At 42.6% G+C, this 144,179-nt stretch overlaps 1 protein-coding gene across 1 annotated transcript; it reads right to left on the bottom strand.

The window, feature by feature from the left end:
• Positions 1 to 81,943: 81,943 nt before the first annotated feature.
• On the bottom strand, positions 81,944 to 141,665 carry CLEC19A (C-type lectin domain containing 19A). Its single transcript, XM_089679070.1, has 5 exons — positions 141,456 to 141,665; positions 125,174 to 125,339; positions 122,207 to 122,300; positions 116,008 to 116,140; positions 81,944 to 82,273 (listed from the first exon to the last, which is right to left on the bottom strand). The coding sequence occupies exons 1-5, from the start codon at positions 141,562 to 141,564 to the stop codon at positions 82,194 to 82,196; spliced, it is 582 nt and encodes a 193-aa protein (XP_089535196.1). The 5' UTR covers positions 141,565 to 141,665; the 3' UTR covers positions 81,944 to 82,193.
• Positions 141,666 to 144,179: the final 2,514 nt, after the last annotated feature.

The following is a 144,179-nucleotide window of genomic DNA, read 5'->3' as shown; positions in this document are numbered from 1 at the left end:
CCCAAACTTTGCAGCAGTGTCCTACCTGTTTCTGTTCTTAAGAAAAAGCTGTAAGTCCTTGGAATACTGATTTCTAGATGGGAGTGTATGTGTTCAGTCTAATCAGTTGATGCACTTGCAGGGTGCTAATGAGCAAAGTTGCAGTATCTGCATCCCTTTAGAAATATTAACCCTTATGGACTATTTCACCAAAAATATAATTCCAATTGTAGAGGATGCCTAAACTTTTACTTGTATCTTAGTGAAGACCTATGGGAAAATCAGTGAGCCAATCACACAAGCAGGAAATTAAATTCCTAGAGAAGTTCTGTATGCCATCTGTGTACAGAAGGCCTGCAGATATTGCTTTAAATTTTACAGAAAATTATAGCATTCAGACTGAAAAAGAAGGTAGTTTTTAGTAACATTGAAGTAGAACATTATGTACAAAATGAAAATGTGCCAACAGGCAAAATTTTTAAAGCAGGAGAGACATGCTTTGTCTCTTATTTTTATTTATTTATTTATAACAGGCACTTATATAGCGCCATCAATTTATGCAGCGCTTTACATATATATTGTACATTCACATCAGTCCCTAACTCTCAAGGTACAATCAAAGGTCCCTGACTTGCATTCATACATACACATACTAGTGCCAATTTAGACAGGAGCCAATTAGCTTACCAGCATGTCTTTGGAGTGTGGGAGGAAACCGGAGTACCCCAAGGAAACCCCCACAGGCACATGGAGAACATGCAGACCCCAGGCAGGTAGTGCCATGGTTTTCTCTTCTGAATTAAAGTTACCTACCTGCCTCTCCACCCTTGTAAAGTGAGCTGCGCATGCACAGCTCACTGTACAAATTCCCACGCATGCACAGGAGTGACTTCATCTCCACCCAGCCAACGAAAGCAGACAACATTTGAGAGCTGGAAGCCTGCAGCCCGAATATGTCAACGAGTAGTGGTAAACACCACATCGCTAGAGCTAAAGTGAGTATTGTTCTGCTTTAAATTACAATATGTGCTATATTTTTTATTTGCCATATTGTTGTCATTTTAATATTAAACTGTACCGAGCTACTGTTGTTAAAACTGATCTTTGGTCTGCTGCACTTTTGTCCTGATACACTCACAATGAGTGAACTCAAATGAGTATAACTACACAAACTATAACTTATTTTGGTTATTCCACTTAATGTGGTTCTAAAGTCTGAAGGTTTTTTTACCTGCATACATTCTATGCATGAAGGTAAAACATGTTCTGTGTGTAGCAGCCCCCCTAACAACTGGCCCCCTCTTAATCCAGCAATATCCACGAGAGCCTTGGTTCTCTGGGGACCCTCACTCCTGATCGGCTGAGGCAGAAGCGGGAGTCATTGACTGCCATTTCCTCAATCACAGCCGGTGAGCTAATCAGGAGATGGAGGGGGTGGAGCAGAGTTCAGGAGCCCACCTGCTCGGCTGCCCCCATAGCAAGCTGCTAGCTGTGAGGGCATCCGATAGGAGGTAGGGGCCAGGAGCACCGGTGAGGGATCCGAGAAGAGGAGGACCTGGGCTGTACCATTGCACAGAGCAGGTAAATAAAATATGTTTGTTACTTTTTTTAAATATTAAGCATCACTTAAATGTTTTGGTATCACTCTAATCTGTGCCTAAAACATTCTATTACCTGAATATTATGATTATAAGTTAACAAATACTTAAGGTTTTCAGAGATTCCTAAATATAAAAAAAATTCATATATTTCAGGTTACCAGTAAGTAGATGTGGTGTGTTCATTGTTTTATTGCTTTGAAGCTATATTCCACAAGTACAGAAAACAGTTTATCTTGCTAGAATTCCTGTGTCCTTTTAACTTTCAGTGTACTGAACAGATTTAGCAAACAATCGCATCAGTTTTCCCAGCCGTCTTCTATAAACTACAAAACAATCCCTCACTATGTAATGGATAAAGGGATTGGAGAATTCGAAGGTTCGCACTCTGCACATTTGCATCTGTCCTTTGCATTTTTGGCTGCCAACGTCTTGTGTCATCATGGACATCTTCCCACTCTTCCTTAAACCACCTACACCATTTGAAAACATTCGATTTTTTTCTTGGAATGTTCACCGTAAGCCTGTTGTAACAGAGCTAAAGTTTCATTCACATTTTGCCAATTTTAACGCAACATTATATGTTAATCCTCTGCTCCAGATTCCTGTGACTCATATTCCACCAACAGTGCAATGCATACACATGGTATTTCTTCTACTGCTCCATAAAGACTGAATCAACTGGTCTGTGACCCAGGTGAGTGTAAGTTAGAACATGTCAGAACAGGCTCAAGTGCAAATGACTGGGATTCACCACTATAATGCTATGCTGCTGGAAATTACATTTTCATACCTTGTACTTTATATTAATTGACTGATCAGCCACACCACTTTTATTTTGATGAAGAAAAATAAAAATGATATGCTTTACTAATGACTATGTTACATTATTGAGTGCTTACATACTAATATTATGTACTTTAGACAACAAAAGGTTCATTTTTAAAATGACTTTGCAGAAAGACACTATTGAAACAAAAAGTTTTTCCCTGAATGCTTAAAAATGTATTGTTGTAGAGCATGGAGAAAGTGGGATTGATTTACTAAAGGCAAATAGACTATTGACTATGCAAAGGAAGGGAATTTTCCCCAGAGCTTTGTGAATGAGGCGAAGCTCTGCCAACTTCCTTCATCTAATTATCTCATATTCTTTGCAAAGCGAAATATCACCACATTTACTGAGCTCTGGGGAAACTTCCCTTGAAAGGGAAACTTCACTTGCAAAATGAACAGCCTATATGCCTTTACTAAATCAACTTCAGTAAGTCTCCTTGTTCTACAATGAGGTATTAGGGAGTCTGGGGGTTTGGCCAAGCTAATAAGGGTTTACTGTACATGATAACAAAAATGGAAGCCCAACTCCAAGAAGGGGAAAAAAAACATGCACTGCAAGTGTTAAAAGTTCATTAAGTCTAGGCAGTAGAGGAAGAAGCTGTATTACTAACCCTATTCCTTGCTTCTGCATTCTCCTCCCTACTCCCACACTCTGGGCCATGGATGGGCTTTCAGCATCATCACATACAATGCAGGGCTATTGATTCTGAGTTGTAGTCGATGTGACTCCTGGCCAGAGAAGGCTGCAGGGGACTGGCCACACTGATGAAGAGAGCCTGTCAGAGCAAATAAGGTAAGCATTATACCTTATACCTCTACCTCTAGACTTAATGAGGAATTAATCCTTGCAGTATGAGGGGGCACTGAAAAAACAATTTTTATTCTTGTGTCTAGAGTTGGGCTTTAATGTCCCTTGCAATTAGTGATGTACTTTTTGTGAATTTTTTTAATTGAATGTTTTAATATGTAAAATATTTTGATGGTCCTACATGGCAGCTTTCCAGAGTTGGAGTGTTAAAGCCTCCCATTTGATCAAGCGGTCAGACCCCTGGCACACCTGCCATATCTGAGGATCTCTGTGAATGTTAGTTTTGTTTCTTTCTAATCATTACTTTTACTTTGTAACTCTTCTCTTCAAAATAAACTTCAAAACTTCTCTCAAAAAGAAATTCTCACTGTGAGGTTGCTGATTTCCTTATCAGTTTAAATATGCTTTGCACGGGTAAGGGTGTTTCTAAATGGCCTGCTAAAAAAAAATTGATCCTTGAGATCTCTAACATTATTTTGATGCTTAATATAATTAGAATGTGCATCATTCCAACATTTCTACAATTTATAAGCTGCTTGACATGTTTTTTTCAGTAAAAAAAACATAATATGAGGCCAAGAAATGGAGCTGTAAAGGATGCAGCCAAGAATGATGTGTGTGTGAGATTCGTAACAATGTGTATCTACTCTCTATGATGTAATATGTTGAATAGCACTCAAGTGGTGACTCATAGTGCTAAAAATGGACATTATAAATAAGTGGTTGATTTTGGAGATATTTAGTACTCAGAGTCAATAGTAAATACATTTCAAAACAGAGATATTCTGCTAAAATGGTTGGTCAGGATATCATTTGTATTTTGCATTGAAATCTAACTATTTGATAAGAGTACAATTTGCCTTTATCAAAGTTTGTCTGTTGCGGAATGACCAAATCTTAGGTACAACTTTTTAAAAACATGCAGATTCAGTATTTACATGCAATATGACCAAAACCTTTCCTTCCCATAAAAATGGGGGAAACATTAGTTTTACCAGACAGCTCCTGCAGTTACAGCAATCGACCAAATGTGTAAAGCCCCAGACCCAAAACGAATGGTACCTGGGTCCTACTCAGCCTTCAATATAAATTGGAACACATCTGTTCTCCTGCCAGTTGACCCTCTCAGAGACCCCTTGCTGCAAATTGCTTCTCAGATAAAGGTGGTGGAAACAGTTGTATATCTGTGAATTGTTATACATCAGGATATCTCTAGGTATTCAGATTTAAATATCAACCCTCTGTTTATTAAATTTAAACAGAAAGCTATAAGCTGGTGCAAACTACCGCTTTCAATAGTAGGGAGGATAAACCTAATTAAAATGATATTAATACCGCAATTATTATATGCTTTACATAATGCTCCCTATGTTTCTTTTTAAACGGCTGGACACTATACTCCGTATGCTTATCTGGAAAAAGTGTAGCTCACACATAAAATTAGAAACATTGCAGAAAGTTAAGGGGAATGGTGGCCTGGTCATTCCAAATCCATTCCTATACTTTTTCTGTCAGCACAGCTCCAACATTTAATGGGTTGGAAGGAAGAGGTGAGTATTGACCCAATTAGGAAAATACTGTCTACGCTATTCTTAGGTAAAACATTTGTAGATTGTTTAGAGGTGGGTGAATATAGATTAGTTAGGCAGTTCCCTACTCTAACCTTGATAGACAAGGTTTGGAATAGGATTAAGGACCATTGTCAGGGATCACACTGGGGGGGGGTGGAGCCTAACCATGGCGGCTGACGAGAGCTCGATGTAGGAGCTCTCGGATAAGCTCCTTCACCCACCTCCCCAAACCCCTACCTGTGATGTGGAGCTGCGGTGCGGTGGTCCCCCTTGGATGGATAGAGGAGCCCTGCGGGAGAGCTGATCCGTGAGAAGGGACCCGGCTCCGGTGCTCGGGGTGAAGGTGTTGCGGGCTGCGGGGAGAGAAGGTGGAGCGGGGTAGCCACATGACCGGCCGCTAAGCATCACTGGGAAACCAGGAAGCCGGCCGGTGTTCGGCGCGGAGAGAGAGGAGCTGCTCGGCTTGCGGACCTACCCCTGGGAACACGGCTGCCGGCCCAGTGCCTGGTCCCCTGTTTTAGTGCCGATAATCTGGTGCCCTGCTGGTAGGCTCACTGCTCGGAGCTCCGCATCCTAGCCCAGTGCTCAGAGTCCTGTCAGCCGGTTTCTACCCGGAGCTCTGTCTGCCGGCTTGTTGGCTGGGACCTTGACCGTTGCTGGACTGTTGGGGGACGTGCTGGTCGGTCCGTTGTTTGGGGCCCTGCTGGATGGCCCAATGTTCTGAGTCCTGCTTCTGAAGGAGGAGAGACACGAGGGATTGGAGAGAGAAAGGAGGACGACTTCTCTGGAGAAACCCCTAAAACGAACACACTGCCCAGCTGAAGGACAGAGAGAAATGCTGGTCGGGCCTCGAAAAGAAGAGAGATACGAGCAGGGTGAGTGACTCTGACCGAGTCTCAATAAATTACGTGCTTCTTGTGGGCTGGTGGGAGAGGCAGTGTGTGAGAGAAGAGAGGGGACCCCCTTGAGTGGGAAATGTAAAGCAGTGAAAAGGAGAAGAGGAAAGACGAATGAAAAATTTGAAAATCAAATGAGTGGTTAAGTGGTGACGTATATATTAATAGTTATCTCTCCTTAACCCCTGAGCCTATAAGGAAGAATAAGAGCAATAGAAGAATGAAAAATAAAAGCGCAAAAGGAAGTGGGCTAAAAGGGACTCAGACTGGTACTATCAAAAAATACACTTCCCAGGGAAATATAACCCCAGAAAGGTCTCAGGGCAAAAGTGGAAAAGGTGAAGTAGATCTAAGCCTGGAAAGTAGCCCTAGACTATCACTAGGCCTTGACATTAGCAGCCAACAAATACCGGCCAATATAGAGATGGAGACAGAGCTACAAATACCAAACAAAAAAGAAATGGCAGAAATGTTCAAAGATCTGGAGAAAACAATAAAACCAGAAATTGTAAATATTCGAAATGATTTGGGACACCTCTTGGTGAGAGTGGAAGAAACTGAGGAAAAAGTCAAAAATCAGTCCCAAATTATTGCCGAATTGGAAAAAGAAATAATTAACATGGGGAAAGCCCAAGAAAAACTGCTTTATAAGGCTGAGATACAAGAAAATAGGAATAGGAGGAGAAATATTAGGATACGTGGGGTCCCAGAGAACTCAAAAGGAGAAAATTTGCAAGAGATGGTCGGTAAAATATTAAACTCCATAATGGACAGTACTAATATGGAAAAAACTAAAATAGAAGGAATTTTTAGACAAGGAAAACTCCAAGGAAATTCGGGAAAGGATAGGCCACGAGATATACTTGTCAAATTTTGTGAATTCCTAGATAAAGATAAAATTTAGAAGAGGATAAAGGGAAAAGCAGTAATTATGTATGAAGGAAAGGAATTACAGATATATGCGGACTTGTCACCAGAGACTCTATGGAGAAGGAGAACCCTTAGACCTCTATTGGAAAGATTGAAAGAACAAAAGGTGCAATATAGATTGGGGACCCCTGAGCGCCTAATAGGATGGAGAAATGGAATTACAGCATATCTTAGGTTCCCAGAAGATTTGAAAAATTTCTGCGACAGACTCAAACTACAAAGAATGGAGATTCCTGGCTGGGAAGAAGAACACTGGGAAATTAGAACGAAAAGAAAAGAGGACTGGCAATTGGTTGGTGGGAGGGGGGGGGGGGGAGGGAGGGGGAGCGGGAGAGGGAGAGAGTTAATTTTTTCTTTTTTCTTTTTTTTTTTTGTCTCTCTCTCTCTCTCTGCCTCCTGTCTCTCTCCGCCTTGTCCCTGCCGCCCTCAAACCACTATTACTGAGATATTTTGGTAGGACTTAGGGGCTAAAGGGGAGGCGGGGAAGGGTGGAAAGCTGTCCATGGCTGGAGTTTTCTTTTCCCCCATAGATTAAATCAAAAGTGGATAGTATTACCACAAATGATCGGTAGGCAATCAATAGGCCTAAAAAGAGGGGAGGGGGAGGAAGGGGGGTGGGTTGGGAAAATGGGAGGGAGGGGGGAGGGGATGGGAGTTGGGCGGGATGGGAGTTGGGTGGGAGGGAGGGGAGGAGGTATTGGGTTAATACTCTGCATGACAGAAGGGACAAAGAGGAAGAGGCAAGAAAGATGGAGTTAATTGGGGAAGAAATACAGTTTATAACTTATAATGTGAACGGGCTGAGTTGTCCAGGGAAGAGATTTAGGTTGTTTAATGAGTTACATCATAGGGCGACGTCAGTGGTATTTTTACAGGAGATGCATTTTGAGATAGAGGCAAACGTGAAATTGAAATCCAAACACTACCCAATATGGTACTATGCAGATTCTCCAATTAAAAGAGCAAAAGGGGTTGCAATAGGTTTGGCAAAGAATATGAGATTTGAGCTGGAGGATAGAAGAACCGACCCGGAGGGGAGGTTTTTATTCTTAAAAGGTAGACTTCAGGGGATAGAGTGTACTTTAGCCAACATATACTTCCCTAATAAAAACCCGGAGATGTATATGAAGGGTCTGTTGAAAAAATTAATGGAATTCAAAAAAGGGCGTTTGATAGTAGCTGGAGACCTAAATTTCTGTATGGATCCACAAAGGGATAATACCTCTTCTGTGCAGAGAGAGGGGAGTAGGTCTCTGAGAGCTTTGAAGAAAGTGATGTATGAATGTCAACTAGTGGATACCTGGAGAATAACGCATATGAAAGACAGAGACTATACCTTCTTCTCTAATGCACACGAGATATACTCGAGATTTGATTACATCTTAATAGACCATCAACTTATAGATCATCTGGTTAAAATTGACATAGAGACAAGGACGTTCTCGGATCATGCTCCGGTCGTAATGAAAATGGGATGGGGAAGAAGGTGGACTGGAGGATTAGGGTGGAGGTTAAATGAGGTTCTTCTTCTGGATGCGGAGGTAGTTCAGAAAATCGAGAAAGAGATTAAGGTATACTTTAAGGAGAACGAAACAGAGGAAGTTTCGATAGCTACAGTCTGGGAAAGCCATAAGGTATTCATAAGAGGAATCTTGATTGCGGCAGGAGCAAGGAAGAAAAAGGAAAGAAGAGAGAGGGTCAGTGGGCTATTAAAAGAAATATTGGACTTGGAGCAGATACATAAGAAGAAAATAACAAAAGATACGAGACAGAAGTTATTGGATAAAAAAGATGAACTAGAGAGGTTGATGGATGAGGAGAAGAGAAGAGTATACAACAGGGTTTTGAACGAGAGATATAGATGGGGAGACAGACCAGGAAGATATCTAATGAGAGCTTTGAATAAAAAGAAAAATAGGAACTATATAGAAAAGATAAAAAGCTCAAAGGGGGAGTTGGTCCACTCAAATAAAGAGATTATTAAAGTGTTTACGGAGTATTACAAAAAGTTATATAATATTAGCCCCCAAGGCCCTCTAAAAGAAACTCAAGAGGGAATTAATAAAAAAAAGATGACATACTTAAAAAATGCGGGATTACCAAAACTAAGTGAAGCACAGTTGAACTTCCTAGACGCAGAAATCTCCCAGGAAGAAATTAAAATAGCATTAAAAAGCACAGGGGGGGGAAAAAGCCCAGGCCCGGATGGTTATACAGTTAAGTACTATAAGAAATTTAGTGAAGTACTGTTACCCAAGCTGGAGAAATATATGAATGCTCTGGGAGGTGGGATGGAAGTGAGGAGAGAATCCCTACAGGCCCATGTAGTGCTTATTCATAAGGAGGGAAAAGATCCATCTCAGTGCTCCAGCTATAGACCTATCTCATTATTGAACACTGACACTAAACTGTATGCAAAGGTGTTAGCAAACAGGTTGAGGGACTTGATGCCTGAATGGATCCATGCAGATCAGGTGGGCTTTGTGCCAGGGAGAGAGGGTAGAGATAACGACTTGAGAACCCTGATGCTTATTCAGAAAAGTAGAAAAGGGAAAGCCCCGGTGGTGCTCTTGTCAATTGATGCAGAGAAGGCATTTGATAGAGTGGACTGGGGCTTTATGATGGACAATTTAAAAGTGCTGGGGATAGGTGATAGAATGCGAGAGTGGATAAGTAAATTATGAACTATCAAATTTAAAATTAATCCAACGAAAACAGAGATCCTGAATATTAATATATCAAAGAACGAAAAAGAAAAACTACAAAAATAATTCCCCTTTATATGGAGAGAAAGAGATAAAATACCTAGGAATAAAACTCACTGCCTCATCTAAGCATCTGTATAGATTAAACTATATCTCTTTGATAAATGAGATCAGGGAAGATTTAAAAAGATTAGAAGGAGGAAATCCATCCTGGATAGGACGTATAAACCTAGTCAAAATGGTAATTATTAGAGATGAGCGAAGTATTCAAAAATTCGATTCGACTGATTCGGCGAATTCGTGGAAAAATTTCGATTCGAGTCGAATATATTCGCTGTGAATTTAACTTAAAAAAGGGTGTTTCTAGGCTTCAGAGAGACTTAATATTAGTGCTGAACACTGTACCTTTAATTTAAATGCCCTTGGAGTCTGCTGGGGAAGAGAAATAATACTGTCAGGCAGTATGACATGCAGATGAGTGCCGTCGATCTTAGAATCACCGCACACTTCACTCATTTGGGCAGTCACGGGGCCAAAACCAGAGTGTGGAGCCACAGTGTGGCGGTGGAGGCAGCAGCAATGGGAGGCCATACAGCACCCTATGACAAAAATGGAAACCACCAGCAGTGTGAGGAGACCTGAAAGTGGCACATGGCAGAGTGTGGCGATAGAGACAGCAGCAATGGGAGGCCGTACAGGGACCCATGACACACTCTGGACCTGGCAGCAGCATGAGGAGGCGGTACAGGGGCCCATGGCAGATTACGGGCCTGGCAGCAGCATGAGGAGTCGGTACGGGGGCCCATGGCAGATTACGAGCCTGGCAGCAGCAATGGGAGGCCGTACAGGGACCCATGACACACTCTGGACCTGGCAGCAGCATGGGGAGGCGGTACAGGGGCCCATGACAGATTACGGGCCTGGCAGCAGCATGAGGAGTCGGTACGGGGGCCCATGACACACTCTGGACCTGGCAGCAGCATGAGGAGGCGGTACAGGGGCGCATGACAGATTACGAGCCTGGCAGCAGCAACTTGGACAGGAGGACGTTCAGCTTCTGCACCGTCTGGTGCGTGCTCGCAAACTGTTGTCTCTTGGAAACGGATTCCAAGAAAGACTGCTGACGGAATCCGTGAAGAGGAGTAGCAGGAGAAGGAGCATCTGAACGAGCGGAATATGCCAACAAGCGACAACAGGGGCCCATGACAGATTACGTGCCTGGCAGCAGCAATGGGAGGCCCGTAATCTGCCAGCACCCTATGTCAAAAAATTCAACACACCAGCAGTGTGAGGAGACCTGAAAGTGGCACATGGCAGAGTGTGGCTATGGAGACAGCAGCAATGGGAGGCCGTACAGGGACCCATGACACACTCTGGACTTGGCAGCAGCATGAGGAGGCGGTATAGGGGCCCATGGCAGATTAGGGGCCTGGCAGCAGCTATGGGAGGCCCGTAATCTGCCAGCACCCTATGTCAAAAAATTGAACACACCAGCAGTGTGAGGAGACCTGAAAGTGGCACATGGCATGAGACACTGTGGACCTGGCAGCAGCATGAGGAGGCGGTATAGGGGCCCATGGCAGATTAGGGGCCTGGCAGCAGCTATGGGAGGCCCGTAATCTGCCAGCACCCTATGTCAAAAAATTGAACACACCAGCAGTGTGAGGAGACCTGAAAGTGGCACATGGCAGAGTGTGGCGATGGAGACAGCAGCAATGGGAGGCCGTACAGGGACCCATGAGAGACTCTGGACCTGGCAGCAGCATGAGGAGGCGGTATATAGGGGCCCATGGCAGATTAGGGGCCTGGCAGCAGCTATAGGAGGCCCGTAATCTGCCAGCACCCTATGTCAAAAAATTCTACACACCAGCAGTGTGAGGAGACCTGAAAGTGGCACATGGCAGAGTGTGGCGATGGAGACAGCAGCAATGGGAGGCCGTACAGGGACCCATGAGAGACTCTGGACTTGGCAGCAGCATGAGGAGGCGGTATATAGGGGCCCATGGCAGATTAGGGGCCTGGCAGCAGCTATGGGAGGCCCGTAATCTGCCAGCACCTTATGTCAAAAAATTCTACACACCAGCAGTGTGTGAGGAGACCTGAAAGTGGCACATGGCAGAGTGTGGCGATGGAGACAGCAGCAATGGGAGGCCGTACAGGGACCCATGAGAGACTCTGGACCTGGCAGCAGCATGAGGAGGCGGTATATAGGGGCCTATGGCAGATTAGGGGCCTGGCAGCAGCTATAGGAGGCCCGTAATCTGCCAGCACCCTATGTCAAAAAATTCTACACACCAGCAGTGTGAGGAGACCTGAAAGTGGCACATGGCAGAGTGTGGCGATGGAGAAAGCAGCAATGGGAGGCCGTACAGGGACCCATGAGAGACTCTGGACCTGGCAGCAGCATGAGGAGGCGGTATATAGGGGCCTATGGCAGATTAGGGGCCTGGCAGCAGCTATAGGAGGCCCGTAATCTGCCAGCACCCTATGTCAAAAAATTCTACACACCAGCAGTGTGAGGAGACCTGAAAGTGGCACATGGCAGAGTGTGGCGATGGAGAAAGCAGCAATGGGAGGCCGTACAGGGACCCATGAGAGACTCTGGACCTGGCAGCAGCATGAGGAGGCGGTATAGGGGCCCATGGCAGATTAGGGGCCTGGCAGCAGCTATTGGAGGCCCGTAATCTGCCAGCACCCTATGTCAAAAAATTGAACACACCAGTAGTGTGAGGAGACCTGAAAGTGGCACATGGCATGAGAGACTGTGGACCTGGCAGCAGCATGAGGAGGCGGTATAGGGGCCCATGGCAGATTAGGGGCCTGGCAGCAGCTATGGGAGGCCCGTAATCTGCCAGCACCCTATGACAAAAAATGTAACACACCAGCAGTGTGAGGAGACCTGAAAGTGGCACATGGCAGAGTGTGGCGATGGAGACAGCAGCAATGGGAGGCCGTACAGGGACCCATGAGAGACTCTGGACCTGGCAGCAGCATGAGGAGGCGGCATATAGGGGACTATGGCAGATTAGGGGCCTGGCAGCAGCTATAGGAGGCCCGTAATCTGCCAGCACCCTATGTCAAAAAATTGAAAACACAAGCAGTGTGAAGAGACCTGAATGTGGCACATGGCAGAGTGTGGCGATGGAGACAGCAGCAATGGGAGGCCGTACAGGGACCCATGACAGACTCTGGACCTGGCAGCAGCATGAGGAGGCGGTATAGGGGCCCATGGCAGATTAGGGGCCTGGCAGCAGCTATTGGAGGCCCGTAATCTGCCAGCACCCTATGTCAAAAAATTGAACACACCAGCAGTGTGAGGAGACCTGAAAGTGGAACATGGCATGAGAGACTGTGGACCTGGCAGCAGCATGAGGAGGCGGTATAGGGGCCCATGGCAGATTAGGGGCCTGGCAGCAGCTATGGGAGGCCCGTAATCTGCCAGCACCCTATGACAAAAAATGGAACACACCAGCAGTGTGAGGAGACCTGAAAGTGGCACATGTTTGGGGCATGATTCATGGCGGATTTAGTCAGTTGTGTCAGGAACTGGTGGTTTGAAATCCAGACTAATCCACGCCTGATTCATTTTCACAAACGTGAGTCTCTCCACACTTTGGGTGGACAGTCGTGTCCTCCGCGGAGTTACAATACCTCCTGCCGCACTAAACACGCGCTCCGATGCCACGCTACTGGCCGGGCATGACAGCCTTTCAAGGGCAAATTCAGCTAGTTGGGGCCAAAGGTCAAGTTTCGTTGCCCAGTAGTCAAGGGGATTGTCTACCTCGGTTGGCAGGGTGCTGTCCAAGTAGGCCTAAGCCTGTTGTTTGAGGTCCTGCTCCAGGTCCACCTGATGCTGCTGCTGCTGCGGCTGGTTAGTAGTTTCCTCACTGCGCTGGTGAAGAAAGCTACTCATCATCGACTGCAGACTGAGGCAGCCGCTGCTGGTGGAGCTGCCACTGCTCCTACCACCCCACCCCTCCCCTGCTGCCATGGCAGCGGAACGCGAGCGCACAGGGCCCACAGTGTCTGAGGATGGACGTTGGCGCAGAAAGGCAGAGACCAGCTGACTACATAGGTGGTTTTTATAGTACGTTATTTTGGCCTCCCTCTCAGCAGGTGTGAAAAAGGCCACCATTTTTGAACGGTAGCGAGGGTCCAACAAGGTGGACAGCCAAAAGTCATCCCTCTGTCTGATGGTTATTATTCGGCTGTCGCTACGCAAGCAAGCGAGCATGCTATGGGCCATTTGTGCCAAGGAATGCGAGGGACTCCCTGCCTCCATCTCCACAGCATACTGCCACGGTGCGTCTGGGTCCTCTGTCTCCTCCTGCTCCTCCTCTACCAGATGCTCCTGCTCCTCCACTCCTGTCCGCTGAGTGGAAAAACCACCCATTTCACTCAATAATTCCTGAGCACCAATGTCCTCCTCTACCTCCTCCTCTTCTTCCTGTCCTGCCCCCACAGGGGTCATGTGGCGTTGAGATCGGTGCGCCACGTCTACCGCACCCTGACCAGCCATTGTTAACAGCATTTGTTCCAGGACGTGCAACAGAGGAATGATATCGTTCATCCCATAGTCCTGCCGACTCACGAATAGCGTGGCCTCCTCAAAGGGCCTGAGCAAGCGGCAGGTGTCACGCATGAGCTGCCAATGGCTGACATCGAAGTTACACAGGGGAGTACCTTTATCCGCTTGTAACATCAGGAAATCGGTGATGGCCTTTCGCTGTTCGTAAAGGCGGTCTACCATGTGTAGGGTTGAATTCCACCTTGTTGCAACGTCGCAGATCAGGCGATGCTGTGGAATTCCGTTCTGCCGCTGCAGCTCAAGGAGGGTGTGCTTTGCGGTGTAGGAATGGCTGAAATGCATGCAAAGTTTACGTGACATTTTAAGGATGTCTTGCAGTGGGATGGTGGATTTTAGGAACCGCTTGACAACCAGATTGAACACGTGAGCCATGCATGGCGCATGGCACAACCTTACTTGACGCAGAGCAGACACCATGTTCTTTCCGTTGTCGGTCAGCATGGTTCCCATTTTCAGTTTGCGCGGAGACAGCCATCTGTCGATTTCTCTGTTCATTACACTGAGAAGTTCCTCCCCTGTGTGACTACGTTCGCCTGGACCTGGCAGCAGCATGAGGAGGTGGTATAGGGGCCCATGGCAGATTAGGGGCCTGGCAACAGCAATAGGAGGCCCATAATCTGCCAGCACCCTATGTCAAAAAATTCAACACACCAGCAGTGTGAGGAGACCTGAAAGTGGCACATGGCATGAGACACTGTGGACCTGGCAGCAGCATGAGGAGGCGGTATATAGGGGCCCATGGCAGATTAGGGGCCTGGCAGCATCTATGGGAGGCCCGTAATCTGCCAGCACCCTATGTCAAAAAATTCAACACACCAGCAGTGTGTGAGGAGACCTGAAAGTGGCACATGGCAGAGTGTGGCGATGGAGACAGCAGCAATGGGAGGCCGTACAGGGACCCATGAGAGACTCTGGACTTGGCAGCAGCATGAGGAGGCGGTATAGGGGCCCATGGCAGATTAGGGGCCTGGCAGCAGCAATGGGAGGCCCGTAATCTGCCAGCACCCTATGTCAAAAAATTCTACACACCAGCAGTGTGTGAGGAGACCTGAAAGTGGCACATGGCAGAGTGTGGCGATGGAGACAGCAGCAATGGGAGGCCGTACAGGGACCCATGAGAGACTCTGGACCTGGCAGCAGCATGAGGAGGCGGTATATAGGGGCCTATGGCAGATTAGGGGCCTGGCAGCAGCTATAGGAGGCCCGTAATCTGCCAGCACCCTATGTCAAAAAATTCTACACACCAGCAGTGTGTGAGGAGACCTGAAAGTGGCACATGGCAGAGTGTGGCGATGGAGACAGCAGCAATGGGAGGCCGTACAGGGACCCATGAGAGACTCTGGACCTGGCAGCAGCATGAGGAGGCGGTATATAGGGGCCTATGGCAGATTAAGTGCCTGGCAGCAGCTATAGGAGGCCCATAATCTGCCAGCACCCTATGTCAAAAAATTCAACACACCAGCAGTGTGAGGAGACCTGAAAGTGGCACATGGCATGAGACACTGTGGACCTGGCAGCAGCATGAGGAGGCGGTATATAGGGGCCCATGGCAGATTAGGGGCCTGGCAGCAGCTATGGGAGGCCCGTAATCTGCCAGCACCCTATGTCAAAAAATTCTACACACCAGCAGTGTGTGAGGAGACCTGAAAGTGGCACATGGCAGAGTGTGGCGATGGAGACAGCAGCAACGGGAGGCCGTACAGGGACCCATGAGAGACTCTGGACCTGGCAGCAGCATGAGGAGGCGGTATATAGGGGCCTATGGCAGATTAGGGGCCTGGCAGCAGCTATGGGAGGCCCGTAATCTGCCAGCACCCTATGTCAAAAAATTCTACACACCAGCAGTGTGTGAGGAGACCTGAAAGTGGCACATGGCAGAGTGTGGCGATGGAGACAGCAGCAATGGGAGGCCGTACAGGGACCCATGAGAGACTCTGGACCTGGCAGCAGCATGAGGAGGCGGTATATAGGGGCCTATGGCAGATTAGGGGCCTGGCAGCAGCTATAGGAGGCCCATAATCTGCCAGCACCCTATGTCAAAAAATTCAACACACCAGCAGTGTGAGGAGACCTGAAAGTGGCACATGGCATGAGACACTGTGGACCTGGCAGCAGCATGAGGAGGCGGTATATAGGGGCCCATGGCAGATTAGGGGCCTGGCAGCAGCTATGGGAGGCCCGTAATCTGCCAGCACCCTATGTCAAAAAATTCGACACACCAGCAGTGTGTGAGGAGACCTGAAAGTGGCACATGGCAGAGTGTGGCGATGGAGACAGCAGCAATGGGAGGCCGTACAGGGACCCATGAGAGACTCTGGACCTGGCAGCAGCATGAGGAGGCGGTATATAGGGGCCTATGGCAGATTAGGGGCCTGGCAGCAGCTATGGGAGGCCCGTAATCTGCCAGCACCCTATGTCAAAAAATTCTACACACCAGCAGTGTGTGAGGAGACCTGAAAGTGGCACATGGCAGAGTGTGGCGATGGAGACAGCAGCAATGGGAGGCCGTACAGGGACCCATGAGAGACTCTGGACTTGGCAGCAGCATGAGGAGGCGGTATAGGGGCCCATGGCAGATTAGGGGCCTGGCAGCAGCAATGGGAGGCCCGTAATCTGCCAGCACCCTATGTCAAAAAATTCTACACACCAGCAGTGTGTGAGGAGACCTGAAAGTGGCACATGGCAGAGTGTGGCGATGGAGACAGCAGCAATGGGAGGCCGTACAGGGACCCATGAGAGACTCTGTACCTGGCAGCAGCATGAGGAGGCGGTATATAGGGGCCTATGGCAGATTAGGGGCCTGGCAGCAGCTATAGGAGGCCCGTAATCTGCCAGCACCCTATGTCAAAAAATTCTACACACCAGCAGTGTGTGAGGAGACCTGAAAGTGGCACATGGCATGAGACACTGTGGACCTGGCAGCAGCATGAGGAGGCGGTATATAGGGGCCCATGGCAGATTAGGGGCCTGGCAGCAGCTATGGGAGGCCCGTAATCTGCCAGCACCCTATGTCAAAAAATTCTACACACCAGCAGTGTGTGAGGAGACCTGAAAGTGGCACATGGCAGAGTGTGGCGATGGAGACCGCAGCAACGGGAGGCCGTACAGGGACCCATGAGAGACTCTGGACCTGGCAGCAGCATGAGGAGGCGGTATATAGGGGCCTATGGCAGATTAGGGGCCTGGCAGCAGCTATGGGAGGCCCGTAATCTGCCAGCACCCTATGTCAAAAAATTCTACACACCAGCAGTGTGTGAGGAGACCTGAAAGTGGCACATGGCAGAGTGTGGCGATGGAGACAGCAGCAATGGGAGGCCGTACAGGGACCCATGAGAGACTCTGGACCTGGCAGCAGCATGAGGAGGCGGTATATAGGGGCCTATGGCAGATTAGGGGCCTGGCAGCAGCTATAGGAGGCCCGTAATCTGCCAGCACCCTATGTCAAAAAATTCTACACACCAGCAGTGTGTGAGGAGACCTGAAAGTGGCACATGGCAGAGTGTGGCGATGGAGACAGCAGCAATGGGAGGCCGTACAGGGACCCATGAGAGACTCTGGACCTGGCAGCAGCATGAGGAGGCGGTATATAGGGGCCTATGGCAGATTAGGGGCCTGGCAGCAGCTATAGGAGGCCCATAATCTGCCAGCACCCTATGTCAAAAAATTCAACACACCAGCAGTGTGAGGAGACCTGAAAGTGGCACATGGCATGAATACGCTGTAGTCCCAACATGGGCCCCCTGGCCACGCTTGACTTTCTGGCCACATAGTCGACATACGGCTACGTTTACTTCCTCGGGCGGCTTGACGAAAAATTGCCACACCGCCGAGTAGGAAACTTTGCCCCCGATACTCCTCACTGGCTGACTGCTGCTTCCTCCGTGCACACCGGCACCACTACTGGCCGTGGTGGTAGGCTGCAGTGGAGCTGGTGCTCTACTCCGTGGCCGTTTGGCTCCACTGACACTGCTTCCACTGACACTGCTGCGACCCTGCTGCTGTCTCCTGGGCAACCCACCGACTGTTTCGCTCACTGCCAAGCTGCCACCCTCTTCTCCTGATGATGCGGAAGAAATTGCCTGATGACGACGAGGCTGCCAAGTGCGATCAACCTCCTCATCATCAAGTAGGGTCTCCGCCTCACTACTAGCCCCCTCGGCTGCGTCTGGGTCAGGAGACAGACCTGTCTCTAGACCGGCTACCGGGCCACTCTCCTCGCCACTACTTCTTCGCCTGGCTGCTGAAAAGGCGGATGTCTCCCCCCGTTCCTGACCGCCCTCTGTTAGCTCTTCCTCACTGTACAGTGGGGCTGAGCCCACAGCAAGCGATACTTCGCTTGGTGAGGGAACACCAAAGGACAGGGGCAGGTAGAGGACACGTGATTTCAGTGGGCTTGGTCCCGGGCCATGCCAACTAACGGTTGTGTCTGACGTACCCACCGACCGTTGGCTGTAGGTGTCAGAGGTGACCTGGGAAGAGGAAGACGACCGAGCCAACCAATCGATGACGGCAGGGTTGTCGGTGGAGACACGACCGCTGGATGACACCGGGAGCACTGGCCTCTGGCTGCGAATAGTGCTGCCTCGACCCCTTCCTCTGCTGCCACGTCTGCTCGCTCCTAAAACATTGCCTCCTCCGCCACTCCTCTGCATGTTGTCTGACATACTCTTTAATTAAACGATTCTGTGTCCCTGAGTAACAATTCTGTGTCCCTGAGTAACAATTCTGTGTCTGTGCGAGTAACAATTCTGTGGCCCTAAGTAACAGTTCTGTGGCCCTCAGTAACAGTTCTGTGTCCCTGTGTAACAATTCTGTGTCTGTGCGAGTAACAATTCTGTGGCCCTAAGTAACAGTTCTGTGGCCCTCAGTAACAATTCTGTGTCCCTGATTAACGTTTCTGTGGCCGCAAGTAACAGTTCTGTGGCCCTCAGTAACAATTCTGTGTCTGTGCGAGTAACAATTCTGTGTCTGTGCGAGTAACAATTCTGTGGCCCTAACAGTTCTGTGGCCCTCAGTAACAATTCTGTGTCCCTGATTAACGTTTCTGTGGCCCCAAGTAACAGTTCTGTGGCCCTCAGTAACAATTCTGTGTCTGTGCGAGTAACAATTCTGTGTCTGTGCGAGTAACAATTCTGTGGCCCTAAGTAACAGTTCTGTGGCCCTCAGTAACAATTCTGTGTCCCTGATTAACGTTTCTGTGGCCCCAAGTAACAGTTCTGTGGCCCTCAGTAACAATTCTGTGTCTGTGCGAGTAACAATTCTGTGTCTGTGCGAGTAACAATTCTGTGGCCCTAAGTAACAGTTCTGTGGCCCTCAGTAACAATTCTCTGTCCCTGATTAACGTTTCTGTGGCCCCAAGTAACAGTTCTGTGGCCCTCAGTAACAATTCTGTGTCTGTGCGAGTAACAATTCTGTGGCCCTAAGTAACAGTTCTGTGGCCCTCAGTAACAATTCTGTGTCTGTGCGAGTAACAATTCTGTGTCTGTGCAAGTAACAATTCTGTGGCCCTAAGTAACAGTTCTGTGGCCTTCAGTAACAATTCTCTGTCCCTGATTAACGTTTCTGTGGCCCCAAGTAACAGTTCTGTGGCCCTCAGTAACAATTCTGTGTCTGTGCGAGTAACAATTCTGTGTCTGTGCGAGTAACAATTCTGTGGCCCTAAGTAACAGTTCTGTGGCCCTCAGTAACAGTTCTGTGTCCCTGTGTAACAATTCTGTGTCTGTGCGAGTAACAATTCTGTGGCCCTAAGTAACAGTTCTGTGGCCCTCAGTAACAATTCTGTGTCCCTGATTAACGTTTCTGTGGCCCCAAGTAACAGTTCTGTGGCCCTCAGTAACAATTCTGTGTCTGTGCGAGTAACAATTCTGTGTCTGTGCGAGTAACAATTCTGTGGCCCTAAGTAACAGTTCTGTGGCCCTCAGTAACAGTTCTGTGTCCCTGAGTAACAATTCTGTGTCTGTGCGAGTAACAATTCTGTGGCCCTAAGTAACAGTTCTGTGGCCCTCAGTAACAATTCTCTGTCCCTGATTAACGTTTCTGTGGCCCCAAGTAACAGTTCTGTGGCCCTCAGTAACAATTCTGTGTCTGTGCGAGTAACAATTCTGTGGCCCTAAGTAACAGTTCTGTGGCCCTCAGTAACAATTCTGTGTCCCTGATTAACGTTTCTGTGGCCCCAAGTAACAGTTCTGTGGCCCTCAGTAACAATTCTGTGTCTGTGCGAGTAAGAATTCTGTGTCTGTGCGAGTAACAATTCTGTGGCCCTCAGTAACAATTCTGTGTCCCTGATTAACGTTTCTGTGGCCCCAAGTAACAGTTCTGTGGCCCTCAGTAACAATTCTGTGTCTGTGCGAGTAAGAATTCTGTGTCTGTGCGAGTAACAATTCTGTGGCCCTAAGTAACAGTTCTGTGGCCCTTAGTAACAATTCTCTGTCCCTGATTAACGTTTCTGTGGCCCCAAGTAACAGTTCTGTGGCCCTCAGTAACAATTCTGTGTCTGTGCGAGTAACAATTCTGTGTCTGTGCGAGTAACAATTCTGTGGCCCTAACAGTTCTGTGGCCCTCAGTAACAATTCTGTGTCCCTGATTAACGTTTCTGTGGCCCCAAGTAACAGTTCTGTGGCCCTCAGTAACAATTCTGTGTCTGTGCGAGTAACAATTCTGTGTCTGTGCGAGTAACAATTCTGTGGCCCTAACTAACAGTTCTGTGGCGCTAAGTAACAGTTCTGTGTCCCTGAGTAACAATTCTGTGTCTGTGCGAGTAAGAATTCTGTGTCTGTACGAGCAACAATTCTGTGGCCCTAAGTAACAGTTCTGTGGCCCTCAGTAACAGTTCTGTGTCCCTGAGTAACAATTCTGTGTCTGTGCGAGTAACAATTCTGTGTCTGTGCGAGTAACAATTCTGTGTCTGTGCTGTAACAATTCTGTGTCTGTGCGAGTAACAATTCTGTGGCCCTAAGTAACGGTTCTGTGGCCCTCAGTAACAGTTCTGTGTCCCTGTGTAACAATTCTGTGTCTGTGCGAGTAACAATTCTGTTGCCCTAAGTAACAGTTCTGTGGCCCTCAGTAACAATTCTGTGTCTGTGCGAGTAACAATTCTGTGTCTGTGCGAGTAACAATTCTGTGGCCCTAAGTAACAGTTCTGTGGCCCTCAGTAACAATTCTGTGTCTGTCCCTGAGTAACAATTCTGTGGCCCTAACTAAAGTTTCTGTGGCCCTAAGTAACAATTCTCTGGCACTCAGTAACAATTCTGTCTGTCCCTGAGTAACAATTCTGTGGCCCTAATAACGTTTCTGTGGCCCTAAGTAACAATTATCTGGCACTCAGTAACAATTCTGTCTGTCCCTGAGTAACAATTCTGTGGCCCTAATAACGTTTCTGTGGCCCTAAGTAACAATTCTCTGGCACTCAGTAACAATTCTGTCTGTCCCTGAGTAACAATTCTGTGGCCCTAATAACGTTTCTGTGGCCCTAAGTAACAATTCTCTGGCACTCAGTAACAATTCTGTCTGTCCCTGAGTATGAATTCTGTGGCCCTAACTAGCGTTTCTTTGTCCCTAAGTAACGATTCTGTGGCCCTAATTAACAATTCTGTGTCCCTGAGTAATAGTTCTCTGTCCCTAAGTATCGTTTCTCTGTCCCCAAGTATCGTTTCTGTGGCCCTAACTCTGTCCCTGTCCCTAATACAGAGCGGTCTGCCTCTGTTCAATGACTGCAGGCAAATGAAGAATTCCAAAATGGCCGCTATTTATAGCTCGACCATTACACAGTGCTAGCTGGCTGGCTGCTGATTGGCTGATGCGATCACGTCGTTGAGGAATGCATTATGGGTCAGCGCGCCTTGTCTGCGCGCCTTCCCAGACATCCCCGCTCCGTCGCCGCACAATGTCAGCCGCCATTTTCGGAAAAATTTCGATTCGCGCGTCCGAATTAGGCTATTTTTCGGATTCGGCGCGAATCGAAATTTTTCCGATATTCGACTCGAATTCCACTTTGGCTACTTCGATTCGCTCATCTCTAGTAATTATGCCTAAAATACTGTATAGATTTCAAATGGTACCAATTAAAATCCCAGAAGCCTTCTTTAAGATAATGAAAAAAATGTTAACAAGATACATATGGAAGAATAAAAAACCTAGAATAGCATATGAAACATTGAGCAGGACTAAAGAGAAAGGGGGATTGGGTCTACCAGATGTCAAGAGATGCTATAAAGCAGTGGTTTTAGCAAGAATATATGACTGGACATTTAACCATAAGGGGAAAAGTTGGGTAACAATTGAAAATGATCTTAGTGGCATTAGATTGAACCAGATGATATGGGTTCCAACACAGTTCAGGGGAATCAAAGAAAGCACAAGTACCTACACTTTAAATGTTCTTAGGGTATGGGACAATTTACACAAAAACATGAAATGGGAATTTAATTCTATACTAATGCCTCTCACAGATACTGATTATTTTCCTCTGGGAAAAAATAGGATATCAGGGAGATGGTTTAGAAAGGAGGATACCCAACTGAGAGATGTTTTGGTGGAGGGGGAATTGAGACCACTTAAAGATTTAATGGAGAAGAAGGGAGATATTTTTATTAGAATAGATGAGTGGAAATATCATCAATTTAAATGTTTCATTGGAAATCTACCGAAACCCCTGAGAGTAAAACAGGAGTGGAATATGTTTGAAAGGTTGTTAGAGACACGAAGGGATGGGAAGCACGGTATTTCAAAAGTGTATAGAATACTCACAGAATTAGACACAAATACAAAGTTAATTTTTATCACAAAATGGGAGAGAGATATGGGAGTTGGGTTTGATGAAGACAGACAGAGAAAGATGTTTAGATTGATACACGATAATGTTAGTATGAGAGAGGTTGAGGTTAATTATAAGTGTGTGACATGATGGCACATTACACCGAGTGTAGAGCACAGGATGAATGGGGAGAACTCAAATAAGTGTTGGAGAGGATGTGGAGAGATGGGCACGGTGTTTCACACATGGTGGGAATGTCCGAAAATCCAGGCTTTTTGGAAAATAATAGTCAAATTGATTAAAGAAATAACTGAAATTGACATAGGGTTAGACCCAACGACGTGTCTCCTACACAATGTGGAGACATCTGTAAATAGATATAAAGACTCAGGTATTTGGTACTTCTTGAATGCGGCGAAAGGGTTGATACCTAAGTTTTGGCGGAAGGCTGAGGTACCGAAGGAGGAAGACTGGATTAATAGAGTAAACCAGATAGGTAGAATGGAAAGATCATACCATATACAGGAAGATAAGATGAGAGTTTATTCCAGGAGATGGGAAAAATGGGAAAGAGCAGGATTGAAAGAGAAATATAGGAAAATATGAACTAGGATGTGAGCAAAAAAAAATTAATAAGCCTCAAGAGAGTAGAATGGGCTAGAGTCAGCAGAGGGGGAGGAGGGGGGATGAGGGGCGGGAAGGGGGGGTAGTGGGATGGGAAAGAAAAGAGTTTTTAGTAAGGGAAAGATAGAAATGTTATAAATGTTTATATGTATGAGAATTTTTTTCCCTTTTTGGGTTTTTGTATTAACATGAAAAATGTAATAAATATTTAAATGAAAAAAAAAAAAAAAAAAAAAAAAAAAGGACCATTGTCAGTATAAGGGGTATACCGATCACATCTGAATCTTTTAGAACTTCAATTTTCCGGAACTATTAAAATTGCAGGGATATAATCAATGGTCTGAAGAGGCCCTGTTTATATCCCACAACTATATCAGAGTCAACATCTGAAAGATTTTCAGACCTTTCAGGAAAATTTTGGTCTGCCTACCAAAAGTTGTTTCCAATATTTGCAACTTAGGCATGCTATCCAAACCCAGTCTAGACAGATGGCTTGGGTCTATGTAATACCTACAATTATTAACCAAAGTCTAGCAGCGACATCTAAGAGGGGACAGATAAGAAAAGTGGCTTATAATTTGGCTTTTTCTATATTGAAGGAATGTCCCTTTAATTGTTAACTTGTGCCCCTTCATAGAACCAGCCCGTTGTTCCCTTTATAACCCCAGTCCTTCCTGGTTGCTTAATGACTTTGACAAAGCACGATTCTATGCAAAATGCATCATCATAGCAACTAGAATTTGTTGTGTCCAGCCCCATGCATCCTGGGTCTTCTGTCTGACAATCAGCTATCCTCTGCCAGCTTCTGCACTCCATTTACATCACTTTGGTGCACGCCGACATCATTTCCGGTGCGCAAGTTCTGGGGACACTCAGAGGCTGCATCCTGTCACCACCATCTCACAGCTGGTGACCCACACACCAGTTATAGTGGTCCACAGGATTTCTCCATCATCACCTTCTCTACCCTGGTCCGGCACATCCTGTATCTCCAGCAGTAAGCCAATTTTATTGCCAGCAACATGACATATGAGCTATACCAATTACTTTGTCTTTGATCCATATTGGATACAGAACTTTGGTTTATGTTTTTATTCATTTTTAAGTGGATAATAAAATCCTTTTTTATCTTGCACAAAATTGTTGCTATTAGTGTCATTCTGTTTGGTTCTACTGGTCACGATTACATCTGATTCTGGTTTTACACCAATAGCGTTCATTATCAGTCATTTGCTTCTTTTACACATGTCTCCTATGGTTAATTGGCACCATATTATATGTTCCAGCCTAAATATGGGTTGAAACTGTTATATACTGGATGGTAAGAGGATCTTGGGAGCCATATTGCACCATACTGAAAAGGATCTCCACAGAAGAAATAACAAGTTAAAGCGGAGTTCCAGCTGAAAAAAAAAAGTCAGCAGCTACAAAAACTGTAGCTGCTGACTTTTAAAATACAGCCATTTACCTGTCCCTCGGTCCAGCGGTGTCCTCACCACCGCTGGTTTCAACGTCTTCTCTTCCTGGCGCTGGCATCTTTAGTGTGGGCACCTGGCTGTGACAGTTTGCAGCTTCACAGCCAGGTGCCCACTGTGCATGCGCGAGAAGCGCTGCGCTTTGCGAATGGCTCCTAGTCTTCTGGAACCTGTCACGTGTTCCAGAAGACTACAGGAAGGGAAGGGGGGAGGACAACTTCCACTTCCGATCACTACCCCCCCCCCACTCCCCAAAGGTGCCAATCCTTAATGGGGAACAGGGGACAAAGGCTTAAAGCGGAACTTCCCCTTTTGGGTGGAGCTTTGCTTTAAACTGTGACTGACCTTACTTGAAAAATAGGTGAGATTCCACTTTAAGGCTGCATTTACACTTTAGCGATTTGTAGCTTGAATCTCAAAGTTCCAAAAATGCTCAAAGTTAAAAAATCAATTGTTCTCTATGCTACCCAGTCACACCTGATTGCGCAAACAGACACCATAAAGAACAATTCATTTTTAATGTTTGAGCATTTTTGGAGGTTCGGGCTTCAAACTAGCAATTGCTCAAGTGTGAATGCAGCCGAAAGGAGTACAGAGGTGGTGGAGCCGAAATCACTTTGGAGGTCCATCGAGTCATTAGTTTTGTTTTCATGCTGAGGATCTGCATGTGCATGCACATAATGATTGTGAAGCATAGCATGTTTTTTGATCAGGCAAAAATGATCAGACATTTTTTGTATTGTGTTTTTGTATTTGCACCACTGCACTTTGTTCTGATGTATAACAGCATCTAGGGTTATTATATCCCTCCTATTCCTTCTGTATTGAACTGTATTATAATCTTACTGTCCCCCTTTATATTGTAAAGTGATGCATAAACTGTTGGTACTATATAAATCCTTTAATAATAATTATACATATTGTTTTTATAGGAGCACTGCAGTGATTTTTGTTAAGCATAGCATATAAGTGCACATTTCATGAAATTTCACATCATATGAAATATATTACAGGTTATTAAATTTTTTTTTTTTTAAAGGAACATAACATTGATTTTTTTGTATTATATCAATCCGTGTTTTTAGTATTTTTACAGGAGTGTTTTAGCTGCTCTTTAGATAATATACTTAATTATTAGGTTTAAGGGGTATTTATTTTTGGTGTAGGAATAGCTGAGGATCTGAATGTGTATGCACATAAGGATTGTGAAGCAGGGCGTGTTTTTTGATCAGACTGCATACGGATACTTTTTTTTATTGTGTATTTTATTTATTTATATATATATATATATATATATGGTTTTTATATGAGGACTGCACTGATTTGTTTTCTGTAGGAATAGGGTTGACAGCTCAAGAGTATTGATTTATTTGCATTCTCTAATTGCTCCAGAGCTTAGTAAATGAGCAGAAGCTCTGCTGACTTCCATCATCCAATTCTGTGTAAGCAAAAATGCTGTTTTTGTTTTATTTTCCTTACACATGATTGGATATTCTTTGCAAAGAGAAGCTTTACCTCATTTACTAAGCTCTGGAGCAACTGCACTTGTAGAGTGAAATTGCACTTTGCAAAGTACACAGTCTATCTGCCTTTAGTAAATCAACCCCATATAGTCTCTTCTACCAAAATTATCTATCTTCTAGCAGTTTTTTACATTTCCGGTTTCATTCCATTTTAATGGGGAAACTATGGAAGTCAAGGCAAGATCTGGAAAATCAAGAAAAGTTTCATCAAATGATGGCCAGAAAAGCAAAGGCAAACCCTCACATGATGGAAAACGACATGCAGAGAGGTTTGGCTAATACAAGAGTGGTGCTGCATCATTCCAAAGTGCAGAGTTGCTTGCTCCAACATGAACTACTTGAAAGAGTAATCAGGAGAAAGCTGTACAAAACAGCATCTAGGCAAGCCAGAGGTCACCGTCACTGAAGGTTTATTGGAGATAAATTGAAGCAGCAAAAACAGCTTGCCAACTAGTAACCATGAGCATGCCATTATGCCTTGGACTTGTATGGCAGGCAGTTGCACAGGAAATGGTTTCAATGTAGAGGGCAAACTGGGTTCCACTAGAAATATTCCATAAAAAATTCTGTATGTCAATGTAAAACAGCTAGCCAACAAACTGAAAAGGGAATGGCTTCTACAATAAGACAGTGGTTGTAAACATTTATCAAAAGCCACCATGAGCTACTCCAGGAATACCACATGTAGGTTTCAGAATGGGCCTAACAGTCCCCTGACTTAAACATCATTGAAGATATATACAGTAGGTACATATTAAACCTGCGGTGCCTGGAGGACAGCCCAAGGATGAGTGAGCAAAAGCCCCTAAAACAAGAATGGGAGTACTTTTAGCTGGATACACTTTACAGCTGAATACATTTAAAAGTTGTGATCTGTGCATCTGTACCAAAGGAGGTGTTATTAAAAATGTACTAGGATGTCTAAACTTTCGTACATGCCAAAATGACGGTATTCTTTGTTTCATATATAACACTTTAACAGTTCTTGGATGCGGTGACTGCATTAGTTTCTTTTTTAGTACTTTTATTGTACTGTATCTATGAAGGACAGAACTATCCTTCCCTGTCATCTTCTTCATGACATAGAAGGGAGGGCACAGAAAATCTGGCCATACATAAATTGAAATTTGGCTGGTTCAGTAGGAATCAGCCGGATTTCGTTCTATATAAGGGCCGGGTTGTAGTACAAAAGGCTGTCCTGTTGGATTTATGGCACTCAATCAATAGCCGGCAGTGCTGATCAGTGTATTCTGATGGCGGGAAAGTCTCCTTGCTATCAGAATTCAAAGGCTCAGTGAGTGAGTGGATGGCGGAATTGAGTCTTTTTTTTTTTGTTTTAAATCACTGGTTGAATGAAAAAATATGAATCATCTATGAATTGCCTAAGCAGATCATTAAATTTCTGGCATCATGAGTAGGTATTTTTCTTGCACAGATTTAACTAATCACCTTCAATAGTGTATTTAACAGACCAAAAGGGAGCCAATAAAATAAGTTCATTTTTAAGGTTTCCTAATACTGTAAAATGTTACTGTGCATTAGCGTTTGAACATATGTTGTTTTTAACATGCTGTTTTCAGTAGTTGTTTAATACATGCCACATACAAAATTACCTAAATATGTATTTTGGCCAGAAGTACTAAAACTTTAGTATGCAACTGATGTGATGTATCTAATACTAGCTCTCCCTAAAAACAGTTAAGTATAGTAGACCAGTAGGAATTAAAACATATCTAAATACAAAAACAAAAATGTAATATATTGCAGCTTACTAATCCTTAGATGTAGTTGCTGCATTAGTTTTCTTCTCCAGATTCCTTTTTCCCTTTATTATCACCTGGTAATCTTAAAAATAACACACTTTCTGCTCCAGGGTGGGTATGTTTCAGGGGAGGACTGACAACTCATGGGGCACCCGGGCAATAGGGGATCATGGGGCCCCTGTGTCATTGTCCAAACTCAAAAAAGCCTATGAAAAAGGTACCAGGGGCATCTCATGGGGCCCCCTACTGACCCCGGGCCCTCGGGCAGTGCCCAAGTTTCCAAATGGTCAGTCCACCCCTGGTATGTTTACTCTATCACTGTATCTATGAAGGGAGGTATAGTTGTTAATTAGGCTGAACTACTATGTCTGCCATTATTCATTTCCATTACATGATGGCTGATGGAATTAGTAGTTTAAGTAAAAAAAAAGGTATTTTTTTTTTTGTCTTCAGTGCAGTTCAGAGGAAGTAATAAGGACACCAAAAAGGATTTTCTTTACTTGCTGAAAATGTTCTCAGTCTGAAAAATGAAAGCTAATACAGCCACAACAACTAAGAACTGGTAAGCTGCAATATAATACATATTCTTTGGTTTAATTATGTTCTAGGATGCTTGTGTAAAATACCTGGAATAATTCTGAAACTGTAGTACCATAAAAGAAAGCTCTAGCTTTACTGAAATATACATATAAAATAGAAAATGGGCATTTGTATCTGTATATGTCCATTTGCTTTTATTTTCTAAAACTGTTGCAACGTGCACAGTTTACAAGAGATCTTATTTTTCTCAGCATGTCTAGATATATACATATGATGGTATATGACAGGACAAAGAGCCGAAAGTAAAGCAATAAAACTATGTATTTATATTATAAGCTCCAAGGAGCAGGGCCCTCCAAACCCTCTTGTATTGAACTGTATTGTCGTTGTATTATCTCCCTTTTATATTGTAAAGCACTGAGCAAACGTTTGGTGCTATATAAATCCTGTATAATAATATCCTATGTAAGTGTGCTGTCCTGCAATTGTCCCAAGAAACATGCAGCAAATACATTTGTAAAGAATGAGTTTAAAGTATAAAAATTTTAATATTTATATTACACCCAGGTGAACAGGGTCGACATCCCTTAACCACTTGCCCTCCTGAGGATTTACCCCCCCCCCTTCCTGACCAGGCCATTTTTTGCAATATGGCGCTGTGTTATTTTAACTGACAATTGCGCGGTCATGCAATGCTGCACCCAAACCAAATTTATGTCCTTTTTTTCCCACAAGTAGAGCTTTCTTTTGGTGGTATTTGATTGCCTGTGCGTTTTTTGTTTAGTTTTTTTGCACTATAAACAAAAAAGACAGACCAGTTTTAAAAAATATATATATTTTTGACTTTTTGCTGTCAACTTTCATCATAAATGTAGGCCTACATGTATTTGCTAAAAAAAATCCCAATATGTGTAAATTAATTGGTTTACATGAAATTTATAGCTTTTACAATTACAAATGGCGATATACATACTGGAATTTTTTTTTTACTGGTAATGGCGGCAATCAGTGGGACTGCGGTGGGCATTCTGACACTGTGGGGAGCTGACTTGGTGTCACTGACATCCCCAATGACACCAATACAGTGATCAGTGATCAAAGGGTTAACTGTGTGCTGTTTTACTATGAGGCTGTGTGCTGTGTTTCACTGTAAGCTCGCTGCTTTGTATGGCTCTGCTATGCAGAGCCATACAAAGCAGTGTGCAGGAACTGACAGTTGAGAGATCTGTATTGTTTACATACAGGTCTCTCCTCCGTAGGAAATCCTTGGACCCAGTGATTGAAAGCCGAAGCCAAGAATGGCGCCCCTGGTGGTGCACTTGCATGCCCCCTAACTGGAACTGAAAAATCACGTGTATATATATATATACGTGATTTTGCTGCCCTGTAGCAGTATTTCTGCCATAGGGCGGTGCGGAAGCAGTTAAATTTACCTTGCCAGGGATCTTCTGCAGTTAATCCCCTGCTATAAAAAGTTTTTAAATGCAGGAAGCAATTGTGATAAGAACCTCTTTAATACCTTCAAGGCAGTGCAACTTGCAGAATCAACAACAGCCAAACCAGTAGAACAAGAGGATAAGAGCAACATATTATACTGACAGCACAGCACATACAGGAAGAAAAACATACCATCTATAAATATTTCATATATGAAAGGAAGAGCAAGTTATGTCCTAGTACCTCAGATGCTGGCTGCTCATGGGCCGAGCAATCTTTGGGTGGAAAAGGGCATGCGTTATCCTTTGCCTGGAAAGGCCTTATAAAGTGCTGGTGGGCTGCTATACCTGGCTGATGTTCATCTAACATCTGCAGTCTTTTTTACTGTTACACAAGAACATGCTAATAAAATTCTACAGCAACCAACAGCAATTACTGACAAGCTACAGTATGGTCTAGAATGGTCAGCTTACCAAGATGTACAATGTAGACTTAGATTTAGCAGAACTTTAATGTCCCCTATAATTTTGTAAGTAGTGAATACAATCCCTTACGTGTTCCTTCTAAGTTAAATGCAGTATGTCCATAAGACTAGTAGGGGTTAATGTGGTTCTGATGTCATGTATGATCTTTACATGAATATATAGTGGTTTGATGTGCAATAGCAGTCATATACATGAACAATGGATATTAACAGGATGAATCCTTGTATTACAGAATGACATTCCTTGCTGTGAGATGTCAAAGAAAAGTTTAAAGAACATCTGGAGGTCAACTGTCAGAGACCTGTAGAATTCCTTAGTGCAATCTTAATGGCAATTTCTTGTTTTTCTTCAAGGAATGGGTGAGGTCCCTTACAAAACCTTTTTTCGGTGACCTAGAAATTCCTACTGCACAGTAAGGCAGCCTCCAGATGTCTCCAGAAAATGCCATGGTAACAGACCAGCCTAATGTTTCAAGTCAAAATGTCACACCCTGTTGTGTATCTGTAGAAGTCTCAAACGAAATTACTTTTTCATAGGCATGAAAATGGTAATGTTTTCTGAACTGCTGTCAATGCATAAAAATGTACGTTCAGTGACCATTATACGTGAGTATTTATAACTAATCAATTACTTTTAAGACCGATGATTTGCCAGTATTTATTACAGATCTTGTTACCTGATGTTTGTAAATAGTTAATATTGTCTAAATATTAACAGACAAATTCAGGTTTTTCTAAACTACTGCTGCCTGCACACCCACTATGGTCAGCCCAAGTTTTGAGCAAAATTGCTCTAACTGCTCCCAACCGCCTTCCATACTACAGTGGTATCCCTCTATAGAGTTTACCTCCTTCATGAAGAAAGTCTATCTGACCTCAGTTTGTAGACACGGCCAGCACTGAAGAGAATTTCTTTACAGAGTAGGTAAATACCATTGCACACATACATTCTAAGTGGATGACATCTAGTTAACTGAAGCACTGTGTATTATAAACAATTGCATTTTCCTATATTTTCATGCTTTGCATTCAAAGCTTCTGATATCTTCAAACCTCTTACTGCCAGTTCCTTTCTACATGAAGTAGCTGCAGAGTTGGCTGTAGATCGTTACTCTAAGCAACCTTCCAGATGGTGACAGTGGCAGACCATGCCACTACAATGAGCATCAGCAAGTCTACTTAAAGTCTCTACTGGAAGTACATGTTAGGTGAAAATGCAGGAGTACAATTGGGAGAGAGTTGTCATCCTATAACAGGTAGTGCCTGAACAAAATCCTTAAAGTATATGTGAACCCTCACCTTGTAAAACAACCTATTCCGTTTAACATAGAAATGAAAGGCAAAACATTTGTGTTTAGAAATAAAATACATATAATTACCTATTTCTCCTTTTTTATGTTATCACATATTAACTGTTCTCAGCTGCATCAGAGTTGAGGGAGGAGAAAGAGCAGCATACTGATCTTCCCAGTGAAAGGCTGTGCGGGGGGGGGGGGGGAAGCGTGATGTCAGTAAAAGTGTGATCATTGGAGGAGAGCAGCACAGCTAGAGAACTGACCATGGTGTGTTGTCTTGCTTAGTGTGGTCAGTTTTTAGTAGGAAAGCATAGGGACTGGTAGGAACACCAGGGATGTCACACAAAGAAAGCAATACAAAGAGAACAACACACTTTTTCATACAAGTACAGCAGGCACATATCAGGAATATGAAATGTTGGGTTTAAATTTTAAAAATTACAGTTGCAAGAAAAAGTATGTGAACCCCTTGGGATTACGTGGAGTTTTGCATGAATTGGGCATAAAATGTGCTCTGTCATCTAAGTCACAACAATAGAAGAACACAGTCTGCTGAACATAATACTGCACAAACATTAGATGGTTTAATTGCACATAACATGTAAACATTCACAGTGCAGGGAGGAAAAAGTATGTGAGGCCCTAGCTTAATGACTTCTCCCAGAGCTAATTGGAGCCAGGAGTGAGCCAACCTTGACTCCAATCAGTGTGATGATATTGGATGTGTTGCTGACAGCTGTCCTGCCCTTAAAATATACACACCTGTTTTGGGTTTACTGGTTTCAAGAAGCACTGTCTGATGTGAACCATGCCTCGCAGAAAAGAGCACTCAGAAGACCTACGATCAAGAATTGTTGACTTGCATGAAGCTGGAAAGGGTTACAAAAGTATCTCCAAAAGCCTTGATGTTCATGTGTCCACGGTAAGACAGACTGTCCACAAATGGAGAAAGTTTAGCACTGTTGCTACTCTCCCTAGGCGTGGTCGTCCTGTAAAAATGACTGCAAGAGTACAGCGCAGAATGCTGCATGAGGTAAAGAAGAATCCCAGAGTGTCAGCTAAAGACCTACAGAAACCTCTGGCACATGCTAACATTTTTGTTGACACATCTACAATAAGGAAAACATTAAACAAGAATGGAGTACAGGGGAGTACACCACGGAGGAAGCCATTGCCGTCCAAAAAGAATATTGCAGCATGTTTGAAGTTTGTAAAAGAGCACCTGGATGTTCCACAGCAGTACTGGCAAAATATACTGTGGACAGATGAAACCAAGATTGAGTTGTTTGGGAAGAACACACAACACTATGTGTGGAGAAAAAAAGGCCCAGCACACCAACATCAAAACCTCATCCCCACTGTAAAACATGGCGGAGGGAGCATCATGGTTTGGGGCTGCTTTGCTGCCTCAGGGCCTGGACGGATTGTTGTCATTGATGGGAAAATGAATTCCAGAGTTTATCAAGACATTTTGCAGGAAAACGCACGACCATCTGTCTACCAACTGAAGCTCCGCAGAGGATGGGTGATGCAACAGGACAATGACCCAAAGCATACAAGTAATTCAACAAAACAATGGCTGCAACAGCACAGAATACACCTTCTGGAGTGGCCCAGTCAGAGTCCTGACCTCAACCCGATTGAAATGCTGTGGCATGACCTTAAGAGAGCGATTCACACCAGACATCCCAAGAATATTGCTACACTGAAACAGATTTGTGAAGAGGAGTGGTCCAAAATTACTCCAGATCGTTGTGCAGGTCTGATCTGCAACTACTGGAAACTTTTGGTTGCGGTTATTGCTGCCAAAGGAGGGTCAACCAGTTAAGTCCAAAGGTTCACATACTTTTTCCTCCCTGTGAATGTTTACATGTTATGTGCAATTAAACCATGGCAACATCTAATGTTTGTGTAGTATTATGTTCAGCAGACTGTTTTTCTATTGTGACTTAGATGACGTTCAGAGCACATTTTATGCCCAATTCATGCAAAACTCCACGTAATCCCAAGGGGTTCACATACTTTTTCTTGCAACTGTACCTTTGAAATTATTTAGATGATCCTACCTTAACCTTATTTATCTTGAACCTTGAACCCCCTTGCTCCTTCCATGAACTTCCTGATAAAAGCTATGTCTCTGCATTTCCTGTTTGCCAGATTATTGTGCCTTCTCCAGCCAGTATCTTGCTTGTCTCTCCTGCTGCCGTCTATACCTTCGCTACTGACCTTTGGCTTGTTCCTGGACTACAATTCTGCCTCATCCCAACCTGCTACCCCTTGTTACCGACCCTTGGCTTGTTGACTGACTCCGCTTCTGCTAGATCCCTACCTGCTCTATCTGCTATTGGATTCCGGCTTGCTCATTCCCTGGTGGGGTGATCCTGAAAACTGTGACCTGGTACTAACACGCAGCTAAATCCATCTCCACCATTAGGAGTTCTGGTGAAAACCAGTTAGTGCTTAGACACCGCACCTCAGGTGAGCCTGCGTCATTTCCCAGGGTGACCTGCTGGTGTACCTATCCTGCTGGTTTCAGGTAAGCCTTACACTGCTATAGCAACTGGTCTCTGAACCTGATCCCTGATTGTGACAGAACACTAGGTAAAAGTGGGACAGACTAAAACATTTAATGTGAAAATGGCTTAATGTAGCTTAACGTGTAATAAACTGCCTAAATCTCAATCAATTGGCTTGAAACTTTGCACAGCCCAAGTTCTCAACTTCCCAAACATGTCCTAGAAGTTTCATAGATTTTGGCCTTCCACAAAGAAAATGGGGGACATTAACCTTGTTTTTGTGGGAGCTTAATGTTAAGCTCCCCAAAAAGCAAGCTTAATGTCATTAATTTTCCTTGAGGGAAACCAAAATCCATTAAACTTCCAGAATACTTTTGGAAAACTGAAAACTTACAAAAAAGTTCCAGTCTCCTGTGAAAAAAAAAAAAAATCAGCAGCTACAAAAACAACCACTCACCTGTCCCATGAACCAATTTCTCCCAAACTTCACACAATACAAGACTCTACATCACGGGTACTGAATTAAAATTCATGGAGGTCCGGTCTCCTGTGAAAAAAATAAGTCAGCAGCTACAAAAACTGTAGTTGCTGACTTTTAAAAAAACAACCACTTACCTGTCCCATGATCCAGCGGTGTACTCACCCTAGCCCAGCAATGGGCAAGCTACGGCCCAGCGGACCTTTTAATCCGGCCCGCGGAGCGTGGCAAAACATTGTCTGTCAGGATGTGTGTAGGCGGGGCAGCGTGGGGAGCGGGGCAGCGTGAGGCGGGGCAGCACGGGAGCTAGGCTCCTCTCACAGTCCGCCCTGAAGACTGGAACGGCGCGGGAACACGGCGAGAGGAACGCGCGGAGCAAAGGTAAGTGAATTGACACAATATGGGGAATTAATTACTATAGGGGGGATGAATTACTATGGGGGATGAATTACTATGGGGGATGAATTACTATATGGGGGATGAATTACTATATGGGGGATGAATTACTATGGGGGATGAATTACTATGGGGGATTGTCAGGGCAGGAGCCGAGGAACGGACAGGCAGGCCTAACAATGTAACACACTGGCTGACGACAACCACCACCCACAGACCGAAGTCCCTCAGGGCGCGGAGTCTAAGTCCCAGGCTGCCCTTCACCAGGGCCCCTGATGGTGGGGATGGACTTGACGCAGCCAGGAACCAGGTCGGGGCCCCCGAGACACCTCAGCTGCGGTAATGGCCGCCGCCAATGGCGTGTAGCTGGTGGAAGAAACAAAAGAGTAGTCAGACAAGCCGGGGTCAACAACAACAGGACAAAACAGTACAGGACAGCAGACGAGAGAGAATCACAGGTCACAAGCCGGGTTCAGCAACAGAGGGTCAGATCAAAGGAGAATACAAAGAATAGTCAAGTCACAAGCCGAATCAGAATACCAGGAGAGTCACGAGAGTCAGAACAGAGTAACAGCAACACAAAGACACAAGTGCAAAGAGCATGTGCGGGCCACAGGCTTATATGTCATCAGCCACGCCCCTCTGGGGGGTGGACCTCAGAGACCTGAAGGCATAAAAAGGATTCCCATCATGCACAGCAGAATCCAAGATGGACGCCAGCACATGGAGTAACATAACCTCAGGGAAAAGGTAGGACCTTGACAGGGATGAATTACTATATGGGGGATGAATTACTATACTTACTATGGATGACACATACACATCATTCATCTACTCTTGGTCCGGCCCCCGGGTCCAATATATGAACCCATTGCGGCCCTCAAGTCAAAAAGTTTGCCCACCCCTGCCCTAGCCGGTTTCACCCACAGTCTTCTTTCAACAGTGCTGGCATCTTAACCAAGAACGCCTGGCTGTAACAGCTTGTGGCTTCACAGCCTGGTGCCCAGTGCGCATGCATGAGGAGCACTGCGCATCATGAATGGTCAAGCAGTCTTCTGGGACCTGTCATGTGTTTCCTTGAAGACTGCAGAGGGGAGGGAAGGAGGAGAACTTCCTCTTTCAAACGCCTCAGCAGTCGGAGTGTAACTTTGAGCAGTTATCTGTCAAAATCGGGTACCTGCTCCCCCCGCTTGTGAAAAGTGCCAACAGGAGTGGGGGACAAGCCCTTAAAGTGGAACTTCCTCTTTTGGGTGCAACTCTGCTTCAAGTTGTGCAAAGTTTCAAGTCAATTGAAAAAGGTCAAGAAACATTATGGCACATAAAGCTGTTTACATTAATTAGAAAAATAATAATTATATCTGAATAACTTTAGGCATGTTTTATGAAACAACCTGAAATTTTCACAATTTGTTGGTACATGTAGAGTAGGCTTCACTAAATGGCGGACAGCGGTCTGTACATGGACCAAGTGATAGTTCAGTCCGGACCTCGGCCGCACCACCCAGCACCCATGAGCGGACTCCTCTCACCACTGCAGATGTTAAGGATTACTGCCCTGCAGAGGGTGGGAGAAATGGCAAGGTGGACGGGGACCTGGACCTTCCCCCCATGCACCCGCCCACCGCAGCAGAGCAGGCAGAAGGAATGGATGGTCTGCAGGGGGAGCAGCAGCTGCCCGACCCCCCCACCCACCCCTGAATACACTCATCGCCACCGAACCCACAGCAAGGTGGACCCGAATCCCCTCCCCCCCACATTCACCCGCCTGCCAACGCTGTTGAAGTCACAGCAGAGTGGGCTGGAGGAAAGGAAGGTCTACAGGAGTATGCCCAACCTCTTTTCTCCCAATGCACTCATCCACCACTGAACCGACAGCAAGGAGGAGGGTGGGAGGCACGGAGCCTAGCGGCAGCAGCAGGTCTGCGTACCCAGAAGAGGAGTCTACCCTGCCACTCTCCCCGCCCTCCAGAACACTGAGTTAAGCTAGGGGAGATTATGGGGGGCTGTGATGTCAGAGAGGTAGCTGTGGTATGGGGGGCTGGGAAGTGAGAGGGGTGAGCTGTGAGGGGTGAGCTGTGATATGAGTGGCTGTGAGGTGAATTGTAATACTAGGGGAGCTGTGATGTAATAGGGAGGATCTGTGATATGGGGGGTGTGATGTGATATAGGGGGCTGTGATGTGAGAATGGGGAGTTGTGATATAAGGAGCTGTGATCAGAATGGGGGGGTGCTGTGATATGAAGGTTTTTGAGAGGGAGGGCAATAATGTGAGAGGGAGAAGCTGTGGTATGGGGGGCCGTGATGTGAGAAGGGGGAGCTGTGATGCGGGAGGGGGAGCTGTGATATGCCGGGCTGTGATATGAGAAGGGGGAGCTGTGATATTCCGGGCTGTGATGTGAGAAGGGGGAGCTGTGATGCGAGATGGGGAGCTGTGATATGGCGGACTGTGATGTAAGATGGGGGAGCTGTGATATGGGTGGGCTTTGATGTGATATGGGTGACTGTGATGTGAGGGGGGAGCTATGATATGGGGGGGCTGTAATGTGAGAGGGGGGCTGTGATATGAAGGGTTTGTGATGTGAGGAGGAGGGCTGTGATGTCAAGAGGGGGTGAGCTTTGATGTGGGGGGTTGTGATTGCAAGGGCGACTGTGATGTGAGGGAGGAGTCTATGATTGCAATGAGGGTGTGAAGTAAGAGGGGCTGTAATGTTGGGGGGCTCTGATGTAAAAGGGGGTTGTGATGTAAGGAGGGCTGTGATTGGAAAAGAGGGACTGAGGACACTAATTGAAAAGGGGCTGTGACGTTAAAGACCTGAGTCATAGAAGCAAAATGAGATTCAGACCTCTGCAGAAAGAAAGTATTAAAAACCGGACCTCCATGAATTTTAATTCAGTACCCGTGATGTAGAGTCTTGTATTGTGTGAAGTTTGGGAGAAATTGGTTCATGGGACAGGTGAGTGGTTGTTTTTGTAGCTGCTGATTTTTTTTTTTTTTCACAGGAGACTGGAACTTCTTTGTACGTTTTCAGTTTTCCAAAAGTATTCTGGAGTTTAATGGATTTTGGTTTCCCTCAAGGAAAATTAATGGCATGAAGCTTGCTTTTTGGGGAGCTTAACATTAAGCTCCCAAAAAAACAAGCTTAATGTCCCCCATTTTCTTTGTGGAAGGCCAAAATCTATGAAACTTCTAGGACATGTTTGGGAAGTTGAGAACTTGGGCTGCGCAAAGTTTCAAGTCAATTGATTGAGATTTAGGCACATTATGGTACGTTAAGCTCTTTTTACATTAAGCTGTTTACATTAAATGTTTTAATGTTGTAAAATATAGCTTAATGTGAATAACTTTTGGTGTGATTTACCAAATGATCTGAAATTTTCAGAATATGTTGCCACAGATAGTCTTCTATTGTGTGAAGTTTGGGGGAAATTGGTTAACATCTAAGCTCTTTTTTGTACATTAAGCCACATTAAGCTCCCCAAAAAACAAGCTTAATGTCCCCCATTTTCTTTATGGCAAGCCATGTTTTAGTCTGTCCCGGTAAAAGTTGATGATTTCAGTCTTTCTTAGAAGAGTTGTTATGAAGGTAGAATTATGTTTTAAAACCAGACACTTACACTAACCTACTAGCTTTACTACTGCTGAAATCTCTGACCCAGAACATTTCAGGAATAGCATATCAGGAAAGTCACATAAAAGTCAGATCTCTTTATCTGCATATTTGTTCTGGGTCAGAGACTTGAACATTGGAACCAGAGTAACCACGGCAGTTGGTCAACTAGCATTTTTAGAAAGGTCAGCAAGGTTTCTTTTAAAATTGATGTGTGACATTAGAAAACCATGAGTATTTAAATTGTTGATAGTTTGAAATGATTCATACCTCAGGACATGCTTTGAAAATCTGTCCTCTTCATTAGGTCAAGTAATACTGGACATAATGTACATCATAACCCAGAGATGAAAGTGTATCTCCTGAATGAGCTCATCATTTCCCAATTAAAGGCTATTAAAAGATTCAGCAAAATCTTTATTACAGTTATTACTTTTTTCCTACATTATTAATGTTTGTATGAATTAAGGTGAAGTGGCCCTTAGAAGTAGCTCCCAATAAAATTATGAAGCTACCTTTTTAAATTAAGCTATCTTTCTAGGACAGCTGGAGAGTGTCTTTTTATAGCATTTTTTTGTTTGGTAAAGAAATTAAATCACTGTAAAATTAATTTTTATATTGGGTATTATCTGTATACCTGGAAAAGCAGCATTAAGTCAACAAATGTCTGCTTGATGCAGTATTTTTTTAATAGTACATTGGTTCTGTAATTTAGCATTTTGGATATGTCTCTATTTTTTAAATGTAATGTGCTACACTAAAAGAGGCCTTGCTTTAGTCTCCCTTCCAAATCCCCTGTTTTGGTGGACAGAATGCAGAATCAATTCAGCAGAAACAGACCTCCAGTCAGGTGTTTTATCTACGGTACATTCTGTCATGGGGTAGATCGGGAGCTTGAGATGCAGCCAAATGTGAAGATATTTAAAGCGGAACTCCACCCATTTTCACATGTTCTTTGGATTACAACACCCACCCGCAATACAGTCATAGATGTTTATCATTTTTTTTTTTATTTTGTAATTTCTAAATACCTTTTTTACTGTATGTTGGCAGCAGGTGCTGGCCGCCCAGGTGATTTCATCATTGGGCAATTCCCTTGGACTTATAGGATATCAGTGTCCTCTATCCCAGGAGTCTTTGGGAAGCCTAATATTGACATTTTGCAGTATTTAGAGACTGGTAATGATGTGATCAGGAGGAGTTAGGCACAATTTTTATTCCCAAGCAACAGTTGCCTCTACTCCATGTTCCCCTTTGTTGATAAGGGTGGGAACTTCCATTATTGCTATGGCAACTTTTCAACACTGTGCACTGCACAGTGTTGTTACCATGCATGTGCGCAACATGGATGTGCATGCTGGGTAGTTAGCTGCAGAAAATACCGAAGGAGAATGGCTGGCATGATGCCAGCATCTGAAGAATCACATTTCTGGTATGGAATTCTATAGTTTAGAGTCAGACAGTATACTCAGGAATAACAATACTTAATATAAGAACAGCAGTTAAGAATTAAAACTATATAGATATTTAAAATTACCTAGCAAGACTAGAGCTCCTCTTTAACCGTTTTCCCGCCGCCCTATAGCAGAAATACTGCTACAGGTGTGTGTGTGTTCCCAGGTAGCGGGCACATGCAATTGGCAGCCTCAGCAGGTCCACGCTGATGATTCCCCACCGACACCCGCTAATCACCAAGTATCACTGACGGGAATGGGGGGGGGGGGAGAAGAGAGACCTGTATGTAAACAATACAGATCTCTCCCTTGTCAGCTCCTGCACATTGATTTGTATTGCTCTGCATAGCAGAACAATACAAAGCAATGTTCTGACACCTTGAAAGATGCACAGAGTAAAACAGCACACAGTTAACCCTGTGCCCTAGATGTTAACCCTTTCCTGCCCAGTGTCATTAGCACAGTGTCAGTGCTTTTTATTAGCACTGATTACTGTATTATTGTCGCTGAGGATATCAGTGACAGTCAGTTCCCCCCAGTGTCAGAATGACCGCCGCAGTCCCGCTGCTGATCGCTGCAATTACTAATATATAAAAAAAATTCCAGTATATATACCGCCATTTGTAGATGCTATAACTTTCACATAAACCAATTAATTTACACATATTGGGATTTTTTTTTAGCAAAGACATGTAGCAGAATACATTTTGGCCTAAATTTATGATGAAATTTTATTTTTTTTATTATTTTTTTTTTCTGGACATGTTTAGTAAAAAGTCAAAATATTGTTGTTTCCTCAATTGTCGGTCTTTATTTTGTTTATAGCGAAAAAAATTAAAACTGCACAGGCGATCAAATACCACCAAAAGAAAACTCCATTTGTGGAGAAAAAAAAGGACATAAATTTCATTTGGGTGCAACGTTACATGACTGTGCAATTGTCAGTTAAAGTAACGCAGCGCCGTATTGCAACAAATGGCCTGTTCAGGAAGGGGGGTAAATCCTTTGGAGGACAAGTGGATAAGCACACACTGACCACTGAGTAATGCTGACTAACACTGTAAGTGCATTTTAATGTGATCTGAATGTATTTCTACAATATAAGAAACATTTAGTTTTTTATTTTTTAATTCTTTTTTATTGTTAAATTTTAACAGAAAACAATATAAAAAAACCCCACCAATGGCGGCATTACAAAACAGTAAAATCAATGCCTTAAAACAGGTAACATACAAATATTAGAAAAGAACAGACAAGGACGCACTCTCATCGTGCATTACCGTGGTATAACATGTATTTATTGAATAAAAAGAGGACATATACTCACAAACCAACGTGATATAAGGCAGTAAAAGTAGTCCACAAAGACAGTCACAATGCATCTGTGTCTAATTATGCAGATAAGCTAACGCGTTTCGGGAGCTGAACCCCCTTCCTCAGAGCTCTGAGGAAGGGGGTTCAGCTCCCGAAACGCGTTAAGTTATCTGCATCATTAGACACAGATGCATTGTGACTGTCTTTGTGGACTACTTTTACTGCCTTATATCACGTTGGTTTGTGAGTATATATCCTCTTTTTATTCAATAAATACGTGTTATACCACGGTAATGCACGATGAGACTGCACCCTTGTCTGTTCTTTTCCACTAATGGTCAGATTTCCCGATCTTAGAAGGGCAGCACCTCTTCGGTTGGCATTTTGGCATCGCCTTGGTTGTATGAAGACTGGAGCACCGGTTTAGTTCGTTTATCTTTTGGAGAACATACAAATATTGCCCTGCCCAACATGCACAGCCATGTTCACCAGAAGACGAACAGACACCATACCCGGTGAAATGCAACCCACAATGGAATACACATGGACAAGCAAAGTGATAGCCCAGGACCCCCCCCCCCCCCAAATAAATGTAAAGAATTTAACCCATGCAATACATGATCAAATCATTAAAGATATTATTATTATTTATTATTATATTATACAGGATTTATATAGCGCCAACAGTTTGCTCAGCGCTTTACAATATAACAGGAGACAATACAGCAACGGTACAGTTCAATACAAGAGGGATAGGAGGGCCCTACTCCTTGGAGCTTACAATCTAGGAAGGATTCCCCTAAACACATGGATACATATATTGGATGGAACATATATCAGATGATCATAGTCTACACAGTTGGTGAAAAAAACCAGCGCTCTAATCTTCCTGCTACTTGGTGTTAACACTGCTCTGAGGAAGGGACTGCTTCTCCCGAAAAGTGTCAGATATTTCCAACCGGGCAGTTGTTGGGACAGGGCCGCATTGTCTCGGACTGAAAGATTTGGCTCTATCTGTTTTTATGGTCAATTTTGTGAGTATTCATTTGTGACCTAATTTGTTTCATGATAATGCGGGAGGAGAGTTCACCCTCTTGTGTTTTCTCTTGATAGTCTATACAGACTGTGACTACTACAAGACACTAACCGCAGCCTAATCAAAGACAGTGTCAGAGGAAGCTGTCCATCCACCTCATACATTGTCAAATTTAGCAAATGCCCCCATACTTAGATAGACAGCTTTATAAAATGGAACTACTATTGTTATGGAAGATCTGGAACTAGTTTTGTATGTACATTAAAGAAACATTCCTAAAAGGACTGTATTGTGGGTGTTCTTGCCCATGTACACATTTTCCATTACCATTGAGGTGCATGGAGGAATCCCCCTTGTTAGGACATTGTAGGCACAGGTGCCACCGGCAGAACACAACGATCAGGGACTACAGCTAATTGGCTGCAGCCGATGATCAAGGAAAGTTTTTTCCAACAAGTCCCTTCAACAGAATTAGAACAACTGATTGAATTCTGTTGAGCAGGGAATGCTAAACACTGATTGAAATTTAGTTAGTTCCTGCTGAACAGGCTGCGTTTCGATCAGTGTATGGTCTCTGTGTCAGGCATCTGACACACCCAGAATTGTCTGATTTTGAACAGTCCCGGGCTGGTGGTTTCTCTGCATTATAGGACTGCAAGGAGAACTTTTTTTTTTATATACGGTAGTCATTTTAGCGACTGAGACCCTTTCAAAGTAATATGTCACTAGCAAAGGAGCAGTTCTCGATTCAATGTTTCCTTTGACTCTTCAAGTGTTGAGGCTAATCTTACAGTGTTAAATACTAAATTCATTCAGCAGTCCCATGTGTCAGTATTACCTGCAAGAAAGCAGAATTTAGGCCTCATTTTCACAGCAAAAATGTTCCAGCTGAGGCAAGAGTCTAGAGGATTCCTGCAGCTGGACAGTTACGACTGCTGAGACTGTGTGACAGGCTGACAGTGGGCGCAACCACTGTCATTTGCATCCAAACAGCTTGCATCCAGGATAATTCATCTGTCCCTAACCACAGGTAATCACAGCTCCGGCCGATGTCAGCTTGTGATTGCTTTGCGCAGGCTCAGTGATTGCAACTCTCTGTGTGCACCTGTACATCCAGCTGCAGAAGTCCGCTGGATTCTTGCCACAGCTGGAACATTTTTGCTGTGTGAGTGAGGCATTAAAGTAGTTGTAAAGAATTAGCTCATCACACAGGCCAATGTTAATAAATGGTTTTGTATTCAGGATGCAATGTGTAAAATTAACAAAAAATATACCTTTTTTACCTGTTTTCTCAACATGGTCACATGATCGCAAATCCCCTGCAGATCACTACATCATTGCCAAAAGTGACGTATGCCTGTTGGCAACTGAATGCCAGCTCTAACAGCTGCTACTAAACATGCATGTGCTCCTCACAAAGTCTCCTGGATGCCAACAACACTTGGGGGATTAGCTTTAGGGCAGCTTCTGCATAGCCTTGCACTGGAAGTAAGGTTATAACTATGGAAATGGCAGAATCAGCACATCATTTATCTACTTGCCAACCGCAGATAGCCGAATGATGGCTACACTGCGGCCGGCTAGTTCTGGGAGGGCGTCATATGACGTCCTCCCAGAACGTGCTCTCCAGCGCGCCCCCAGCGATCTCCGTGAACGCTGTGCCCTACGGACACAGCTGATCACGTGATGTGGTAAAAGGCCAATCACAGCGGCCTTTTACCACGTGATCAGCCGTGTCCAATGACACGCTGATCACCGGGAAATGCAATTGCCGGTTCTCGGCTGCACTTTCCTCACGCTGTCAGAGCGTGAGGAAAGTACTGCCGAGAACTGGCAGTTGTCAGTGCAGGGATTGGCACCGATCATCAGGGCACTGATGATTAGTGTCCTGATGATCGGTGCCCAGCAGTGCCGCCCCCTAGCTCTGCCCCCTGTGCCCAGCAGTGCCGCCCACTAGCTCCGCCCCCCTGTGCCCAGCAGTGCACCCACATGTGCCCAGCAGTGCACCCACATGTGCCCAGCAGTGCCACCCACCTGTGCCCACCAGTGCCACCCACCTGTGCCCACCAGTGCCTTCCACCAGTGCCCATCAATGTAGCCCAGCAGTGCCGCCAGTCAATGCCTAGCAGTGCCGCCAGTCAGTGCCCAGCAGTGATGCCAGTCAGTGCCACCTATCAGTGCTGTCTATCAGTACCCATCATCAGTGCCGCCTATCAGTGCCGCCTATCCGTGCCACCTCATTAGTGCTGCCTATCAGTGCTGCCTATCAGTGTCGCCTATCAGTGCCCATCAGTGCTGCCTCATCAACGCACATCAGTGAAGGAGAAAAATTACCGTCCAAACGTAATAACATCACCATGTGGTGATGTCATTATGTTTAGACAGTAATCGCCATCTTGGGACTGCTTGTATGTACACCTGACTGTGAGTTATATAGTACATGGCGGCTGGGTCTGTGACCCTTGTTTTTATGTGAGTAGCCATTTGGCTTTTTTTAAATTTTTAAAATAAATATCTAATTACTACACTATATGGAATTTCTATCTTTGACTTCTTTTTGAGCCATTTGAAGACCCCCTTAAAGATGTGTTTGATCGTTTATATGATTTCGGTGGGAGCTGTTCCTGTGTTCACTTAAAGGGAGAGTTTCATCCAACCAGGGATCATCCGGGGATATTGATTGCTCTTTGACTCCTTGAGGGTCACATTTTTGAGGTGAACGTACACACTAGAAGGTGATGGATATAACTGGTGCCATAAATATGAGCACGCAACAAAGTAGGAATATAAAAGTTGAAGAATTGAAAATTCTGGATTTTTTTATTATATTTTTTGTGCTATAATTTTTTTTCCCTTGTTGGGACCTATTTCTTCACTTCTTGGGACTTTTTTATTTATTTATATCAATTGATATATGTCACGGTTTTATAATTGGTCACTTTGCTTTGGAATGGTATATTGGTATATTTGCTTTGAAATGTATTTCACCTTTAATTAATTAAGGTAATAAGGATACACAAGGTTTATTAATATTCTTTCACTTTAATATTTATATTTTTATTTGACAATATAGTATTTTAGTATTTACAGCACTACACCATTTGTTCAAAATAACATTTTTTAAGATTGATATCCCTTATTTATGTCTGCAGCATCAATGAGCATAAAGGCTGATATCAGTATAGCGGAGCTTCATGTTCTCACATTTTTGCCAGGTATGGGAATTCCTTCACTTATGCCTAGAAGTTGCTGGACCGGTATCCTAAGTTAAAGAAAAACTCTTTAAAAGTTAAAGAGAAATTTAGTAGGTTATGTAAAAGCACATCAGAAAATATAAATAAATCTCCACTGGTAGTGGATATGCCTGGTCTAGATCAAATCTAAAACTTTGTTAATCAGCATACTCATATTTTAGCTGTTCACATGTTTGTCTTTAAGTGCTGGTGTTCTGTGTTTCATACCCACCAGGGACACTATCTGTATGCTGACAGTAGGGCACCAGGTTGCACACAGTAGAATGATACAGAGTCCTAAACTCTCTTGGAAGCATGGGTGTCTGTGGCTAAAAGAATTTAAGATAAGGATAAAGTGTTATATAAGTGAAATGTGACTGTCAGCAGAGTCAGTGTAAAATAAATGATTCGCGTGATGCCAGTAAGGGTTTAATTCTTGGAAACAGTGTTGTAACTATTAAGTGAGCATTGAAATAAAGTGTGCCTACTGTGCGGATGAAAGACATTGAAATGTTTTTACCTTGTAGAGTTCATGGAAAGATTATTGCTGTACCAGCTTCACTTGTAGAACATTAGGAAACTGTAATGTTTGTTCTTTATCTGACAATTGTTCTGTTATCCATGCTCTGTGTATTGCTTGCATTATGGAGAAATACCTCCATTTAAAAAAAATGTATATTATGAGCAAGGCAAAAGAGGTTCTAGTAAGTTTACAATCAAATGAATGAATGTCAGCACAAATCCTTGGTTTTATAACCAGTTGCAGGCAGATATTGTTTCTGTAAATTTGTTATGAGAAGTTGGTGACCTACTCTTGAAAATGCTCTAAAGGCCGTCACACTAATCCACTGAGGCTGACTTGCTAAAGAAGTAGAGGCTGTTTAGCAAAGTAAGTGTTAGGTGGACATTTTAATATCTTTGAATACCCAATCATACCAAAGTAAATGTAAAAAGCAGGATTTTTGTTAGCACTTAATTGACTCATTGATTGCTTGAAGTAAATTCATCTGGACCTTATTTACTATGCACAATGAACATTGATTATGCACTCATTTTACTTCACTAAAGCAATTCCATTGACCCCCAATAACGCCAGAATGCTAGGATTGGCATGGCAGTCAAGAGAGTGAAGCCTAGTACACATGATGAGAATATTGGACAAATGAACTGTCCTTTTTTTTTTTTGGACGAATACTGTACTGATTAAACTAAAATTGTATGATCTGGTATTGTATAAGAGAAATTTTCATGCTTGCCCCTTTATGAATAATTTCAAATGGAAAGCTGTGTACTAACAACCAGATTACTGTATGATCGCTTTGAAAACAGTATTTTTAGTCCAATTTTCTGATTGTGAAAAATGTGAAAAATGGCAGCCTCCAAGTATCTGTCATGGAGGGTTCCTTAGACTGAAATGATACATAGAATTAGACAGACATTGACAAGAGGAGGATTTTTTCAGTCACTGTGAAAATAAATTGGCTGCTGCCCTGGTGGAGTTCCATTTGTCCATCTTCTAAACAGTACTGGCATAGGTTAAACTTTATGGATACTATGCTGTTGCATGTACCTTATACCATTTACGCAGTGTTCTGTCTCCTTCAGAATTTTCTTGTTCTCTTATTTTGTGTATGCTACTGTTGATACATTGGTAAATAGCTAGCAAACTATTCTTTCAAATGAGAACCTTTCCATGTACAATCTTGTTTTTCATAGATTCCACATATCTATTTTGTTACGGTTTTATGTAAAACAGCTATTGCTTAAAAAGCAACGTCCAGTCTTATTAGTATATTAAAGACAGCTGAGAGGAATTGTATGTCACCTAAAAAAGGTATCTATGGAACAATGATAGTCTTCCTATCTCAAAGTTGCTGTGATTATATCAGTTAGTAGCAGGTCACTTGGATATGACAAGTACCAAGATCCTGTACTTGTCAATTGCCCAGAAACCACTAGATGCTAATTTAAATCTCTTTTCTATTTTAAATCAAGTACTTTAATTTTGCTGCCACACAATCCCGTCATGTATATTGTTAAATTTCCAGATATTTCTCACAGAAATCTAATAAGACTAACCTTGCTTTTCACAGCTTTTATTAGTGTGATGTCATCATAAATACATATAATTAGTTTATAGCAGTTCATTAACTTGTAAAAAGGTCTTAGAAATATATATATATATAGTATCCTGTTCTCTTTGTATTGTTCCTTTGTGTGAAATACCTGGATTTCCTGCCAGTCCCCCTGCTTTCCTATTTCAAACTGGCCACGCTAGGCAAGGAAGCATATCCTTCCCAGAGTTTTCTGGCTGTTCTGAGAGCACAGCCTGCTTGTTCTCCAATGGCCAGAACTTGGGCTGACACTGAAGTCTCCACTCCCACTTCACCTGAGAACAGAGGATATGTGATCACTAATTATATATATATATATATATTTATATATATATATATATATATATATATATATCAGAACATTTAAAGGAACTCTTTGAAAACACATCAGGTCTAAATTTGGGGAAAACATCATGCTGGATATCTATACTGATATGGACTAGGCAATGTGTTGGGAATGTAAGGATGCTCCATCGTTTGATGAAAATTATCAACCTACAGAAGACTGAATTTGAAGACACCTCAAATCAAAATCAGAAAAAAATATGCAGCAGGCTAGTCCATTTTTCTGAAATTTCATTGCAGCAACTCAAAATGGTACTCAGTAGTTTGTATGGCCCCCATGTGCTTTTATGCATGCCTTACAATGTTGGGGCACGCTCCTCATGAGACAACAAATGATGTCCTAGGGTATTTGCTCACAGATCTGGACCAGGGCATCACTAAGCTCCTGGACAGTCTGAGGTGCAATCTGGTGGCGTTGGATGGACCAAAACATGATATCCCAGAGGTGTTCTAGGTGTTTAGGTCAGACGAGCGTAGGTAGGGGCCATTCAATAGTATCAATTCCTTCCTCCTCCAAGAACTGCCTTCATACTCTCGCCACATGAGGCATGGCATTGTCATCTACTAGGAGGAACCCAGGACTCACTGCACCAGCATAGGGTCTGAAAATGGGTCCAAGGATTTCATCCCGATACCTAATGGCAGTCAGGGTGCCATTGTCTAGCCTGTAGAGGTCTGTATGTCCTTTCATGGATCCATGGATATGCCTCCCCAGACCATCACTGACCCACCACTAAAATGGTCATGCTGAGCGATGTTGTAGGCAGCATAACATTCTCCATGACTTTTCCAGACCCTTTCACATCTGTTACATGTGCTCAGGGTGAACCTGCTCTCATCTGTGAAAAGCACAGGGCACCAATTCTGGCGTTCAATGGCAAATGCCAATCGAGCTCTATGGTCCCGGTCAATGAGCATAGGGCCCACTAAAGGACGTCGGGCCCTCAGGCCACCCTCATGAAGTCTGTTTCTGATTGTTTGGTCAGAGACATTCACACCAGTGGCCTGCTGGAGGTCATTTTGCAGAGCTCTGACAGTGCTCATTCTGTTCCTCCCTGCACAAAGGAGCAGATACCGGTCCTGCTGATGGGTAAAGGACCTTCTACGTCCTTGTCCAGCTCTCCTCGAGCAACTACCTGTCTCCTGGAATCTCACCCATGCTCTTGAGACTGTGCTGGGAGACACAGCAAACCTTCTGGCAGTGACACATATTGATGTGCCATCCTGGAGGAGTTGGACTGCCTGTGCAACCTCTGTAGGGTCCAAGTATCGCCTCATGCTACCTGTAGTGACAATATCCCTAGCAAATGCAAAATTAGTGAAAAACAGTTAGAAAAGATGAGTAGGGAAAAAATGTCAGTGGCCTCCACCTGTAAAACCATTACTGTTTTGGGGGTTGTCTCATTGTTCCCCATCTAGTGCACCTGTTAATTTCATTAACACCAAAGCAGCTGAAACTGATTAACAACCCCATATGCTACTTAACTGACCAGATCAATATCCCAGGAGTTTTATTGACTTGATGCTATACTCTGCTCAAAAAAATTAAAGGAACACTTTTTAATCAGTGTGTATATATAATTGTACAGGATGCCAGGGCTATATTTCCCCTCTGTTTGGACTGTGGTCCCTTTTTAAGGGAAAAACAGGGTAAACACAATAAATGGAGAAAGTGGGTTTAACAGCCTCCCGCCTACCATATCAGGAAATGACTGGCGCATGGCGGTTCTCTTGTTCTGGGAGGACGGCGTATGATGTCCTGCCACTCTAACTGTGCATGCGCGGCTCCGGGGGCGTGCAGTGTGGCGATCGGTGGTGTGCTGTGTCCCTTGGACACAGTGGATCACCGATCAACAGAGAGCCGAAGCCGGCATTCTCTTCTCCGGGGACATGTACACTGATCATCAGGGCACTGATGATCAGTGTGCTCTGATGATCAATGTAGCCCCACCAGTGCCACCTGTCAGTGTCCAATGCCAGCTGTCAGTGCTCACCAATGCCACCTGCCAGTGCCTATCAGTGCTACATCAATGCCACATATCAGTGCCTACCAGTGCACATTAATGCCACATCAGTGCCAATCTGAGCTGCCTTTCAGTGCCACCTATCAGTGCTGCCTATCATTGCCCATCAGTGCCTCCTATCAGTGCCATATGAGTGCTGCCTTTCAGTGCCCATCAGTGATGCCTGTCAATGCCCATCAGTGCCACCTACCAATGCCTCCTCATCAGTGCCCATCACTGCAGCCTCATTAACGCATATCAGTGAAGGAGAAAAATCACTTATTTACAAAATTTTATAACAATAACTCGGACACAGCGGATCCCCTATCAACGGAAAGAGCCGAAGACATCGGCTTGGTCAGGTGATCAGCTGTGTCCAATCACAGCTGATCACATGTAAATAAGGAAATGTTGGTTATCGGCATTTCTCTCCTCACGAGCTGTCTCTCTGACAGCTGGAGAGGAGAGCCGGTAATCGGCATTCCTCAGGGGGGATATGTACACTGATCATCAGGGCACTGATGATCAGTGTGCCCTGATGATCAATGTAGCCCCACCAGTGCCTCCTGTCAGTGTCCAATGCCAGCTGTCAGTGCCACATCAATGCCACATGTCAGTGCCTACCAATGCACATCAATGCCACATATCAGTGCCCATCTGAGCTGCCAGTCAGTGCTGCCTATCAGTGCCACCTATCAGTGCCATGAGTGCTGCCTTTCAGTGCCCATCAGTGATGCCTGTCAATGCCCATCAGTGCCACCTACCAGTGCCTCCTCATCAGTGCAGCCTACCAGTGTCCATCATTGCAGCCTCATTAGCGCACATCAGTGAAGGAGAAAAATCACTTATTTGCAAAATTTTATAACAAAAACTAAAACGTTTTTTTTTTTTCAAACTTTTCAGTTGTTTTGGTTTGTTTAGCAAAAAATAAAAAACCCAGAGGTGATTAAATACTACCAAAAGAAAGCTCTATCTCTCTCAAAAAAAGATAAAAATTTCATATGAGTACAGTGTTGCATGAACACGCAATTGTCATTCAAAGTGTGAAAGCACTGAAAGCTGAAAATTGGCCTGGGCAGGAAGAGGGTATAAGTGCCCTGTAGGCAAGTGGTTAAAAAAAGACAGGAAGTTGTAGGAGGTGGGTGGAGGAGTATAGACAAGACTAGAGACTATGGATTGTGTATATAGCTGCAAAATCAGTATCCTGGCAGGAAACCTGCTGGCAGGGGAAGTTACCCTCTCCAAAAGTCGGGGACTGTTTAACTGCAAGGGCAGTTTTGAACTCTTCAAGTCGGTGAGACTGTTCTCTTCTGTTGTGTTATTTGCTGCTGTGAAGATATTTTAAGTTAATAAACTTTACTTTGATTGCAAAGCCTGTGTCCTGTGATCCGGCTGGATTCCCCAAGCATTAGTGTGTGTGTGTGTGTGTGTGTGTGTGTGTGTGTGTGTGTATATATACAGTTGCAAGAAAAAGTATGTGAACCCCTTGGGATTACGTGGAGTTTTGCATGAATTGGGTATAAAATGTGCTCTGGACGTCACCTAAGTCACAACAATAGAAGAACACAGTCTGCTGAACATAATACTACACAAACATTAGATGTTGCCATGGTTTAATTGCACATAACATGTAAACATTCACAGTGCAGGGAGGAAAAAGTATGTGAGGCCCTAGCTTACTGACTTCTCCCAGAACTAATTGGAGCCAGGAGTGAGCCAACCTTGACTCCAATCAGTGTGTTGATATTGGATGTGTTGCTGACAGCTGTCCTGCCCTTAAAAAACACACCTGTTTTGGGTTTACTGGTTTCAAGAAGCACTGTCTGATGTGAACCATGCCTCACAGAAAAGAGCTCTCAGAAGACCTACGATCAAGAATTGTTGACTTGCATGAAGCTGGAAAGGGTTACAAAAGTATCTCCAAAAGCCTTGATGTTCATGTGTCCACGGTAAGACAGACTGTCTACAAATGGAGAAAGTTTAGCACTGTTGCTACTCTCCCTAGGCGTGATCGTCCTGTAAATATGACTGCAAGAGCACAGCGCAGAATGCTGCATGGCGTAAAGAAGAATCCCAGAGTGTCAGCTAAAGACCTACAGAAATCTCTGGCACATGCTAACATTTTTGTTGACACATCTACAATAAGGAAAACATTAAACAAGAATGGAGTACATGGGAGGACACCACGGAGGAAGCCATTGCTGTCCAAAAAGAATATTGCAGCACGTTTGAAGTTTGCAAAAGAGCACCTGGATGTTCCACAGCAATACTGGCAAAATATACTGTGGACAGATGAAACCAAGATTGAGTTGTTTGGGAAGAACACACAACACTATGTGTGGAGAAAAAAAGGCACAGCACACCAACATCAAAACCTCATCCCCACTGTAAAACATGGTGGAGGGAGCATCATGGTTTGGGGCTGCTTTGCTGCCTCAGGGCCTGGACGGATTGTTGTCATTGATGGGAAAATGAATTCCAGAGTTTATCAAGACATTTTGCAGGAAAACGTACGACCATCTGTCCGCCAACTGAAGCTCTGCAGAGGATGGGTGATGCAACAGGACAATGACCCAAAGCATACAAGTAATTCAACAAAACAATGGCTGCAACAGCACAGAATACACCTTCTGGAGTGGCCCAGTCAGAGTCCTGACCTCAACCCGATTGAAATGCTGTGGCATGACCTTAAGAGAGCGATTCACACCAGACATCCCAAGAATATTGCTACACTGAAACAGTTTTGTGAAGAGGAGTGGTCCAAAATTACTCCAGATCGTTGTGCAGGTCTGATCTGCAACTACAGGAAACGTTTGGTTGAGGTTATTGCTGCCAAAGGAGGGTCAACCAGTTATTAAGTCCAAAGGTTCACATACTTTTTCCTCCCTGCACTGTGAATGTTTACATGTTATGTGCAATTAAACCATGGCAACATCTAATGTTTGTGTAGTATTATGTTCAGCAGATTGTGTTCTTCTTTTGTTGTGACTTAGATGATGTTCAGAGCACTTTTTATGCCCAATTCATGCAAAACTCCACGTAATCCCAAGGGGTTCACATACTTTTTCTTGCCCGGAGTCAGTAGGGGGCCCTATGAAACGCCCCTGGTACCTTTTTTATTGGCTTTTTTGGGTGTGCTTTGAGTGTGGGCAAGGACTCAGGGGCCCTATGACCCCCTATTGCCCAGGGGCCCCATGAGTTGTCAGTCCACCCCTGGTTACCTTCATGAGAGCCACTGTAGAATGACGGTCCCCTTAAGTTGCCCTGACCTTGCAAGCCTCCTGACACCCTGGGTTCAGACTTAATGCAGAAGTAGTCACGATATCAAGACACCAAATTTCAGTAAGGTACTGAGTATTTACTAATAGTTCTTTAGTTGCAGACAGTTAAAGCAAATACTACTTAAGGCAGTAACAAGCAGTAGTGAACACAACAAGTCAACAGTATTTCAAATATAATCAATGAAAACCTTTGACCTCAGGTATGAAAGGGAGAAGAGAGAGACCTTTCTTTGGTGTCAGACTGCTCCTTTAGAATCCTGATGACACAGGTACAAAATTAACCACTTGCCCTCTAGAGAATTTACCCCCCTTCCTGAGCAGGCCATTTTTTGTGTTACCGCGCTACGTTACTTTAGCTGACAATTGCACAGTCATGCAATGCTGCACCCAAATGTAATTTACTTCCTTTTTTTTCCCCATGAATAGAGCTTTCTTTCAGTGGTATTTGATTGCCTGTACATTTTTTATTTTTTGCGCTATAAAAAAAAAGTCCGACAATTTTGAGAAAAAAATAAAGTTTTTGACTTTTTGCTATTTAACATGTCCAGTAAAAAAATTGAAATCAAATTTCGTCATAAATTTAGGCCAATATGTATTTTGCTACATGTATTTGCTAAAAAAAAAAATCCCAATACGTATAAATTAATTGGTTTACGTGAAAGTTATAGCGTTTACAAATGGCGGTATATATACTGGGATTTCTTTTTTCTTTTTTTTTACTAGTAATGGCAGCGATCAGTGACTTATATATAAATATATATATATATATAGTGGGACTGTGGTGGGCATTCTGACACTGGGGGGAACTGACTTTGTGTCACCGACATCCCCAGTGACACCAATACAGTGATCAGTGCTAATACAAAGCACTGACACTGTACTAATGGCACTGGGCAGGAAGGGGTTAACATGTGGGGCGATCAAAAGGTTAACTATGTGCTGTGTGCTGTTTCACAGTGAGCTGTGTATGTGCTTTCAACTGTAAGCACACTGCTTTGCATGGCTCTGCTATGCAGAGCCATACAAAGCAGTGTGCAGGAGCTGACGGGAGAGAACTGTATTGTTTACATACAGTTCTCTCCCCCCATCTTTAATACTTGGCGATCACCGGGTGTCGGCAAGTAATCACCGGCCAGGACCGTCTGTTTAGCCACATTTGCATACCGTGTTTATGCACGTTTGCGTTTAGAAGCTTTTTTTTTTGTTTTGTTTTTTTAAGATAACATCAGGAGACCTTCCAAAATGCTGAGAATGCACTGAAAAACAGTAAAATTAACTATGTCAGACATTTTGAGAGAAATAGAGAAAGCAGAAGCACAGAGAGCAGTATGTGTTGAGATGACCTGTCTTTTCTGGTTGTATTCACTATGGATCCCATCATGAGCATAATGCAGCATGTTCTTCCATTTTTTTTCCTTTTCGCAAAACCTGGAACTGACTGCGCTGGTGTACTAGGTCCATTTGAATACATGGAAAACGCTTTGCTGATGAAGAAAAAATGCTCTGGACAGCATCTGGATATGCAACAGTTAAAAAACGCTTATAAACACGGTTAACCGCATTTACACGCGTTTACAAGCATTTGGCGTTTGAAACGCTGATAAAATTTACTCCTGAACGCAAGTTTGGTGCATTCAAAAAAGACTGTAAACTCAACTACCTGTAAACGACTGTGTACATGGACACATAGGAAAACATAAGGGAGAGTTCAGGGACTGCTAAAAAAATGCAGAAAAGTTCCTGAACGTGAGTTTATCAGCTGCAGTGTACATGAGCCCTAAAGCAACTGCACTTGCAGTGCACACCATGGGGAAGATTTACTAAAACTGATGCACTTAGAATCTGGTCCAGCTGTGTATGATGGCCAATCAGCTTCTAATTTCAGCTTGTTCTATTAAGCCTTGGCAATAAAACCTACAAGCTGATTGGTTTCTGTGCAGAGCTGTACCAGATTTTGCACTCTCCAGCTTTAGTAAATAACTCCCTATATTTTTCTTTAGTAAATCAACTCCAATGAGCCTGATAAGCTAGGAAATGTGCAAAATTGGGGAGGATTAGCTGACATAATAAAAGAATGCCTATGTTGCCATTCCTGTTTGCATTGTGCATTGAGCATTGAAAGTAGCCTCCCTAGCGGTCTGATTATGTCCATATTTCTGTGCTCAAAGCGGTACATTTTTTTGCAAGAAATATGTAGTTTTTTAATTGTAGGCCTGTAATTTTTAGGAATAACTCACTGAAATCTGTCCGAACAAGAGTCTAGTAAACATTCCGGGTATGTTAAAATTTGAAACACAAAATCATAAATTATAATTTAATAAATAATCAAAAAATAATAATAAATTCAATAATATAATCAAACCAAAAACACTGAAATTTGAAATATAGTGCCAAGTTCGCACATTACTGAGCAAAGTCGCAAAATTGTTTTCAGTGTCCGATGACGAATTTCCCCACGAATCATTATCACTCAATTTTGCAAGTGATTCTAATTTACTATCGCTGTTCTCTAGCTGGTCTAAAACCACTTTTGACCTAAAGGGACGCTTTTTGGACACCATGGACGTTTCTCAGTTTTAAGGCAGAAAGGACAGTAAAAATGCAGGCAGGGCACAGGACAAAGCACTAGGGACAAAATGTATGTGAAATGGTTTGATACAGTAATGTTTTACTATGTGATTTTATTGAATTTCGTGAATGTCACTTTTAACATTTAAAAATTTCCCACCAGTTCCGTCCCCGTACGTCCTGACGTTGCAGGGAACGGAGCCCAGAAGACGGATGCCAGCATCCGCCAGAGGACATTGCAGGGGACACTGCAGGAGGGACATCGCGGGAGCACAGGACAAGGTAAGTGCAGAAGAGATCCCGGAGCAACGCTGCAAGTGTAGCTCGGGTTTACCGCTTGTGGTGCTGAAACCTTACACCGAGCTACACTCAGGAATACCTCCAGGGAGGTTAAGCTGTTTTGGCGCCTTTCATGCAGATAAGGTAAAACAAATAATGTGTATATTAAGAATATGCATTAAAAGAAACAACAAAATGATCATGTAAGAAGCATCAGGACTATGTACCAAGGCATGAAAGGCACATACACCAAACTAAAAAGCAGCTTCAAAAACCCATACACTGGGGTTGATTTACTAAAGGTAAATTATACTGTGCACTGCAAGTGCAGTTGCTTTGTATTCGAGGGAAAGCAAGCAAAAACGCTGTATTTTTATTTTCCTTGCATGTTCCCCTCAGATCTAGAGCAACTGCACTTTCAGTGCAAAGCCAATTTTCCTTTAGTAAATCAACCCCACTGTGTTCCAGAAGCAAAGTATGAACTGGCAGTATGGGTATAAGACTGATTTAGTAAAGGATTTGAGAATGGTGATTTAACCAGTTCAAGTCCGGACACTTTCACCCCCTTCCTGTCCAGGCCAATTTTCAGCTTTCAGTGCTATCATACTTTGAATGACAATTGCACGGTCATGCAACACTGTACCCATATGAATTTTTTTGAAACGGATAAACTTTATTTTGGTGGTATTTTCTCACCGCTGGGATTTTTAATTTTTTTTGCTATATAAATGAAAAAGTCCAAACATTTTGAAAAGTGTTTTTCTTATAAAATTTTGCAAGTAAATCATCTTTGTTCATAAATCTAGGCCAAAAAGTATTCAGCTATCTTTTTAGTAAAAAAAATAAACCAAATTAGTTTATAACCAAAAATTATAATTTTTCAAAACTTTTTTTATATTTTTATTTTATTTTTTTTACCATACCATCACCCTAGCAGTACAGTGTCACCATAGTGATAGTGTTTACCATACCATCACCCTAGCTGTACAGTGTCACCATAGGGGGGTGACAAAGTTTTTTTTTTTTTCTTTTTTTACACTGATTGCTTTTACACCCATAATGGCTTTAAAAGCAATCATTTTTCCTTCTCTCTGGCTGCATTCTTGCAGCCATTGAGAAATACTGTGTGAGCTGTGATTGGTCACAGCTTGTCACATGGTACAAGGCTGTTGTGAATAGCCTTGTACCATGTGACCTCTGTGATCATTCACAGATTTCACAAGTATGAAGCAATGATGTCAGGAAGTGACATCTTTTTTACTACTATTCATGTGATCACTGATTGGCCAATCAGAGATCACATGAATTTGGACCTCACACAGACACAGTACAACGATTGGTGTTCCTCCAGACACAGCGGGCACCGGATCGCAGTCCTGCGCACTCCCAGGGAGCACGCACAGGCAGTGAATGCGGTGGCCATTTGTAAACGGCGACCTCCTTCAGCACTGCTCTTGTCCGGCCGTTTATGTACATGGGACGTATGGGAAGTGGTTAAAAAAGAGTGGGGATGTGATTCTATTATCCAGTCATGTGCAGGTAAAATAAATAAATAAGAGTTCACTTTTAATAGAATTTGGAATTGTTCCTGTATGAAATGGAAAATGGCTATTAGATGTAAGATAGCCTTGAAAACATTAGAATAAATTATTGTAGACGTGTCACCACTGGCATATTTTCAATGGCTGGAGCATACATGTAGAACTAAACTAATTTCCAGAGGTACGTGTTTGTGTACTTTTTTTATTAGCATGAATATCTGCACTATGACTGGTGAGTATGGTTCTACTGTTCAACTGGATGTGCAGACAAATCAACGTGACAGCATAAATAACATTTCTTTATTAAATTAGTTCCAATTAGAGATATGCACAATAGAAAAATGTGTTTCATTTTCATTCTTTAACCTCCCTAGCGGTCTGATTATGTCCATATTTCTGTGCTCAAAGCGGTAAATTTTTTTGCATGGAAATATGTTCTTTTTTTGATTGTAGGCCTGTAATTTTTAGGAATAACTCACTGAAATCTGTCCGAACAAGAGTCTAGTAAACATCCCGGGTATGTTAAAATTTGAAACACAAAATCATAAATTATAATTTAATAAATAATAATAAATTTAATTCAATAATATAATCAAACCAAAAACACAAATTTGAAATATAGCGCCAAGTTCGCACATCGCTGAGCAAAGTCGCAAAATTGTTTTCAGTGTCTGACGAATTTCCCTACAAATCATTATCACTCAATTCTGCAAGTCGTTCTAATTTACTATCGCTGTTCTCTAGCTGGTCTAAAACCGCTTTTGACGTAAAGGAATGCTTTTTGGAGGACATGGACATTTCTCATATTCCAGGCAGAAAGAACAGTAAAAATGCAGGCAGGGCACAGGACAAAGCACTAGGGACAAAATGTATGTGAAGGGCTTTGATACAGTAATGTTTTACTATGTGATTTTAGTGATTTTAGTGAATGTCACTTTTTGTCATTTTCAAATTTCCCGCCAGCTCCGTCCCCCGTATGTCCCGATGTCGCAGTGAACAGAACCCAGAAGACAGATGCCGGCATCCGCCAGAGGACATTGCAGGGGACACTGCAGGAGGGACGTCGCGGGAGCGCAGGACAAGGTAAGTGAAGAAGAGATCCCGGAGCAGTGCTGCAGGGTATTCCTGAGTGTAACTCGGGGTTACCGCTTGTGGTGCTATAACTTTACCCTGAGCTACACTTGGGAATACCGCCAGGGAGGTTAAAGTGTTACTAAACCCACAACAGTAAAATCAGTCTGTATATGCAGTAAAGGATACTTGTTATACTCACTGTGGAAAGTAAGAGGTTGATCCTCTGCAGTGTGTAAAAGAAAACAAAATGCTGTTTGATCCTGTCTTCTCTGATCTTCTCCATATTTTTCTGTCCCTGACTCATCTCCTGCTAGAATGGAACCTTGGGGAGCAGGCTGCACATGCTCAGTTTGATGTATTGCTAGAGTTTTTTTTTTTTCTTGGGAGAGTGTATGTGACCAGCACAGGGCCAATCAGCACTGTCCAGACAGAAGGCCAGGGGTCCTGCAGTCTCACAGGACAGTGATAGGTAAATGAAAACTCCTCCTACAAGCTTTAACCAGTTTTCTTCTGGACACTGATAGAAGTCACAGGACTGCTCCAACTGCTGATGAGAAAAGGTATTTAGCATAATTGTAACGGTTTACAATTGAAGTGCCTTGTGATTTTACTTGTTTGTAAGTATGTCTATATTTTAAATAAATGTTTTTTAATACTGTACCATGAGCAATCCCAGTCCTTTTCATAGGTGCTTATGCTGATCAATCTGCTCTTAAGCTGTGGGGGGAGCCTGACAGTGGTGCTGTCAGCAGGGCCATTCTATTCACATCAAGGGCTGATCCATCCATCCTTCTCTGATTGGAATATCCCCAAAGTGCTGTTAGACTTTGCCTGAGAAGTCTTAGCTTCTGGTAAGAGGCTTTCATATTTCTGGGTGGCACACACGACAATGTGAATTGGAAGCACAAGACTCTTTTTCGTTTATTTGATTGAGCACAATTTTTTGCACTTGAGTTTGGTGGATGGACTAATATATTTCTATATTTATTTTTCACACGATTGAGTTAATGTGGACTTTTTCATTATAATGTATTTTTGTTGGATTTATGCACATTAATGAATGCTATTATTTTTTCATTTAAATAGCACTACATTTTGCTAATTCAGATTTATGCACTTTATTAAATTGTATTTATTTAGCAGCACAACATTTTTTGGTTTATTTAAGGATTTGAATCAATTTGGATCATTTGTTATGTCATTACTTTATTTTGGATGCTTCAAAAAAAGGCCCAAACTATTGTATCATGTCATACGAATGAATACAAATTAATGTATTGTTGTCATTATAATCTATTTTGGATTTGTTGAAATTCGTTACTATTGTGATTCGGAGATTTGGATATATTCGAATCTCTGAATCACAAAAATCACACATTTAGTTCCAGTGTGTTAATGACTAATTGCATTTAAAGGATGTTCAGGATATACAACTGCTTCACAATCCATATTGTAATTTAATGTTATAATATACCTTTCCTTTTCAATCTGCAGCTGCTGTAAGTTTTTGCAAAATATAACCAATATAGCAACCTGGAGGCGTTCTGTACACAGTTGGTGAATGGAACATCCCCAGAAATGTAATTTCCTGCTTGTGTGACTGGCTCTCTGATTTTAGAAGAAGTTACAAGTCAAATTTTAGGCATCCTTTTCAATAAAAATTAAATTTTTTAGTGGGATTACTGCTAGGGTTAAATACTGCTAGAGGCATGCCCCAAATTATTATAATTAACCAGAAACTCCCATTCAAAATTGGCCTGCAAAGGACTTTTTGAAACAAACATCTACATCTTTACAGCAAAGAAGTTAGAAATCTACAGCAAAATGTGTTAAAATCCCTGCATTGCAAATTGATCACCCAGTCGGGATTGTTTTTTTCCTCAATAAAAGTGGAGTTACACTAAATTTGATCAAATGTATTATAATTGGCTTGACTCTACTGTTAACTCACATATAATAATATAAATATTGTTAGCAATTTAATGACTTCTTTCTAGTTTGTATAAATTGGTGTAACAGAGCAGACATAAGAACAGAAACTGGATATCCCGTATTTCAAAAATAATGGTTAGTTGAAATTTATATTACTGATAACTTATAAGGGCTTTTTACTTTTGGTATTAAAATGGGAAACTCGGTTGTTTGGTCTACTTCCTAATGTTATGGCCATCAGAACCTTTCAGAGACTGCCAGAAGTCATGAAGCTGGGCAGCAGCAACACCTTTGACCTTGGATACTTTTGCCCTTTTGTATAGCTTCAAATTTTCTTGACAGTTGTAGTTTTCAAGACGATGACAGTCTTAGTAATGCTATACACAATTACTCAAACCGAAATAAAGAGCAATGATACAGTGGAGACATTTTCCAGGGTGCATAGTTCAGATATCTGTATATATTTCCAGAGGCATTAATGCTCTATTCACTGATTCATAGCTCTCTAGAGAGGTTTGCTTTCCAGGAATTGTGCTGTGTACTCTTCTATATAAAATAAAAAGAACACGCTGACTGGTAGAAATACGCTGTATATTTCCTCATATTTACAGTTCAAGGAAAAGCATATTCTGAAGAAGCCATCATCACAACGCATGGGGGTTGATTTACTAAAGCACTTTTTCTGCAAATGGTCACAATCCCATAAACGACTGACTACTTTTAGGCGGAGAAGAGATTTACTAAAGCAATCAGTGCACAAATAGACTCAATTCGGAATTTACTAATGGTCACAAAACTTAGCGACCGTCTATATGAGTTCACCTCCTAGAACCATGTGAACAGCAGAGAAAAAACGTTTAACTATTACTACAGGTATTTATATAGCACCATCAATTTACACAACACTTTACATATATATATAGTACATTCACATCAGTCCCTAGCCCTCAAGGGAAACCCATGCAGACACAGGGAGAACATGCAAACTCCAGGCAGGTGGTGCTGTGGTTGGGATTCAAACCAACGACCCTTGTACTGCCAGGCAGGAGTGATAACCATTTAGCCATAAGATGACATGATCTCAGGCGTTTGAGCCGTTTCTGCATTGCGTTTTGCATTGCATTTTTTTTTTCATTTTTTTTTGTTGCTAGGCATATTTAAAACACAAAACGCATCAAAAACATGGCAAAAACACAGCAAAAACATACAATTGCCATTAAAGTCCATAGAAACAAACGCAACTTTTTGCATTCAAAAAGTTTCTTTCCAAAAATGCACTGGGTGAAAATGCACAGGTGTGAATATGTCCCATAGGAAATCATGTTAAATGGACTGTACTGCATTTCTGCAAAATGCAGAACCTAGGGTCAAGCAATTCATACTTCCTATACATATGTTGAACATTTTGAAGAATTACTTCTTTAAAAGAATTCTAAATTTGGCTGTATAAAGTGATATATTAAAAAAAAATCCCAACAGTCATTGACTTCACCTAGTTCAAACATCTCAGTAGTGACATGAATGAGCATGCCCAGACTTGAAATCCTCAGAAGTGCCTTCACTCCGTTGTTTTTTTGGAAAGTGCTATAGTAAATGCCTTTGTTGGCAAGTCTGGAAATGTCGTTGGACATAGTGAACCTGTTTTTGCAAAAGCGTTATTAACTGCTTAACTAGTAGCCGACCGCAGATAGCCGAATGACGGCTGCACTGCGGCCGGCCAGTTCTGAGTGGACGTCATATGACGTCCCCCCAGAACGCGCTCTCCTGTGCGCCCCAGGGGGCGCGCACCCGGCGATCTCCGTGATCGCTGTGCCCTACGGACACAGCTGATCACGTGATGTGGTAAAAGGCCAATCACAGCGGCCTTTTACCACGTGATCAGCGGTGTCCAATGACACGCTGATCAGAGGGAAATGCAAGTGCCGGTTCTCGGCTGCACTTTCCTCACGCTGTCAGATCGTGAGGAAAGTACTGCCGAGAACCGGCAGTTGTCAGAGCGGGGATCGGCACCGATCATCAGGGCTCTGATGATCAGTGCCCTGATGATCGGTGCCCAGCAGTGCCACCCACAAGTTCCGCCCCACCTGTGCCCAGCAGTGCGCCCACTAACTCCGCCCACCTGTGCCCAGCAGATCACCCACCTGTGCCCAGCAGTGCACCCACCTGTGCCCAGCAGTGCACCCACCTGTGCCACTCTGCAGTGTCACACCTGTGCCCAGAAGTGCCACCTACCTGTGCCCAGCAGTGCCACCCACCTGTGCCCACCAGTGCCACCCACCTGTGCCCACCAGTGCCACCCACCTGTGCCCACCCACCAGTGCCACCCACCAGTGCCGCCAGTCAGTGCCACCAGTCAGTGCCCAGCGGTTGTGCCAGTCAGTGCCGCCAGTCAGTGCCCAGCAGTGATGCCAGTCAGTGCTGTCTATCAGTACCCATCATCAGTGTCACCTATCAGTGCGGCCTATGAGTGCTGCATATTAGTGCCGCCAATCCGTGACACCTCATTAGTGCTGTCTATCAGTGCCGCCTATCCGTGCCACCTCATTAGTACTGCCTATCAGTGCCCTTTAGTGCTGCCTATCAGTGCCCATCAGTGCCGCCTATCAGTGCCCATCAGTGCTGCCTCATCAACGCACATCAGTGAAGGAGAAAAATTACCTGTTTGAAAAATTTTATAATAGAAACAAAGAAACTTTTTTTTTTTTTTCAAATTTTTTGCACCTTTTTTATTTATAGCGCAAAAAGTACGGCGCCCAGTGGCGATTAAATACCACCAAAAGAAAGCTCTATTTGTGAGAAAAAAATGATCAAAATTTCATATGGGTACAATGTTGCATGACCGCGCAATTGTCAATCAAAGTGCGGCAGCGCTGAAAGCTGAAAATTGGCCTGGTAAATAAGGGGGTATAAGTGCCTGGTAGGCAAGTGGTTAAGGCCCGCCCACAGTGCGGCACGGGTGCGCAAAATCATCTATATATATGTGATTCACGCTCCCATGGTTTTCACGCCCCTCCCGGATAGCGTCAGATTGCCCGTCAGTACACCAGTAATCACATTTAACCCCTTGATTGCCAGGAACATGCCCATACACAATAAACCTCCATTGCTAGTATAGTGTCTGAATGGATCAATATCTTTGATCAGATCAGCACTATACCAGTGCTCACATTAGTATAGTGTCCCCAAAAATGAAGCATTAGCGGGATCAGCCCTGGCACCAGCCAGCACCTGTGTTTAGCCCCTAGGCTTACCCTTCCTTTTCCCCCAGCAAGTGCAGTGTCAGTAGGTCACTGTCACTTGATACATTGCACACAAAACCTCATATGCAGCAGAGTGCCAGTACTAGTGCTGCGCTACCTTTTGGTGAACTGGCGAGCACCAGCGGCCTAGTACATCCTGGTCTTTCACATACCAGCACTGCAGTATCACTTAATGATGTGGCAAGTCCCATAAGTTCAGTACAAGCGGGTGTGCTGGTGAGCACAAGTATTGTCCACCAAGAATACGCACACAGGTCCGTAGAGCCCCTAGTATCCTTCCAGATGTGCTTGCAATTCCCGATTGGCAGCCCACAAATTCTGCAGCACCCGTACTTCCCCCATTTACTGCCCAAACCGGAATTCAGGTAGAAACAGCAAATTTAACTACTCCTGTTATTTTTTGGAGCTGTTTTTCATGGAAGATCTGTATGCATTGATTGTGGATCAAAGCAATTTATATGAACAACAATTTATCACCGCCAACCCATATTCAAACCTTGCCAGTTCATTCGCATGGAAACCCATTACGGTTTCCGAATTAAATTTTTTTTTGGGTCTAACCCTCAACTTGGGCATTACTAAAAAAAAATTAATTGCAGTTGTATTGGTCCACAGACCCGATTCATCATATGCCCATGTTCTCTGCTGCCATGGCCAGGCAAAGATATGAGAGTATAATGTGTTTTATGCATTTCAACGACAATACACTGCGGTCCTTGGGGTGACTCTGAATTTGAAAAGGCTCCACAAAATTCGGCCCCTCATAAATCACCTTAATCAAAAATTTTCAGATGTCTATACTCCCCAGCAAAAAATCTGCGTTGATGAGTCCCTCATTCGTTTTTCTGGCCACCTTGCATTCAAACAATTTCTCCCCAGCAAGCGTGTCAGATATGGGGTCAAGATGTATAAGACCTGTGAGAGGACAACAGGCTATACATATAAGTTTCAGATTTACGAGGGAAAAGATAGTCACGTGGAGCCCCCCAGATGCCCAGACTACATGGAGAGCAGTGGCAAGATAGTTTGGGACTTGGTGTCATCCTTATTCCATATCGGGTACCACTTATACATGAGCAATTTTTATTCAAGCGTGCCACTATTTAGACATTTGTACAATCTTGGAATAGGCACATGTGGCACCGTGCGACCTAATGTGTGCCCACCATTAGAAGTGGGTGGATGCAGGGCGCTATACTCTAATGGTGGGCATCCCACACACTTTTTCTGGCAGAGATTTCTTCTCTTTTTATTAATTCAGCCCACAGGTAACATCATCTTAGTATTGTTTTTTTTCAGCCGCCAATCAGCTTTCATGTAAAGGTGGCTAATTAGCTACAGGATTGCTTTTACAAGCAGCAGGAGATGATGCCCCTCCTCCTCCGCTGCCTTCCATGGCCTTCTTGGGCAGTCCCATGCCATCGAGGGAACCTGAGAATGCAGCTGGTGGTTCTGCCAGCTGACCATAGAGCTGAGTGGAGACCGGAATGGTGCCAGTCAACTCTATAGTCGAGGAAATCAGATGCTACGAGCATTTGATCACTTCAGTTTCACAGGATATAAACAGCGCCATTTGTAAATTTGGAAAGCATCTGATCACACTGATCTTGGTGAGATTAGATAATGTAAGAACAGAGGAGAGATCTAGTGTCTGATAAACCCCAGATTTCTCAAAAAAGAATAAATGACCATGCCCATTGAAGTTATAGGGGATATTTGCATTCCTGTGATAGTATTAAAAGTGATAAAAAAAATGAAAAGGACAGTGTAAAAGTAATCAAATCGAAGTAACTTAAAAAAAAAAAAGCACCCTTGCCTCCCCCTCGCGTGCACGCATCTGCGTGCGCGAGCGTTGATTCTGTGCCGGTATGTAAACAGTGGTTGCATCATGCATGTGAGGTAACGCCGCATGCAGTTTGTAGCCATTGCACGGGGCATGAGCAGTTTTAAAGCATGTCATGTTTTGTATCTATTTACTCGGCATACCATCATATTTTATATTTTACCAAATAATTGGCCAATATACTGTGTTTTTTGTGCATTAAAATAAAATAGTGTATTTTTTTCAAAAATTTGTGTTTGAAAAATCGCTGTGCGAGTACTATGTAACATAAAAAATTGCAGCACCCACCATTTTATTCACTTGGGTGTCTGCTTTAAAAAAAAATATATGTTTGGGGGTTCAAAGTAATTCCCTAGCAAAACATACTGATTTTTTGAATGTGAACAAAAAGTGTCAGAAAAGGCTTGGTCTTCAGGTGGTTAGAAGAGTAAATGATGTGTGGCATAAACTTCTAATGCCCCCACCCCCCAAAACGACCCCTTTTTGGAAAGTAGACACCCCAAACTATTTGCTGAGAGGCATTTTGAGTCTCTAGAAGAATTTATTTTTTTACCACAACAAAAAAAAATTTTTTTGTTACACAAAATTGTCAATTAGATGATTTATTGCTCACACATGCCATGCATATATGTGAAATTAGTCCCCAAAATACATTTTGCTACTTCTCCCAAGTATGGGGGTACCACATGTGATTGACTTTTTGGCAGTCTAGCCAAGTACAGGACCCCAAAATCCAATAAGCACCTTCAGACTTTTAAAGGGCTTTATTTCCTCATTACACTTCCTGACTACCTATCACAGTTTCCAAAGCCCTGAAATGCCAGGATAGCACCAAACTCCCAAAATGACCCCTTTTTTGGAAAGTAGACACCCCAAGGAATTTGATAAGAAGCATGGTGAGTATTTTGCAGATCTTCTTTGTTGCCACAAGTTTTTGGAAAATGAAGAAAGAAAACAAAAACATATTTTTTATTTTATTTTTTTATATTTCAAAACCTTGTGAGAAAAAATTAGATCTGCAAAATACTCACCATGCCTCTTTTTAAATTCCTTGGGGTGTCTACTTTCCAAAAGGGGGTCATTTGGGGGGGGGGTGGTGCTATCCTGGCATTTCAGGGCCTCTGAAACTGTGATATGTAGTGAGGAAGTGAAATGAGGAATTACTCCCCAAAATACATTTTGCTACTTCTCCTGAGTATGGGGGTACCACCTGTAATTGACTTTTTGTCAGTCTAGCCAAGTACAGGACCCCAAAATCCAATAAGCACCTTCAGGGCTCTATTTCCTCATTACACTTCCTGACTACCTATCACAGTTTTGGAGGCCCTGAAATGCCCCAGATAGCACCAACCCCCCCCCCCCCCCATGACCCCTTTTTATTTTTCACCATACCTTTTTTTAAATTCCTTGGGGTGTCTACTTTCCAAAAAGGGGTCATTTGTGGGGTTTGGTGCTATTCTGCCATTTCAGGTAGTGAGGAAGTGAAATGAGGAAGTTACACACCTTCAGGCTTTCAGGCTTCTGTATGTGGCTAGGCTCCCAAAAAGTCTCACTCATGCTAACAGAGTGTTTTCAGGGAGAGATAGTTACTGCTATACATTGCTATAAACAGAGCAATACAATGCTGTATATTGTTCTGTATTGTGTTGCATTACACTGAATTGCATTTTGGGTGGTTACATAGTGTACAGTGTACCCCATTGTATTCACTGCTTTGTATTGGGTTGCCTATTATTACATACCACCATTTGTGATTACAGTGCATAGCACAGACCCAACAGGCCTTTTTAGGACTGTGTGTATCAGCAACACGTTCTGTTGATGTTAGCTGAAAGGCAGACCAGCAGCTCTGGATCCATAAGCTGGCAAAATGGCCACTCAGCAACTTCCAGGACTAGCATGGAGTGCAAACTGGAAGTGACGTTACATCGAAAGGGGCGGTTACGTGTTTCAGGGCAAACTGGGCGTGCTCCGAAGCGTGTTACCAGCCTTCCTTTGTGACGTCACTTCTGGTTTGCTTCCCATGCTGGTTCCTGATGTTGCTGAGCGGTCATCTTGTTAACTTATGGATCCAGAGCTGCTGATCGGTTATTAGGATCAGGTACACCGCTGCTGCTGCTACAGACAGAGGACACACACTTAGTGGTTTTATCCGACTGATAGGCTCTATTCAAACTTATGTTTGTGAGTGTTTTTTTAATCCTTTTTATTCTAATAAAACTTTTTGGCTTCTGCACTTAGGGGCACTTTTTCCTTTATTGTATTTCCCTCAGAGTTCACGCCACTCTTGATAAGCTGCCCCAGTGCCTTGCTGCCTCCTGGCCTGTTTATGGGACATATGTTCAAAACAACATGAAAGGCACTCCCCTCCAGTGAGCCCTTTCAACTTAAATTTGTGAATTTCAAACAGGATTTAAAAAAAACCCCTCTGTGAATCGAACCCAGGCAGATTTGCCCATAGCTAGTAGAATCCAATAGACTATTGTGTATCATTTTACATTTGGACTTTTGATTTGAGATGTTTGGCTAAAGCTACTGTATGTTGGTTTTCTGTTAGATCTTCAGCAAAGCAGTTTTAATATAGGAAGCATATCTGTTCTGCCTAGACATGAAGCACAGGAAATAAACCACATGGTGCCAACAACAGTGGACCTTTTGCAGGAGATGGAAATGTAAGATAAATCCGCAGAGAACATATTATGCACGAATCATAATTTGATGGATTTTACACAGGTGATTCTCCACAGATCAGACAGATGTTCTAATTCACAATGCAGCACTTTCAGATGGGCAACAGCAAAGCATAGCAACTAAAACTTGTTTTTTTTATATGTTTTCCTTATTTTGCCTTTTACTGGCCATAATTAGACAACACATTTCAACCAATTAAATCTTCAGCGGAACTCCAAACGAAAATAACTAGATAAACATGAATAGCTCATTAAAAGATACAGTCACAAAACCAGCTGCAATATTCAGCTTCAGTTGAGAGATTTCCCACACAGACTTTTTCTGCCACTAGGTGCCCTTAGTTTGATTACCAAAATCGTTCAACCTAATTCTTCTAAGACCAGTTCATCCCTCAACCCTCCTCAGCCTGTTACTGGACAGTGAAAAGAAAAGTAGCACAGGGGTGAGCTCACCTCTTTGACGTTCTGCTCTTTCCTCCTATCAGCTCCTATGGCTCCTATTGCTGCTATGTCCTCTCACATGCCAACCATGCTATATAAGGAATGTAAAAGGTTGATATCAAGTCAAATTTAGGTGCATACAGTGCATCCAGAAAGTATTCACAGCGCTTAACTTTTGCCACATTTTGTTATGTTACAGCCTTATTCCAAAATGGATTAAATTCATTTTTTTTCTCAACATTCTACAAACAATACCCCATAATGACAAAGTGAACAAAGTTTGTTTTGAAATCTTTTGAAATCTTTACAATTTATTAAAAATAAAAAACGAAACAAACCACATGTACATAAGTATTCACAGCCTTTGCTCAATACTTTGTTGAAGCACCTTTAGCACCAATTATAGCCTCAAGTCGTTTTGAGTATGATGCTAAAAGCTTGGTACACCAATTTTTGGGCAATTTCTCCCATTCTTCTTTGCAGTACCTCTCAAGCTCTATCAGGTTGGATGGGGAGCATCGGTGCACAGCCATTTTCAGATCTCTCCAGAGATGTTCAATTGGGTTCAAGTCTGGGCTCTGGCTGGGCCACTCCAGGACATTCACAGAGTTTGTCCGTAGCTACTTCTAGGTAAGCCCCAGTAGGGTAGATCACATACTATTTAATTTATTTTTAATAGGTACTTATATAGCGCTGTCAATTTATGCAGCACTTTACATGTGTGTATATATATATATATATATATATATATTATACATTCAATCAGTCCCTAACTCTACAGGAGTGTACAGTCTAAAGTCCCTAACTCACATCATACATACACATACTAGGGCCAATTTAGACAGGAACCAATTAACCTACCAGCATGTCTTTGGAGTATGGAGGGAAACCAACACAGGCACAGGGATAATATGAAAGCTCCAGGCAGGTGGTGCCATGGTTGGGATTCGAACCAATGACTACAGTAGTGTCAGGCGGAAGTGCTAACCATTTAGCCACTATGCTGCCCAATCTTTTTAAGTATCTCTAAAACCTGCAATTGAGGCTTGGTGACTTTGGGTGCATCATTGCATGCAGGAATATGACTTCTATGCGATATCCGTGGTATTGTCTGGATTAGATGAATACACTTCCGGAGTATGTACTGCCTCGAAATAATAGCAATGCGCACTCACCAGAAACGCATGGATTATGCGTATGTAGGAATAATCATCCCAGATGTCAGATCCATCGAAGACCAAATGGTGGGTGTCCTTCTCACGGTGTGTCATCAAAGACTCCAAATCAGATCCAGAGGTCCCCTTAAGGCTAGTCAGGTAATCCACACTGATAGTATTGATCCCTCTTCTGGCTCGTATAGGCACCCTCTCTGTGGGAGTAATAGCTCCACAAAGGAGCCCCAAGAAACAGGTGCCAGAGATAGTGTAGTATGTTCTTAGATGATTTATTTGTCAAAAACAGCAATAGGGCAGTATGCACATCACAACATATATTAAGAAGTGAAAGACAGCATTACTGACCCCAGTAAAGATGCCCGCCGGGCCTCCTCGTGGCTCCGGCGGTAGGAAATGACATCACGCTCTGCACAGCTCCTCCTTAGGCCTTTCGTGCTACAGGCACATCATCAGAGGGGAGGCTGCACTGTTTCTTGTTACATTGATATACATGTATTTTGAAGGTATTGTGGTTACCTGAAGTGTTCTAGCTGCTGTATATATTTGAGAGCGCTCACTACAAATTATTTTATTATAGGAATATGACTTCTATTGTGGCCTCTGGACATAATGAAATTCACAAGGAGAATGCAGAACGTGCACTGCAGTGCCTAACAACACTATATATGACAGCTTCCTATCTGTAAGTGGTTGCTTAGGAACTGGTTGGTGACATGCCAGTGATGTTATCTGGCCCAAATGACCATATTTGGGCAATTACATCACCTGGAAGACTTCACCCCATTGTTTACTTTTAGCAGCAGAACCCTGGAAGATGTCATTCAGCATGAGTCAGTGAAGGATCGGGCAAGTTGGTCGGTGAGAGGGATTTTTTTTTCTTTCTACGTAGTTTATCATAATTGATGGTGATCTGCATCACTGGACAATGTGACTAAAGATAGACATGCATCATGGAACTTTTTTGAAGGCCTTTTCAAAAACTTTGTGAATTCAATCACATAGGAGGAGGTTGATATCTGGGTGCCCCCTTATTGAAGCCCCCCCAACAGCCAGTTGTGGGGAAGAGGCCATTATATTCATCAACATGGGGTAAGGGTGCTTTTCCAAAGTTGTCTTCCCTGTCAAGCTACTCCCCCCATATTGAAAGCATGTGGCCTAGTATGGTTTAGGAGGGGAACACATGCTTGCTGCCCCCCTTTCTTGCCTCCCAGGCTGCATGCTCAGATAAGGGTCTTCTGTGGATTTTTGGGGAAGACCCCATGCATTTTGTCATTTTTGTATCTGGCACCAAGCCATCAGTAGTTGCAAGGTGAGGCCTCCATAGATCTGACTTTTTCCAGCACATCCCACAGATCCTTGATGGATTAACCACTTGCCCTAAAGAGGATTTACCCCCCTTCCTGACCAGGCCATTTTTTGCGATGTGGTGCTGCGTTCCTTTAACTGACAATTGTGCGGTCATGCAAAGCTGCACCCAAATGAAATTTATGTCCTTTTTTTCCCCTGAAAACTTTCTTTTGATGGTATTTGATCTCCTGTGCGTTTTTTATTTTTTGCGCTGTAAACAAAAAAAGGCCAAAATGTATTCTGCTACATGTCTTTGCTAAAAAAAGATCCCCAGTGACACCAATATAGTGATCCGTGCTAATAAAAAGCACTGACACTGTACTTATGGCACTGGGCAGGAAGGGGTTAACATGTGAGGCAATCAAAGGGTTAACTTTGTGCTGTGTGCTGTTACACAGTGTGCTGTGTGAGTGCTTCCCACTGTAAGCACACTGCTTATATGGCTCTGCTATGCAGTCATACAAAGCAGTGTGTAGGAGCCGACAGGGGAGAGATCTGTATTGTTTACACACAGGTCTCTCACCCGTCAGTGATACTCGGCGAGCACCACGTGCCTGCGAGAAATCACTGGTCTGGTCCCGGTGATTGACAGCTGAGGCAAACTGCAAAATCATGGTATATATGTGATTTTGCATACCCGTGAAACCCTGCAGCTGTATTTCTGCTAAATGGCAGTTCGGAAGCGGTTAAGATATGGAGAAATAGAAATCCAAGTCAACATTTGCTATTGTGTTGCTCAAACCATTAATAATCCATTCCTGCAGTGTGGCAGGGCACATTATCCTGCTGAAAAAGGCCACTTCCTTCAGGGAATACTGTTTCCCTGAAGGGGTGTACTTGGTCAGCAACAATGTTTAGACTGGTGGTTCATGACAAAGTAACATCCACATGAATGGCAGGACCCAATGATTCCCAGCAGAACATTCCCGAAAGCATTACACTGCTTCTGCTGGCTTGCCTTCTTCCCATATTGCATCCTGGTGCCATCTCTTCTCCGGGTAAGCTACGCACATGCACCTGGCATCCATATGATGTAAAAGAAAGTGTGAATAATCAGACCAGGCCACCTTCTTGGTGTCATCTGCAAAGAGTGAAATGGTAAAGTGTCCTCCTTTTATGGAGATGTATCTGTATATTTGGAAATAGGGCGTAATACTGAGATTATCACTTGAGTATTAATTTCTGATATTATGTTAACAATTTTTTTAATGATATAGATATATTTTAATTGGTTTAGACAAGCTTTGGTTGGAAATGGAATTTAGATTATTGGAAAAATGTGTAATATGGGGCTACTTTAGATTAACATGATGTGGTTATATTGCAGCTACCTTAATACGTAACAGAGCCTAGATGGACAGGATACATGAGAAGTTTTTCTATAGAAATGAAACCTAAAGGTCTAATAATATCTTGATGTGTGGCCCATGCTGTAAGAGTAATAAATAAAATTAGACCCATCACACCAAGCCCACACATCCTGTTAGGACAGATGACACCTGCAGCCGGATGTTTTATAGTTTTTTTGATCTGGCTGATGATTTTTCTATCCTTTCATATACAGATTGTTGGTACTTTTTGTTTTGATTTATTTTTATTTTTTAATCCAAAGCAGAATGTGTGGACTGTGAAATGATGTGTCTTTCCTTTGTAATTATCCTGGCAATTTGGAAGGATCTCATAAACTAAATCCAGGTGACTTGTGGATTGTTAAGAGACATTTACATATACTGTATATCTGAGGAAATGTTTGGGGACACAATACAGCATCTATTTCATGTACAGTTTACAAAACTTGAGGGAAAAGTCACCTGGATCAATCTACAAAAATGAATAAATGAAAGTATATCTGTGTTTAATTTAGTTTCCTCTTGCAATCATAGTCTGGGGTACTATTTATTCAAATGCTTTAATAACTATATTAGTAAGGAATATATGTATATTTAATGTGATTTGAAAAGTAGTTCAGCCATGTTGAAGTCATATTGTTTTTTATATGTCTTCCATTCTATGTAGAATTGTCTGTGTTTATCTATGATAAGTCAGCATGTTCACAATTAAGCTAAAAGTCCATTTTGGCCACAGGATCTGAGTGTACAGCCAATTACTCTGTAAATATTTTTAAGTCTATCATTTGTTTTTAAGTAAGTTTCAGTCACAATAAAAGGTCATTTTGGAATGATATAGCTGCTCTCAACTATTAAATTCTCCCCAGTGTAGTTTGCCTCCTAGGCCAGGACTAATGCCGCCTAAATGTAAGGAGGTTCCAGGTTAAAGGTGATAATAATGTGGTCTGTAATAAAAATGTAAAATCAAAAGAGGGGAGACTGTAAAGGAAATTTGTAAATTCTGCATAAAATGTTATTCTATTTTGTAAGCTTTGTCTATGTATTGTACATTGCACTCAGGGGCGGACTGAAAACTCATGGGGCCCCCAGGCAATAGGGGATCATGGGGCCCCTGTGTCCTCACCCACACTAAAACCTTACCCAAGAAAGCCTATGAAAGGTACTAGGGGCATCTCATGGGGCCCCCTACTACTGACCCTGGGCCCTCGGACAGTGCCCGAGTGCTCGAATGGTCAGTCCGCACCTGATTGCACTCATTGTGCACATGGCACTAATAATGTTTTGATTACGTTTGCATAGGAATAGGAAGTCCTGATTGGAAATTAGCCTGCCTATGTCACGCCCCTTGTTAACATAAAAGTACAATTGTAATATTAATGTGATACCTGCATAATCAAGTGAATAAAAAAACTTCAAACGTGCTGAATAAACAGAACAATTATTTGGAAAGATGCTGAGCGTATCTTTTTTGTGTCTGTTCCCTACTGCAGTAGTTATTAATTTGGAAAAACTAATCAAAATGAGGATATGTGTTGCCTATCTAAAAACAAAATCAGTAATAATTTCCACAACAGCATCATTGCCACAAATCTTTTAGGAGAATATTTTACAACCATTATGAATAAATGCTAGAACATGTAAACTGCTGCAAACATGATAATTTTTTTTTTAATCTGACAAGTTACAATAGGGCAGGAAAATCATAAACCTTAAGGAAAGGGAATAGTTGTGTTTTCGGATTTCCTGATAAAACATATAAATGTTTTTCAGGAAATGTCCAAAATTTGGTGGGATGAAATAGGGATCACTTTGCCCAGAATATGTAGATATTTCTATAATCTGGATGTGCAATGAATGTTGTGTCCAACATACAGTATGTGCTTTATTGTTGCAATGTATTTCATTGTATTAATAATCTAATAGTAACAACTGATACCAGGTGGGGAGTGAAGCAGTTTATTTTGGACCTTTGGTATGTTCATCTGTCACCCCCATCCTCCTGTTTTGTCTCTAATTAGCAGAGTCGGTAGTAGGAGTAGGTAGACACTCTCTATACTTAATGCTCTTCAGAAGAGTCTCACTTTTAATGCAGAAACAGGATTTAGGTAAGATATTATCTTCTTACTCTTCAAAAGACTGGATAAAATGTAAACTGCACTGATATGAAGTAAAACTACCTTGGACTGAACCTTTGTGTCTTATTGAATAAAGAATTTTGCTAGCGATGGATTTTGCTGGTTCACCAAGTGGTCATATTGTCTGGACAGTTATGCCATTGGGAATACTGGCAAACAGCCTGCATGTTGTTACATATGTAAATATCCTTTATGATCTATTTATCTAGAATGCTGGCCCAAATGTTGTTCAACCTCTTCAAAAACAAAGTACAGTGCAAAATAGACTGTGTGTATGCATGCATGTGTGTGTGTGTATATGTATATGTATATGTGTATATATATATATATATAATACGGTGTGTATATATACGAAAAAACACATGAATGTAACATGCTGTAAGCTTCGCGGTTTGTAAAAAGCGCAACATTTTTATTTTTGTTCATTACAGGAAACTACATGTAGAAGTAGGATCCAGAAGAATAGTCTTAACTATATCTGCCACACTGTAGTTTTTTTTTATTCTTTATTTGAGGAAAGACAAAAGGTATACAATCATAGTCACAGAGCAGAGAATCTCAGGGGCAACTGAAAGTTCAAACCAAATAGCGTACACAGCAATAATGCAGACTGCATTGACCCATGATCAGAGACGATCAATAATATTCATGTAAAGATTCAAATAGAAATGGACAGCTGTGGGGTAAAGGTCTCACAGGGATATTGCTGTGCCTGCACGATACCAATGTTCATACGTTGCAGCTTTCCAAAATGTTTTGGATTAATGTAACTCTAAAAGGAGAAAGGAAGAAGGAACAGAGATGAGAAGCAAAAAAGTGGGGGAGGGAGGGAAGAGGGAGCTAGAGAACTCAGACTATTATACGTCAGTTGTGCACACTTTTCAATGGGCCTATAGGTGCAATGTATAATCCTAACCTGGACAGAAGACCATGGGGTATACCTCATGTAGTTTAAGGCAACTCTAATCCGGAGGGTGTAATTGCTCTAGGTATGAGAAGAGCATATAAAAGAGTACCAGGTATTATGAAACTTTTTTTTTCTGTAGTGTACAGAAGCTGTAAGGCTTTCCATGTCCCTAATATCTCCCTAGACACAGGTAGACTGGGGGGTATCTGGCTGCTTCTGCTGAGATGAAATGCATGCATTGGTAGTGTTTAGTTGGTGGATTGTTATTAGGACTTACATCTGGTTAGTGGTACTTAATTGAGGATCCTTAATAAATATATTCTTCTATAGCCACAATAAACTGATACGTACTGTTTTCACTTTAAGAAAAAAACATATTTGTTTGGCAAAACATGGGTTGAAAAGAAAGTAATTAGAGTGCTGCCAGAGTTGGTCAAAATGGTTTAAATACAGTATGTACTTTCCACTTTTTTTGAAAATTAAAAGTCACATCAGCTCTGAGGAAATTCAGGGATGGACAGGTGTTGAAAGAGCTTTTTTAAAAAAAAGTGATAACTTCTATATATATATATATTAACTGCCTCTTAAAACAATTACATACTATTTCTAACTGTCTTAGAGGCAGTTAATGACAGCAGTGAAAGAGTGCCTGAGCAGGTGAGTCTGATTGCCAGAAGACCAGCAAGTGCCCTCCCTCCTCTGGAGAGCTGTGCTGCAGGGAGTATCGTTTGTGTGGACAGACACATAGAGAGCCTAGGGCCAGATCTACAAGGCAGATACTTTGACCAAACTGTTGTCTAATGAGAAATGAGTGGGTCACTGTCATGCACAGCGAATGAAGGTGTTTGAACAGACAGGGAGCCTTTACAACTCAGATGGTGGTAAATAAAGGTACCCTTTAGGAAGTTTATTAATAATGTGTTTGAATGTGCTGAGCATCCTGTTCTATCAACATTGCTAGTGGAACTGAGCAACAATTTGTGTGCTTCCCAAATACTGTAGAAAAGTCCAAATATACTTCTAATAAAGGCTTTGAAAATATTACCCCTGCCAAGCCAAATAAAGTTAAATGTTTTGTAGTATAGAAAACACCCAGGGATGAGCTTTGTGAGTTTACTTGTCCCAGATGCATCAAGCTCAGACAACCCTTGTGGAGCTTTATTAATGCAAGACTCCATAAAAGCTAGATATCTGGAAGTGCAATGTCACAGATTAGTGGTCCCTCTCATACACCAAGAGATACCAGGCTTTGTAAATGCCCTTATTGTATAATGGCTGGTGTGACCCCAAATTAAAATAGCCAGATATAGCTCAGGGAAATGTATTTTTAAAATTCTTTAAAGCGTCACTTAGAATTTGTGCCGGAGAAGTGACAGCCAAACATATAATGTACCTCTGGTTGCATACTAGGGAGTTCCTCTTTAAATGTGGGTTGAGCAGCTGTGAGAAGCCATACAGGTCCTCTATTGGACAGGTTGCATTAATCAAGAAAGGACTAGGACACCCATGATGGTGATAGATAGCAGGAATGTCTCAAGAGCAGTGCCATTGGTTGCAGCCCTAACAAAGACACAGTGAGGTTAATAGATGTTGGTCCTTTCATCAAGTGCCTTTGCAAACCCAGTTGTTATTCTGTAAAAGTAGCACTCTGCTGCACAGAGCAAAGGGCAGATACAAGACCAGTCATCCTGCAAAATGACATTGAGAGAGCAGCAGTGATTGTATTTTATTACAGGAAGCTCCTGCACAAAGGCCACATTTCATGGTGGATTACTGCACAGATCTGGAAGAAATAAACAAAGCACACCAAGATTCAAGTTCTCATACACATGCCTCCTGTTTTTAGACAATAGAGTTCAGCTTTAAACAAAGAGAAAAATGACCTTCAGACAGCACTAACTCTATACGTGGACAAAACAAGGCTGTGTATGTTTGCTTCAGCTTGTGGGTCTTGCCATAGCATGGTGAGTCTCATCAACCAATGCATGCTTTAAGTTGTCAGGCAGAACTTTCAAATCCAATGCTTCATTGCTACGGAATTGCTACACCTAAATACAGATTCAGATTCTGGAAGTACTTTCTTAACATTGTTCCTGACAAACTGCTTGCAAACATTTTTGCATAAGGCTGATAACTTCATGCCATACCATGAAACCATGTGGGAGAATTTGAAATCACATTAATTCCAAAGAAAATAGGTAGTATTCCGGCTGCTCAACTCAGCATATCACATCTGAACCCAAGAGGTAACTGTGCTGTCCACACAGGATTTAAAAAAAAATAAATAAAGTAGACAGTAAAGCCTCATTTACACTTGGTTCAATATGTGGCATTTGGTACAATTTTCTAACCCTTTCACTGCCAGGTCCGTATTTTGTACGGACCTGCCACCTGGGGGTTTTATGCACAATCCAGTGGCTGCAGCCCCCGGGATTGTGTATAAAACTGATAGGCAGACTCTTGACTTTGTGTCCTCTATGTGATAAAAAAAAAAGTTAAGTAAGATATATATTTTTTTGCAAATTAATAAAGTTACACCCAAGTACACAACACCCCCCCTCCACAAAAATAAAATTCGGAGGCTCCCCCCATCCCCACATATATGTTTATATGAACCTAAATGCACACACCGGGGTGCCTACGCATGAAAATGTCAATTGCAGTACACGTCACATATTGTCACGCATGCTGGAGTTAGAGCAATAATTCTAGTACAAGATCTCCTCTGTAACACTACACTGATGACCTATAGGGGCTTTTGAAGCCTTGCCTTTAGAAAATATAGGGTACTGAAGTTTGTTGCCATTTCATAGGCGCACACAAATTTAAGGTTTGGCATGTTAGGTATCTATTTACTCGGCGCAACCTCGTTTTTTACCAAACATTTGGGTGATTTATTGCGCTTGTTTGCCCTAAAATTCACTTTAGTGCATTTTTTACGAAATGTTGCGTTTCCTAGACCTTTACGGCAATATTGTGACATAAAACATTAGAACTACCGCTATTTTATTCTCTAGGGTGTCTGCTTTCAGAAAACATATACTGTTTGGGGGTTTTGTGTAATCTTCAGGCCTAAAATACATGTTTAAGCATGTGTGCAAAAATGCAAAAGCTATGGCAGCTCTGGCTTAATAAAATGGTTACCTTACAGTTCTATTCACACTGTTGTGTTTGCTTTGCTTTTCTTTGCTTAGCTTAGCTTAGCTTAAAAAATTATACCCCATGCCACTTTCTTGGTGCGTCTAAGCGGCTCCCACGCCTCAATAGACGTCTATGGCAATGCTCACTAAGAGCACCTGCAGCTGTTGAGAGGCTTTTATTCAGAGTTGGCTTCACTTTGCTTTGGAGGTATTGCAGGAATGAGATATCCAAGATGCATTTGGGGGTACTATTAAGTGGGGCACCAGCAGAGCTGGAAGTACTACTAAGCATGGGATCTGCTGAACAGGGGTACTAATAAGCTAGGGATCTGCTGAAGGGGGTGCTAATGAGCTGGAGATCTGCTGAATAGAGGCACTTATGAGCTTGGTATCTGCTCAGTGGGGGTACTACTGATCTGGGGTTCTACTGGGTGCCTTTAAAACAAATAGAAAATTAACACACATAGAGCATTTGCCAAGCTTCATTAAAGCTTCAAAAAAAGCATTGCAGAAGCATAAAAAAATCGGGAATTTTGTGCTTATTGTAATCCGATGGTGCCACCATTGATTTCGAAATTCGACCAACCAAGCCTTCAATTTCATCTCATGCTGCTACAGAAAATAATTTTCGTGTCTGGGAGTCTTCTTTTCTTTTCAGGTCACAGATCATGCTCATTTCTTTTTCAATTATATTTCTTGCACGATTTTCCCATTAGAAATTTGTTCGTTTTCCAAAAAATCTCCAACATGCCTGATCACTCATATTCGATGGCTACAATTGACCTTTGCTGTAGCCCACTAATGGTGCAAAATTCAAACAGAAATTCTTAGCTACGATTCTATAAAGAAAATTTGTTTGGAATTTGACCCAAGTATGGCCTGCATTAAAGTCAAAGCAAGTGTAAATGAACCCTAAATGTCTGGCCTTTGCATGCAGATTATGTCAATCTTGTTTAATAGTCATATTATAAATTATTCTAATTATACTTCCTGAATTTAAGCCTACCTTCATGCTGCTCTTTGCAAAAACACGTTTTTACTGCATTTATGCTGTGTTTTGCACCTGTAAAAAAACGGCATGTAACTCAAAAACACACCAAAAACGCAACCACGGGTGCGTTTTCCATTCATTTTAACGAGGAAGTATGTTTTTGGTGTGTTTTTTTTTGTTTTTTTTTTTTTTTTTGCCACACCAAACATGCACCAAAAATGCAGCAAGCGGGACTTTGAAAAACACAACTGAGTAACATGAAGAGTTCCATAGGACTTCATGGCCATGCATTTTTCTTCCCCTTTTTTAACACAAATATAGAAGAAAAACAGGTCAGTGTGAAAGCAGCCTAAGTAAATATGTCAAAAGGCCTGGGCAATTTAAACTGAGCATATAATAGCTGGGGTTGTGTTTAGCGAAAACAACAAAAAATCTATAGGTTCAGATATTTTAGGCACTAGATACTATAAAGCTGAACTTGTACTGTATGTGACAGATTAACTTTAATGTAGATGTGAAACCATGCACTAAAATCTGATATAAGCATTAATATATTAATGCAATTTCAAAAGTTGTTTTTAATCTTTTAAATCTTCAGACTGTATTAACAAAATATTTAATAATCCTAGGACCATGATAGTCCTTATGCAGGCACTTTTAATGGGTGTTATGGGTTAACTGTCTCCCAACTGTGCTTCCATGTGGTGTTGTCACCTTGTTACATGCACCCCTGATGCAGACTACAAGTGACTGTGCTGACACACATTGCACAAGAATGTCCAAATTTTGGCATTATCAGGAATTTGATCCAGAGAAAGGCTACTGTATAAGACCAACACTACAGCAAGTACAGGTATATAGAAAGCTGTTGAAAGAGGATAGAGGAGATCAGCAGCACTGAAATTAACACAGTAATTTATAAACAAAATGGCAATTGTTTATCATACACACTGCTTAAAGTGAGCCTGTGCCCAGATCATGCACATGAAAGTATTTATATATTATGAACAAGCAATAAAACACTAAACAAGCATTCACCTTTGCATCTATTGGCATTGTAAAGAAATGTTTTCAGAGTTCACATAGCAGGCATTAAAATGTTAGCTTTTTTCTATAAGAAATTGTTTTGGCAGCCTGCCAACCCTCTAATGTAATCAAAGGTGTTTCTAAGCTGTTAGAATCTGACTGAGACTGCACCTATTTTGTGATCTTTGAGGACCTTTAAGAACCAAAAACTTTGCACAAAAAAGTAGCTAGAGAGGTCAAAAACTATTTTACTGTGTGTTAAGGATATGTGAAATATTTAACGCCCATAGTCTGGGGACAGCTGCACTTTAAGTGAAATCCAGTGAGGGTTTTGATCTACTTTAAAAACTTGTACATTTGGACACTTAGGGGTTTATTTACTAAAGCTGGAGAGTGCAAAATCAGGCTCACTGCTGCACAGAAACCAATCGGCTTCGAGATTTTATTGCCAAAGCTTAATTAAACAAGCTGAGGTTAGAAGCTGATTGGTTTCTATGCAGAAGAGAGCCTGCTTTTGCACTCTCCAGCTTTAGTAAATAAACCCCTTACTAATCACCCATTTTACACCAAGATACAGCAATCCATGTGAAGTGCTTAACCATATCCATTTTCATTCTGTCTTTTAGAAATACTCAATTTTCCTAATTGAAAAAAGCATTACAACCTTCAGTGGGTATGATTTAATCACTCTCATACATTAACATCAATGTTGACTTTCTGCTTCCTAAGCTTAATTCTTCTCACATACCCTTACTAATACATGGACTTGGGAATTGCATTCAGGAAAGTCCTTCCATAAAGTGACCAAAACAATACTAGGTAGCAACTTTTCGTTCAGTCAGAAAGGGAAGGTAAGATCATTTACAATTTTGTGGAATAAACATTTGCACAAAGTTCTAAAACTGATTAGCGTGGTCACATGTGTGCCATAGATGGAATCTTGCAGACAAAAGGAAATTCACGACTGCAGCTGTTGTCATTCCAAGACCGCAAAGCTGATAACAGAAAACAGATAAATGTAAAGTTTACAAATTATAATATGAACAAATATAACTTCTTAAATATATATGTCATCAAAAGAAACATGAAATTCACCTAGACATCAACAAATAATGTAAGTAATATCTATATTTAACACTTTGTAAAAGTTTTTTCCTAGTCTAAAAAAGTCTATATTCTTGGGGGACTACAATATATATTCATAGTAAAAAGGTCAAATCCGAGCATGTAGGCCCTTTACAAAATAATCTAGAGTGGGTGACTGAGGACAAAGGGAAGGCAATTTTATTAAATACCTTCTTCAGCTCTGTGTATACAACGGAGCATGGGGGAGCTCTTGTCCATAATGGGGATGATATCGACACAACTCCAAATGAACCACTATGGCTCAACATTGATATGATCCAGAAATATTGAGATAGAATAAAGGTAAATAAAGCACCCGGACTAGATGGCATACACCCACATGTCCTAATTGAGTTTTTTCATTTCTAAGCCATTGTTTATAATTTTTAGGGACTCTTTAATGACTGGCATAGTACCACTGGATTGGCGTAAGGCCGATGTGGTCCCTATATTTAAAAAAGAGATCAAAGTCTTTAGCAAGTAACTACAGACCTGTTAGTTTAACTTCTGTAGTTCGGAAGATACTGGAGAGTTTAATAAAAGACGATATAGATGAGTTCTTGCTGGAAAAAATATTTTAAACAATACACAGCATGGATTCTTGAAAGACACACACGTTTTCAAACAAATTTGATTTCCTTTTATGAGGAAGTAAGCAAAAAACAGAAAAAGCAAAACTTAGAAAAGACAGAGTGGCTGTGGATGTAGTATATTTGGATTTTGTTAAAGCGTTTAAAACAGATCCCCATACACAGCTAATGTGTAAGGTAAAGTCTACAAGCTTGGAAAAATCAGTTTGTAAATGGATAGAAAACTGGCTAAAAGATCGTATTCAGAGGATAGTGATTAATGATTCATACTCTGAAAGGTGTAAGGTTATGTTCTCATGCACATTGGGTGTTTTTACAGCTGCTGTTTTTGGCTTTTGGTGTTTTATTTTATACAGCCTGTAAACTCCCCAGCATGTTATCCTATGTATCCATGCTCACATAGGCTGTAATCAGCATTTTTTGGCTGGAAAAAAAACCCAAAACTAGTGGGTTTCTGGAAGAGTTTTGTAGCTGGAAAAACACAGCAAACACTGTAAAAAGCTGTAAAACACAGCAAACCAGTGTTTTTGGACTTTTTTTTAGCAAAAAAAAAATTTTTTTTGTTTGTTAAAAAAAAATGCTAAAAAACATAAACTCGGAAAAACGCTAAAGAAAAACTGAAAAACTCAAGTTTTTAATGTTACGTTACACAGCGAATGCTACCAGCGTTATTAACCGCTTGCCGCCCTGCCACTGTATATATACGTGTGCAGGGCGGCAGTGGAGCGCAAAAGCACGTTTTAAAACGGGCTCTGCGCTCCCGACACTTTCGCGGGTAGGGGGCGCGCGCGCGCGCTCCCGCCGACCCGCGGGTGACACGATTCGATCCAGGAGGGATCAATCATTAGATTTCAGCCAGTGATTTCTGGCTGAAATCAGATGATCGGTCCCTGTCCTATCCTGTCCTGTGTTGACATTTACACAGGGCAGGATATGATGTCATTCTTCTCTGCCTGGACACATTCCGTTCCAGACAGAGAAGAAGACACAGTAAAAGTGAGTACAAACCACTACACTAACAGTTAGAACACACCTAGGACACATTTAACCCCCTGATCGAGTTAACCCCTTCACTGCCCTGTCACCAGTGTCACTGATCAGTGAAGCGATTTTTACTGATCACTGTATCAGTGTCGCTGGCGACTTCCGATAGAGTTAGCGCCCCTCCCAGTTAGCGCCAGTTTGCCCGCCAGTACACCAGTAATCCCGTTTAACCCCTTGATCGCCCCCCCCCCAGTTAACCCCTTCACTGCCCTGTCACCAGTGTCACTGATCAGTGAACCGATTTTTACTGATCACTGTATCAGTGTCGCTGGCGACTTCCGATAGTGTTAGCGCCCCTCCCAGATAGCGCCAGATTGCCCGCCAGTACACCAGTAATCCCGTTTAACCCCTTGATCGCCCCCCCCCAGTTAACCCCTTCACTGCCCTGTCACCAGTGTCACTGATCAGTGAACCAATTTTTACCGATCACTGTATCAGTGTCGCTGGCGACTTCCGATAGTGTTAGCGCCCCTCCCAGATAGCGCCAGATTGCCCACTAGTACACCAGTAATGCCATTTAACCCCTTAATCTCCCCCCCCCCCAGTTAACCCCTTCACTGCCCTGTCACCAGTGTCACTGATCAGTGAACCGATTTTTACTGATCACTGTATCAGTGTCGCTGGCGACCTAAGATAGTGTTAGCGCCCCTCCCAGATAGCGCCAGATTGCCCGCCAGTACACCAGTAATCCCGTTTAACCCCTTGATTGCCCCCCCCCCCAGTTGACCCCTTCACTGCCCTGTCACCAGTGTCACTGATCAGTGAACCAATTTTTACTGATCACTGTATCAGTGTCGCTGGCGACTTCCGATAGTGTTAGCGCCCCTCCCAGATAGCGCCAGATTGCCCGCCAGTACACCAGTAATCCCATTTAACCCCTTGATCGCCCCTTCCCAGTTAACCCCTTCACTGCCCTGTCACCAGTGTCACTGATCAGTAAACCAATTTTTACCGATCACTGTATCAGTGTCGCTGGCGACTTCCGATAGTGTTAGCGCCCCTCCCAGATAGCGCCAGATTGCCCGCTAGTACACCAGTAATCCCATTTAACCCCTTAATCTCCCCCCCCAGTTAACCCCTTCACTGCCCTGTCACCAGTGTCACTGATCAGTGAACAGATTTTTACTGATCACTGTATCAGTGTCGCTGGCGACTTCTGATAGTGTTAGCGCCCCTCCCAGATAGCGCCAGTTTGCCCGCTAGTGCACCAGAAATCCCATTTAACCCCTTGATCACCCCCCTCCCCCCCAGTTAACCCCTTCACTGCCCTGTCACCAGTGTCATTGATTACAGTGAACAGATTTTTACTGATCACTGTATTAGTGTCACTGGTGACTTCCAATAGTGTTAGCGCCCCTCCTAGATAGCGCCAGTTTGCCCGCTAATGCACAGGATTTTTTTTACCAAAAACATGTAGCAGAATACATTTTGGCTTAAATTTATGACTAACTTTGAGTTTACAATATATTTTTTAATAGCTGAAAGTAGAAAATATTGTTTTTTTTCAAACTTTTCTTGTTTTTTTTTTATTATAGCGCAAAAAATAAAAAGCGCACAGGTGATCAAATACCACCAAAAGAAAGCTCTATTTGTGTGAAAAAAAGGACGTAAATTTCGTTTGGGTACAGCATTGCATGACCGCGCAATTATCATTTGAATTAGTGCAGCACTGTATAGCAAAAAAAGGCATAAATTACAGTATCTATACCATAGTTTGTAGACGCTATAACTTTCACACAAAGCAATCAATATACACTTATTGGGATTTTTTTTACCAAAAACATGTAGCAGAATACATTTTGGCTTAAATTTATGACTAACTTTGAGTTTACGATATATTTTTTATAGCTGAAAGTAGAAAATATTGTTTTTTTTTCAAACTTTTCGTTTTTTTTTTATTATAGCGCAAAAAATAAAAAGCGCACAGGTGATCAAATACCACCAAAAGAAATCTCTATTTGTGTGAAAAAAAGGACGTAAATTTCGTTTGGGTACAGCATTGCATGACCGCGCAATTATCATTTGAATTAGTGCAGCGCCAAACAGCGAAAAAAGGCCTGGTCATTAAGGGGGGTAAATCCTCAGGTGCTCAAGTGGTTAAAATGCCTAGTGTGCATGGAGCCCAATAGTGGTGTATCCAAGCTTAAGTGTTGGGACTTACTTTTTAATATGTAGCATTCACAATGAAAAACACATTAACTGTGTTTTTGATAGATAACTTACGTTGTCACTGTGTAACCAGAATGGCTGAAAAGATCTGTTAGAAAAAAGCATAGTTATCTCACTACTTGTTGAGCTGTGATCATGTAGTTAGATCTGCTCTGTGTGCTCAGCTGTTGCCAATCTGCCTAGCTTCCTCTGTATCCAGGAAACGTTAGAATTTTCTGGATGATAGGTGTGGAGCTATGCAGATGGCAGCATAAATATTGATACAGCTTCAGCCTATCCCAGAGAGACTGACTCTAAGGCATGCTGGGTAACTATATATTCAGTGAGCACATGGGGCTCTGAGTTCTTTCCTGTCCAAGAATGATCCAGCCTGGGAGAGGGCATGTTGCTCTCCTAGGCAACTACTGCCACAGGTGGGCAACCTGAGGGCCTGAGTGTTGAGACCTGGGTTCTGCTATGCTGGCTTAGGGGCTGTCTACTGAAGGTCTTGTCTGCTATCATGGAGGAAAACATCCAGCTGTTCTTGGTCCTTGTGAGTACAGAAATTCCTAAAGGATCTGAGAGACTTGTGCTGTTTAACTCCCTCTGGTGCTCGGAAGTCAGCTGCAGGTGTAGCAAAGGGGACACTGGCTGGTGTTCCAAAGAGCTTTGTCCATCTTGCCTACTTTTAAAGGGGCACTGCCCTTGGGCTCTAAGTAAGTTACTGATACTACTACTACCACTTTTTCTATCAAGAGATAGGCAGCAGCATCGTGGGAGATGTAGTTTGGAGGAGGATTGCAAGCAGATTGCAATCATGAGTGGGAAGCAACTACAATGCCTAGGAGTACCTAAGAGCAGGAGGGGTCATATAAAAAAGAAAGCCTGGAAAGGAACAGGGCAATTGGGGAGGGCACCATTCAGAGTGAGGAAGGGAGAAGTGCCATGCTGCTTTGTGCTTGCTGAGCTGTTCCTGTGTTCCATCTAGAGACCAGGAGGCTGAACTGAGCAGAGTACATTGCATTAATTTGCTGTTCTGGTGCCCACTATGAGATGCCTGCTCGTGATCCAGGTCACCATCACCAGGCCAGCACTGGTCAACTACAGAGGGAAAGGGAGCCCCCTCCCATCATCAAATCAGTTGCCATCCGAAAACTACAGAGGAAGAAAGTAGTGAGAGGGTCCCACTCACAGAACCACTGCTAAGCTGCATCCATTAGTAACTTGCAGTCATAGACCCCGACCCTGCTATCAAGTAAACTGCTTATGCTGTTCCAGACTAGGCTCAATGCAGCCCCGCTATCTAATTTTGTTTCTCAGGGTGCTGCAACTGCACTCACTATTACATCTAACTACTGCAACTATGCACATAATTACAACTAACTACTGCAATTGTGCACACCCTAGTGCCTGGCTGTGTTACCTTGCCTCCTAAGTGCTCATCTGTATTTAGAGAGTCACCTTTGCCATGAAGATCAATCTCCTATATACATCACTGCAATACCCAGTTCTTTGACTTACACTCATTCCCCCGTGCGCCAACATTCTTAACGTAGCCGGCAGAAGATCCACCACAAAGATATATGCAGCTTAGTCTTTCTTGAGTATAGATCTGTGTCTAACACTAATTCTTTATCTGCAGACCTAAAATTTAGACCCTTTGTTTGAGAGCCTTCATATGACATAGTTTATCCACCTTGTTACCCTTGTTTAGTCACTTGGAGCAGGGTTTCTTATACAGAGAGCTACTGTTTGTGCCTTTGGGGTTACAGTATATGCTCGAAGTAGAAACTCCTATAAGAGTACATTTGAGGTCAATTATACAGTCCTTTTTGTGTCCTTGCTAACTGATTTTTACGTGACATTATACTATTATACTTTTGTGATCTTAACATGCCAATACAGTCTCTTTACCTTTAATATTGTTGTAAGTCTAATTCTTGTGTGTCTACTAGGTTCACAGAAAGGTATTCTGGTGGTGTCAGTGAGGGTGAAGCCCTAAGGGGTGATGTCGCCTGTCATTAGGTGATCATGCCCCTTTGTTTATTTACTTTGGTGGGAACCTGAGCTGTCATACGCTGGGAGGCAAGCAACGAGTGCGGAACTCTTTTTCTGGGGGGGGGGGGGGTGTTGGCGTTCATCATGATTGATGCTGGATTTACTTCAGAGGACATATTTTTTTCTAATAAGGGACTTGCCTCTGTGTTTTTATTTATTTTTGACATTTTTTTGGGGGGGAGGGGATTTGGGGGCCCCCTTGCTAAAGAGGGCTTCCAGATTTTGATAAAGACCCTTGTCCCCATCAGCATGGAAACAAGGTGCTTTGGGAGGAGTGCCCTCCACCATAAAAGCACTCCCAATGTTGATGGAATGTGGCCTGGTATGGTTCGGGGGGGGGGTGCGCTCATCCCCCCTTTCCTGACCTGCCGGGTTGCATGCTGAGATGAGGGTCTGCTATGGATTTTGAGGGACCCCAAGCTGTTTTTTTATTTTGGCGTGGGGTTCCCCTTAAAATGCATACCAGACCCAAAGGGCCTGGTAGGCATTGGGGGGATCCCCATGCCAGTTTTTTTTTTTTTTTTTAATGCTGGCACTGGTTTGTTTATATTCTGCTGTCAGTGGGCAATCCCGCTGACCGCAGATGAGTCATGGTTGCTAAGGATGCCATGGCCGGCAAGCCACCCCGCTCCTTCACAACTAGCTATTCTTCACAAAGGAATCAAATGGATTCAATATTTTCAATTCAAATTTGGTTCAAATACTTCCAATCCACTGGAAAAAATCTGAATCCTGTAAAAAATGAATTAACTAAACTAAACAAAACACATTTCTTTACGAATGCAACTAAACTAAATTAGTAACATAAAGGATTGATTTGAAACAAAACATATTTTTTAGTTCTGCACATGTATAAAAACCATTACAAGACATGCCTTGAATGATAACTGTCACAGTTGCTTGTGCTTTCACTTGTCAAGCCATGAAATGGCTGGTGTAGCCATGGCAACTGCAAATCAAACAGAGGCTAAGATGGCAGCTTCCTTAGCTGTAAAAGATGGGAGGGTTAAGTTCCACTTTAAATAATCCTATGTTTGCTAACTGAATGACAGAAAAATATACACCCCCAGTTTATCTTTTTCCAGCTGTATCTCCATACTAAATATATATCCGTGTTCCCTTCCATGTGTATAATGAACCTTTTATAAGAGAACTAATGGATCTTGTAATGTTGTGACAAAATAATGACAATCTATAAACAGCTGCTGTGTATTTCATACAGGAACACTGTAAATTTTGTTATAACAAATTAATGTTACTGGATTAATTGCTATAGATATACATAGGGGAATGAATGAAATGCTTTAAAAATGAGATGACAGTGAATTTCTTTGGCCTGGTGATAGGTATGCAAATGAATAACCTTTAGATAGAATATGCTAATAGAGATCTGTGTCAAGCATCCGCCCTCAGCTGCAGATTGTATTGGCACAGAGGCATAATGTCACCTTCTACAGTAACAAGCTTACAAATCTGAAGGTTGGAAAGTGATGGAATACAACCCTATGACATACAAAGCAGGGGGATCTGACAGCAGAGAGAAAAACACCCAGCAGATTAGCATGCAGTTCTGTCTGCTTTCATTTAAATGAGTGTGGCCTGTCTGTGCCTGGCACTGAATGAGTTACTAAACTGCTTATCAGACTCACTAAGGGGGATTTCTGGGAGCTGTGCAGACAGCCAGGCCTGGTATGAGTTTGATAAGAGACATTTACTGCATTAGATTCTGGTAACAGTAAACTAATGCAGATGTTGCTTCTCCTGGGGAAAGTGAAATGCAATTGTATAAAAGTGCATACTCAATTTCTTCTAAGTAAAAATTGTATTTCGGTGAATATGATGAGCTTAAAGAAACTATGTCATCTTGGAAATTCAGGGAAAAGTGAGGGGTTTCTTTAAGTCCACCCCTTGACCCAGTTATACCCACCAGCACAATACACCCTAGCTGTTCCTACTTCCGCTGCCACAAAAAATTGTGCTCCAGGTAGGGATGAGCTGGGTTTGGGCCTGAACTTGATCTGAACCCAGTTCAGCAGAACAAATGGGAAGCTGTCACATGATCGCATCCCAGCATCACACAAATAGGTGAGGATGGGAAGAAAGGGAAGAAATGCTCATGACTTCATTGACCTAACATGGCCACATGGCCAAATTTGGTCCATGTCATTGACCTAATATAGTCATGTGGCCATATAAGGTCAATGACATCACCAGCCCCTTTTGTGTACATGGAGTTGGGGAGAAGGAATGCAGGGTTAGTGAGGATCTGATCATGTGACAGCTTAGTATGAGTTCTGTCAAACTGGGTGCAGACTGAGATGGCATTGATCCCAGTTTATACATGCTGCCACGTACGGTGAGGCATGTGTTCTCCTCCCATTATCCAATACTTGGGGCAGTTGGCCAATTACCAGGGCAAAGCACTGTCACATGGTGATGCTAATCCTCCCTGTAAGCTGACACCTACTATTTCAAGCTGCAATGGAGAAAAGAGGAACAGTGGAGTGCTGTGACTATATATGTATGTATGTGTGTGTGTATGTATATATATATTAGGGGTGGATCCAGCTACTATGGGGAGCCCTTCCCCAATGACTGCCAGAGTACTGCAGATTCAGTGGAGTGGTTCTTCTCTCCAGCTGAACTTCATGAGGATAATCACATGCAGTTTTTGTGTTCTTAACTGTTTTACTGTAGTAGTGATTCTCAAGTAGACTCAAGTTGCTATAAAATCATAATGAGATGCAATGCAGCTGGGGCAGAGGTGACCAGTGGAAGTGAGAAGAGAACAGAGGTGACCAGTGGAAAGAGGGGGGAGAGCAAAGGTAACTAGTGAAAGTGAGAAGTAGAGCAGAGGTGACCAGTGGAAGTTAGGGGGGAGAGCAGAGGTGACAAGTGGAAATGAGGGATAGAGCAGAGGTGGCCAATGGAAGTGAGGGAGGAGAGCAGAGGTGACCTGTGGAATTGAGGGGGGGGGGGGGGCAAGGTGACCTGTAGAAATGAGGGGAAGGGCTGAGGTGATCTGTGGAAGTGAAGAGGGAGAGCTGAGGTAACCAGTGACTGGAAGGAGGGGGGAGAGCAGAGGTTTCCAGTGGAAAGAGGGAGGTTTGTGCTGAAGTAACCAGTGGATGGACGTGGGTGCAGAGGTGGACCAATGGATGGGAGGTGACTAGTGAAAGAAGGGGGTGCAGAAGTGACCAGTGGATGGAGGTAGGCGCACTGACCACCAGTTTACAGGGGCTCACTGACCACGATTGTACAGGGGGCACACTGACCTCAAAGTAATGTTGTACACAGTTCTAACCTTTATATTTACTACATAGTGGTGACTTCCAAATTCTATGTTGTACAGTATGTTCAACAATGAAGGGGAAACAATGACTGTTATACTCCTAGGGGTTAATTATTGTGCCATGTTGGTGACTAATTATTGTACCTATTTGCAGTAATATTTGTGCCATGTCATTAGTTGTAGATACAGTACTTTTTTTTGTTCATATTTCATGCCTGAGGTTTAGAACCTCTATAATGTCAGCTACTAAAACCTCACAAATGCCTATGTTAGCGTGTACAACATTTTCATATACGTGCAGGGATAAAGAAGTGACAAATGACAATTCTAGACAGCGATATGAAATGGCAGTAAGGTTATTTTGGCTATCAATGAGCCATCTATTGTCACTACTGAATGTGGTCTTAAAGCCTAACTCCATGTTCAGGTCCTGCTCAACAGCTGGCTTCTCCCATAACCCCCTGCAGTAAGCAATCCTTTCACTTTTCTTTATTTGATAAAAAACCCTAACGTATATTGGATAACATGTACAGTCCTTTTGTGGACTGGCAGTGTTAATTTCTCCTGTTTTATGGTCATTCATTTATATTGGCTGTAGGTTGTTGTGAAGAAGAGCTTGCTATGTCTATTTTTGCTCTCTTAATTTTTCATATCTTGGTAATTAAGTCTTTTTATAGGTATGGGTTCTTGTAGTGCCGATTATATGTGGTTTGGCATGATTATCCTGGCTGCTTGCTGATCAAGCATGTGGAGACTTATTTTCAGTACAAAATATAATTAGCTATATGGCCAACCAACGAGATCTCTTCTTACTTCCTGCTGTGTCTCTGAGACAAAAAGGTAAAGGGAAATCTCCCCAATGGAGCACAGACAGAAACAAAAAACCTTAAAAACCCTCAATCCTCTCATTCACTACTCTAAGTTTAAAAAAAAATTCAGCTTAACATACTGTGACGGACAGTAGAAATATTCTTTTTTTGTGTGTTGTCTGAAGTTTCTGGGCCTCACAGGGGGGAGGGGAAATGGGATGTATCTCCATATAGAACAAAGGCAGCATGGCTCTGTGTGACTGGGGAAAACCAGTCCAGGCCACTTCTTAGCAGGAAGTTGGGGGTGGGGACAATTGCAGGGCCATGTGGACTCTTTGTTGGGAGAGCTGGAGTCATGATGGACAGGGCTACTCCTGCTTGAGCCTTAACTAGGAGATGCTTGGAACTGTACTTTGCTATGTACACTGCTGGCTGGTGAGTCCCTGGATCGCTAACCTGTGAACTGCCCTCTGCTGAGTGTCTGGACCTCCTGCCTGCGAGAGCTACCTTCTGCTGTGGGCCCTTATTACCTTGTCTGCCTGAATAGCCCTCTGCTGTGCCCGGGCTCTCTTTGCCTCAACTGCCCCTTAGCTGTGTGCTAGAACTACCCACTGTGGATTATAAACTGCTGTAGAGACTTTAACTTTGCCTTGGGGCTGGACTACAAGTATTTTGGACTCTCTCTCCCTGCACTACTCCCCATTGAGTGACTGTTGTCTGTTTTAATAAAGCTTTAAGTGTTTGCCATCTGCCTTGTGTGTTCTGTCCCGCTTACCCTCCGTCACACATACTTTTAAGAATATCCAGATATAACATTAAAACAACCAACATCAATTTAGAATATAATTGTCCATAGTTACTGCACAGGGGCAGATAAAATCTGTGAAAATAGTAACCATAGTAACTTTAAATAGGATCATTGTATACAGTATAGATACATACATTTGTTTTATCCAATGGCAGAAAATTAAAATTAAAACATTACGTTGACTGCCAAAAAGTGGGAGTTGTTTATATGGTCATATGAAAGTGTGGCTCATTTTATTTATGCCAAGCCAAATTAATGTTATGAAACAGAATTTATGATCATATAAAACGCCTCATTAAATGGAAATCTGCAAACACCAATTGGCGAATATTTTGCAAATATCAACCATCGTGTTCCGAGTTTGCTTCTTTTGTAGTTTGGGTAGAAATCATGAAAAAAACAGAAGTGGACAGTTTGATAAAGAATGAAAGCAGACAAATATAAACTTTAAAAGTAACATCTCGACCACAACTAAATTATTCAGTTATGGCCTGTAAGCAGGTGACTAAATTATTTTTTGTATGTTTTGTATTGCAGTGCCTTTTGTTACTGCACTATGGGTAGTAATTTGTACTAATTATGTGCATATAGTTGGTGCCTCTGGAGAAGGAAGGGTCAACCATGCTGCCCAGTTTCCTGGATGTTTGTGGTGCTGCCCCCTATCAATGGTAGATAAATACAAGGGTAGAGAACCTTAAAGTGGCTAAGAGTCTACACTCTATGTATGGAAACCAGAGAGGAAATTATGTTGCTATGTGATTGAATTTTGCTGTATGTTCTCCCCTTGGTTGGATCTTGGTCTGTGTTCCGAGGACATGGACAATATGGACTCTGTAGACTTTTCTGTGTTATTGAGGTATAAGTAATTATGGGGCAAGGTCTACCAGGAGGCACAAGGCGTTAGAGAGTTTGATTGAGACTGTAAACCATGTATTCTGCTGTGAGTTGTAATGGACTATGTTTCTATAAAGTAAAGAGCAATTCCATTGCCATTGACAACTGCCTGGTCTGAAGTCATTTCATCATTTAGGGAAATGGATGTATGCATGATAAAACTTACAGGTTGGGCACAGTTTGGGGAAAGAGACATTCTCACACAAAATGGTATCAGTATTCCACAGGTACCAAAGTTAACCCTTGCAGGTGAGAGCACTACAATGAGGAATCCAAGTACAAGAGTTTATTGCATCATAGCAACCAGCCAACTAGCCTGGGAAGCTGAGGTGACTTGGCATAGGTCACTGAGGGCCCTAGTAGCAAAGTAACCCATGTACATGGGGTTCCTTCCCTAGCAATCAGTACCCCAATTTGGGTCTGATTGCGGGATTGCTAAGAGAGCTTGCTGAATTTAAAAAGGGTAACCTGGTTGTGGCCAGAGACTTAAATCTGTGTATGGACCCTCAGTTGGATGCATCTTCATGTACGAGGAGAGAAGGGGAGAAGAATTTAAAAGCATTAAAGAAACTACTTTTATCAAGGGCAACTTATTGACAGCTGGAGAGTTAAGCACCCAAGAGGAAAAGATTTTAGAAATACCTTCTCTCCCATGCATGGAACGTATCCTAGATTGGAATATATAATGATTGAACACAGACAACTGGAGTCATTGGTTAGTGCCAATATAGAGGTTATTTCTGTATCAGATCATGCTCCCGTCACAATGAGGCTTCGGGTAGGTGGGGACCAAGATAAATCACCAAGGTGGAGATTAAATGAGATACTTATTCAAGATCCAGAGTTAGAAAAAAGATTAAAAGGCGAGATAGGGCATTTCTTTGTGCTTAAGGAGACAGAAGAAGTATCAGCAGCCACAGTCTGGGAGGCTCATAAAGCCTATGTTAGAGGAATACTCATTTCAATAGGAGCAGAAAAAAAGAAGGAACGAGAAAAAAAAATAAGGGTTGTGACTGAAGAACTCTATAAATTAGAATGGTTGCATAAAAAGAAGACAGGTATGGATGTGTATCAGAAGGTAATTATAAAAAGGGAAGAACTAAATGATCTTATGGAACAAGAGTCAAGAAGGGTATTTAATAGGGTCTTAAAAGAAAGATATCAGTGGGGGAATAGACCTGGAAATTTTTGATGAGGAAATTAAAGGAAAAAAAATTAAAAATGTCATAGAAAAAATTAAGGATGATAATGGAGAAATGGTATATTCCACCCCCGATATCGCTAATAGGTTCTAAAAATATTACAATTGGTTTTATAAGTGAGTCCTAGAGATCCCCCAAAAAAGAAGAAGAAATAAGGGAAAAGAGGCTAGAGTATTTAAATGAAGTAGAACTGCCAAGTATAGCGAGAGAAAAATTAAAGGCCCTAGAGAGACCTATTACCATAGAGGAAATTAATATGGCCTTGAAAAATACAGCTAAAGGAAAGAGCCGGGGTCCGGATGGATATATGGTGGCTTATTATAAAAAAGTTTTGATCTTCTGGTTCCTAAAATGTGTAGCTATATGATCGCAATAGGAGAAGGGCTGGAAATGAGAGAGGAATCATTGCAGGCCCATATACAGTGGGGCAAAGAAGTATTTAGTCAGCCACCAATTGTGCAAGTTCTCCCACTTAAAAAGATGAGAGAGGCCTGTAATTGGCATCATAGGTAGACCTCAACTATGAGAGACAAAATGAGAAAAAAAAATCCAGACAATCACATTTATTTGCAAATTATGGTGGAAAATAAGTATTTGGTCACCTACAAACAAGCAAGATTTCTGGCTCTCACAGACCTGTACCTTCTTCTTTAAGAGGCTCCTCTGTCCTGCACTCATTACCTGTATCAATGGCACCTGTTTGAACTTGTTATCAGTATAAAAGACACCTGTCCACAACCTCAAACAGTCACACTCCAAACTCCACTATGGTGAAGACCAAAGAGCTGTCGAAGGACACCAGAAACAAAATTGTAGACCTGCACCAGGCTGGGAAGACTGAATCTGCAATAGGCAAGCAGCTTGGTGTGAACAAATCAACTGTGGGAGCAATAATTAGAGAATGGAAGACATGCAAGACCACTGATAATCTCCCTCGATCTGGGGCTTCACGCAAGATCTCACTCCATGGGGTCAAAATGATCACAAGAACAGTGAGCAAAAATCCCAGGACCACACGGGGGGACCCAGTGAATGACCTGCAGAGAGCTGGGACCAATGTAACAAAGGCTACCAACAGTAACACACTACGCCGCCAGGGACTCAGATCCTGCAGTGCCAGATGTGTCCCCCTGCTTAAGCCAGTACATGTCCGGGCCCTTCTGAAGGTTGCTAGAGAGCATTTGGATGATCCAGTAGAGGATTGGGAGAATGTCATATGGTCAGATGAAACCAAAATAGAACTGTTTGGTAGAAACACAACTCGTCGTGTTTGGAGGAGAGAGAATGCTGAGTTGCATCCAAAGAACACCATACCTACTGTGAAGCATGGGGGTGGCAACATCATGCTTTGGGGCTGTTTCTCCACAAAGGGACCAGGATGACTGATCCATGTACAGGACAGAATGAATGGGGCCATGTATCTTGAGATTTTGAGTGCAAACCTGCTTCCATCAGCAAGGGCATTGAAGATGAAACGTGGCTGGGTCTTCCAACATGACAATGATCCCAAACATACCGCCCGGGCAACGAAGGAGTGGCTTCGTAAGAAGCATTTCAAGGTCCTGGAGTGGCCTAGCCAGTCTCCAGATCTCAACCCCATAGAAAACCTTTGGAAGGAGTTGAAAGTCCATGTTGCCCAGCGACAGCCCCAAAACATCACTGCTCACCATAATTTGCAAATAAATTCTTTCCAAATCAGCCAATGTGATTGTCTGGATTTTTTTTTCTCATTTTGTCTCTCATAGTTGAGGTCTACCTATGATGCCAATTACAGGCCTCTCTCATCTTTTTAAGTGGGAGAACTTGCACAATTGGTGGCTGACTAAATACTTTTTTGCCCCACTGTAACTATCATACTTAAAGAAGGGAAAGATAGCACACAATGTGCCAGCTATAGGCCAATATCCCTATTAAATGTCGACACTATTTATTTATTTCAGGTACTTATATAGTGCCGTCAATTTACGCAGTGCTTTACGTATATATATATATATATATATATATATATATATATATTGTGACAGTATGAACGGCAAAGTGTTGGATGGACGATATGTGTCACCTCGCATGAGATCATACGGTGAGGTGTAAGGTGGAGTCCACTCCGGGTTTTTGGGGCCACAATGGCAGGGGTGGTTCCGGACCAGAGTTTGGGCTCCACTGATGTCCACCAACAGGTGATATAAAAAGGGCAGGGCTGGAGCAAGGAGTCGCTCGTGGCCTGGGACTCAGAGGTATTCTGAAAGACTATACCTACAAGAAAAGGTTTGCTGTTATTTTGTTTTGGTGACAGGGAGAAGCTCTTCACCTCTGAGAGAGGAATCATCTTCTGTTTAGTTAGTGCCTGGATGGCAAGGGTTTATTTTGGATGTTTTGTTTATTTTGATATTTCTTGCAAACCTTTTTAATAAAACTGACAACCAGTCAGATTTTGACGAAAGCCTGCTGTGCGGTCTACCTTTGTCCCAGGGAAGGAGATCCCCCGCCTGAGCTAACCCCCACATATGGTGGAGAATGCAGGCAACTTCCTGAGCAAGTGGGAAGATGGAGGATGTGATAAGAGCCTTGCTGCAGGCCACTGCAACCCAGCAGGAAACCAATCGCCAGTTCGCAGAGGCCAATGCAGTACAACAGGAGGCGAATCGCCAGTTTGCAGAGGCTCAACGAACACAACAGGAAGCCCAACAAGCACAACAGGAAGTGAATTGCCGGTTGTCGGAAGCCCAACAAGCAGACCGAGAACTCCTTAAGGAGATGGCCCAACACCTATTGGAATTAAGGAAGGAGTCCGCAGATCCGCTGCCAGTGGAACAGAAAATGGCGCGGGCCAGCTATTTTTTGCAAAAGTTGACACCTGCGGATGATGTGGAGGCCTATCTCACAACTTTTGAAAGGGTTGCTGTTCGGGAAGGATGGCAAAAAGTGCAATGGGCAGGACTGCTTGCACCATTTCTGACGGGTGAATCCCAAAAAGCCTATTATGACCTGGAACCAGGGGATGCCCAGGACTATGAGAAACTGAAGGCTGAGGTCCTTGCATGCCTGGGCGTCACCATTGCAGTCCGGGCTCAACGGGTGCATCAGTGGCATTACAGGGCTGACAAACCACCCAGATCCCAGATGTTTGATTTGATACATCTCACCAAGAAGTGGCTCCAGCCAGAGGTATTGTCAGGCCCTCAGATTGTGGAGCGTGTGGTCATGGACCAATATTTACGTGCGCTCCCTGCCACTTTGAGGAAGTGGGTTGGCCATGGAGACCCTAAATCTGCAAATGAGCTGGTGGACCTGGTGGAGAGATATGCAGCCGCTGAGGACTTTCTGCACTCACCTGGGCCGTACCCCAATGTCACTAGGGGTGGAAAACTCTCCGGAAGATCCGGTAAGACTGTTCCATGGGCCAAAGGCTCAGAAAAAAACGATAAGACTATTGTGTCAGATAATGAGACTGTAGGCTTAGGACCTAGAGACTGGCCAAATAGGTCAGGAAGGTCCCCAAAGCCATTTAGAGGTTTAGGTACTGAACATATCAAATGTTATCGTTGTCATGCGTTAGGTCATATTGCTGCAAACTGTCCTTTAAATGATGAACCTATGCAATGGGAAAATGCTTATTTAGGAAACCGCATGTCTCTTTTTGCACAGGTCGTATGTACTGCAGCATGTGAGAAACGCATGGAAAAACAAATGTGTGTGATTGCCATTGATGGAAAGCCAGTAACTGCTCTGCTAGACTTGGGTAGTGTTGTGACCTTAGTTAAAAGTGATTTGGTAAACCCTGCAAGCTTACACCCTAGCACGATTGGGGTTATTTGTATTCATGGTGATACACGTAATTACCAGACTGCTCTGGTGGAGATTGGTACTCCCTGGGGCCCTGTGACCCATTCTGTGGGGGTGGTGCCCTCTCTGCTTCATGAAGCCATAGTGGGGAGAGATTTTCCCCATTTCTGGAAGTTATGGGATAAGGAGGGGAGTCAGGAAGACCGAGCTCCCCCTGCTGGGGAAACGCCGGAAACTCCTGAACTCACTCCTGACCCCTTTGACTGCCGAGTGGAAGTGGAAACTGTGGGTGTGTCCGAGGAAGGCGTAGATCTTTGCCCTTTCTCTGTAATGGCTGGGGAGCAGGAGGAGTTGGATCCAACCCCAGACACTGAGGATATAGAACAAGAGATGATCGCTGGCTCTAGTGAGAGTGGACAGAATGTGGTGCCTGACCTAGAGGTCAGAAAAGAGGATTTTTGTACGGAACAACTGAAAGATTCCACACTTAATAGAGCCCGTGAAAACATTAAAATGATTGATGGGGAACCAGTGGAAAATGATGTAGCGGTGTCTTTTCCCTACATGGCTCTTAACAATAACTTGCTCTATCAAGTGGTAAAGCAAGGGGAGGAGGTGGTAGAACAGTTAGTGGTCCCCAAACCCTTTCGCCGGATGGTACTGGATTTAGCCCTTGGGCATATAATGGGTGGAAACCTGGGTGTAGAGAAAACAAAGGAGAGAATAACCCAGAGATTCTTCTGGCCAGGCTTACATGGAGACGTCAAAGCGCATTGTGAGTCATGCATGGAATGTCAATATTCTGCGCCCTCACCCCATTTTCGCAGTCCGCTAGTACCTCTACCCATAATTGAAGTACCGTTTGAAAGAGTGGGCATGGACCTAGTGGGTCCAGTAGTAAAGTCTGCCCGGGGCCATCAGCACATACTGGTGATACTTGACTATGCCACCCGGTATCCTGAAGCCATCCCCTTGCGTAATACCTCTGCTAAAAATATCGCCAAAGAGCTTGTCCGGGTGTTTAGTCGTGTAGGTATTCCAAAGGAGATATTAACGGATCAGGGCACGCCATTTATGTCTAGAGTTATGAAAGAGTTGTGCAAATTGTTCAAAAATCTCCCATCTCCGTACCTCGGTCTATCACCCCCAAACCGATGGGCTTGTGGAGAGGTTTAACAAGACCCTTAAGAATATGTTAAAAAAGGTGGTGGACAAAGATGGGAGAAATTGGGATTTTTTGCTACCATATCTCATGTTTGCTATACGGGAAGTACCTCAGGCATCTACAGGATATTCACCTTTTGAATTACTGTATGGTAGATATCCCAGGGGATTGCTAGATGTTGCAAAAGAAACCTGGGAGACAGAGTCCACACCCTATAGAAGTGTCATCGAGCATATCTCACAGATGCAGGATAGAATCGCAGCTGTCATGCCACTTGTTCGGGAACACATGGAGCGAGCCCAGGAGGTCCAGAGAAGGGTTTATAACCGGGGTGCCAGGATCCGTACCTTTAACCCTGGGGATAGAGTGCTGGTGCTAGTCCCCACCGTGGAAAGTAAATTCCTCGCAAAGTGGCAAGGTCCCTTTGAAATTAGGGAGAAAGTGGGGGAAGTAAATTATAAAGTTTACCAGCCAGGGAAAAGGAAACCCGAACAAATCTATCATGTTAATCTCTTAAAACCTTGGAAAGACAGGAAAAGTTTGTTGGCAGTACCAAGCCCCCAAAAGGACGTGGTTCCCGTGGCCCCTCAGGTACCTATAACGGAAACCTTGTCAGTATCCCAACAAAACGATGTTAAGGAGTTTGTGAGGAAAAATGGAGATTTCTTCTCCCACCTACCTGGACTGACGACGGTCATACAGCATGACATAGTTACCCAGCCTGGGGTCCGCGTAAATGTCAAGCCCTATAGAATACCCGAGGCCAGGCGGGAAGCGGTGGCAAAGGAAATAAAGGACATGTTAGGGTTGGGAGTGATTGAGGAATCTCACAGTGAGTGGTCGAGTCCCATAGTGTTGGTCCCAAAACCAGATGGAACTATTCGTTTCTGTAATGATTTCAGGAAACTGAACAGTGTGTCTAAGTTTGATGCGTGCCCAATGCCTCGGGTGGATGAGCTCATTGACAGGTTGGGAACGGCTCAGTACATAACCACCTTAGATTTAACCAAAGGCTATTGGCAGATTCCTTTAACGGAAGCTGCAAAAGAAAAGACGGCATTCTCTACCCCCGAGGGGTCCTTTCAGTATAAGCGGATGCCGTTTGGTTTACATGGTGCTCCTGCATCATTCCAAAGGATGATGGACAAGACGTTGAGACCACATCGCCAATATGCAGCTGCCTATTTGGACGATGTCGTTATCCACAGTCCAGACTGGGAATCTCATTTGTCCCGCTTGCAAGCGGTCGTAGATTCGCTGCGGGAAGCAGGTCTTACCGCCAACCCCAGAAAGTGTGCCATAGGCTTAGAGGAGGCCAAATATCTTGGCTACATCATTGGTCGAGGTCTCATTAGGCCTCAGATCAATAAAATTGAGGCAATTCAAAAGTGGCCCCAACCTTTAAATAAAAAGCAAGTCCGGGCATTTCTTGGAATCACGGGATACTACAGGCGGTTTATTCCCAATTTTGCCACCATTGCAGCCCCACTGACAGATCTGACAAAAGGTAGGGGGTCGGTCATGGTAAAGTGGAATCCCGAAGCAGAGACCGCATTTCAAAGGCTGAAACAAGCTCTCTGTGCTCAACCTGTGCTTGTGACTCCAGATTTCACAACAGAGTTTGTGGTACAGATGGATGCCTCTGATGTGGGACTAGGTGCTGTCCTGTCTCAAATCAGAGAAGGGGAGGAGCACCCTGTGGTCTACCTAAGTAGAAAGCTCAACAAACATGAGAGAAACTATGCCATTGTGGAGAAGGAATGTTTGGCCATCAAATGGGCTTTGGAGGCCCTGAAATATTACCTGTTAGGAAGACCGTTCAAGTTGGTTACTGATCATGCCCCGCTCAAATGGATGTGTGATAATAAGGAGAAAAACAGTTGAGTGACAAGGTGGTTTCTCGCGCTACAAGCGTTCAAATTCACAGTGGAACACAGAGCGGGGAAACTGCAAAGTAATGTAGATGCCCTTTCCCGGGTCCATTGCCTGGTTGGGACAGTTGCTCAGCCGCAGGGGCTTGAGCAGAGGGGGGGGGTATGTGACAGTATGAACGGCAAAGTGTTGGATGGACGATATGTGTCACCTCGCATGAGATCATACGGTGAGGTGTAAGGTGGAATCCACTCCGGGTTTTTGGGGCCACAATGGCAGAGGTGGTTCCAGACCAGAGTTTGGGCTCCACTGATGTCCACCAACAGGTGATATAAAAAGGGCAGGGCTGGAGCAAGGAGTCGCTCGTGGCCTGGGACTCAGAGAGGTATTCTGAGAGAGCTGTGTATGGACTATACCTACAAGAAAAGGTTTGCTGTTATTTTGTTTTGGTGACAGGGAGAAGCCCTTCACCTCTGAGAGAGGAATCATCTTCTGTTTAGTTAGTGCCTGGATGGCAAGGGTTTATTTTGGATGTTTTGTTTATTTTGATATTTCTTTTTAATAAAACTGACAACCAGTCAGATTTTGACGAAAGCCTGCTGTGCAGTCTACCTTTGTCCCAGGGAAGGAGATCCCCCACCTGAGCTAACCCCCACAATATATATATATATATATATATATATATATATATATATATATATATATATAGTACATTCACATCAGTCCCTAACCCTCAAGGGGCATACAATCTGATATACCTAACTTACATTCATACATACACATACTAGGGCCAATTTAGACAGGAGTCAATTAACCTACCAACATGTCTTTGGAATGTTGTAGGAAACTGAAGTACCTGGAGGAAACCCATGCAAACTCCAGGCAGGAGGTGCCGTGCCTGGGAATTGAACCAACAACCCTAGTACTGCCAGGCAGAAGTGCTAACCATTTAGCCACTGTGTTGCCCAACACTAAACTGTACGCTAAAGTGTTGGCAACCAGACTAAAAGATCCGATGCCGGAGTGGATACACCTGGATCAGGTGGGATTCATCCCTGGAAGATAAGGTAGAAATAATGGTTTGAGATCATTGACCCTCCTACAAAAGGTAAAATGAGAGAAATTGCCGGCCTTATGCCTGTCAATAGATGCTGAGAAGGCATTTGATAGGGTTGATTGGGGTTTTATGATGGATACACTAGAGAAATTGGGTCTGGGACCGAAAATGTTGAAGTGGATAAAGGGACTTTATAGAGCCCCGTCACCTGCAATTAAGGTTAATGGGTCCCTTTCCCAGTTTTTTAAAATGTATAATGGTACCAGACAGGGGTGCCCAATCTCCCCTTTATTGTTTGTTATATCCTTGGAACCTGCCCTGGAGAGGGTAAGGAAGTGTGCGGATATAACAGGAGTAAAGATGGGACAAGTGGAACATAAAATGGCTGTTTATGCGGATGATATGTTGTTTTATATAGTAAACCCAAGAATAACGTTGCCCAACTTAATGAAATTGCTAAAACAATATGGGGAGGTATCAAATCTGAAAATATACCCAGCAATATCAGAAATTTTAAATATTAATATCCCAAAAGTGGAGAAGCAAAAGTTACAAAAAGAATTTCCATTCACATGGAGGGATAAAGAAATAGGCTATTTAGGAATAAAATTGACCCCTTCAATAAAAACCCTTTATCAGGCAAACTATATTCCACTAGTAAATGAAATAAAAAGAAACTGGCAAGGCTGTCAAAAGGTGGTGCTTCCTGGATAGGTCGTATAAACTTGGTAAAGATGGTGATAGTACCAAAAATCTTATACAGGTTTCATATGCTCCCAATATATATCCAAGGATCCTTCTTTGTTATCATACAGAAGATAAGTAGGTTTATTTGGGCAAACAAAAATCGAGAATTAGGTATGACACATTGAGTAGGGTGCAAGTCAATGGGGGTTTGGGGCTGCCAAATATCAGGAATTATTACCAAGCGGTGTTACTTTCACGAATAATAGATTGGGAATTGAATTCACAAAGGAAAGGTTGGGTGACTTTAGAAGAGACAGTGAGTAAGACACAGTTAGGAAAGATGGTTTGGGTTCCACATAAGTTTCGCTCATTAGATGGGAACACTAGTTCACTGACAAAGAAAGTTTTTAGTGTTTGGGACAAATTGCATAAACAAAAAGGATGGAAATATAATTTGGGTTTGATCCCCTTGGTGGGAACGGAGTTTTTCCCACTGGGGAAGGATAATATCTTTGGAAAATTGATAAAAAATCAGAATACATGTTTGAAAGATATATTGAGGAAGGGTAAGATGCACACTTTATTTTTATTTAAAAGGGAAAAAAGATTTCTTTTTTTTTATTTTAGATGAATGGCGGTATGGCCAACTTACTCACTTTGTATCAACACTTTCCCAACCACTGAAGACGCTGGAGAATCAGTACCCATTTGAGAAATTGTTTAATGTAACTAAAGCCCTGAAACATGGCACCTCTAGGATATATAAGATCCTTGGGGATATAGAGGGTACTGACCTTTCTCAGTTCTTGGAAAAATGAGAGGGGGAGTTGGGATCAAAGTTTAATGAACAACACAGGAATAATTCACTGAAATTAGCACATGAGGTAACAAATATGAATACAGTGGAAATTTATTATAAATGTATGGCCAGATGGTATATTACACCGAATATAGCACATAAACAACAAGTAGAGATTTCACTTTTATGTTGGAGAGGTTGTGAGGGAAGAGGCACGATGGCACATATTTGGTGGGAATGTCCGAAGATACAAGAATATTGGAAGGATATATTACAACATGTTCAGGAGAAGTGTGGGACTACTATACAGAGGGATCCGTGGAGTTGTCTATTTTATAAATTTGAATCCTTAACCAAATTACGTAAGAATATGTTACCTTACCATCTAGTTAGTGCGGCTAAGAGCCTGATACTTAAATTTTGGCTTGTCCCTGATCCTCCAAGTATGAAGGATTGGGTTAATAGAGTGGATAATATTTATAGAATAGAGGAGCTGTGTCATATTGAAGAGGATGAAACAGAAAAATTCAGGAAACATGGAGTCAGTGGCTGGCCTTTAAGACAACTAAAAGGTATGTGGATCTACTTGGAATTTGAGTAAATGAGTACTGAAGGGTGCCTGTAGGAGAGCCCATAAAAAAGAGGGATAAGAGGAAGGGAACACAGATTTAGACTGATAACGATGAAGGTTAGAAACCAGGAACGTGGTTCGGTTTTAGAGCTTTAGGGTTTATGGGGGGGGGGGAGTAAATAGGAAATAAGTTATTTGGGAGGAATGGGAGAAGTTAGTTATATTGTGGGTTTTTTTGGTTTTCTCTTCTTTTTTCCCAGCTTGTATGTAGCTTTTTGTATTTTAAGGAAAAAAAAAACCTAATAAAAGATATATATATATAAAAAAAAAAAAAAAATGGCAAGTACATGACATTCTTAGGAATCAGCCTAGGAGTCACAGAAGATGGAGTGAGGCATTCGAGAGAAAACGTACAGATAGTGCACAGTATGCAGCTTCCTGGGATACACATCTAGTTAATGCTCAGAGTGGAGACAGAGTTAAATATGCATATCAGTGTCACTGGAATGAAGTGACAGGTCACTGCGCTGGTGGAGTCCAGTGCACACTACAAGTCATTGGCTCAATGATGCTGCACTAAGGGAAAAGCATAGTAATGTGAAAAGTAGTATACTCACAAAAGAATAAAATCAAAGGCACATCACAAAAAAGACAGCATGGTCCAATCTCCCTAGATGGTGGCTGTTGGGGGATTGTAGGCCTCCGAATGGCTGACGCGTTTCGAGGCAGAACCTCTTCCTCAGATGGTTGTTGCTGGTCTGAGTATTTCAAAAACTGCTGATCTACTGGGATTTTCATGCTCAACCATCTCTTAGGTTTACAAAGAATGGTCCAAAAAAGAGAAACTATCCAGTGAGCAGTAGTTTTGTGGATGAAAATGCCTTGTTGTTGTCAAAAGTAAGAGGAGAATGGGCAGATTGGTTCAAGATGATAGAAAGGCAACAGTAACTTAAATAACCACTTGTTAAAATCAAGATATGCAGAATACCATCTCTGAATGCACAACACATTGAACCTTGAAGCAGATGGGCTACAGCAGCAGAAGACCACACAGGGTGCCACTCCTGTCAGCTGAGAACTGAAATGGAGACTACAATTCACACAGGTTCACCAAAATAGAAGATTGGAAAAACATTGCCTGGTCTGATAAGTCTCGATTTCAGCTGCGACTTTCAGATGATAGGGTCAGAATTTGGTCTAAGCAACATGAAAGCATTGCTCCATCCTGTCTCGTATCAATGGTTCAGGCTGCTGGTGGTGATGTAATGGTGTGGGGGATTTTTTCTTGGCACTAGCAAGGTGTACCTACAAGAGTGGCCAGTGAAGGTATGTCATAAATAATCAAATGTACTTAAAGTGGTTGCAAAAGCTGAAGGTTTTTTTATCTTCATGCATTTGTAGCAATGTGTAGCTTTGCACGGCCGCATGGGACGCAGGGTCTTGGCTTATGCCTTTTCCCCTGCCGTGCTGTTTTCTTGGCATGTCGACGGTCCGCCGATGCGTGACGTCACTCCGCACTACAGGCGGGGTGATGCCGCCAGCGGCATTCCAGGGGGCGGTTCCCAGCAACATCCATGCTGGGACAGCATGGGTTTGGTGCTTAGGCACCATCTTGGGTCCCTGGCTTGCCCCTGTGGACACCTTCAATCATTGCCTGAGGATTGGCTGGACCTCTTTTGAGGTCCCTATATAACTGGGATTCATCCCTGATTTTTTGGATAATCCCCGCTTCTATGGGCTGGTGCAGATGGTTTCAGATCGTTGGAGGGTTGCCTCGCGTATGTTGGGGAGTACTACACTTATTTATTGGTAAGCTCTCCTCCCTTTCTCCTGCTTAGTTTTTGGGAATTAAGGGTCCATATGTTGTCAAATGGACACATACTGTATATTGATATATATGTTTATTGATTTCCTTAGTGATAGAACTCTTAAAAGGTATAGATGGTTCAATTGGATATATTTGTTTGAAGACCAATACTACATTCCCCAGCCTATTGGGCGAGATGTGGATGAGGTGCAGAAAGGCTTAGATACTCACAGATATAATGGTGGGTTTTATCCTATGATACCATTATGGTTCTTAGTGTACTATACAAATGTGCTTGTGGAAGTGCTTTTGACTCATTTTCTCAGACCTCTATTGCAATGATCTGGGTTTGCCCTTGTGAACCATTTCTGGGGGGCTTCTGGTGTGTCAGGGTCAAACTGGTCCCCCAGCCATATGAGGCGGTGACATTTTAAAGCTCTGTGTTTTCTTAAGTTTGGTTGAAAACTCACTTATCCCTTTGCACTCTTATGTATTGTGAGTATATCTACAGATTTGTAAATTGTAAAAATATTGGTAATGGATATAAGCAATGTTCCAAACAAATATATGTTCAATCTTGTACATGATGTCATCCATATGCAGAATTATTCTTTCTCCCTGAAGGAGTGAAATCATTCTGAAATGCATTGGACAGTATAGAAACTGTCTCTGTAACAATATGTGTTGATGGTGATGTCATAATAATTTTTTTAAATGGTTAATCAAGCATGATCATATTAAGTATCTGTATTACTAAACAAATACCTTGATGGTGATCCAGTACTATGATCTTGGGTGATCTGCTATGTTTTATGTCTATATGTGAAAATTTGACAAAATAAAGAGTTTGTACTTTTTACAATTTTTTTGTTACACATCTATTACTTCAAAGTCCCAAATCCCATAGGGGGTTTGTCAGAGCCTGGAATCGAACCTGGGCCTTCTGCGGTGAGAGATAGTGTTTCTTCTCACTGAGCCACCTGGAATGCGGGACAGCTTCCTTGACAATTCTTTGGATGATCCTGCCTTTGCCCTGTTTTGTCTTGAGCCTTGGACTCCTTGCTCCTCCCATGAACTTCCTGTAAGGGCCATGTCTCTGCACTTCCTGGTTGCCAGATTGTTGTGCCTTACCAGCCAATATCCCGCTTATTGTTCCTGCTGCCGTCTATACCTCCGCTACCGACCTTTGGCTTGTTCCTGACCACGATTTTGTCTCATCCTCATCCACTACCATCTGTGATGGACCCTTGGCTTGTTTGACTGCTTCTGCTTATCCCTAATCTGTTTGATCCGCTTTCGGTTACCGGCTTGCTCATTCCCTGGTGGGGTGATCCTGAGATCTGCGACCTGGTATTGACACGCAGCCAAATCCATCCCCACCATTAGGAGCTCTGGTGAAGACCGGTTAATGCTTAGACCCCGCACCTCAGGTGAGCCTGCGTGATTTCCCAGGGTGACCTGCCTGTGTACCTATCCTGCTGGTTTAAGGTAAGCCTTACACTGCTATAGCAACTGGTCTCTGAACGTGGCCTGGACCGTGACAGGGTTTTTGTTTATCTTACAATCTGGGGATGTTGGCTATTGATTAGGAAACCCTTTTCTTTTTTTTATATAGGTAAGAAAAAAGGAGCAATGTTAACACAGTAATATCAGCAATAAAATAGTGAAGTACTCGGCAATATAAGATACTGCAAAGAGTAGTGCCAATATGAGTACCAATAACATGATGCAGTGTACAGACTAGGTCTAACCACTCACCAGTGGAGAAAAGACAAGTCTGCTAGCTAAACTTGCATTGGAGCACTCCTCCTCAAAGCAATCCATGTGCTATTTAGGGAATACTCACAAAGTATCCTGAGCAGAGCTCTGCTGGTAGCAGCAATATTCCATACACAGCAATACAAATTAGCATGGCCAAAGGCCTCTCTCCACACTGCTGCTGTGCAGATGTCCTCCTGTCAGCTGTTTGTACCCTGATGGCCATTCATGTATGCTGAAAGGAGACAGATGGCAGTAGCCCACAGTACCTTTGGCTGGATAATGGAAGATGAGAAGTCAAGGCCCCACCATCCCTGGTGGCCTGTGCACTGCTGGAATGTCTTTGGGGGGCTCAGGTGAGAGGTAGTTCACAGTGCCCTGGACCTCCCCTCTCCAGCCTACACCTTCTTGCTTGGTGATCTATTAATCAGTCTGGGCTGCATCTGTGGCTTAATCTCAGGCCCTGCTTTCCCTGGGGTTCTGGTCACCTCTCTTAGTGGGCTCAAGGCCTAAGGTGGCCACCTGCTTACCTCATTGCCCCAGGGGATTTACACCCCCCACTGCCGCACCTTTGGGCTCCAGTTGAATCACTTCCCCCAGGCACAGATTCTGCTAAAACATTTCACTCTGCATCTTCCAACAGGCTGTGTACTCAGGGGCAAGGCTATCATTCAGCCATGGAAGTGGCCAGTCACTGAGCTGTCCGCTCCTTTCCCTTGCTGCCGGTCTTTCACTGGCAGAGAAGGGAGAAGGAATATTGTGGTGTAGCAGCAAGAATAATAGTGTGTAGTGGCTCTCGCTGTTTAAATGATGAAAAAAAAAAGAAAGAGAAGAATGTAAGAGTAACCATATTACTGTTACTGACCATTCCTACCAATGACATTAAACTATATCCCTTTTTTGGAAACATTGTACATCTGTTGGCTAGTAAGGCTGCCAATAACGATAATGGACCAGTACTAAGGTAGGAGGCAACAAGGGATGGGGCACAGCCACTAACCACAGAATCTTACATCATTGTTTGCAAATATCAGCATCCAGGGTACCAGGGTGCAATACAGGGAGTCATAGGCACTATGCTAGCACCTCCTGCAGCCTGCTTTCCAGTGTAAGCAGGGGAGTCAAATATTTTTCCCACACAAGTTTGTGTTAGGAAATCTGTACAGCATATCAGATGCCTGTAGCATCCAATTATTGATGACATGAGATGATTATGAGATATACTACATGGGCCTAAAGTTCACATGTGTACAGATATGCAGGTATAATTTAACTTGTCTGTAGAAAAGATAGTAAGACATCTGGAGCACAGCTGTTTAGAGAATGGGTGCACTTCAAAAACTGAAGATTTTTAAATTATTTTTTTTTCAGAACAGACATTGGGTAATCATTTAACAATGTGTTGGCTGCATATAATTGATGTACTGACTCTTACTAAATTATACAAAATTGGTATGACCGATATAAAGTGGAATCAGACTACACTTACTCTTACTAGTGCAAATGTATAAGCTGTCCATCATGCCTTGTCTCAATGGGGCCTACAAAGGGCCTGCATGCGCTGAAATCATTGGAAAAATGAAGCCAAATTTAAAGGAGAAGTTTGGTCAAGATTCAGATGATATTTTATGTGGTTTAGTGAGATCCCACCAATGCAGTAATGTCACAGAAGCTCATGCAGATACTCTAAAATAAATTTAAAATGTCCTGCACTGAAAAATACAGTGGATATAAAAAGTCTACACACCCCTGTTAAAATGCCAGGTTTCTGTGATGTAAAAAAAATGAGACAGATAAATCATTTCAAAACTTTTTCCACCTTTAATGTGACGTATAAACTGTACAACTCAATTGAAAAACAAGCTGAAATCTTTTTATCTTTTGGGGGGGAGTAAACATAAAAAAACTAAAATAATGCGGTTGCATAAGTGTGCACACCCTCTTATAACTTAGGGTGTAGCTGTGTTCAGAATTAAGCAATCACATTCAAAAACCATGTTAAATAGGAGTCAGTACACACCTGCCATCATTTAAAGTGCCTCTGATTAACCCCAAATAAAGTTCAGCTGTTCTAGTAGGTCTTTTCTGACATTTTCTTAGTCACATCCTACAGCAAAAGCCATGGCCCACAGAGAGCTTCCAAAGCATCAGAGGGATCTCATTGTTAAATGATATCAGTTAGGAGAAGGGTACAAAAGAATTTCCAAGGCATTAGATAGACCATGGAACACAGTGAAGACAGTCATCATCAAGTGGAGAAAATATGGCACAACATTGACATTACCAGAACTGGAAGCCCCTACAAAATTGATAAAAATAAAACTGGTCTGGTAGGCTGGCAAGAGGCCTACAACCACATTAAAGGAGCTGCAGGAATGTCTGGCAAGTACTGGCTATGTGGTATATGTAACAACAATCTCCTGTATTCTACATATGTACGAAAGCCTTTTTCTTATGAAGAAAAACATCGAAGCCTGGCTAAATTATGCAAAAACACATCTGAAGTGTCCCAAAACCATGTGGGAAAATGTGTTATGTTCTGATGAAACCAAGGTTGAATTTTTTGGCCATAATTCCAAAATATATGTTCGGCGCAAAAACAACACTGCACATCACCAAACAAACACCATTTCCACAGTGAAGCATGGTGGTGGCAGCATCATGCTTTGGGCCTGTTTTTCTTCAGCTGGAACTGGGGCCTTAGTCAAGGTAGCGGGACTTATGAGCAGTTCCAAATACCAGTCAATATTAGCACACAACCTTCAGGCTTCTGCTGAAAAGCTGAACATGAAGAGGAATTTAATTTTTTAGCATGACAATGACCCAAAGCATACATCCAAATCAACAAAGGAATGGTTTCACCAGAGGAAGATTAAAGTTTTGGAATGGCCCAGCCAGAGCCCAGACCTGAATCCGATTGAAAATCTGTGGGGTGATCTGAAGAGGGCTTTGCACAGGAGATACCCTCTCAATCTGACAAGTTTGGAGTGTTTTTGCAAGGAAGAGTGGGTAAATATTGCCAAGTTAAGATGTGCCATGCTGGTAGACTCATACCCAAAAAGACTGAGTGCTGTAATAAAATCAAAAAGTGTTTCAACAAAGTATTCATTTAAGGGTGTGCACACTTATGCAACCATATTATTTTAGTTTTTTATTTTTGCTTCCCTCCGCCTAAACGATTTCAGTTTGTTGTTCAACTGACTTGTACATTTTATCGGTTACATTAAAGGTGGAAAAAGTTCTGAAATGATTTATCTTTGTCTAATTTTTTTACATCACAGAAACCTGACATTTTAACAGGGGTGTGTAGATTTTTTATATCCACTGTACTTGAAAAGTGATAGCTGTCTTGCAGTTGTGGCTGCACTAGTTTCTAACTTGAAAAATCTATGCAGATCAGGAAAGTCATAACTCCTGGTCTACATACATGGTCCTATTTAGCACTTCTGTCAGTAAATGATTTGTCTAAACTTTAACCGTTTTGCTGTAGAGCTTGATCTATTAAAGGAAGTTTGAAAATAACAGACATACTGGCTGGATCACTAGGTGAAAATAAAGCAAAAAACCCTAAAAAAAAACCACTAATGCAGCCACCACATGTAATTGGTAAGATGCAATATATTCCTTAGTTTTTTGTCTGGTTTAATACCTCTTTAACTGACAAGAAAACAAAGCATCATTTTACTTACATGTTAACATAACTGAACATTATATGCGTATGTTTATACGGCTACAAATGCTACAAATCTTTTAAATTAAGGTACATGTCAGTTGAATTAAAAACACATGCTATGTGAATGCTATTTCAATGCAGAAGTCAAGGGGGTCATACTTAGAGGTTAGCAGATGTTTATTTCTGTAGTGTACCAAACAGATGGGAAATTGAAGGGTAGAAGTATATTCATACTGCACTTACCCTTAAAGTGCCCCCTTCCTTCCCCTCCACCTGCATTTTTGTAATAGCTCCTACTTACCTGTGACCCCACTCCTCTGAGATCTTTACTGTTTGAGTAGAAGCTAGGAAGATATTGCAGACCATAATTCTATTACAACGTCCACTATTGGTACTGTAAGTACTCTCTGAGTGAACTTACCTTTTAGGCTTAGCAGATATTTTAAAGAAGCAAAAAATGATCTGTACATTGGATAACTATTGTAACAATAAAAGATTGTATTGTATTGAAGATCCCTTATAGTTAAACCATCACTGAGGCTTTTCATTCTGGTCTCATTCCTGGCACAATCCGCAAATATCGTATTGTGAGTTGTGCAACATCATTCTCCTTTATTCATATCACATTCAATAAAATGAACAAAATCACCATAAAAAATAATATAGTGAATTATGTGTAATGTACATTCATTGATATTTGCCTGCTCCTGCCTGAGCCACATTGATCTGAATTGTGGTAGGTTGCTATTTTTTTTGTCCAGTGATTTACCCTTTATGCTTTTCTCTGTCTTACTAAGTACACCAAAAAATGTGTTATAATTGCAATAAAGCTGTACTCCAGGTAGTTATAAAAAGCCAATATTAATCATGGGTTCACTAAATTATAATTTTACACCTGACAAACATAAATGAATTTCTTTTGATTGTAACTCCCTATAATCTTCTACATAGCAACACTTAGGCCCTAGACATGTGCGGTTCGCTTGTTCCAAATCACAATTTGGACTATATCTTCCTTATTCGAATGTATCCAAATTTCCGAATTACAATAGTAACGTTTTAAATGAATCTGAAATAACAAAACAAATTTTAATCTAAAATCCAAATCGAATTAAAAAATTGAATTGAATTAAAAAACAAATTTTAAATATAAACATATTGCTGTCTATTACTGATTTCCTTTAAAGACTATGGTGTTCTTTTATCATGCAGCGGTAAATGACCGCTGCTCAGTTCTCTGGCGTTCTCAGAGGAAACCGTTCTCCTCTGAATGCCTTTTTTATGAAGCAGTGTAGATCTACAAATGCTTTGAGCTCTAGAAAACGGCTGCTGTTACTGTAATCTAGCGAGATTACAGTAAGAGATCAGTCAAACACAGTTTACTAAGCAGCGGTATATTACCGCTGCTTCATTTGCGATTACCCTGATTCTCCACCTCTGGGCTGGAGAATCTGGAGGGAGAACACAGATCGCCAGTGAAGGGCTGACATCACTCCTTCATACACTAGCAGTCTGTGTACTGAGATGTTCAGCGGGAACATGTTCCCTGCTAATCATCTCTGTTTCCTAAGCCACTAATGATCTGAGAGCAGCAACGATACTCAGGTTTGCCGCTGATCTGTTTCATAAAAGGACACCTATGTGTATTAGTGTTAGAAAAAAGCCGTCTTCCAAAATTCGAATTTCCAAAAGAATAGAATAGGATAAAACAGATTAGAGTAGAAAAGAATAGAATAGAAAAAAATTATAAAAAAGAATAGAAAATAAAAAATAGAATAGATTAGACTACATTAGAATGTAACTGTCTTCCGCAATTCACATTTCGAAAAGAATAGAATAGAATAAAGTAAAACAGAACAGAATAGAAAATAAAAGAATAGAGTAAAATAGAATAGAAAATAAAGAATTACAATAGAAAAGAATACAATAGAATATAAAAGAATAAAATCCAATAGAAAAAAATATAGAATAGGTTAGAATAGATTAAAAAAAATAATAGCCATCTTCCGAAATTCGAATTTCAAAAAGAATAGGATAGAAAAGAATGGAGTAATACAATAGAATATGAGCACAGTTTTTCCTTGGCGCATCTTGGGTGCCATTAACAGTTTTGCATGACTTGTCATGCTACATTAGTTTGAATTTGGCATTATACTTGGGGAGGGAAGGGCAGCATTGTAAGCCAATCAGGCTCTATGGCACTGCACAGTGCTAGTCTAACCCTGGGAGCTGGGAGAGCAGAGATGACCTCATCTGTGTACTGCTGTTCTTTCACTGTTCTATCAAATTCAGATGTAGATACTAGGCCAGATAGTACTGCAGAGAAGAAGCTGAAAGGTCACAGGGAGAACAGGTTCATGCTCTGCTTTTGACAGAAATGTCTGGATCCAGTGCTGAATTTGCTATTAGGCAAAAGTCCTGTGGTTGACAGTGCAGACCGTGTGTTGTATTTTCTTAAAGGTATGCCAAGTGTCACCATGTCCCTTTAAGACAAAGCACTCACCATATAAACCATATGGGGTCAGTAAGCATGATGTTAAATCAGAGACCTCTATTGCTTATCTCTACTCTCCAGATCCCGGGCCTCCCACATGCCCCTCCCATCTCCAATATGGCCATATGTTAAATGAAAGAACCATCATAGTGCAATCAATCTAAAAACTTTATTCCTCCAAAACAAAATCTCATACACTGTCATAAAAGTTGTTTTGGTGCTCCAATCAAGCACCCAGAGTCTCCAGCAAACACTGCACTGCTCGGCCACCACTACTCCAAAACTGTAAGCTGGCATTTGCACCACCAGGAGGAACTGACATCACTGGAAGTGAAGTACGGATTGTAAAAAAAAATAAACTGACACGTTTCACCCTACAGGAGCTTAACTAGAAGGTTACACTAGTATTTTGAGTGGCTGCTGGGTTTTATTTCATAGCACGGTCACTTCTCAGTTTGTTTGCGGCTGACAGCAGTCTAAGGCAGGTTGGGGCCCAATAAAACAAGAAAATGTTCTGTAAAATGTGACCCTAGATTGTGTACTTACAGGAATCTGAGGCTGCCACTTTTTCTGGGAATATACAGAGGATTTATGGTGACAGACTTAGATCACAAAACTGGATAGATGAAAAAAGGGAAGATGGTTCACATATATGTATTTTGAAGATATATTCAACTATTTGTTTGAAGCAAAGATTTAAAAATCTGCAATAAATACTAAACTCTAATCTGGAAATTGATATTACCATAAGGACTATGTGAATAGGCTGTGCGCACCATGAAATTTGGTGGTGTTTGTATTGTTCTGCCTGTTTGTAAAGCAGAAAACAGAAGAAAATATTTGCCTATGGAGTATATCAATTTGTCTCTTTAGCTATAATACAGAATCAATATTTGTGATTCAAAATGATTACAAACATACAGGATTAGGAAATTATGCCTTGTAAATTCTGCAACCACTTGGTATGCAGAACCTTTCTCTTATTTAGTAAGCTATTAGATGGCATGAGTTGTTCTAGCTCCCGTCCTAATGTTTTCCTGAGTGCTTCTCTATTATGTTCCCATTTTCCTATCTTAGAGCTATAAACACTTACCGCTGTAGTATCTGTACCAAATCTGTACACAGTCCTCATCTTCTGGACTACTGTTTGTGGCATCATCTGGCTGATTTCCATCCCAGTAATTATAGTCATATGTTGTTCCATCTGTCCACTCAAACTCTCCTTCCTGTCAGTAAGAAAAGGCGTCAAGCTGCAGCCTTTAAATGGAATATGTAGGGTTTTATAAATAAAACACAAATCCTAAACATGTGTAAACTATTTTTCGTAGTAAGTAGGCAGTATGAAATACTGTAGTTGGATTTTTCATATTTACTGTTTCCAACCAGGAGGTGGTGCTACTGGCTCCTTTAATATGTTTACCATGCCAACCTCAACTACTTTGCTCAAAAATGGCTGTTTTTACAGAGCTAAATAGCTAAAGTCCAGATTACACGATCAGCTGAATGAGCCAGAGGAGTGACCCATTCCCTCTCACCTCTCTCACTGTTTTGTTCAGCTTTCTAAAACGTTTTCATTTCAGAGACACAATAATGGCTCAAGCTCTTGAGCCTTAAAAAACACTGCTTATACAGGAATATAGAATTTTGTTTTTGCCTGTAAATGCACCTCTATGTGGCTTTGTATACATAGCAGTTTACAGGTGTATTTGAAGAGGAGCATTTATAGGCAGAAAAAAAAAAATCACACCAAAAGTGCATTCTGAGAGGAGCCTTTGAGCATAATTTACACACAGAATTGTATTCTACTGGTCAGAATATATTAATATTTTGGCCAGCAGAATGCATTTATTCTCAACACACACATACATACACAACATTAGAGACATTTGTCCTGTCAAGTTATGGAAGAAAAAAAATTCAGCACATTTTGAGCATAGATGTATACAAGCATGAGGTCCTAAGCTTATAAAAAAAAAAAAAAAAAAGCTACTGATGTGTTCTCTCTTTAAAAAAGGCCCACATGCTAAGCAAAATATCTATAAATGTAATAAAAATGACTTAACAGATCAGTTTAAAGGTTTTTCTAAACAATGAGGGAACTGGGACTTGTTTATAAATGGGTTGCATAGATTACATTTTCAGAAAAAAATATAGCTTTTGGTATATTGCTAAATGTTTTGATAGTATGCAGGCTGCATACATTTAATGAATAGATTTCCTGAACCTGGTGGGATATACTGCTAACAAATGAGAGAAATCAAAGAGGTAAATATTCATTACATGTATACGTTGTGCTAACATGCACATTACCACAATGTACAGCAACACACCGCATGTGTTAGTGTAATATGGAGCAGTTAATTTCAGTGGTAACCCAATGAATTGACTGCAACCCAATGCCAAAAGAGAGCATGCCTGTGTTGCATCGCACCGCAATGCACAGTAACACACTACCATGCCCTACATAGTTACATAGGGTGAAAAAAGACAAAAGCCCATCCAGAACAACCAAAAAAAAATGCGCATGTGCAACTGGCCGCCTGAATTGTGCCTTTCACCATGTGAATGCAATCTTTATTTGATAAACTTTATATCTTTAATGGTTTTACACTATGTGGATACATCTTTTATTGCATGTGTTGTGCTACGAGTTCTTGGTCCAATTTACCTGGCTGATTGGGGGATCATTTGTCATTTCTTTGGGCGTATTGTATATTTCCCTTGATGTTACCAATGATATCGCACAAAGAGCAGACTGACCACTCCTAGCAGAGGCGTAGCTAGGATATTTTGCGCCCGGGGACAAACGGCCACCTCCCCTTCATCCATGGCACTACTCACCTGGCTCGGCTCTCCTCTCGTCCCCTCCGGCACATGCCCGGCTCACTGCCCTCCTCTCTGCTCCTCACCCGGCCGGCTCCTCTCTCCTCTCATAACTCACTGTGGATGGCAGAGGTATCAGATGACACGTCTGCTGCAGCCGCTGCAGTGATCTTGTGACCTCATTTTGGCACCCCTGTACCTTGGCCCCGGGTACATATGTACCCCCCTGCCCCCCCCCCAGCTACGCCTCTGACTCCTAGTAGGGGTCACATGCCTTCTGGTAAGCCTTGCATGTGAGTGGATGGTGTCACATTGGCTGCCTTTGGAAGTCTTCTGATCTCACCACAGCTTTTTGGACTGCTCTATTCTAATCCCACCATATGATTATATCTTCTATGGACAGTTTGTGATTAAGTTTTATTAATTTTGACACAATATTACCACCTTGATTAATCCAATTTGTTTGTTATATTTGAGCGCTGCCCTTTATTGTATACTGTATATGAGGTGCCCGGTATCAGGGTACAGTGCCCAGCTGCTATATATATTTATTTATTTGTTTGTTTGTATTTCTAAGCGCAGATTTTGGTTATATTTGGTTTTATAATCCCACACCCACAGTTGATCCAGAGGAAGGCAAAAAAACAGCAATGCATGCTCAAATTTGCTCCTGCAGGGGAAAAAAATTCCTTCCTGATTCCCCGAGAGGCAATCGGATATTCCCTGGATCAACTTTACCTATAAATGTTAGTATCCAGTTATATTCAGTGTATCTAGGAAAGACTCCAGGCCTTTTTTAAAGCAAACCACTAGCAGTATAAGCAAGCCTGACCCTAGGTTCACACCTAAGCATTTTCTGCAGCGTTTTGCAGAAACGCAGCACAGTCCATTTAACATAATTTCCCATGGGACATGTTCACACCTGTGCATTTTCACCCGATGTGTTTTTTGATAAGAGACAGGGACTTTTTTAAACACAAAAAATTGTGTTTTTGGTTCTATAGAGTTCAATCTAAACGCTGCAGAAAAGCCTGTATTGCATTTTGTGCTGCATTATGCATTTTAAATCTGCCTAGCAACAAGAAAAATACAAAATGCATCAAAAATGTAAGTGCAAAATTGAAAAACACAATGCACAAATGGCACAAACACAACCCGCATAGGTGTGGACCTAGCCTTATGGTGTGCTGCTTTACAGGAAATGTTGCATATATTTTTGCTTATTGCCGCGCACTAAAGGTGAGATATGAATACTTCCAGAAATAATGAACAATCCAAGTCATAATAATAATTCGATAACCCCCAGACGAAGCCACGTGTCCCTGTGGCGCAACGCGTTGGGGAGGGGCTTTGACATCACCACAGCAACCCGACTTTACGGCGATTATAGTCTATGTGAGCAGCCACGCAGGAGACCTGTCACAAACGCATTTAGCGGTTTTACTGATTTTAACTCAGCGCTTTTTATACTGAATACTTGTGAGTGCATAAGAAGAAGTTGTGAATAAAATTGTTCTTTTAAAAAATGATAAGGCACCATGTACCTTTTTTTCCCACTATACTAACAAGGAATAATACAAGGAGATGGAGCACTTTTTATTGCCATGAGAAAAAAGCTAACCCAGAGACCCACAATCATCCATTATCAATTATCAGGAGTATCCAAGGGAGTCTCTAAAGATATCCATCAAGGATAAACACCATAAAGCTGTGTTAGCCCAGCAGTGGGCCTAATGGAAGGTGAGTGCATATAAGTATCTACAGTCAGGTCCATAAATACTGGGACATCGACACAATTCTAACATTTTTGGCTCTATACACCACCACAATAGATTTGAAATGAAACAAACAAGATGTGCTTTAACTGCAGACTGTCAGCTTTAATTTGAGGGTATTTACATCCAAATCAGGTGAACGGTGTAGGAATTACAACAGTTTGCATATGTACCTCCCACTTGTTAAGGGACCAAAAGTAATGGGACAGAATAATAATCATAAATCAAACTTTCACTTAATACTTGGTTGCAAATCCTTTGCAGTCAATTACAGCCTGAAGTCTGGAACACATAGACATTACCAGACGCTGGGTTTCTTCCCTGTGATGCTCTGCCAGGCCTCTACTGCAACTGTCTTCAGTTCCTGCTTGTTCTTCGGGCATTTTCCCTTCAGTTTTGTCTTCAGCAAGTAAAATGCATGCTCAATCGGATTCAGGTCAGGTGATTGACTTGGCCATTGCATAACATTCCACTTCTTTCCCTTAAAAAACTCTTTGGTTGCTTTTGCATTATGCTTTGGGTCATTGTCCATCTGCACTGTGAAGCGGCGTCCAATGAGTTTTGAAACATTTGGCTGAATATGAGCAGATAATATTGCCCGAAACACTTCAGAATTCATCCTGCTGCTTTTGTCAGCAGTCACATCATCAATAAATACAAGAGAACCAGTTCCATTGGCAGCCATGCATACCGACGCCATGACACTACCACCACCATGCTTCACTGATGAGCTGGTATGCTTAGTGTAAGGGACCACCCGGCGGTACTACTAGCACTCCACTGAATAGGCGTCCCCAGCGCACGGAGTCTAAGTCCCAGGGTGCTTGTTCACCAGAGCCCCTGATGGTGGGGATGGACTTGGAGCTCCCTGAGACCAGGTCGTGGCTACTGGGTGCGCCCGTCAGTGGTAGCAGTATGCGCGAGGGGCTCCCACGGGGAAGAGTCTGATGTGAGGAGGTCAGAAGACCCCGCTGCACGGGATGGATGGATGAGCAAGGTCAGACGGGCCGGGTCGGTAACAGAGAGGGCGGCAAGGTACAAGGCAGTGGGCATAGAATGGTCGGGTCACACGCCAGGACAGCAACAGCAGGTCAAATCCAATAGGGGGCATTCAGAAGAGAGGTCAGGCAAAGCAAGGGTCAGAATAGGAGAAACAGCAAGGTCAGGTACAATCCGGGTCAATAACTTACAGGGTACAGGTTCACAGGATTCAGGATGCAGGAAAGACCAGAAGGCACTGAATGACAGCCTAGGGTCGTTTAAATATCCCGCCCTGCGCTGCCATTGGTGCCCAGCGGGCGGCCGCGGCTTCTACTGCGCATGCGCGAACTCGAACGCCGCGGCCGGCCCGGAACCAGTGCTCGAGTCCCTGCGCCGGGCGGCATACTGCGCCTGCACCGGGACCAACGCGGCGGGGATCGAGGGGATCCCTGACACTTAGGATCATGAGCAGTTCCTTTCTTTCTTCTCTTCCCATCACTCTGCTACAAGTTGATCTTGGTCTCATCTGTCCATAGGATGTTGTTCCAGAACTGTGAAGGCTTTTTTAGATGTTGTTTGGCAAAGTCTAATCTGGCCTTCCTGTTTTTGAGGCTCACCAATGGTTTACACCTTGTGGTGAACCCTCTGTATTCACTCTGGTGAAGTCTTCTCTTGATTGTTGACTTTGACACACATACACCTACCTCCTGGAGAGTGTTCTTGATCTGGCCAACTGTCGGTCATCCACGACAGTTGTTTTCCGTGGTCTTCCGGGTCTTTTGGTGTTGCTGAGCTCACCGGTGCATTCCTTCTTTTTAAGAATGTTCCAAACGGTTGTTTTGGCCACGCCTAATGGTTTTGCTATCTCTCTGATGGGTTTGTTTTGTTTTTTCAGCCTAATGATGGCTTGCTTCACTGATAGTGACAGCTCTTTGGATCTCATCTTGAGAGTTGACAACAACAGATTCCAAATGCAAATAGCACACTTGAAATGAACTCTGGACCTTTTATCTGCTCATTGTAATTGGGATAATGAGGGAATAACACACACCTGGCCATGGAACAGCTGAGAAGCCAATTGTCCCATTACTTTTGGTCCCTTAACAAGTGGGAGGCACATATGCAAACTGTTGTAATTCCTACACCGTTCACCTGATTTGGATGTAAATACCCTCAAATTAAAGCTGACAGTCTGCAGTTAAAGCACATCTTGCTTGTTTCATTTCAAATCCATTGTGGTGGTGTATAGAGCCAAAAATGTTAGAATTGTGTCGATGTCCCAATATTACGGATCTGACTGTATATTCCAGCAAGAATCCATCTGCAATCTTGTTTGACTAATCAACTTTAATCAAATTTATATAGACTTTTTTTAGACACTATTCATTTTTTATCATTTAAATTACTTATACTATGATATATTTTTCACGTTTTTTGTTTTTTTCACATTCTATTATTGATTTATTTTGAAGTTGTAATAAGTTGACTTGGATTGTTCATTATTTCTGGAAGTATTCATATCTCACATTTAGGGCGCGGCAATAAGCAATCAATTTCCTGTATATTACTACAAAACACATTTATATGAGGATGTGAATAGATGCCTGCTGACCTATATATTTAATTACTATCTCATACCTCAGTGGCTCGCAAGTAATTATAATATATATTATTTGCATATATTTTTATTTCTACATGGAATCCAGTTCTCACCTGTCTTCTGTCACTTAATCCTATCCAGATATCTGTAGGTATTCCAGGGACTTGGCTGTTTACAAGATCGAATACAAAAATATTTTCATCCCAACTGAGGAGAAAAAAAAAAAAGAAGAGAGTAGTACGTTAGGCTGCATACCACTCGTGAAGCTAGTACATCTGTAAATATTGGTATTTAGCTATTAGGGATAATATTAGTCAAATATAAATTTGTGCCATTATCTTCAAGTCATGCTTTAGAGAGATTTTAAAGTCTTTTTCTGTATTTTGATTAAAATACTAAACAGGTATATAGTTACTTGCTCTGTGTAGAGCAGGTAACTATACACCCAAACCTCTTCTTCTAAGGTCCCCCAATGATGCTGTCCCGTCCTCCTTTTATGTGTCCACCGCTTTCTGCAGCCACTTCCTATGGGGGCACCTGTGCGGGCTCGATCCCCAGCTGCACTCTGTGGGTCCATAGACATACAAGGCACGGCTCAGCCCCGATCCTGGCTCCCCTCTCAAAGGGTTTTATTGACAGCAGCCAATGGCTTCTGCTTCTATCATCAAAGCCTCTGAGACCAGGAAGAGAGGTGCAGCTGGGCACTGCGCTAAATCAAAAAAGGACTCGGGTAAGTGTAAGGGAAGGGGGGGCAACAGTGCAAGAGAATGCACTAGGGCAAAGACATGTAAACTTTAGATCTATTTTAATTGTAGAAATAATAATTATTATTATTATACAGGATTTATATAGCGCCAACATTTTGTGCAGCACTTTACAATATAAAGGGAGACAGTACAATTACAGTACATTTCAGTACAGAAGGAATAGGAGGGTCCTGTTTGTGGAGCTTACAATCTAAAGGAAGGGGAAAGTGGTACAAAAGGTGATAGCTGCAAGAGATGATCTGATGCAGGTGGCTCAAGTACAATTCTTAGGTGGAGTAAGTGAATTTTCAAATTTTGCCTAAAGGCAGATAGGGTGGGGGCTGACTGGACATACTGGGGTAGGGAGTTCCAGAGGATGGGAGATGGTCTGGAGAAGTCCTGGAGTCGAGCGTGGAAGGAGGTGACAAGGGAGCTAGAGAGCAAGATGCCTTGGGAGGAAGGAGGTGACAAGGGAGCTAGAGAGCAAGATGCCTTGGGAGGAGCGGAGCGGGCAAATTAACTTCATCCAACCTCCACCTCATCCAATCAGAGAACACTTCACTGAAAAAAATACAGGGCATTCTATGAATACTGGCAGTGCTGAGCTAGTGACTCCCTGTGATCAGTGTGAAGAAGTGATCTTGCTTGCACAGGACCCACTACTACAGTGGTTGTACTGTCCTGAAAATGTGGAGACCAATATGCTGACAGCCTAAAGATTTACTGCTGCTCTGGGCTTCAGCAAAATGGCATCCTCCATCAAGAAAAAACAGGAACAATACTGGAGGCAATTTACAGCACAAACTAATTTTTATAGCGTAATTATTAATCTGCAATGTATGCACATTATTAGTTACACATGTTCTGAGACTGATTTAAAGCAGATAAGGCACTAAGTAAGTTTAATTATCACCTGAGTCAGTCACAGAACCTGTGTAATTAATATGTGTTTAGTTTTAAAGGGATGAGGTGGCAACCTTTCTTCCCGTATAAGTAGTTCCAAAAAAAGGAAAAGAATTCTAAAAGAATGAGGTTATTGCTGTCTAGGTAACTTATTGGGACACAGACAGCAATTTTCTCACTGTATTCAGAACTTTCTGTTATGTGGTCACCTGTCCTTCAACATCCATGATTTATACAGTTTTTCTGAGATTTCAGAGCTCAGTGGAAGCTGACTGGAGGGAAGAGACACCCCCTTCATACAACACATAGAAACAGAGTTGATGCTGCCAATCACAGGCTATGTGCTGGAGCTCCCTCTCCTGTCACCTTTTTTCTCTTGCTGTCAGGGAAATTTGTCAGAAGTGACTCATGCAGATAGCAGAGGAATAAATCAGCAGAGAGAAATCACACGTAGTGTTCTGGATTGAGACAAGAACACACTATACAGGCGTACCTCAGTTTACAAACACCTCGTTTAACGTAATTTTCAGTTTACGAATGAAAATCCATTGAAAATAATGGCTTGGTTTACAAATTTTTTTCGCAATACGAACGGATTAATTGGTTTTCAATGCATTTGCAAATTTTTTTTAATCATGTCCCTGTACAGTACTATGCCTGTAAAGTGCATTTTACACAGAGTTTTGAACAGATAAAACTTTGTTGACTTTTTTTCTGACCTCCAAAACGGATTAATTGGTTTTCATACATTTACAAATTTTTTTTTTATTCATGTCCCTTTATGCCTTTAAAGTGCACTTTATAAAGAGTTTTGAACAGATTTACTTTTTTCTGACCTCTGGAACGGATTAATTGGTTTTCAATGCATTTACAAATTAATTTTTAATCGTGTCCCTGTACAGTATTTATGCCTTTAATGTGCACTTTATAAAGAGTTTTGAACAGATAAAAGACTTTTTTTATACCTCTGGAATGGATTAATTGGTTTTCAATACCTTCCTATGGGAAACCGCGGAAACCGCGTTTCAGTTTACAAATTTTTCAAAATAATAAAAGTCCCACAGAAAAAATGAAATTCATAAACCGAGGTATGCCTATATAGGGATATGCTTTGTTCATATTTCATGTCTGAGGTTTACAACCACTTTAAGTCCAGACTGAAAATGCACAAAAATATCCACAACAAGAACCACACCATGGGGATCAAATCAGATGGATTTTTTTTAAATGATGGCTCATCTGTATATAGTATAAGCAATGTTACAATTAATAGAAGTATGTAGGATGTGTGCAAATAATATAGTAAAAATAGAGAAGGCAGTGTCTCACATACTTGATCTCCAGAAAGCAGGCATGAAAACAATTTGTTATGAGAAGGCAATAAAAAATGGCTCATGTTTTGGCTCCTGTGAAGAAGTCACTATACCATACCTGTGGATAGAAACTAATTTGGCAGTTGTCCTGCCGAGCGAAAACTCCGCACAGTAAAAGTCTGCTTCTGCCCATGTTTTATTCATTGGGAAAAACCTGTAGCAGTTCCCGTTGTGTTCAGTCCAAAACAGAGGGCAGGCGAATGACTGGCTCACATCAGTAAATGCTGAGAGGGAAAAGAATGGAACAGGGGTTATATCCCTGGAGGCAGGCATTTATATAGTCATTCCTTATGTTATTACATGTATATACAAGTGCATACACCTTTTATACTACTTGGCTTATTCAGTAGAAGTGATAACATGACAGATGTAGTAATTAAGTATTCTTGCATGGCAAGACCACTTACTGTTATCTCACATATATATTCTTATTATTATAGCCAAATTTACCACCCTAACTCCTCCCACAGTTTTTACACTACATAGACAGTAATATACCGAAATGTGCGGATTGTTCCCGATTGGTGTGCTATTACTTTGTGGAATGTTTTGCCGAATGGTTCACAAAATATCGGCGTTTTTGTGGTGAAATTGGTCCCATAGAAACGAATGGCGGAATGTTCAAAACTAGAGTGGGAGCTGACAAAAGCTAGAGTGTGAGCTGAAAAATCAGGACATGATTTCTAAACTGCCATCACTCCCTCATTTTCAAGCCCACCTACACAAATCTTATATCAAAACGTTCAGCTATCCCTGCTGCCACTAAAAATGTCCACGGCCATAGTCCTGATAGTTTTCACAATATGACCATTTGTTTGCAACTCACGCCGCCCATTGACATTCATTTAAACTCCACTCTAGCCACCTCAAATTTGAAGGGCAATTTCTAAACTGCGACTGTGCCTTCATTTTTAATATTTTAGAGACATACTATGCATCAAAATGTAGGTCTGGGTCTTGTGATTCTCACAATATAAAGCTCTTTGGTGTAGGATTTATAATTTTTAAACTACAACCGTTTGAAGATGGCAACCGCCAGTGAAGTGAGCAAGTCGGAGCAGTTTGTTTTTAACCGCTCTTCTCTGCCCTTGCTGTAGAGTGAGTTGCCATAGGAACCCAGGTGTGTGAGCAGGCAGCAGAGTGACAAGCCACTCCACCCAGTTACTCCGCCCACTCCAGTTGTAGACTACTGGTGGAGGCAAGAACACTTCACACAATTTCCCCAGAAATTGTAGCTTTTCTAGTTATTATTATACAGGATTTATATAGCACCAACAGTTTGCACAGCGCTTTACAAAATGAAGGTAAACATTACAGTTACAATACAATTTGGTACAAGAGGAAACAGAGGGCCCGGCTCGTTAGAGCTTACAATCTAGGAGGAAGGTTTGAGTAATACAAAAGGTAGTAGCTGTGGGGGGATGGGCTGATGGAGGAAACAAATGGTGGTTTACTAGGTAGAAGCAGGATAGACTTCTTTAACCACCTCCCGCCTGCCATATAGTAATATGACGTACGCAAGGTGGTTCTCTCGTTCTGACGTCCTCCCATTCTCACCACGCATGCGCAACTCAGGAAGCGCACAGCGTGGCGATCGGAGGGACACAGCGGATCACCGATCACGGAAAGAGCCAAAGATGTCGGCTCGGTCATGTGATCAGCAGTGTCCAATCACAGCTGATCACATGTAAACAGGGAAATGTCGGTCATCGGCATTTCTCTCCTCTCGAGCTGTCACGCTGACAGCTTGAGAGAAGAGGAGAGCTGGTAATCGGCTTTCAGCGGAGGGGACATGTACACTGATCATCAGGGCACTGATGATCAGTGTGCCCTGATGATCAGTGTAGCCCCAGCAGTGCCATCTGTCAGTGTCCATCAGTGCCTTGTGTCAGTGCCACATCAATGCCACATATCAGTGCCCATCTAAGCTGCCTTTCAGTGTCACCCATCAGTGCCAGTCAGTGCCACCTATCAATGCCAATCAGTGTCACCTAGTCAGTGCCGCCTATCAGTACTAGTCAGTGCCGCCTATCAGTGCCAGTCAGTGCCGCCTAACAGTGCCAGTCAGTACCGCCTATCAGTGCCATGTATCAGTGCTGCCTTTCAGTGCCCATCAGTGATGCCTGTCAATGCTCATCAGTGCCTCCTCATCAGTGCCCATCAGTGCCACCTATCAGTGTCAATCAGTGCAGCCTATCCGTGCCCATCACTGCAGCCTCATTAGCGCACATCAGTGAAGGAAAAAATCACTTATTTACAAAGTTTTATAACAAAAACTAAGAAAAAACATTTTTGTTTTCAAAATTTTCAGTGGTTTTTGGTTTAAGAAAAAATAAAAATCCCAGAAGTGATTAAATACCACTAAAATAAAGCTCTATCTGTCACAAAAAAATGATAAAAATTTCATATAGGTACAGTGCTGCATGACCGCGCAATTGTCACTCAAAGTGCGACAGCGCTGAAAGCTGGAAATTGGCCTGGGCAGGAAGGGGGTATAAGTCCCCTGTAGGCTTGTGGTTAAAGAAAGAGGTTTTCAGGGATCGTCTAAAGTTGGATGGTACATCACAGTTACCAATGAAACATTTTTTCTTACAGTGACACTAAGTTATATCATTTTTTTCTTCATAAATAGTCTATACAAGTGGTGGTGAACCTATGGCACATGTTGCGCAGCAGGCACGCAGAGCCCTCTTGGTCGGCACGCAAGCCAAGTCACCCCAGCATCACCCCAGCCGCTGAGCATTGGATAAAAGCACACATAGGGGCAGATTGGAGTAGCGGCGCCAGGCGATGACGTCATGAGCCACGACTCATCCGAACTTTTGCTTGGTCAGTCACTCCACTGCCAAGGATATATATATATTGGACTGGCTGTAAGTTTTAATACATTCATTTTTATTAATACAAGATTTTAGCTTGTGCTGGTAGTCGGTGGAACTTTGCCCCCTTGTGCTGGTGGTCGGTGGAACTTTGCCCCCTTGTGCTGGTGGTCGGCGGGACTTTGCCCCTTGTGCTGGTGGTCGGTGGAACTTTGCCCCGTTGTGCTGGTAGTCGGTGGAACTTTGCCCCCTTGTGCTGGTGGTCGGTGGAACTTTGCCCCCATGTGCTGGTGGTCGGCGGGACTTTGCCCCTTGTGCTGGTGGTCAGCGGAACTTTGCTCCCTTGTGCTGGTGGTCAGCTGAACTTTGCCCCCTTGTGCTGATGGTCAGCAGAACTTTGCCCCCTTGTGCTGGTGGTCAGCGGAACTTTGCCCCCTTGTGCTGGTGGTCAGCTGAACTTTGCCCCCTTGTGCTGGTGGTCAGCGGAACTTTGCCCCCTTGTGCTGGTGGTCAGCAGAACTTTGCCCCCTTGTGCTGGTGGTCAGCGGAACTTTGCCCCCTTGTGCTGGTGGTCAGCGGAACTTTGCCCCCTTGTGCTGGTGGTCAGCGGAACTTTGCCCCCTTGTGCTGGTGGTCAGTGGAAGCTCTATTGTTGTGTTTTTCTTTAAAGACAAACAATGTTAATGTATGGGTTGTTTTTTCGAAACTAAAACCTCAGTATTCAGGTTTAATTGCAGTGTTGGCACTTTGTGATAAATAAGTGGGTTTTGGGTTGCAGCTTGGGCACTTGGTCTCTAAAAAGGTTCACCATTACTGGTCTATACACATCCGCTACTTAATAGTCCTGTAATCTTTTGTTCATTAAGTTATTTCTTATTGTGTTTTATGCCTCCTTGTAACTTCTGCACCTCTCCTTTTCCCTCTCACTTCTGTTTGTTTGGAACAAGCAGTGCACACTAGTAGCAGTCATGTGCACTGCTCTAAGTACACTACAGTTCCATAGTGCAATAGTCCCTAATCCATTTCAGGAGCAAGCAAAAGATGATGAAAGCATACCTACATACAGTGGGAACATGGAGACTTAAAATGTTACTAAACCCACATCAGTAAAATTAGTCTGTATATGCAGTAAAGCATGCTTGTTCTACTCAGTGTGGAACCTACGGGGTTAATCCTCAGCATTGTGTAAAAAAACTCTTTGATCCTGTCTTCTCTGATCCTCCCCTTCTTCCATAGCCCCCAATCCATCTGCTGATAGTAAAGAGCCCTAGGAGGCACTCTGCACATGCTCAGTTTGGTGTGTATTACTAGAGAGTTTTTTTTCTTATGCATGTGATCAGCACTGTCCAGACAAAGGGTCAGGGGTCATGCAGCCGCATAGGACAGTCAGAGGAAAATTAAAAAGATTAACCAGTGCTTGGCTGGACACTGATAGAAGTCACAGGACTGTTCTAACTGCTGATGAGAGAAGGTATTTAACAGTTTATATTTACTAAATTAATTGCATTTTCATGTTCTGTGTACTGTGGGAGAGCAGATATAGTGAATGCAGGGTCCTGGGTTTAGTAACACTTTAAGGTAGCCACCCTCTAATTAGAAGTCAGATCACAGCAGCAAAATAGAGAAAATCTGGAGATCTGGAGGAGGCTGAGAACAATAGGAGTTTTTTTGAGTTAGGAATACACACTTAAATAGAATTTACATTTTTAATCCAGACTTCAAGGTAAAGTTAAACACTCTGCATTTTTTAGTTTAACACATTGAGCAAACTATTTGTTGAAATTCTAACCCCAGAGCTCGCAGTTCACAATTTTCAGTTCTCCTTGCTCCTGCTCTCTTGGTGCTGCTTTCCTGAACTTCTGGTCATTACAATATAGAACAGAGGACAGTGCAGTCTAGAGTCAGCCTGTTGATTTGGAGAAAGGAATGGTGGAGGAGCAGGAAGGGGCAGGGGAACGCTGTGCAATCCTAGGCTAGAGGCTGTGTGTTTCTATTGATGCACACAGCACACAGTGTACACAGACACAACTCAGATGAACTTGTTATATTTGTACAACTGTATAAAACTAATAAGACATATCGCCTCCTCACTGCTTTGAAAAATGATCCAAGCGTGGATCACTTTTCTGAGTAGCAGCAGTCCTTGCAGCTAGTGTACAGGAACACTTATGTAGAGCCTTCATTTAAAAAAAAAAAAAACTGTTGCTGTCACTGCTCATACATTGTTACCAGGAGTTTGGCTTTAATTTGTTAGTTAAATTCCTCTAAATCTGCTAGTATATTTAACACTCGCCTCCCCTCAGATTGCCAATTCTATCCACAGGTGTCTCAGTTGTGCCTAAATCCAGAGTGGAGACATGCTAAGATAAGAAGTGTGTTAATGACTAGATCACCATGTGAAAATAAAGAGAAAAAGAGCCTAAAAGAGGAAAGCCAAAGCAGCCACCATTTTTAAAACTGTATTAAACTCCAAAGCAAAAAAAATATTTTGCAGCTTCCCAATGATTAGATTTTCTCTGTAATAATAACCCAACAGTGTTACAAGTGTTCTCCATACATTTATATCTCCTATGGCCCCAGCAAGTCTTCACTCTCCCTGTTATGTGATGCTTCCACAGCACAGAAAATTCTTTGCAGTCACAGTAGATGTAATGACTTTACATTATATTTTGCTTTTTACAAATCTCTGCTTATGCTATCTCTTTAAATTACATGTAAGTTGTATCTGGTTGTACACATACAAAGGGGGGGGGGGTGATTTAATAAAACTGGAGCAGACAGAATCTGGAGAAGCTGTTCATGCCTTGTTTCCCCAAAAATAAGACCTATCCCAGCAAAGTGTTGCAGAGGTAAGTTGACAGGTGAGTTGCAGACAGGGTGCATAGGTGAGCTGCTGCTGGGGGGTGCAGAGGTGAGCTGTGTTGCAACCCACCTCTGCACCCCCCGGCCACAGCTGAACTCTGCACCCCCTGGTCACAGCTTGCCTCTGTACCCCCCAGCCACAGCTCACCTCTGCATCCCCTGTCCACAACTCACCCCTGCACCCTGTCTGTGGCTCATCTCTGCATTCTGTCTGAAACCCACCTGTCAATTCACCTCTGCAACACCTGACTGCAGCTCACAACTGTCATCAGCCGGCCCTCTCTATAGTAACCCTCATCCACAACTGCCTGCAGCTCACCTCTGCACCCCGTCCACACCTGTACAGTAAAAAAATAAGACCTACCCTGAAAATAAGCGTGTTTTTTTTAGCCAAAAAAAATATAAGACAGTGTCTTATTTTTGGGAAAACACAGTACTAACCAATCAGCTTCTATCTTTAGCTTGTTCAGGTAAGCTTTTAAAATAAAAACTAGAAGCTGATTGGTTGCCATGCACAACTGCTCCAGATTCTATTTTCTCCAGTCTTAGTAAATTCACCTTAATATGTGTAGATTTTTTTTACTTTGTATTATTAAAGTATAGTTGGGGTTATGGGTTTTTGATATGCAGTTATGGGGATTTAGGTATTGGGGAGTCCAAGTTAGCTCTTTCATATTTGTTATGTAACATATATGTTTGATCTATCATGCAAATGTTCCTCAAGGTACTAAACAAGCTGCCGCACTTCAATGCAGTCACCTACTTGTGTCTACTCACAGTTTTAGCTGTCATCTTCAGGTACCCAGAATTCAGTGGCACTGTATATTTTAATCAGTCAGGGCCGGTGCTGACTATTTTGTGCCTTAGGCAAGACCAGCTATTTGCACGCCCCCCACCCAAAAAAAAAAAAAAAAAACAGTAGAAAATATTAAATCAAAAAAACTTGAAACTGGTAAATGTGTTTTAATTAGCAAAAATAAGTGCTATAAGATGTCACCAGCACCAATATTAAAGACAAAATCAGTGTCACGGACAGATGGTATCTGTGGCTGGCAGTGGCTGGGTGACAGTTGCAGAGAGTGGAGGATGATGGATCCACACCTCTGACAAATCCCAGGCTGGAATTTCTCAGGTAATGGGTGGAAACAGCAGGCAGCCCAGCCCACACACAAAGAGAGGACACCTGAACTGAACGATCCCACACAACATACCACCACTAACACTGACATAGATCAGCAGAAACTAGAAGAGCAGGCTGTGGGATTGTGATGATGTCATCACTTACTGACACACTGCACATGTGATGGATGGCAATCCTTCTGGGTCACACTCACACAGACATGAGACATCAGAGTCAGACATTACCTTTCTCTCCACTGAATAATGGGAAGAGAAGAGCTGGAACTTCACAGTGATCAGCAGTCGCTAGCCGGCTTGCAGTAAGGGACTGAATCTGAGAGGAACACTGGAAGGAGCTGCTACACTGGCCCCAGACATTGGCATCTTCCTCTTTCCTTTCTTCCTCCCCTCTGCTGCCCCTCCCCTCAGCTGAAGGATCATTCCATATAGAGAGAGTGCTGGACTTTGCTGCACCCAGGCGCCCCTGGAAGGCAGTGTGCCCTAGGTGGCTGTCTAGTTTGCCTACTGGAAGCACTGGTCCTGTAGATAGTGCTGAGGACACACCTTACTATGGGACCTTTAAAAGGTATCTCACAAACAGTAATTTATACTGTACAGGAAGATATGTACAAGCCCTTGATACCAACAAAAAAGTTTTTAATTTATGGCTTCCCAAGATTTTGAATACCTAGGATGCTGGTAATGGCATCTAAAGATGCGTGTTGGCATACTTTGGTGCCTGCATTGTTGATCTGTAGCCTTTTAAATACCATTGGGCAGTAATAGGTTTACTTTATGGAATGATTATTGTTCTCCCCATGGCAAATGTCACTGCCCGCTTCTTCCTTTGTGATCTTACAACATTTAGATACCATTAAATCCACTTTACCTAGGTTCTGTTAAATACTGTTCATTGCTGATTATACTTACCCTGGCTCTGCTGAGACATACAAAAACCCATAAAGTCAGGAAAAATCTAGCTGCTTATTTTTTCACAAGTCCCAGCAGATCCATTATAAGTATTATTATTTTTCTTCTAAGCCATAGGTGAGATACAGGGGAATATTTACTCAAACTAATGTACTCAGAATCTGGTGTTGCTGTGCATTGTAGCCAACCAGCATCTAACTTCAGCTTGTTCTGTTAAAGCGGAGTTCCACCTGAAAAAAAATAAATAAAAGTCAGCAGCTACAAAAACTGTAGCTGCTGACTTTTAAAATACAGCCATTTACCTGTCCCTCAGTCCAGCCTTGTCCTCACCATGGCTGGTTTCACTGTCCGTCTTCTCTCCCTGGTGCTGGCATCTTCAGTGTGGGCACCTGGCTGTGACAGCTTTTGGCTTCACAGTCGGGTGCTCACTGCGCATGTGCAAGAAGCGTTGCACTTTGTGAATGGCCTGTAGTCTTCTGGAACCTGTCACGTGTCCCAGAAGACTACATGGAGGGAAGGGAGGACAACTTCCACTTCCGATCGCATAGGCAATCACAGCAGAAGTGGGAGCGGGTACCTGCCAAATTCTGGTATCTGTTCCCCAAAAGTGCCAATCCTTAATGGGGAGCAGGGAACAAAGGCTTAAAGCAAAAATTCCCCTTTTGGGTGGAGCTCCAATTTAAGCTTTGGCAATAAAACTTGCAAGCTGATTGGCTTCTATGCAGAGCTGAACCAGATTTTGCACTCCCCAGTTTTAATACAGTGATTACTTAAAGGAGGGAAAGCTAAAATAAGTAGTACATGTTATGCTCATGCTTCCATAATGTTTCTTTCTTTCCTTAGTCCTTGAAGTGTCATAAAAGAGCAAATAATGGTCCTATATCAATTTGAAAGTTTAGAGGGGTGGATACATCTCCAGCAGTCCACCCCCTCTTTCAGGTCCCTCCTATTGGACATGGCCAAACTTGGCGCACATCCAAGCTGCCAGATGGAGCGGGCACATGTGTGTTTCCATAACAACATCTCACCACTAAAATGAGGAAGCAGAGGAAGTGTGACAAGGTATGCAGTCTGCTGGCCTCCAGTGTTGTCTTCTGGGCTGCACTTTTGTTTTGTATTCTCTTCTCTCTCTCTCTCTCTCTCTCTCTCTCTCTCTCTCTCTCTCTCTCTCTCTCTCTCTCTCTCTCTCTCTCTCTCTCTCTCTCTCTCTCTCTCTCTCTCTCTCTCTCTCTCTCTCTCTCTCTCTCTCTCTCTCTCTCTCTCTCTCTCTCTCTCTCTCTCTCTCTCTCTCTCTCTCTCTCTCCCTGGGGTCAGTATGGGGCCCCATAAAATGCCCCTGGTGCCTTTTATAGGCTTTTTTGGGTGTGTTTTGAGTTTGGGCAAGGACACGGGGGCCCCATGAGTTGTCAGTCCGTCCATCCCTGACACAGCAGCATGTTTCCCTTGTAAAACACACAGCAAATTATGTAAAATAGCACACAGTTAACCCTTTGATCACCTCAGATGTTAACCCCTTCCTGCCCAGTGTCATTAGTACAGTGTCAATGCTTTTTATTAGCACTGATCACTGTATTAGTGTCATTGGGGTGGCAGTTTGTCAGTTCCCACCCAGTGTCAGAATGCCCACCGCATTCCCGCTGATCGCCGCCATTACTAGTACAAATAAAAATAAAAATTCCAGTATGTATGGTATTGGTGTCAGTGGGAGGAATAGTGTCCCATCATTGGTGTCAGTGGGAGGAATAGTGCCCCATCATTGGTGTCAGAGCGAGGAATCGTGCCCCATCATTGGTGTCAGTGGGAGGAATAGCACCCCATCATTGGTGTCAGTGGCAGGAATAGTGCCCATCATTGGTGTCAGTGGGAGGAATAGCACCCCATCATTGGTGTCAGTGGGAGGAATCGTGCTCCATCATTGGTATCAGTGGCAGGAATAGTGCCCATCATTGGTGTCAGTGGGAGGAATAGCGCCCCATCATTGGTGTCAGTGGGAGGAATAGCGCCCCATCATTGGTATCAGTGGAAGGAATAGCGCCCTATCATTGGTATCAGTGGGAGGAATAGTGCCCTATCATTGGTATCAGTGGGAGGAATAGTGCCCCATCATTGGTGTCAGTGGGAGGAATAGTGCCCCATCATTGGTATCAGTGGAAGGAATAGCGCCCTATCATTGGTATCAGTGGGAGGAATAGTGCCCTATCATTGATATCAGTGGGAGGAATAGTGCCCCATCATTGGTATCAGTGGGAGGAATAGTGCCCCATCATTGGTATCAGTGGGAGGAATAGTGCCCCATCATTGGTATCAGTGGGAGGAATAGTGCCCCATCATTCGTATCCATGGGGGGAATAGTGCCCCGTCATTGGTGTCAGTGGGAGGAATAGTGCCCTGTCATTGGTGTCAGTGTGAGGAATAGTGTACCAACATTGGTGTCAGTGGGAGGAATAGTACCCCATCATTGGTGTTAGTGGGGGAAGGAATAGTGTTCCATCATTGGTGTCAGTGGGGGGTGGAATAGTGCCCCATCGTTGGTGTCAGTGGGGGGGGAGGAATAGTGCCCCATCATTGGTGTCAGTGGGGGGAGGAACAGTGCCCCATTGTTGGTGTCAGTGGGAGGAATAATGCCCCATCATTAGTATCAGTGACACCAATGATGGGGCACTATTCCTCCCACTGACACCAATGACATTTGCTGACCCCTGTTCCAGCATGGTGCTGCTGCAGCCAGCTTACGTGGTTGCAGCAGTACCTCTGCACGGCACACTTACCGGCCGCTCCCTCACTCGATTTTCGCGGGGCCGCTTGGCTCCGCCTCCTCACCGGTGATTGGCCGCCTGTGTGCCTTTCCTGAGCTACAGTTCTGGCGCCCAATCACCGGTGAGGAGGCGGAGCCGAGTGGCCACACGAACATCGAGCGGCCGAACTGAATGAAGGAGCAGCTGCGCTTCCTGGACTGGATCGTCGTGGGATGGGACCGGCAGCCCCCTGCCCGCCCCTGTACCTAGTGTCCCTTCCGTTGAAAGGGGGGGCGCCGCCCCCCTAAAAAGTGCCGCCCTGACACCAAGTGTCAGCATGCCGTATAGCGGCGTATAAGACGACCCCCGACTTTTGAGAGGATTTTCATGGGTTAAAAAGTCATCTTGTATGCCGGAAAATATGGTATATACAGTATATATATATATATATATATATATATATATATATATATATATACACATATATACACATACATATATACAGTATATATGTAGGTGTTCAAGTCAAACCAGAACTTTTGAGACTTGTTTTTAACTAATGCCTGGTAAGCTTCGACATAGAAGTTTTTTATAGTACGTCTTAATCATCCTAGGACAGCCTGCTTCACTTCGTCATTGTTGTGGTCACTGTTTCTACAGGAAGATTTGTCTCTTGTGCAATTTCATGAGATGTAATGCGTTACCTATCCAGAATCAGGCGTTCAACTATCTGTCTTACTGCAACTGAGAGTCACATCACCGTACCTTCTGTAGATATCTGCGGGTGTATATAGAGTGTGTGTGTATATATATATATATATATATATATATATATATATATATATATATATACACACATACATACACTCACACAATGCTTAAAAAAATGAAAGGAACGCGTTTTAATCAGAGTATAGCATCACATCAATTAAATTCTTGGGATATTTATCTGGTCAGTTAAGTAGCGGGGGGTTGTTAATCAGTTTCAGCTGCTTTGGTGTTAATGGGCAACAATGAGACAATCCCAAAACAGGAATGGCTTTACAGGTGGAGGCTACTGACATTTTTTTCCCTACTCATCTTTCCTGACATTTGGCTAGGGTCAGTGTTACTACTGGTAGCATGAGGCAATACCTGGACCCTACAGAGGTTGCACAGGCAGTCCAACTCCTCCAGGATGGCACATCAATATATACCATTGCCAAAAGGTTTGCACCTCAGACTATCTAGGAGCTCAGTGATGCCCTGATCCAGATCTGGGAGGAAATTCCCCAGGACACCATCCGTTGTCTCATTAGGAGCATGCCCCCACATTGCACATGGGGGTCATACAAACTACTGAGTACCATTTTGAGCTGCTGCAATGAAATTTCAGCAAAATGGACTAGCCTGCTGCATCATTTTTTCACTTTGATCTTCGGGGTGTCTTTGACTTCTGTCCTCTGTAGGTTGATAATTTTCATTTCCATCAAATGATGGGGCATCTTTATGTTCCTAACACATTACCCAGTCCATATCAGTATAGATATCCAGCATGATATTTTTCCCCATTGAGATCTGATGTGTTTTCAAAGTGTTCCTTTAATTTTTTTTTGAGCAGTGTGTGTGTGTGTGTATATATATATATATATACACACATATATATATATATATATATATATATATACACACACACATATATATACACACACATGTATTGGCACCCCTGCATTTCTGTCAAATAATGCACCACTTTGCTTTATATTTTTTTTTTGGTTAGTATTGATATGAGACAAAAAAGTGGAGAAACAAAAAGCCAAATCTGACACATTGCATGTAAAACCCCAAAAATGGATTGGACAAAATTGTTGGCACATCCCTTGGAAAAAAGTAACTGAAATCAATTGCTTCCTGTAACCATCAACGAGTTTCCTATACCTCTCTACTGGAATTTTGGACCACTCTTTTCGCCAACTGCTCCTGGTCTTTCAGATTGGAAGAGTTCCTTTTCCCAACTGCTGTTTTGAGATCTTTCCACAGGTGCTCTATGGGATTGAGATTTGGACTCATTGGTGGCCAGTTCAGTACTCTCCAGTGCTTTGTCCTAAACCATTTCTGGGTGCTTTTTGATGTGTGCTTTGGGTCATTGCCCTGCTGTAAGACCCATGACCTCTGACAGGGACCCAGCCTTCCGACACTGGGACTTACATTGCATCTCAGAAATCTCTGGTAGTCTTCAGATTTCATAAAGCCATGCACACGGTCAAGACATCCAGTGCCTGCAGCAGCAAAGCAAACCCAAAACATCAGTGAGCCTCCACCATGTTTGACTGTAGAGACTGTATTCTTTTCTTTAAAGGCCTCATTTCTTTTTCTGAAAACAGTAGAATTATGGGCTTTACCAAGAAGCTGTAATTTTGTTTTGTCTGTCCCCAGCACATTCTCCCATAGGATTTTGGCTTCCTCAGGTAAGTTTTGGTATAGTGTGAGCTGACACAGTTGTACCCTGTGCCTGAAGGTCAGCTTGAATTTGTCTGGAAGCTGATCAAAGTTCTTTAGCCACCATTAAACAATCCTTTGTTGCAATTTCTGATCAATTTTTCTCTTTCATTTGCGTACAGGGAGATTAGCTACAGTGTCATGGGCTGTAAACTTCTTGACAATGTTGCGCACAGTGGACACATTAAGATCTCTGGAGATGGACTTGTAACCTTGAGATTGTCCATGCTTTTCCACAATTGTCTTCTCAAATTCTCAGAAAATTCTTTGCTGCTCTTTCCCTTCTCCATGTTCCATGTGGCACACAGAGACACACAACAGAAAGGTTGAGTAAATTTTTCACCATTTTAATTGGCTGCTGGTGTGATTTCTATATTGTTAGCACCTGTTAATTGATACAGGTGAGTTTAATTACAATTTACAAGAGCATCATAAACTTGGAATGCAATTATTTCTTACAATTTTGAGAAGGTGCCAATAATTTTGTTCAGTCAATTTTTGGGGTTTTGCATGGAATGTGATAGATTTGGATTTTTGTTTCTCCACGTTTTGTGTCATACCAATACAAACAAAAGAAATAAAGATGAGAACACCTAAAATTTGTAATTGCAACAATTTTTTCTGGGTGACGTTCTGCATTATCTGACAGAAATGCAGGGGTGCCAATATTTTTGGCCATGAATGTATATATACTGTGTGTGTATGTGTGTGTGTATATATATATATATGTTATGAGAAACCTATTAAAACTAATGTTTTTAATGTACTGTATAAGAGAGACCTGATGGAACCTGAAGTGGGTGTGTTTGGGAATCTCTATCACAAGCAGGGGTTCTCAGATCCTCAGTTTGGGGCATGTTGAATTAGTGCATGCCCTAATGCTTTCCAAGACAAACAACTGAAGTACTGAGCATATAGGCTCAGTTTTGATTGAAATTTAGCTTAAATAGACCTGCAGATGGTACCAGCATGTCAATGAAGGCAGACAATACTTAGTTAATGTCTTTAATCCTATGTGCAGTCAGTGTTTATAGAAAAAAAAAGTTTCTAAAAAATAGATCACAATAGTAAACAAAATGGTCAGTAATTATGGGATGACAATGCACTCAATATGGCTAATGTGAAAAAAAAATAGGAAAACAACACAGTCTGCCTTGTATATTCCACTTTTCATATTTTAGTGCAGGTCAGTGAAAAATAGAAATCCTCTAAATGACTGACATGAGCAATCCAGATACTTTCTATTCCTTCCACCACTCCCCTCTGTGCCAGATCAGTAATAAAGTATATGTCACATTCTATTAGTTAACCTATTTTAGTGCCAGCAATGGTAGGTCTGCTTTTTCCTTCCCTGTGCTTTGAGAGCTGTCATCACAGGTCCAGACCAATGTAAACATTGCATTGTTTACATTTAGCCTGTCTGCAACAAGGACAGCAGACAAGGACTGATAACTAAGTAGGCATTTCCCCCACATACCTGTTTGATGCACTGTCTTTAGTGCCATGTACATAAATGATCATTTCTATGCTCCAAACCACAGATGGAATCACTGAAGATTGCAAATTGCTAGAAGCAGGTGACTTCTTCAAAGGTTTAGTTGAGCTCTATCCATCCCTCATTACATACAGTTTCAGACAGACAATTTTCTAAAGCTATCTTGTCTGCAATTACAGTGCAGACTGCAGACCAGCTGCATTTAAAGGATAAGTTCACCTTTTGGAGCATGGTACACGTTATACCCATATCTAACATGTAACATGCTCCAGGTCTGCCATGTGATGTAGAGAAATGTTTAAGATTTACTTACCCAATCTTCTGCTTCTGCGTGCTGCTAGACTGGTTGCCACAGCGCCTTCTCCTCCATGCTCCAGCAATTGAAAGGTCCTGACATCAACAAGATTTATGCAGGGACCATAGCCCATGTGAGGGACAGACAACTGTTGGAGCATGGGGGAGCACCATCTGCTAGGGTAACAGAGGTTTGTTTAAAACGGATCTCTACCCAATAGGGGAAGTTCCGCTTTAAGGCTTTGTCCCCCACTCCACATTAAGGATTGGCACCTTTGGGGAGCAGGTACTCGAATTTGACGGGTATCCCCTCCCACTTCCGCTGCAATTGCCTAGGTGATTGGAAGCAGAAGTTGTTCTCCCCGTAGTCTTCTGGGACATGTGACAGGTCCCAGAAAGCTATGGGGCCATTCACAAAGCGCAGCACTTCTCGCGCATGCACAGTGGGCACCGGGGCTGTGGAGCCACACTGAAGATGCCGGTGCCAGGGAGAGAAGATGGCTTGTGAAACCAGTGGTGGTGAAGACACCGCTGGACCGAGGGACAGGTAAGTGGCTGTATTTTTTTAGGTGGAACTCCGCTTTAAGTAAAAGTGCTTTTACTCTCCCCTAAAATAAATGAACAGGTAGCCCTGGTACTGTGGGCACAGCCCTGCTGCAAGGGAGAGTTCTCAAATTTCCCAGAGTTTGGCTTTAAATAGAAAAAAAATGGAGAGAGCTGCAAAAAAAATAAAAAAATCAACCTTCTGACATCAGTGATAGTAAGTGCATTTGTATTACATTGATTTTTATGACTTGTGAGATAAATTATAAGTTTATCTGTATTTTTTTTTCCTACATTAAGGTATGTTTTTATGGGGTCTATTTATAATCATTTTTACCCAGGATTCAATTTTCTAACTGAACCCAATTAGAAAATGTGTGAATCTTGGGTTAAAGTTGTGTGAAAACATATAAATAGATCCCTATGTGTGGGACATTAAACCCAGAGTCCACAGTTCACTTTCACCATATGTAAATCTATCACAGGTATGTCAACAATATGTAAATTAATACCCTTGGACAAATTGTGATTCTAAATTTCATGATGATCAATTCATGAAGCTATGACACGTTTTGCCAAAATGTTTCCGATTTCTAGCCATGTGATCTTTTCAGTTTGCAGTTCCTATTGGCTTTCATTGCTGACAACTAATGCTTGCTGATGCAAATAATGACTGTCTTTGCTTTTGAATTGAGCTATTATGTCACATTCCTGTAGATGCAACAATGTTTTGCAGGCATAGTGGATATTCACATTGTCTTCAGTGTTTATCTATTTATTTATATACATATTTAGAAGATACATACATTAGAAAGCAAGAAAACGAATGTTTGCATAGGCCTTCTTATATGCAGTTCATTTTGCTTCCAGGTTGGCAAATATGAGCAAAATTCAAACCACAAAGTGACATATTTCATCCTAACAGGGAACTTTAAGCATCAGGTCATTAAATGTTATTACAACATATGGCCACGTTAAATAACATATGCATGAGGTTATAGATATACCCTGCGCTCTCTTAAGCAGTAAATGTATAATAAAATGACAACTATAAAGTGCACTCACCTTGACTGAGTTTAATCTCTGTCTGGGGAAAAGCCTGAGCCGTGAGCGCCATTAATGCAAAAATGATGAACACGTCCCATGGAAGTGAAGCCATCACACAGTGTCTCATTTTCAGTGGTGTAAGACTGCTTCTGTGAGATGTCAAATCCTCTTGGAGTCAGTCAGACTTGGAAGCCTTTGCTGAGCACAAGTTTCCTAAAGCAGATGTATTCCTTGTCCAGAACACACCCCTCTCAAGTGGAGAACTGTCACCCACTTGTGGGATAGGCTTGACTAAATTCTCCAAGTGTTTCTGCAGCTTCTGTCCTGAGCAGTAAAATATCACATCTCTGCTAGATCCATGGTATAGTTTAAAAGAAATGACCCTCTGACCCAAACCATTAGTGAAAAGGAATTTGAACGTAACACAATCACTTTGGCTGCAAATGTGAATCAAGTCCCATAGTAATTTGCATGAAAATCCACTAGCTGTAGGGTACAATTTAGAAGATATTTGTCATTTATTACAGGAAAGTGTTTCATCTTCATGTGAAAAGGATGGTCAGGATTAGGTACTGAGACTATGCTGAGCCTTATTTCCTGTGATACTGTGTTTCAACACCCTTGCCCATCTACATCTGCCCATTTATTTTGTAAATGAAGTGCAAAGGGATACCTAAGTTTGGGTTTAAAGCCTAAGTTTACTCGAACTTTAAAAAAAAAAAAAATCACCAAAAGGGATGGCACTTAAATTTAAGGCAAAATGTCCTTTATGCTACCTTCTGTTTTATTGGAAAGCTGAATCAACTCAAGGGACAGTACTTACATTTAATGTGAAGTGTCCCTTGTGCTGCTGTTTTAGTTGAAATTTGAAGTCCTCTGATTGTCCCCATCCACGCAGCTGAAATCTTCTGGTGTGGTAGAGGTCAATAAAATCTGAGGGACCTGTCAAAGGCACTTGTCGAGAGTGATGACTTTGCCTGCCCTTTCTACCCACTTACTCCATTCATAGAAGCTGTACTATAGCTTCCATCAATGGAAAGCAATCTATGAATGAGGGAGGGGCGAATGAATGAAAGGTACATCACCTCTATTCATAGATCTCGTTTAATTGATGGAAACTTTAGTACAGTTTTTATGAAAGGAGGACAGGCATAGTCAGCGCTTAAACTTGGAGTTTGGGACGTGGAAGTATCAGCAGAGATTTGTTGTCCCCAAGTCAGTGTCTTGTGGCTGGAGACCTTTAAGCAGGTTTGCAGATACAAAACAAAGTTTAATCATTTGGTGCCTTCAGAGATCAGCAGCTTTATCCCTAATTGTCAATATATTTCTGTTGAAAAGAAATGTTATTTTGCTTACTTATAAATAAATGTTCGGACAATTTTCACCACAATTTGGTGTTGGGCATTTTTTTTTTTTGGTATATAGCTTAAGAGGGGGCACTATAGATATAAAGGGTACTGTTCTTGAGAGTTGGGCGACATCTGGTTTACCCTAGTAATGGGTTTTCAAAATGATGTAAGCATATGAGGTGAGCAACTCAGTACAGAGGATATGACATTTGTTTAAATAATAGTACTTACTGTCATTGCTAAAAGCATATGTATTTATTCTGGGGATAATATACTGGGAAATAAATCTGAAGCCAGAATAATTACCCTGTTTTCACTTTGAAGGGGGTTCGGGTTGAGGAAGACATTTTTAGGCTATAGATTTTTAACTAATGCACACCTTACAGCAACAATGCTCTGCTCGCATAGAACACAATTATGCAGATAAATTAATCATAAAGTTACAATGTGATGTCAGATAATTGTTCTTTTTCTGAATAGATGTAATTATTAGGCAGCAGAGCTCACCAAGTCACTACGTGGTGACTGCAGTGGTCAACAAGGAAGTTTGTTTATCTCTCTAGTGACTGCTCACATCAACACTCACTAATATGTCCGAAATGTACCACCATCACTTTTCACTACAGATAAATATAGAAAGTCCTGTTGTCAGCATGATAAAGATGTTAGTATGCTTTAGAAAGAAAAGGGGAGAGGGAAGGAGCAAAACTGTGTACAAAGGGGTCTGGTAAGCACAATTCATTAAACTTTAGCTACTTGGCCCTCCATCCTCCTGCCTTAATGGCAGCAATCACCTTTTACATAAATTGGCCCCAAAGGGCCCCAGTACTGTTTGTAAAAATATTGTTTAATGAAAATGCCCTACCTGTAGGCCTTTTTTGTCACCCATGAAGCCTTTTCCAAAATACTCCCAATATTTAAATGCCTACATCCTGGTTTATTACCAGGACATGGCAAATGTTGGGCGACAGATAAGGCCTACAGGTGTGATATCTGCATTATACAGTATTTTTACAAATGGAAGTAAAATAATCCTCCGGGAGTATCTCAGCATAAATGAAATATCTGTTGTCTGAAGATGGCAGACATGTGAAGCCTCAGCTCCACTCCACGACTGCACACTCCAGCTGAACCTGGCAGACAGCAGTTCCACCAGCTCTTCACTATCACCCGTTCCAACTCCTACCACCCGGTTTATGGCCAAAGGCAGGCCAAAATCATCCTCACAGCCGACAGATACAGTAGGCACCCAGACTGACAATATGGTGCTGGCCCCACCACAAACAGAACGGCTACAACCAATCATCCAAATACAGTCCCGGGAGGACTTGCAGTTGGCATGGATGTGTTAGAAAACTAACCTTTCTCAAGATACACCCTCTTTCACTGCGGG

The sequence above is a fragment of the Staurois parvus genome, unplaced genomic scaffold (assembly GCF_062004578.1).
Source record: "Staurois parvus isolate SC_StPar_1 unplaced genomic scaffold, SC_StPar_1.0 ptg000217l, whole genome shotgun sequence".
In the NCBI taxonomy this organism is placed as follows: Eukaryota; Metazoa; Chordata; class Amphibia; order Anura; family Ranidae; genus Staurois; species Staurois parvus.
This window is presented reverse-complemented; position numbering and strand designations above follow the sequence as displayed.

Coding starts and splice junctions, on each gene's coding strand:
- CLEC19A (XM_089679070.1), bottom strand. CDS start 141,564: ATGAGACACTGTGTGATGGCTTCACTTCCATGGGACGTGTTCATCATT. Junction 122,301..125,173: donor AAATTAGTTTCTATCCACAG/GTATGGTATAGT, acceptor TTTTCTCCTCAG/TTGGGATGAAAATATTTTTG. Junction 82,274..116,007: donor TTGGTACAGATACTACAGCG/GTAAGTGTTTAT, acceptor TTCTGTTATCAG/CTTTGCGGTCTTGGAATGAC.